The 123953-nt window shown below is 41.3% G+C and overlaps 1 protein-coding gene and 1 long non-coding RNA gene across 5 annotated transcripts; both read left to right on the forward strand.

The window, feature by feature from the left end:
• Positions 1–60277: 60277 nt before the first annotated feature.
• On the forward strand, positions 60278–104374 carry RNASEH2B (ribonuclease H2 subunit B). Of its 4 annotated transcripts, XR_012622077.1 has the most exons (12): positions 60278–60421; positions 72940–73011; positions 75959–76066; positions 78364–78440; positions 80947–81067; positions 86293–86357; positions 87514–87619; positions 90631–90709; positions 92214–92256; positions 96909–96989; positions 98481–98577; positions 98958–99708. XR_012622077.1 is itself a non-coding variant. In XM_074815751.1 (11 exons), the coding sequence occupies exons 1-11, from the start codon at positions 60358–60360 to the stop codon at positions 99063–99065; spliced, it is 924 nt and encodes a 307-aa protein (XP_074671852.1). In that variant the 5' UTR covers positions 60278–60357; the 3' UTR covers positions 99066–99708. The 4 variants fall into 4 exon arrangements, 3 of the variants coding, with proteins under 3 accessions (XP_074671852.1, XP_074671854.1, XP_074671853.1); XM_074815751.1 differs by lacking the exon at positions 98481–98577; XM_074815753.1 differs by lacking the exons at positions 96909–96989; positions 98481–98577; positions 98958–99708 and adding an exon at positions 102382–104374.
• Positions 60444–68272, forward strand: LOC141919691 (uncharacterized). The gene is made up of 3 exons (XR_012622078.1): positions 60444–60627; positions 67478–67526; positions 68261–68272. It is a non-coding gene; the product is annotated as an uncharacterized LOC141919691 (long non-coding RNA).
• Positions 104375–123953: the final 19579 nt, after the last annotated feature.

Raw genomic sequence — 123953 nt, forward strand, 5'->3', positions numbered from 1 at the left:
TTTACGAGCACAGGAGCAACTGCCTCCAACTTTGGGCTCCCAAGTGACTTCTTGGCCACACTCACAGGGTGGGGTCAGGGGAACTGAAGGTACAAGGAGCCCAACCTTGGCAGCGTTGGGAGAGAGGGAGCGTGTTGGCTCAAGTCCTCCTGCCTCTCCCAATTGGATGTGCAACTTTCAGGCATAAAACTATTGTTTAGCTTGCTGGGCCTTCCACAGCAGCTGGGCCAAGCTTCCTGCTAGGAGCCAGGATCTGCAACCTTATGAAAGTTTCAGGGCCCGGCAGGCTGTCGGTATTTTCAGCTGGATCGAGCCCAGAACAATTTTATTTTCATCAGAAATGTTCCCTGGCCCTACCACATGTGCAAGCCTATATGAAACCACCAAGAAGGCTCCCTCCCCCAGCTATCTTATTTAGCTGAAATTCAGCTGCCCAGCAGAACTGTTTCTTATCCAAGCCCTTAGAGACAGGAGAGGAGTGTAGAGATTTAATTATAATCTTTCTCTCTCCACCTCCCACAGTACATTAATGCTTTTCATTAGCCAAAGCCAAAACCTTGCTTTATAAGCTGCGAGAGCTGTCTTTTAAAAATATGTCCAGTATTAAGAATTCTGAATGGCAGTAACAGCAGCGTAACCCCTCATCCACAGGTGTGGGAGATTCGCTGGAGGATTGCTGGTGGAAAGGCAAGTTTTACTTGAAAGACATCTGATTCCTATTTCTGTCCATTGGCTGATTACCCCTCACATTACAGCACTTCTGTGCCCACTGACAATTTCACATACACGTCCAAATGAATGAGAGAAAATCCTTGACATCCAGGAGCTCTGGATTATTTTTATAAGTATCCAGATGTTTAGACTTTTATCTGAAGCTTATCCAAAAAATATGAGGCCACTTCTAGCAGCAGCCTGACAATATCCACAGACATTTATTCTGTGTGTAGGTCTAGAGCATACATTCAAACAAACGTATCACTGGAGTAGGTACATCTGTTGACCTCAGTGGTATAGAAATGCAGGTAAACCAAGAATGACATTTTCAACTCACAATTATAATGTGATTTGAGTGACACAACTAAGTCAGTGTCTTACGCTGATGGAAAGGTTCTGGGGAAATATAAGACACTGATTTAATTGTCATTGCCTTACAGAATACATAAAGTTCATTTTCATCTTTGAAAAATTAGAGTTTATTTCCAGTACTTGCCCAGAAGGAGACTACCCAGAGGTCAGAGAGCACTACAAGAAAGATGGGGACTGGTTCCTCACAATGACTGATTTTCTATTCTTTTTCCTTTTTAAGCAAAATATCACTATTTTCCTCATTCCCTTGCCATCTGACAGTTTTAATGATATAAATAAGCAATGGACCTCAGCAAATTGCTAAGGTGGCTTCACGGGTATTTGGGTTTTTTAACGGTAGCCCTTGGAAGTTTCAAGTGGGCAGCTCTGTTGTGCCGGCACTGTGTAAGCACATAGTGGGGTAGGAAATTCTCATGTGTGAAGAGCTGACAGCCTGCTTGGAGGGAAGAACACAACAAGCAGCATAACAAATACCGGCCTGGTCAATAAAGGACAAGTGAAAGGGCCATGGGATTACATGGATTACAGTTGTTGGTTATACAGATTAACCAGGCAATTAAAGGCAGCAGGAATAATAAATATCTTTCCAAGAGACAGAGCTGCTATTGGGCTGCAGGCTGAATGTAGCTGTTCTAATTGTAAACCATTTTTGCCATAAACACAGAAGTGCAAAAGCTGAAGGAGAGGGAGAAAGCCCTGGAAGCAGTCCCACAAACTGGCCATGCTTTCCTTGATTCCTCAAGAAATTTTACACAGTTGATTGGGGTCTTTTTTATGTGCATTTTGATGGTTTCTTATCTTACACTTTAATAGGAAATCTGCTGAATGTCTAAAATGCCTTTTGGCAGTCAGACCTTTTGTTCCTGATCTCTGTGACTTAAAAACAGTTTAACTTATCAAGAAGCTTTGGTGTAGATCTGGTGTAGTGGGTAGGTTCATTTTTAAATGCTTTCTTTTGGATCACTTTTAATCATCACTTACATTGCATATGGCTATTTATGCATTGACAGGTTGATGGGGACTTTAATGTACATAAAACTTTCTCTGTCAGGACTTATGCCTCTCTGTCAGATTTTATCCTGCAGTAGAGAGGGTTCATGTACAGTTGCTGACAGATAAAATAAGCTCCTCCAGCAGCTGCAGCTCTGCCTCCCACAGATTTTTTTCTGCTCTGATCCTGTGTCCCCAGCTAAGTGCTGAGCAAGCACAGGCGGCACCATGGGACTGTGCTGGGATGGGCAGGAGCACGGCGCCAGATCTGCAAGAGGGAGGATGACTTAGCCCAACCACAGCCATGTCCTGTAGTCCGATGATACCAAGCCCTGCGATGCTTGGCGTCTTTCTTTAGCCACAGCCGCAGGAGATGGGCAGCAGCAAGAAAAGCCTTATTCTATTCTAAACAAAAGTGAATTTCCAGCCTGGATTCCTGCAGACAAAATGTACAAGGCAAGAAACTTGCTTTAAAAAAAAAAGGTTTAAATTCACAAATCACATAAAAACTGAAAAAGCTCATGAATTTTAAGTCTGTTCCATGATCTTAAGGACTAGAATCATGAATTTGAAACTCTTGGATTTGAATATGAGGACCTGTCCTGTGCAATTTGGAAGGCAAACACTAAGGTTTTTCACAAGACTGGTGCAATCACAGAGTTGAGGTATGCAGATATTATATCTAATATGAAAAGTTGCCCAGCATCTGTCATTCCCACAGAAGCCAATGGAAACTGCAAACACTCAGCTCTGAAGGATCAGGCCTTTAATCATTAATATGTTTCCAGATCTATAAAAAAATGTTTCCTAAGATACTTTATTTCTGCAAGAAATTCCCTGTTGGCAAGAGAGTTTTCATAGCTCCTTAAAGACCTATAAGGAACTGTGGAAGAAATAAAGTGGGGCTTTACTTATGGAAATCAGACCTACTGGAGAGCAACTGGAAATGTTTTTTATGAGTCTTTATAATGGAACTACAGTAGCAGTTCCATGTTGATTTTTATTCTAAGACCCTATATTTTTTTCTTCTTTCTTAAGCCAAATTTTTTCCCACCTGAAACTTCACGTGTGGTCTCTTGGCAAAGAAGAATATTTTTGGAAAGTTTAAGGCTGATCTGATAAGCCTTTTTTAAGTAAGGAGATTTGAAAACATAGAGATATTTTACTTTTTAAAAATCTTCAAACCTTTCCTTATTCATTTAGAAGTTGAAAACTGCTTACAGTAAAAAATTTCCATTTTGTCTTTATATTTGCCCTTAATGAGATACAGCCCATGAACATATTTTTAGTAATTTCAGTGGTACTAAATCTGGGTTTTTATTAAGTTTTCTGCAAAGGTAACTTTGAAAATTAAAATAAAAATAACATAAAATATAACAGATTATGTTGATAGAAGATTAAAATATTACACATAGGTGTGTCAACCAGAATAAGAATATGAAACAGTGGAGACAACAAAGTTTAATGTATGCTAGAATCTTTGAAATAATTACGGTGTTCCTGTGTATTAAAATTATCCAGCTCTCCTTTTGTATTGATGATAAACATTTTTGTAAATAATTTGCTCCAAGTCAATTTAACCCAGACTACTGTACATGTCTAACAAGTGGTTTCCAGTAGTAGTGGAGAACTGGCATGTTCCCTCACTGACTTGGTACACCAGTAGCAGCTCTTGTAGGGGCAAAATAAGAAAAGGGTAGTTTCGGTGAGAGCACCATACTGAATTTTTGCATAGACCCAACAAAGTGGACAGAAATTGAAGTGACCCATAGATGACAAACACAGTTCTGTAGTGATAGTTTGAGCAACCTCGAGTATCTCTGAAGAGAGCTCTGGGGCAGAGAAACTTCCTCCCTGGACAAGTCTGGAAAAGAGCATGTATCAGAGTTTTTTCTTCTCCATTTTAAAATGCCTTTGAGTAAAGTCTTAGCAAACAAGTCATGAGGTTTTGATAATTGACGCACTTTAACTTGTGATACATGGCCTGATTATAGAGGTCACCGGATCTGAGCTCTGTTCATGACTGCTTGTTCCAGGCTTTCCTCCATGGCCATGACTGTGGCAGTGCAAACCCTCAGGCTCACCTCCCTTTCAGCACGATGGATTGCTGGTTCTTCCTCCTCCTTCTCAACTTCTTTGATGGGCACTTGAGTTGCAGCCCACAGAGATTTCACCTCAGTTTCCATTAAGGCTGCTTCTGGAGAAGGTCTGTGGGTTTTGCCACTTTGTTTTGTTCTAGATAAAAATTGTTGTAGGAGATAAAGGGATTAATTTAATCTCCAGCAAAAGGCAACCTTCCTCCCAGCAGACAAGTGCCACTTCTCCTTTCCATGTGCTCCCCTGTCCTTCCTTCCCATTCTCTCTTCCTCTTCCTTCCCTCACACTGATAAATCCATGTCTGCTCATTTGCTTTACTTTTTTCGGAAAACAAATTTTCTTTCTTTTTTCTACTGACAATTTTTAATGCTTTCCCTCATATTTTTAGAGCAATTTGTATCCAGAAAGGAGGGGAAACATGGGCCGTCTCTTCTGATTATGCCATTACAACTATCATGCATACAGTAGAGTGTATATCCAGTTTTTTTCTCAACTACAACAAAATAAGAATCCGCCTAATTCTTTACCATATAAAAATACACTATGCTGAGTAGGGAAGGGATTGCCTACTTGTTCACTGTAAACCTTTACCAAGGTTTAATGAAGAGCGAGTACAGGTTTGATGAAGAATGAGTGCAGAGGACTCCATCGGCATGTCTCCCCGCTCAGCCTTTTGGTCACCATCATGGAGCTTTCCTCTTCTTCTGCCCTCTCTTTTTATGGGGCTCAAGGGCCTGGGGCTGTCACTGTTCAATTTTGGCTCATTAGAAATTCTGTCTGGTCAAAACCTCATTTCAAACTGCTGTAGGGTGAGATGTTATACTGCAGATAACAATAACTTCAGCAGCTCTGTATTTCTATTTCAATGAAAGACTCTAGCCACCAAAAATAAGAGCAATGTTAGGCAGGTAGACTATAATGTAGAAGGCTGGCTTCTGATGCAAGGGTTAATTTACACTCTTGATCTCAGTCAAATAAATTTGAAGTTTCCCAGAATCTGAACAGCAACATTTTTTCCTTCTTATGCATCTTCACATTTCTCATTGTAATGAGTACCTGTAGCAGAAGTCCCAGTGACTAACACTAAAGTTTTGGGATTTTTCTGCAGTCTTTCTGGTGTAACTAGACATGAAAATTGTGAGTCATTTCATCAGAGTCTATTTTCATGTTTTTCATAAAACTCTCAGCAGTATTCAATGTTTTTAGTGACTACTTGACTCATACTTCTGGAGATTTACCCTTCTTTGCTAATCACTGTTTCTGGGATTTGATCTGTATACCTTGCCACAGACTGAGATGCCCTTTCTATACCATGCTGCTTGTGATGAGGCAATGCCATGCAACGCATTCCATATAGCATCTCCTTTGATGCCCACCAATTTGATATGGCATTGATTTCAGTGAGCTTGGTATCAGATCTTGGACAAGGGTTTGGAAGGTAGAACTGATTTTATAGCTAGATATAAGCTTAAGCTGCAATTGCTCAGTGATTTTCTATGTAAATTCCAGGGTGTGATGGGTATGTAATAACTGGAGATTAAATGTACTTGTGGGTTGTCTTTGGTACTGAAGTAATTCCTTATGTGGTTCTTGGATGGCCCCTTCTAAAACATGACACAGCTGTCTCAAGTACTATACTTGTCGAGAAACAGTCATTCTTAGGTTGTTAGGTTGTCCACAGCAGCGTTCTTCTCAAAGCAAATGTGGCAGTGGCAGTGGTATATGGGGGTTTGGCTGCATTACCAACGTTCTCAGATGTTTCAGGGGTATATTGAGTTGCTAAGCTGGTCTGTAGGTTATATATACACATATTAAGTATAACGTGTGTCTATATACATATATACACACATTCTATTCTGTGGATTACCTTTTTTGATGTTATCCATGGTGTTCAGGAAAATTACACTTGAATAGACTATCCCAGAGATAGAGTAGTAGCAGGGCAATGATTATCAAATTTGTGGTAGAAATTGATATGGAAATCCAGGTTTCCAGCTCAGATGATGAGTATGTCATCTTAAGTACAGGTTGGGCTTGGTGAATGTATAAACTTAATTAGAAATCCTTCTACAGGTGTCCCATGAAAAGGCTGGCATGTTGTGGGTCATGTCTCTACTCATATTCTGGAGGAAATGTGGGCTGTTGAAAGTAAAATTGTGAGTGAGGATAAAATAAATAAGGTTGCCACTGCCTTCAGGCTGATATGCTGTATATTGGTCCCACTCAAGAATATTCAGGTCAAGTTTTGATGCTATCATGATCTGGATTGTTGATTTACAAGCTAATGACATACCCAATAGCCAGAGCAGCACTGATGTAGAGGTGTTCCGTGTTATGCATTCTATGGCAGAAGTCTGTCATAGCTTGCAGAAAGGTATTACTAGAAGTTATTCAGTTAACAAGGGGTGTTGGAGATGGCTCTGATGAACCCGGTAATTCTTCAGTACCAGTCCCCTCATCAGATATTATCAGCCTACCAGGATTCCCTAATTTGTGGCTTTTTTAGTAGACCAACAACAGTGTATGAGGTTCCAGGTTGTATAGCTTTTTTTACAGTTGTTTGGGAAGTAACTTGAAGTTATTGTTGAACTCTAAGTTGAGGAGGAACAGAGGATCATTCTTGACTTTTTTTTTGTCAGTAGCAGCAGTGAGTTGTCCATTGTCCTCATTGCTAGAGATAGTTACTGAGGTTTAGGATTGCTGTATCTCCTCCTCTAGTTTTTGACTTAACCACTGGTAAGCCAGATCTGGGGAATCTAGTACTCCATGGCTATCCCTCTTCGAGAAAAGGACAAGTTCTGATAATAATACCATTTTAGGTATTTTGTGTAGGAATCATCTCACCAACTTTAGCCATCAAAGACTCTGATTTCTACCATTCCAAAAGAGGTGCACAAAGTAAGTGGGATCATCTCCCCGCTTGTGAGTGTCTGCCTCTCTGCTCGACTCCAAAGGGACCCTAGAAAAGCAGCTGAGACCACCCTTTGGAAGTGGAAAGGGGATACCATCATGTCCTTCAGGTCATGGACATGGCAAACTGACAGTTTATTGTGGTTTAACAATTTATTCATCATCTACCAAGCCATAGTATTTGATTGTGCACATGTTCCCAGCCCACCCATGTTAAGTGCTCACTTTAATCATTCTCTAGAGACACTCATTAGGCTGCAGTAACTTAATCACTTGTCAGTGTCTATTCAGAACTTAATTTCTCAAAGTGCATGGTCATACTCACCAACTTCATTGCAGAAAGCCATCTAAACGTAGGCTGAGACACACAAAATTAGACAAATGAGAGAAGTAATAGGTCTACAGTTTTTCTTCTTATTCCAAGCAAAACTTCCAAGTAAGGAACAATGCAAATGCTAACTTCCTTTTTGGTGTAAAGTTGACTTTCTGGAGGAAGAAAGGCACTAAAGTTATTAAAAATTTTTAAAAATCATAACAGTCACATGATATTTTTATTTGTTTTCAAACAGGAGCCGTGTGGCTCAGGGAAGGGATACACTGACCTTCCATTCCTGTGCTCTTCAGCTCCAGTGCTGCCTCAGGCCTTAAGTGAAAATGAGCCTATTGGTCTCATCCAAACCCCGGCGCATGTTAGCCCACATTACAAAACACCAGAGAATTTGGCACGATCAGCAGTTTCTGCTCAAGAGAGGCCCAGGACTGCAATAGCAGAGGTGTTAGAGATCAGGACTCGGGAACGCTGGTTGAGTTATGTGGGAAAGCAAAATACTCGGTCTCTCGCTTTCATTGGGACTGCATTCACTTGCACAAAATAAACACAGTATGTAGAATACAAAAAAATATTTATATCACACTAAATGATACTTATAAATAAGGCAAACAGCTCATTACCACCATTCATCCAAAGGTCACAGACTGCTTTTCAAGCAGAAATTTAGCTGCGCCGGTGAAGCAGTGTAACATCATTCTTATTTTACAGATGGAAAAACTGAGGCACACAGACACCTTCCTATCCAAGACCGCACAGGAAATCTGTGGCAAGACCAGCATAGACTCCTGATCACTGGAGTCTGCGTGTGTCGGGGTTTGGGGAGGACCACTGAGCTCACTTGCACTCCCTTGCCTGTGGCAGAGCAGGAGCTGAAGAACACACAAGACAAAGGTCACTGTATCCATTTCCTGAGCCACAAAGCTCCAGTCTGAAAACAAATATAAATGCAACGAGACTTTTCTGAGGTTTTTTTCAAACTTTAATAGTTTCTTGTTTCTTGGCCCCAGAAGTCAGTTTTACACCAAGGATTATGTTACACACTGTTATTTACATGAATTTACACTGTCTCTAATTTGGAAGGTTTAATAAGAATCAGAAGAAGAACTGAGTCTCAGGCTGATGTCCCCTTAGCACCATGTGATGACAAACTGTTCTAGCTGAAATAGGTGAATGTCCTCTTCTGCCTCTTTTTCCAGATTATTGTTTTTTACAGAACTGATATCCACATTACTTCCTCCTTACATCCTCTGAGCTGTAAACTAAATTAGACATTGTACTGGGTCCCGGCCTTTTGGCTATCAATGCAGTTGCTTGGAGAAAAATCAAGTGTTCAGGAGAAACCAACCCAGACGAAGCAATGCTTGTGTGCTGTGGGAGAAGTGGCTTGCATGGGACTGAACCTAGAGGAAAACCAGTCGCTCCATGGCTGGGGACCTCCCTAAACCTTCTGCAGGGCTGGGGACATTGCCACATGTCCCCAGACTGTCACTCCTACGAACTATTCTCACCCCTCATTCCCAGATGCCTGATCAAATGCCTCAGGCTACTTATGCTTTGAAAGCTGTCTCCTAATTTGCTGTTTGCTCTCCACAGAAACACTGTGTTTGAGTCATTAGATCCACACTGTGTTTGAGTCATTAGATCCCATGTGAGCTTCTCTGTGAATTCCTTAATTAAAAAGAATGACTTGGACGCTTGCCACTCAGTTACCCTGCATTACGATGAGCCCCATTAAGAGGGATTACTGGCTGAGGACACAGCCACGCTCACTGAGCTCTAGTCTGGTGTTCACAGCATCATGGAGCTGCAGGACTTCTCAAGGCCTCCAAGTAACTTGACAGTCTTTGGCAAAGGGACCATCCACCAGGGGCCAGGAAGATGGGCTTTTCATTAGAAATTGCACTGGACACCATATTTCAGTGGTGTCCCTCATATGAGCTTTCTGCCTGTGAGGAATGGGACAGGAAGCTAAAGGAAGTCACAGAGGACTTGGTGCAGCAAACGTCAGGCTAGCTGTTGAGCAGGTTCGGTCTCCAGCACATCCAACTAACAGTAGTATCTCTGGCTTGCAGCGTGAAGAACCAGCAGAAAATATTACAGAGATGCCTCCAGAAAGAAAGCAGATCAGAGAAAAGTCACTCTCTGATGAAGTTTCTTGGTGCTGAAACATCTCACTAACTTTTAAAGCCAAAGTGCAGTGGTGGTGTTAATGCTGCTCAGGTTAAATATCTCACCTTCTTCAGACAACCCTGGGGGAGTGAAACTCAGTCTGAAATGAGAAAAGTTTCCCAAAGGTGAGTTCATAGATCACAAAATGTGGAGATGGAAAGAATCTATTCAATCATCTATCCCATCTCTCTGCCAGTTCAGAATTACTCCCCATGATGTTTTTAACATAACTGCTTTTCTCATTAAAAAAAAAGAAAAAAAAAAAAGGTGGGGGGAGAAATACATACAAATGGTCTATGAGATTTTCTGTCAAAACCTGTTTGAATCCTTGACTAATTCTAGTGTCTGCTGTTGCTTTGTTCCGATGAGTTCATCATGTGCCAGGATGACGGGTGAACCAGTATTTTCTGGAGGGACTCTTCCACCATCTGCAACATCCAGCAATTGGAAAAATCCTCCCAATATTTGGGTTACATCTGCATTTTCTTAACTGTATTCAATTTTTTCCTCCCTTTGCATGAGACTGAGGAGTTGTTCTTCCGTGGTACTATTCTATGTGGTTATGGACTAGCCAAGCTGGAAAGTGCTAGGAGTCCCCCCTATTTCAAATATTACGTGCAGACTGAGACACACCTTTGCTAAAATAATGGAAATAAGCCATGAATCGAAGTGGTTTGGACGGTGCAGTTATGAAAGAAATCATCCTATTTCACTGTGGGGAAGAGGAGGACAAAGACTGTTTTTCACCTCTAACTGAGGATTCCATAAGTCTAACCTTATTTTTTTCCCTGATTTAATTTATGTCCTTGTGATGCAGAGTCTGGATCTCTTTTATACGTCTGGTTTGACACTGCAGCCTGTTTCACCCCTCGCACAAGTTTTCTACTGCTCTCTCAAGAGTCCATATGTCCTGAGGCCCTTGCAGGGCTCCTTGATGATGTAGGTATTTGGGATAACACTGTCCATGCAATAAAGTTCAGAAGACTGACGACAACTCATGTATTACTCAGAATATCCTGTTAACACAGACAAATGGTAACCTGTGCAGGGAGCATCTCTGCTCACTCTGACATAGATGCTGCAGTGGAACGGGTGTCATCAAGAGCCTGGCTTCATATGGAGTCCACCCATTTCATCTTTGGGACACCTCAACCCATACTACAGATGCTGTAGCCACTTTCACACTGCTGAGGTGTGAAACACTGCTTGTAAGTGTAACATCAGAACTGACAAAGCTGTACTTTGTTGACTTATAGTAACAAAAATCAAAAGCTTCTTGCTCGGCTCATCTCCTGCATTCCTCCCAGTGAAACAGAAGAATGTGTACAGAGAAGTCGTGCAACAAGCTGTCGCATCAGCTTCAAAAGCAATGACCCACACGAGCAAATTTCCCCACTGTGCACTCGTGGTATTTAAAATTATTTAATCAAAGGTGGGAAAAAGCAAGAGGTGGTGTTTTTTTTTTTTCCCCGAAGAAAGCACTTCAGCCACTTCCAGAATGGGCCTGAGTTTTGACAGCAGTGTCTACCCACAGACACAAGGTATGAATTGCTTAATTATCTGTGAAGATTACAGGAGTCATGTCATGCCTGACTCACCAGCAGTTATTTAAAAAGGAAAAACAAAAATGATTAGCAGCTCCTTTTGGAAAGTGGGCTATTCTAGCTTTCCATCATGTGCACATGGGTATTGCTGTGTGTCTCCTGGCAGTTCTGTGCCCATCCTCGCTGCTGTGCAAGGGGCAGGAGCCAAATGAAACCCAGAGCTTGGGCAATGCTAACAACCTCCCAAGGGACAATGCAAAGAAATAGAAGAAAAGCTGGAAAATGTGATTTCCTGAAAGGAGAAAAAAAAAAAAAAAAGACAACACAAAAAACCCAAAAAGCAACTAAAGTCTTTGGGTTAAAAGCTATTATTATAGCACTAAGCATCTTTCCTTCATCTGATTTTATGTAGAAAACTTTCAGCATTTCCAGAACTGCCATTAAAATGAGCAAGATCAAACAATACTCCATTTTGTATAGTCTCATACTGATGATAAGTGTTGAGCCCATTAGCGTGACTCTGAACACAAAACTTACCTGTTGGATGTTGTGGGACAGTAATAGTGGCATAGTCTTGCTGATGAGCCTACAGTTTTACACAAGTTGTAAGGTTCTTGTTCGTTGGCATAATTTTTTCCTTCTCAGGAGAGGTAGATGATATACTGGTACATGTTACCACTGGTGAAGTCAGAGCTGCACTTGTGGTGCCACCAAAGTAACTATGTGATTAAAAAAAGAAACCTGTCTCTTGACATAGTTATAGTGGTAAAAAAAAAAATCCTATTTATGGAGGGGGCATAATTCAGAAATTGGGCTGAAAGCCTCAGACAACCCCCTCTTGAGATTTCCAGTGTTTTGGGAGTTTTGCAAATATTATATTTGAAAATAGCCTTCCTGTACTGTTTGAGTTCCTCCACTTTCAATTCCAGCAGATAGTGTGGAAGTGGGAGGAAATTTAAGAGCAATAAAAAATAGTGATAGTTGACTTAATTATTTTGGTCTTCTGAAAAAGTTGAGGAGAAAAAAAGCAGAGAGAAGTTTTCTTTCTTTCTTTCTTTCTTTCTTTCTTTCTTTCTTTCTTTCTTTCTTTCTTTCTTTCTTTCTTTCTTTCTTTCTTTCTTTCTTTCTTTCTTTCTTTCTTTCTTTCTTTCTTTCTTTCTTTCTTTCCCCTTCCTTCCTTCCTTCCTTCCTTCCTTCCTTCCTTCCTTCCTTCCTTCCTTCCTTCCTTCCTTCCTTCCTTCCTTCCTTCCTTCCTTCCTTCCTTCCTTCCTTCCTTCCTCCCTCCCTCCCTCCCTCCCTTCCTCCCTTCCTTCCTTCCTTCCTTCCTTCCTTCCTTCCTCCCTCCCTCCCTCCCTCCCTCCCTCCCTTCCTCCCTCCCTCCCTCCCTCCCTCCCTTCCTTCCTTCCTTCCTTCCTTCCTTCCTTCCTTCCTTCCTTCCTTCCTTCCTTCCTTCCTTCCTTCCTTCCTTCCCCCACCTCACCCCACACCCCTGCGGCCGCATCCCTCCTCTCCACCAGCCGCCAAACCCTCCCCAGCCCCTGAGACCGCATCACTTCTGCCGCTTTTAATTCCTCCCACCTTTCCGTCCCCCCGCACTCCCCATCGTGGGGCCGTCGGGCCACGCCTCCCGTCCCGCCCGCTCAGCCCCGCGCAAGCCCCGCGTAACCCCCCGCAGCCGCCCCGCGCCCGCGCAGCCCCGCTGGCGACTCGACAGCGCCACCCTCTGGGCGGCCGCCGGAACGGCGCCCCCCGCGCAGCCCCGCGCAGCCTCCGCGCCTCGCCTGGGGCCGCCTTAAGGCACGAAATGGCTTCAAGGCGAGGAGGGGCGGGAGGCGCAGGGAAGCCCCTGCAGAGCAGAGCCCGGCTTGGAAAGCCTCCCGTATAGCGACGCCGCCGGCGTTCCCTCCGCACCCCTCGTCCGCCACCCCGGGGGACGCGGCCCCAACCTGCGCCCGGCTCCACAGCCCGGCGTGGAGGGCGCTGGCGAGACCCCTGGGCTGGCTGGCTGGGCTCCGTCGCAAGTCCCTGCTGGTTTTCTTCTGGGGGAAGCAAGGTTGCGTCGGACTTTTAAGTTACACGCACCCGAGTCACAGTACTGTGAGCTGGGCTGCAGAGTGAAAGGTTGGTCAAAGCCCGAGTAAATCTTGTTTCAGTCCAGGCTGATGCACGTGCAGCTCCAGAGACCCCTCCGAGTTGTCTGTTCCCATGCGGTCCCTGAGCCCAGGCCCCAGCCTTGCCCTGCCCTGCCCCCGGGGTGGATCAGCCCAGGGGATGCAGCAGGGCCGGGGGTTCGGTGAGGACCACGGGAGGCACCGAGCGCTCTGGCAGCCGAGGTGCTCTTTGGCTGGGCCCACCGAACGGGTGGCAGCTCTCAGCTGTCATCTCTGCGTGCCGCAACTCCTCCTCTGCAAAACAGCAATGCCTCCCACCGCCTCCCTGACGCCGAGCAGCGGGCAGCAAACACGGAGCCGCGTGCTGAACTAAAGATCACGTAGCTGCTCATTCGGTGAATATTGTCTGTTCCATGCACGCAGAGGAGCAGGAGCCTTCAGATAAAGAGTTTGTAATGATGGAATTAAAAACTTTCCCATTATGCCTGTGCAAAAGGGAGCGAATTGAAAGACTGGCAGAAAAACTTAACTCTGAGGGCTCTTCTTTCCATTGCTTACTTGATGCCACTGCCGTAACCACTCTTTGTAATGGCCACAAAAAAAAGCTAAGAGAGAAACCAGAACATACTGTGGTGGGGTGCAATTATAAACCAAGTTTTCCTAGAGCAGCTTTGGATGCTTTGCATGACATATTTGTAGCACATGCAAATTTGCACATAACTAAACACAAATTTAGCAACCTCTGAATTGTCTGGATAGGCTCAAAGCGACAGTTACTTTTAAGCAATGGGATGTTCAGCTTAAAATTGTTAAAAATCCTCCATTTCTAGCTGTGGTGATCTGTAAGATATTGCACATTTAGCCTGGCATCGATCTAGGGCCAAGTATTTGGAGCTGGCTGTGAAGGAAACATGCTTTAATGTTTGACAAACAAGCAGCTGTGCTTGTTTGAAGCGGTCAGCAATTTGGAAGACTAAAGCAGTCCCGGAACAGGGATTCACGAGCGCAGGTGCTCTGCTCAAAAGTGAATGACAGATGAAATTTATTACAGGGATATAAAAAAGTTACCTAGATGGTAGGACTGGTCAAAGCAAAAACTAACTCTTTCTGGAAAAATAAATGTTCCATCCTTCTTTTCTGACTTAAATCTCAAACTATTTCAAGCAGCTGAAATAAAACGCAGAGCAGTTAGCTTGAAATTTATTCAGGGAAAATATTTACCGAAAAATCTTTAACTGTTTTTTCTAATTTATTTTTTCAGTCTTGAAATTTCATCAATAGTTAGATTTTGGAAATCAAGTAGTTCTACACATGCAATAAAAAGGGTGTGTGGGTACATTTTTATTGTGTTACTATATACGTTTTCTATTTTCCTGGACTACTTTGCCCCATTTCTTAACCTGAGCCTCATGTGCTGAGTGTAATAGGAAAATACTTTTATTAGATAGAATCATTGATACATTCATGCTCGGGGTTTCTTTGCTGGTTCAGCTTCTTATTCACTAGTTTACTGATGTAGCAAGTGTATCTTGTGCTTGAAACCTGGCATGCTGATGGGAAACATCCTGATCCTTTAGACGCTACTGTAGGAAGACCCAGTTGAAACAACAGAGTACAAGTTCAAGCAAGGGCTGCTCACATGAGTAAGGATTTGAGTCATCCAAGCCCAAAAGGACTGGTAAGGAGGAGGAAGCTGTTTCATCAAATGCCTGGTAGCAGGAGATGTAAATACATAACCCAGACGAACAGGCTGATTTTGTGGATCATATGCACAGCAGTTGTGCTAAATCGGGTGGTGTTATTTGGAAAGCACAACAGAAAAGAGAAGACACATACGGAGAGCTCTGAAACACAGATGCTCCGGAGCAGGATGTTGGGGTGGGCATATGAAATCACAGAGGTGCAAACAGTGTTTGTTCTCCATCTGAACCCAAAGTGCATAAAAAAGTGAGCTTTTTTAGGTGTGGCATCAGTCTGTGCGATGCACAAGCCGGTGACATAGACACCATAGAGTGAGGGCAGCTACTTCTGGGCAGCGGGTTCCCTTGCACCATCCTTTCTTCCCACATCAGAGGCAAGAAGGCACATTTCAGGTTATTCTCTCTGATGCTCTGATTTTTGTCTGCTGCACAGCAGACATGACACACTGCAGAGAGCAGCTTGCACCCCAGCTTAAGGGCTGCCCACCATGACGGGGGCCCGCCAGCCTGCTGAGGCCACAAGCCCAGGCAAGCTGTGAATCCCCACCCCAGGGGCATGTTGGATGCTCATATCTTCTACCATGCTTCATCTCAATTAAGGTATGATGAAACAGGCCTTGAGCCTCAAACGTGCCAAGGGGTAACCTGATATAAATGTGCAGCTGCACTGATCTCCTGAAAGGGGGTGAGTTGCACATTTTGCAATTAGGGTGAGATAATTGTATGTGCACAGGCAGTTGCCACAGCTCAGCTTATGGGTGGTAACTTATTAAACCACAGTAATGTGAGCACTTTGAGTCATGAAACCGTACACAAAATGTTTGCAGACTCAGGGCCTGAGAACCCATTGCCCTCCCATTCCATTGCACCATCATCTCAAGGACAAGGAGAGGAATTGAAAACCTGTGCTGTATAGTCCGATGCAAGATGAAGTTTCCCAAGGGATTCTTAAATTTCTAGCCACAATTTCAAAGAATTTAACAATGTTTTCTTTTTAAATGACCTTGAATCAAAATATTCATTTTAAGTGGGAATGTTTGGGAAAGAAAAGAGTTCTGGAAATTTTCAGCATAAATACTAGTGCTTGTAAAAAACCGTGAAGAGTGATATTCAGAAGGTCTAAATTTCTCCTAAGTCTCTGGATCTTGTGTTTCTTACCTGCTAGGGTTCTCTGCAGGCCTAGAGCCGTCCAGAAGGGAACCTGTCCAATTTGGTGGAACTGTGGCTGGAGTCGTTTTTTAGATGTAATGTACTTTTAATCTGTAGCACTTGCTAGTTTCTTAGAAGCTTGAAGAGAAAATTACCTGGCAAATGCTTTCATTCCTCTGTACTTGGTCATTAATTTTGTGTGCACACACATGTGACTGGGTGAAGAGAGTTGAAATCAGCCTGTTTGTTTTGTTTGGGTTTTTTTTCCAGGGCCTTCCCAATGCCAGCCCTGTTAGCAATGCTGATGCTGTGAGCTTTGACCTGGAGAGCATAGCTCAGTTTCTGGCCCTGGTGAAGTCAATGGGATCTTGCTATTGATCTTCAGACCAGGATTTCAGCGTGCTGAGCTGGATACAAGTGAGGACTGTCTATACGACAGTCCTTGGGGAAGCTTTTCTTTTAAATGACTTTTAAATGAAACTGAACATAAACTCATTCGTGCCCAGGGTTAATGCCCTGCTGAAGGAACTGGAACATAGACCCTGTAATAGGCTGCTTGTGTGTGAAAGCAGATTGTATGAATTAATAGAAATAACTGTAGAAAGCCAGGGAGTGACCTGCCTAAATGGTGGGAAATAAAGAAACAGCCCCTCACAGCCAGGTCCTGGGCTCCAGCGGGTGGATGTCACACTAAAGGAGGGGTGGCGATGGCACCACTTTGTGCTCTGCAGAGCGGGGGACCTCAGGGCTGCAGCTGCCTTCACCCAGGTTTCCTCCCCCAGCCTCTCTGCTGTCCATGTATCTCACCTCCGAGGGGATAACATTACAAAAATAGCCAAAATACTCATTTCACAGGACTTCTTCAAGTCTCTGTCCCTCAGCTATGACGAGCGATGCCAACAACAGTAGATACACACTCACTAATACCTGTGTAGGGATGCATATAACACTTTTGTGTGTATCCCCTATGTTTGTTTGCTGCCTGAAATTATGCTCAGCATTGCCCTGGAGATCACAACATTTCGGCAAACATCACTGTGTTCTGCTCCCAATGGAGCCCTTTTCCCTCTTCCCTTGAGGGAGGGAGTCACACTTAAAAGGAGAAAAAAAAAGAGATATCTGGTGCTGGCCTGAGCTTCATGGTTTTTGTTTCCATTTCTAAATGAATTCTAAGCTGAGACATCCCATGCAAAATTTCAACCCAGGGCAGTTGTCTGCATTCACACTAAGAACCAGTGAATAAGTGTTTTGAGGTAGTCTTAATTATAGCTGTGAGAATGACACCAGTGTAACATTTAAAGTGTGAACATAAAATATGGCAAATCAATCAGAGTATGGAACCAGACTCGGAAAGTATTCAGCTGATGATGTTCATGATCACACATTTAAAAAAAAAAAAAAAAAGAAAAAAGAAAAAAATCACATGTGGAAATTCACTCCTCCAGCCAATGGAAAGAGATACTTTTCTATCTCATAGTCCACAAAATACACCTACTACTCAAATCACAGTTAAAAGGAGCTTAATTTATCCCTTCGAAAAAAAAAAAAAAAAATTTTACAAGCCGTTTTTCCTGCTCAGCAATCACACAGACATTAAATCTTATTGCAAAAAGAGGGGGGAATGCCTCTTCTCAGCATTACAGCTGCAGCTGTTTGACAGAAGTAAGTGACTTCATAAACCCTCCTGATTTGGCAGTAGGACAGCGGAGTTTTATGCTGTCTGCTGCACAGTCACAGGGGCTGAGAAAGTTCTGCAAAGCAATCTTCACAAATGTTTCACCTCAGTGTATAAATACCTTTGCTTCACCGTGTTAATGCCTCTTTTGCTTTGCTTTCCATTCACCTCCACTGGATCATCTACCAAGATATTTTATTGCTTTAAAGTGATTGATCCCACTGGTCCCACATATTTTTCTTCTTTTTTTTTTTCTTTTCTCAACAGAAAATACTGCACCTTTACCTTCCCATTGTTTTTTTGGCTTATTATGGTAAAATGCAGCAAAGATTTAGCCGACTGTCTTTATTTACAGTGTAATCAGGCTGTATACCTTCTCATGAAAGAGTCCATACGTAAGCACTATATTTTGTCTGTCTCTCTCAAGTGTCCACTCCATGAAGAATTACTTGAAAACACATTTTCCTGAGCTGTGATGAAAATAGAGAGATTTCTGATGGTTGTCTTCTCAACCTCCAGCTTTCTGTATTCATTTTGAGACCTTATCATTTAAGAATGAATTCCTGTTCCTCCAGAGCAACTTCTGGAGATGTTTCCAGCTCGCATTAACATGACTTTGGTATGAGTTTGATATGAGAAGGCTAATCAGTACTTTGCAGGAACACCATCTCCACTGGGAAGTCTTCACCAGTGTAAAGTCAGCAGGAACACTTGCTACAGTAAAATCTCCAGGATTCACCTTCCAGGTTATCTGTTAGTTTTATAGAACTCAGCTCATAGGCCTTGCTTGTTCTTTGGCCATGCAGCCTGCTGTTTCACATTGTCAGGAGATTTTGAAGGATTTGTCTCAGAACGGATCGGACCGGTATATAAGAATCTGAGGGGAAAACTGCCAATGAACAAATTAGTTTCTCAATGATGGTCTTCAAACACTGGTGGGCTTCATGTAAGTCTCTCTCAAATTGTTGTTCCTCTCTTTGTAAAGCCATATGACTACAGATGTTTCTAAACTCAATGCTATCCTAAAAGCAAAAGCAAAAAGCAGTGAAAAATAATGCTTTCCAAGTTTTCTAGGCATGATTTTCTAAGCAGAAACTTCCTAATCATCTCTGATTTAGTGTGAAACTTCTTCGGTTTTGACATACATGTAGTGTAACCATTAAATACTGCTGCAAGGTATCTTGGCAGGAAGCCTTGGGTAGTAGTTTCACCTACTCACTTTTAAGGGGCGCTTTATTCCTCAGACATCAGCAATTATTTTTTTTTAAATTCTGTTTCTACCAGACGGACCTTTTGTAGCTGTCCTCAAGCAATTCAACTCCCCCTGACAGGCAAGGGTAGGACCTGAGGGAAATGTTATAACCAGATGTCTCTGGAGAGCTCTCAATGGCTCCCGAGGGGACTTTGTGACAACAACCCTCACTGAAGCATCACTTCCATGCAGTGTCCCTCATCTATGACGTGACTGGGATCACCAGTGAGGCAGGTGACCTTGACAGCTCTGCCAGTTGCACACTGTAACAAATTATGAAGAGTTCCTAGTCCCGCAGATGTAGCATGGTCTGCAGCATGAGAAGTGCTGCTCTAACACCTGCCCGTGCTAGAGAAATGCTCTGCATGGGGCAAACGCATTCCTTAATCCAGTCAAACCAACATGTTGCAGCTCATGGAAACCCCTGTCTGCTGTGCTTAGAAAAAATCTAAGTAGAGCCAGTTTTCCCCTAAGGACTTGTAGTGCTGCTGGCTGTAGGACCTTGGCTATGGCAGGGGCAACCTTCTGCCTGCCATTGAGCTGGGCCAGCATAGGTTTGTGAGCACTGTAAGGGGGTGCACATCTACTATGCACATTTACACAACTACTGAAAGAAAACATCCCCCCCTACCCCCGTCTGCTCCTACCCTTCCTTAAAAGAGGGGTAGGAGCAAATGCTAGAAACAAAGCTTTAACTTGCAATGGTTCCCCAGCCTGGTTTGTTCTAGGAAAGGGCTGTGTCAGCACAAAGGGCGGAGCATCTCAGTGCAGGGAATGAGCATTTGGAGGTGAAGAAGACAAGATGTCTTCTGGCAGCAGAATCAGCCTCTATCACCCTAAAACTTATGTGCAAATGTGGTCTCAGTCACAGCCTATGCCTTCGCAAAGTCTCACACACAGTAAACACTCCAGGACAAGCTGTAGGGACAGGGGAACCTTCTCCTGTAGCATGTGGTACACACCAGATTTTGACACCTCTTACTTCCTTCACTCGATGTATTTATCCTTTTAGTTAGGAGCAGCCTGTGCTTTTAGCTTAGAGGAAATTGAGTTTTTGTGTTATTCTTAAAAGCATGAAGGTTCGGACTTATTGTAGGTTTCACCTTTGTTATTATAAACAACAAAGAAACCAGTTTTAAAAACTCCATTTCACCTAGACAATCCCAGCTTCATAATGGTAATAGCAAAAAGAATTTGCAGTTGAAGGATTAAAATGAGGGTTAACATCAAAACCAGTGTTGAATGGCTGCCCCAGCCAACAAATAGAAGGCATTCGTTATGGAAATACCAAAACTAGCCATCCAACACCAGTCTTGGGCCCTTAGGTATTGTACAATAGTGGCTGTGGGTCTGTTGTGGGCGAGGTGAACTCACTGCTCTTGTACGCCCCTGTGCCGAAAAGCCAGGGAGTCCTGAGTCAGGAGGTTAGCTGAAAAGCAGCCTTTTTCACATATATTTCCAAAGTTTCCTTTTTCAGAAATATTTTGATGTTTCCTTTGAAGGTCACCTTTCAAATCTGTTCTGTAAAGTTGCCTTAGGTATAAAATCCTTACTCAAATATATTTAAAGGTCAAATAAATTGCACTAAGTAAACAAGCTAGCTTTGCTAGCTTTTGCAGGTGTCCAGCACATGGGAGCTTTAGGATACATGACAGAGAATAAAAACTTGACTTATCTCTCTCTTTTCAGTAAAAGTGGGCAGTAAGTAACTGAAAGGAATGAAAAAGTTTCGGATTAAAAATTCTTTCTGTTTTAACTTCAGGAAATAGGGCCCTTGTGAGCTGAACTGATATAGAGCAACAGCTCCTACAGTAATTTGCCATTTAAGAGAAGGTAACAGGAATATTTGCAGTGATTTGATTTGAAGTGTTTTCAATTGCAGGACAGGAGCAGATCCTCCCTGCAGCTTTCATTTGTCAAGATCCATATGTTTAGACAGATGAGTTCATAAAGAACCTCCTCCAGAATAAAAACAGCATGGCCTACTAGATTCAAGGCTCTCTAATTTATGGCTTAAAATTTTCCACTGCTCTGGGTCTGTTTCATGCAGTTGTCACTCAGTGGTAGGCTGAAGTTTCAGGATGTTTCTGATGGCCCAGCTTTTATTTTTGAACCGTAACATAAAATTGATACTATCCACCAAGTTGCTTTGCATTTTTGAAGAGGCCACTCTTATAAAGGCTTCCTTAGATAGACACAAACTGCTTTCTTCCATCTTTTATTTTACTCAGAGATGCCAACCTGACCAATCAAACAGAGTCCTACAGCTGGCTCTTACAGACAGCTGCCTTTTTCTTCAGCACACTCAAATTTTAGACCCCAGTCTGCTGCCAACCCTCCACATTTTTTCTTAATCTCCATGCACCCAGGTAGACAAAATTTCCACTGAAGGCAGTGGCAATGGTGGTGCCCTGGTCCAGGTGCTGGATGCTCTCCATGATCAGCAGGCCAAAATCTGGGAGCCAGGGCTGGAGTGCCAGAGCTCCTAATGGCCATTCCTTGTCACTCAGCGCTTCCACCCCCACTGACCTATTTTATATTTTTCCAGTATAAATTCTCAGGATAGCTCAACTGCTGGAGGAATAAAATGGTCATTTTAGAAAGTGATTCCTGTGGCAATCCTTGGGCGCATGAAAGTCTAAGTCAGAGCTTTTTCCCAGAGGCTCTGCATGTGGTCAGTGGGGAGCAATAGGAACTGTTTATCTGATGCATCTTATGTGGCTATTACAGGATGAACTGAATCTGGAGTGCCTCTTTCTCTGTGATGATCCTAAAGGGAACTCAGTCTTTGGGAAACCTCTGTGGGGCAGATAAGCCCCACCTTAAATCTGTATCCATCTCTCAGATGCTGTTTTCTAAAACAGCTACATTTGGAAGATATGTCCTAAGACACATACCACTGAGAATGGTGGAGTTGCTAATAATTTCATGTAAGGTTACTATTCCTGTGGAAAAAAAATCTCCCAAGTCCCTAGAGTAGTTCATTCTGCAGTTTGCTGCTGCAAAGCCTCTTTCTAATACAGCAGGTGAAGATGCATGATGAGTGCAGCACTATCATATTAATAAAACAGAACCACCTAAGCATATTTCCTCAGAGCTTCCAGAAAGATCTTGGAGGCAATTCCTCACTTGAAGAACTTCAAATTGTCCATTTGTCAGTATTCAAAAAAAATATCCACACAAACAAGTATTGATGCCTACAACTTGCAAATAACTTTATGGAGGGTGAGGCAATTTTTTCCAGGATCACTCTTCATATTAATTACTTTAAAAAATGAACATTCAAAGCTATTAGGTCCAGGAACAACTTCATAATATCAGTGGCTGCAAAATGAAAAACGTGCATGCTGGCACATTTGTTCAATCTGTGGTGGCAAGCAGGGACTCTGCTGCTGTTTTATGCGAATTCTAATGAAAGCAATTTATCTTGTTTCCATCACCCCTAAGCCATTATTTATGAATCAGTCTTCAGATCTCTCACATAAGGAAGAACAAGTCACTTTGGTACTGAGAACCGATCTCTGATTTGTGTCAGGTAATCAGCAACCAGAAAACAAGCTTATTAGCTACCATTAGAAATGCCATCTAGCAACAGCTAGATGCCATCTAGCAACAGTTCCATATTACTCCCCCAAAATGCGAAAATCCCCCAGGTGAGCAGCCCTGGGCTTATGCTGTGCTAAGCAGCCACCAGAGATGCTTGGCTGCATCAGCCCTCACTGCTCTTCTCCTGAGAAGCAGGACATCTTCTGTTCATCTGTGGCAAGTCAGCGATACCTGATGCTGTGCTGTTTTTTGGCCTGCAATGAATTTGCAGTTTCTGTTTTGTTCCCCAGGGATGGGTCCCAGTATAGTGGGAAAACAAAGCCTGTGGCTGGCACTGCTGCGGGCAGGCTTAGCAGAGGCAATGCACCATTCCCCTGCCTACCTGCAGGAAGCCTGGCAAGGCTGCCTTCAAGCCATCACTTGTGTCCCAGTGATGTGACTCACTCTCAGTACAAATTAAGTGCCACTGGACTGATTTCACAGCAACTGCACTGTTTCACCCTGACAGGAGATCCAGGGCAAGGGGACTGCAGGTGAATGTGAAGGTCTGCTGATGCTGCTTCTTTCAGCTAGGAGCACCTAGCTGGCCGCCAAGACCTTCTTCCTCCTCACTGGGCAGAGCAGCAGCACCGTAGCACAGGAGCAGGAGAAACTTGCACAGTCAGAAGTTTTTTTATTATCCCACCCTGCCAATCTGGCACCTTTTAAGGACACTATTTTCTTTTCCCCTTTAAAGAAAATACCATGACTGTTTTGCAAATGGGATGGCTATTTTAACTTCTTAGCGTGATTTATATTCCATTCCCCGCTGGCTGCCATCGAGATTGGCCGAGTCCAATCCGCTACACATTTCTGATTTAGTACCGTCCTCACGACCCCTTGGTAACTTCAGCACAGGAGACAGGATGTTATCAAAAAGCTGGAGTAATGCATAGCTGCACCTGAGCACAGCCAGGGCAAGCCGCACGCTGCTATTTTGGGAAGCTTTTATACCTTGTATTTTTCCTTTTCAAATGCACTCACATTGCTGCTTAAAATACAGAATCTCTGTTAAAAAAAAAAAAAAAAAAGGCTGTTCTGTTCACCTTGGCAGTGTGTAATTATGGGAGAGAGAAAATGCGGACATTATTACAGGGCGTCTTTGTGGAGACAGAAGGCACGAGGAGCTTGCTTGTGGGTGCGATGCCAGTAAACAGCTAGTTGGGCAGCGGGGTGATGTGGTCACCTGGGGTCAATGGGCACTAGGGCACAGCAGAAAGCGTTGTTCTCAGTACCTACAGGGGATGGGCTATTTCAGTGCTTTCCTTCCCATTCCTTGAATCTATTTTTTCTTCAAGCCCATGTCTATCTGTTTTGGGACCATTTTATAGAGTGATGCTTTGAACCAGTTCGACTGATAAACCAATACAGATGCCATAAACCAATAAAAGGAAAACAAGGAACAACCCCAAAATAAATGGAAAACAGGAAATTCAGGACTGTCAAAAAGGAACTGAAAGAGACATGACCGTAGCAATAAATTAGAAGCGTCAAATACTGACTAATAGCATGAGTGAGTGTCTCTGAAACATAAACCCAGAGCTTTCCTTCAAAAACAGGCAGTGGAAGAACATGTTACCAAGGGCTGCCATTTTGAAGGGACTTTGGCCAACTCATTGACTTAGAGCTTATTTTTAAGGGCTCGTTGATCTGAATTTATGAACAGGTTATAATATAAATGGATCCCTTGGAATCCAATTTACTTCAAAAGCAAATCTGCAGCAGTGAAAGTATTCCCAATAAAAGGGGTTGGTTATCCGTGACGCAGGTTCTGAGGAAACCTAGTGCAGAATTTATGTAACCTCATTGTAGAAGGGAAGGGGAGAAAGTCCCAGAGCTCAACGGGTCATGATAATGGGTTTTCAGTGAAAAAAAGGACGTAACTTAGCTTTAAGTAGAATAGGAAAATCAGAATCCAAAGTAAACTCTATTCCCAGTAGTATCTAAACACATGCTTTCATACAAGTAGATATTAAAGCAGTTCTGGGAAAGAAGAGGAAGAAAATAAAACTTTCATTGAGGTGGCTGTATTTCATCAAGCTAGCATTTGTTTGTACAAAACTCAAATGTCATTAACCTTGTTTATTTTAAATTACGAGCAATATAAGTCTTACTGGAAAATTGGTATTGCAGAAGTCCAACCTGTCACTGTACTCTCATTTTTGAAGAATAATGTCTAACAATTTCATTTGATTTTTAACACACTCCTTTTACGTCATGCATAGATTCCACTATTGCCCCTTCCATCTCTAGGTATATTTATTCCTAGTGGACTCTTATATGGGTATTTCCGGAGACTGAAAATATTTGGACCCAAATGTTCAAAAGTTGCTTCTGATTCTTGGTGATTGAGTTTATGAGTGAGTTGTATCTTTACTTGAGATAGCTTGGATTTGATTTTTGACAAATTATGAACAATCACAAAGTCAGCTGGAATAGTGCATTGATCTAGCACACCTGAAAACAGTATCTTGCAGTATCTCAAATTCATCACCAAGATACTGAGAAACCAGAAGTCATAGTAAAATTTTGTTCTCAAATATTTATCCACCAGAGGAGACTTGAAGTAGTTACATCTTTTCTGCTTCAGTATCTCCCAGCTTCTCACATTGTGCTGGTCTGTATTAGGAAGGTTGGCATAAAAATAATAGAGCAGATTCTAGTTTTAGCTCAGCTGGCCCAGTAATTGGTGTCTACTATTAATGGGGTTTCTGTGGCATGCACCTTTGGTACTAAAAATTGGATAAGAACTGCCATCTTTTTCTACATGGTACACCCAAGACTCATCATAAGGTAAAGCCTTTTGGGCAATGTGAAAGTAAACTGACTTGGAACAAGATATAGGAAACATATTGGACTCCAACAACTAAACCTGTGAATTGCCAGCCCATACCTAGGCTTTTTCTTAGACTTCTTCCTAGAGGAATATGCATTGTATTTATCAGAAAATTCAGGATTTTTTCAGGTATGAGTTCATTTGGTCTCATATGCTGGATATGGTCACGCTTCCCTAGCAGGTTACTGGTCATCTCTGCATCTTGTGCTGGTTTTTGGCTCTTTTAGAAATGGAGAATAGCTTTATAGTTTAAGACTTTATGCGCATTTATAGAAATTTAGACATATAAAGCTGGCTTCTGAGAAAGCTCTAAATAATCTTTCCAGGCTACTCAGCATGTCAGTAAACCTTCACTCTGCCAAAAAGTGTTTTTATTCCCTGAACCCCTGTGATGCAACTACACTGAACTGTCAGTAGCTTTCTGTTTTGCAGGCTGTAGGCTTAAATTACTTAACTGAAAATTAATGTAAATTAAACTCTTCCAGTCTACATGGCAAGACCCAGAGCGTGCAATTATGGGTGCAGTCCACTGCCTTTCTTCCAAAAGCCCAAGATAAGTGTACTTCTGCCTCTCACTTACTTTTGGGTGGAGAGGAAGAGGATGCTCCTGTAGGACAGGGAGCAGGAGAGTCTGTTCTACTTGTAAAAGCTGGGAAGTCGCTTCTATTAGTCGGGACATCTTGCTGCGCAGAGCCATCTCTCGAAGTGTCTCACGCCTCACCACCGCTGGCTGGGCCAGCCTCTCTGGCCTGGGCTCACCTGGGCTCCGAGGAGATAGGTCTCCAATTTCTTGTTCTTCCTTAGGGCTTTTCCCAGGGGCTTTTCTCTCTTCCTCCAGTTCCTGAACCCCACCAGGCTCGGACACTTCCGCCTCCTCTCCCAGGCTGTGCCAAGCTAGGCCAGACCTGCTGGCACTGAAGGTTTGTGTGTGGGAAGTCTGTGGGGGGCTGCAGGGAAGATGGGGTGCTGCGGTAGCCTGGAGGGTGTGGAGAGCCCCTGTCTGGTGCCCAATGGACACAAGCAGAGCGGCTCGACCAGCCATCAGCCTTCCCACCTCACTTTCCACTCCAGACCTGGGCGCGGCTTTTTAAACACGGTTTGGCCCCTTCCCTCCCTCTTCCTTCTTATCTCTGTCCCCGCGGTGGGTGGCCACCTGCCCCACCCACCTCTCCAGCCCTCCCGGCCTGGCTTCAGCAGGTTGAAACCTGCAGGTCCCCGGGAGAGACGCGCTGGTGGGTGCAGAGCTCAGGGCCACCGAGCCTTTTGCATGAGGAGGTGTAAAACCTCCTGTGGTCCCTGATGGGACCGGGCTTGCCAAGGCTGGCCCATTCCAGGGGTGGGGTGCATGTGGAGTCAGCCCTCCAGAGGCTGTGTTATAAAGCTCGGTGCTGAAGGATTTTACAACGTATTTCAATGTGTATTTTAAAAGGAGAACAAGGGCCAGGAGCGAAACCTTTCATTCCAAACTCCTCCCGGTTTTGGGGATGTTCGGTGTGGAGCTGGTTGATGCTCCTGCGTCCTGCGCCAGCTGCCTCCCAGTGACACCCACACCAAGAGGCAGAGACCTCTGGAAAAATGCCCAGCAGGGTCCGGCCATCAGGGTTTCCACAAAGAAGCTACAGCTGCTAAGTCTAAACTTCTCAATCTACCCTCAGTTTTATTACTATTATTATTATTCACAACCCCAAAATGCATCAAATGCATCCAAACCTGTCAAGCTGACAGTACTGCATTTGGAGCACGGAAAAAAGAAAAAAAAAAAATCTCAAGTAGGAAAACAGTGGGTTGGAAACGGGAAGGCTAAATGAGCCCCACCTGAAATAACTCCAAAAAAAGGCATTTCTGGCTTTGGCAAGTCAGCCAGAAGGATCCTATATGTTTTTGTATATGGTTCCCAAAGGATTTAAAACTGTAAGATTTGATGCTAAACCTATTTCTGCGCTGTGAAACCAGGGACAGCTGTAAAAATATTTGCTGTTTTTAATTAAACCTAACATTGCTACTTCCTTCATTTAAGTTAGGTCAAAGGACTGGCAATTTTATGCTTTGATAGATGAAGAAAAACAGTTGTGGGTGTTGTGTTTTAGAAATATGTTATAAAATAAGAAGTCTGAGGGAAAAGGCCTCAGAGGCTATAATAGCTCTACCGTTGTGCTTTCTTCTCAGAGATGTTTTCCTTGTCAAATATTTTGCCTTATCCATATAGCAACTGTTTCTACTGTAATTCTGCTCATTATTTTTCCTTGAAAGACTTTTATCTAAACTTTCCATTTGCTCCGTAGTTAAACTTTAGGTAGCATTCTCTCAGCTTGGTGTTCTTTATAAATGTAGATAAATCTGCTTTGTTAGGGGGAAATGAGGAGGGACATACAGAGTCACACTCTCTTTGGACCCCCCTACATCACCTCAGCCACTTGGCAGAACATCTCACAGCAGTTCCCTCTGGAAAAGTGCTGCTCTTTCTCTGCTCCTCAGAGCAGGGCTTTACTGTCACCATCTCTTCCAAAAACAGGTGTATCAATCCCATCTCAGAGCTAGAGATAACCTATCAGTTTGGACACCCATTTTTTGGTCACACAGCAAAGACCAAAGAGCACCAAGCTGGGACTAGCAGGGGAAAGTTCTCGTTTCAGCTCCATGGCTGGTCTGCTGCTTGTCCTGGAGCAAGTCCTGCACCATGGGAAATTAGGATAATGATGCCAACTCCCACGGTGACATGTTTTGGGACCTGTACAGTGAAAGAGGCAGGTATTAGAGTTCCCTGGGCTTTTAGAGGAGGACAAAGATGACTTAGAATTAAGCAGGAATTTCCTACTAATTGTCTTTTTGTCAAAAATTTTGGATTCATGACCATGCACTGTCTGTTGGAGAACATCCATTTTCATAATTTTTTGTTTAAAAATCAGGAAAAATGTTTAGAAAGTCAGAATAATGCATTTAAACAACTAAGCATATATTTTAAAGGTTTTTTTAATTTTTTAATGCATTTTTTTCAGTCTGCTTTTAACCCAAGGTACAGACAAAAGGCACTAAGGAGGAGTAAGATAAATGTTTTGCTTGTGTTGATCCATATTCTGTGTTTTGGGTTGTTTTAGATTTTAATTTACAAAAATTTTGGAGATTTCAATTTTTCATCCTCAGTGAAAAATCTCAGATGTTCTATGGAAAAAAAAGAGCCATTTCTTCCCCATTGGTACATATAATGGAGAGAATGGAGGGATTGTCACTTCTACCTACTTAGTTATTTCTGCTTATCATATGTCTCACTGTGCTAAGTGAAATTAGTATTACAGGATTTAAAGATCTTCAATATGTTCTCAGTAAAGTTCCTTCTTACTATTACTGATGCTAGCATTATATTACTACTACTAGCAGTTTTATTGTTGCTGTTGTGGTGCTGAGCATTAGTATTGACTTTAAAAGAACACAGCTTTTTTCCTAAAGGTGTAAACATCATCCATCAGTTGATAGACATCTGTCAGCAGATAGACCTCTGTTCCTTCTTATAGGGGACTATCAGACTAGCTTGGCATCAGTGCAGGACCCGAGTCAGGCAGTCAAACCAAACTGCAAATGAGGTAAAAAAGCAGAGAAGTGGGTACAGGAATGGCGAGAAGAACAAACAGATCTGCAGTTTATCAGCTTGCTCACTTTCCAAGTGCTAGAATTATGGTCTTAGGTGGTCTGAAGTTTTGGGGTGGATTAACATTTTATAAAAGTCCTTTTGTACAAAAACATAAAAACCTCCAAACCCTCTAACAAACCCTTATCATGAATTTTCCTAGAGAAATATTATACATGGACAGATGCAAAAACAAGAAGTGGAAGTCTGTCTTTATTTCCAACATCTGCCTCCCTATCTGCTCATTGTTCATCTATGTACCATGTGGAGCCCTGAATATATCAAGCCACTCAAGTAGAGAGTAAACCAAGAGGAGGTATATCACAACTTAATGCTAAAGAAATAATATGCTGTGATATTTACCGTTGTTACTGCTAGTACCTCTCACCTCATAACTAAAATGATGGCAGAATGGGTCTGCTAACTGTTTTTAACAGGGTTCTAGTGTGTATCCATAAATCCAGAGGTTCTTTTCCTGACAGTGCTGCTGTCCCATCTGCTTTGCCGAGTATCTCTGAAGGGGCAGAAATGTATAAGGAAAAGCCAAGTTTGTCCCTACTGTACTTCTGCTGTAATTGAATGTATTTTTACAGTCAAAGAGTTTTTCTCAATGAGTTAACCATCCTTTCAGAAAAATAAGATGAATAGCTGCTTATTTTAATCTGGCAGGACTTTAAGCAAATACAGCATTTTTTCTGTCTCATGTAGCTCAAGGCTAAAAACCCAATGAGCAAGAAAACTCCTCTTCCCCACCCCCCCTTCCAAAATGAAAGTCAAGGTTTTGTGGGATTCAGCACAATCTGTGGGATTTATGTTGCACCTGTTGAATTCTCACAAGAAATATCAATTAAAATATTGTGACTTTGGAAGGAACATAGGAAATCTGTGGGGAGACTCGAGCTCCGTGGCTTTTCCACACCTGCAGCAGTCTGCCGTCCCAGCTCAGTGCCTCTCGGGTAAGGAGGGGCTGCCAGGCCACTGCCACACGCCACTCTGTCTCCGTCGGCATGCAGGGAGAAGCCCATTTCCCCCATCTGCGCCGTGTTCACTGCTTCTTGTTTGAGTTGGCACCCGCCGATGGTATCAGGACGATGAGGCCTTGCAGACATAGTGCTGGAATGTTCAGTGGCACAGATTTGGGATGCTCTCGCTGTCCTCGAGTTTCTGGACTGCGAGGGGAAGAGGAGGATGAGATCTTGTAGCAGGCAGTTAGCTCCAAAGCCCAATCAAACCTGATAATAATTTTTAAAAAGCTCGAGTGGCTGTGAGTCCATAAGCCTTTGTCCCCAGCTGCTGATAGTGGGATTTACCAGGAATGGTTGGGTTCTGCACTGCTGTTGGTTGCTGTTGTTGCTGTTTGCATGTTACATTGCTGGTGGGATGGCCCTGGTGGAGCAGGACCTTAGGGAGCACCCAGGCTCAGGAGAGACCATGTGTCCAGGAAACGTGCTACATATGTTCCCAGAATGTGTTGATCTAATTTGAACTTGATTAGGTTGTCCTAATTACATCTTTTTTCTCTTTTCTCTTTTTCTTTCTTTTCTTTTCTTTTCTTTTCTTTTCTTTTCTTTTCTTTTCTTTTCTTTTCTTTTCTTTTCTTTTCTTTTCTTTTCTTTTCTTTTCTTTTCTTTTCTTTTCTTTTCTTTTCTTTTCTTTTCTTTTCTTTTCTTTTCTTTTCTTTTCTTTTCTTTTCTTTTCTTTCCTTTTCTTCTCTGGACTGTTGTAGAGATAGAATAAACACTTATAAAAGATATAAGCCCTTCAGCTTCAAGGCAAAATCCAACCAGGAACTGATGAGAATTAGGAAGAAACTTGTCTCTGGGGAGAATGCAATTGCATTGTGTCCCTTCATCGCACACCTGCACTGTTCTTGGGAGAGTTCTGGTGCTTAGTCTGGGCAGAGGACAGATGTACACTCTGATCCACTAGACCCAGTAGATGATCTGGATTTATAAAATTCACTGCTACAATAATCAGGTTCTAGGGCAACCCCTGCTCTTACCCACCATAGTGAAGGATGGGTTTCAACTCTTATCTCTTAACAACTGTGGCCTCACTATGAGCTGAGAAGCTCTTTGGGGAAATGTTGTATCCCTTTGTCTTCAAGCTGTGCTAGAAGAGGATTCAGTGCCTCATTAGTAAGAAAGCCTGCAGAAGGGAACATCATTCTGTAGCCCTGCCATTCTGGGAAAAACAGGTGATGGGGTCCCAGCCATGTCCCAGGGATGTTTTGGCCTGGGACAAAAAACTGAATATAGTCTATACAGCATAATGGGAACAAAGATTTAGAGCCTGCTTCTGTACTGTCCTCCCTCTACCCTAGCTGACTGCCGCAAACAATTATTTGCTCTCTACTTGTACTAGTTTCTGGACTGACAAAGTATTTCCAGCAATGTGGCAGCAGGAGGGGGAAGGACCATGGAGTGGTGTGGAGGGCACACTCCTTGGAGCCCTCACAAGGGCAAAGCAAGTAGGACATTCCTGTTTGCCAAGGGCAAATATACCTGGGCTCTGCTGCTGCTGCTGCTGCCATGTGGGGGAGTGGGAAGGGCATTTCGCTGCACTTTGGGAAATAGAAATTAAAATCCCCTCACCCAGATGTACCCAGACCTTGGTCCCTTCCTTTCCTGGTGGGGATATTAACTACCAGACTAATCAACAAAACAGGGCAGGAACTGTGGGGTGAACACTGCTGAATAAAAGAGGGTCAAGGTGGAGCTTGAGCACTGGCCCCTCATCACCCACACTGATGGAGCTTAGGCATAAGCCAGGTGCTGAGCCATTATAGATGCTCAAGAAACTTTCAGAGACCCATGTAAAATGCTTATGGATAACAAGCAGAGGTTTTCAGGAGCATAGCTTTGAGCACAGGCATGTGATTTCTGATATTAAATTGTCCATTGCTTTGGCTGGATGTTGAACCTAAGAACAGCTGTACCAGTTTAGGTCAGAGTACCCCAAGTACACATTCTGACTCCAAAAGTAGCAGGGGATACCCCCAGTGTTTTCCCTAGATGAGGTTTATCTCCAGCATTGTGGGTGTACTCACCTTGCAGGTGTCCCCAAAACAGGCAACTCATCTGCCTGAATTGTGGCAAGACATTCATGGTCTCCCCCAGGGAACAGGAAAACAGTGGCCTCAATGGAATGCCTGTTGATGAATGAGAACAGGCAAGCAAGCTGTAAAGTGTTTCCACAGCATCTGACCATTCTCAGCTAGAGGTATTTTTTGTGCCTGTGATGGTTTTTTTGTTCAGTAACCCATAGCGGATCCCTCTCCAAGTGCTTTTCCACTCTCCCTTTAAACCCATGCAGCCAGTGTCTTTTGGCAACAAAGTCCATGCCTACTTGCTGCTTGAAGAATCACTTCCTTATGTTTGTTTTCAGCCTGGCTCCCTTGTAGCCCATCGATCTTGTACTGAAAGGGACAAGTGATAGTCAATCCTTCTCCACAGCGGCCAGCATTTTGCAGACCTCTATCATATTTCCCCTACTGCTCCTTTCCAGCCTCTCCCCATTCTCCTGCTACAGGTTAGTAGGTTAGTTACAGGTTACCAGAGAGGGCCAGCTGGGATTGTCCCTTGTCCTGAAAGCATAGTCAGCCCAGTTCACTTACAAAATGATGAACACCTGAATTAGCGTGGGTGGCTTAGCACTAGCATGGTGGAGACAACCCATGTGGCCAGTTCTGCTGGCTCAGCTCTGGGGTCAGGACTCTGCAGCCAAGGGCCAGGCGCAGCAGCTGGGCGCTGCAGCCTCTTCCACCAGTGTGGCTCTTCCTGCAGTGAACACTTGACCAGGCTTAGGTGCATGTTCCTAGGATACAAATACAAAAATATTTTCACTCTTGTACATGTCATTCTGGGGAGAAGTTTTGCCCTCAGAACCGACCTTTTTATATAACACCAACTAAATACACATTGACACCTAAGTGGAGATACTCTGTTAGAAATAAATGTGCTTATAAGCATTTGGAAGTGTAAAGGTGATATTTATAAAGTGACCAGAACACCCACTACGCGCTGCATAAGCCAGTGAAAATAACAGCTGCTGAGTTTTATCAGCTTTAGAGCACCACAGGAGCAGCGCACAGAGCGGTTCATCTGCGATGTGTCAGTGCTGAGCACAGCTGACTAATGCGCCACTGCAGCTAAAGACAGGGTAATCATATAGAGACTATAAGTAGATGATAAAATGACTAGCAGTTTTATGACTTTTCAAATGCTTTCTCCTAATATCCACATCTGTACTGTATTTGTGAGAGTAAAAGCAATGAAAATTGCTGCAGGTCAAAATAACTTTATTCTTAAGAGTATACCTAGGGTGTTGTCTTCCCTCCAGCCCAGTGGTAAACATGTTGATGTTGGAGTAAAGAAAGGGCTGGTATTTTTCCTGGATGAGTGAAGTACAGCTTTATCATTCTGCATTAACTGTTTCAGATGCTGTATACACTTTTTTAACTACCAACTATGTTCTGATAGTTTATGTTACAAAAGCTTCTTTTTTAAAAATTCTGAAACCACCAAGCTCCACAGAAAATCTGGGGAGTGCAATCTGACAGGAACTGAAGAAAACGTAATTACCTGAAGTGACAGTTTTGTTCTCAGAACAGTTTCCTCCATAGAGCATTTTTAAAATTTTTCTGTGTCTCTGAAAGAGATGCAATTAGCATTTTCCTTAGGAGCACCATCAGGTAAACTAATTGAAGCTCCAGTTCAGTGGACACTGAAAGTCACTATAAAGTGGCACCGGTGCTGAAAGACACTGTTACACCTTCTCCCTGTCTCACATTGCATTCCCATTTCTGCATCACCTCCTCCTTTGTAGTTGTGCAGAGAACTGGAGTGAGGAGCTGATCTGGGTTTAAACTTACCCAGCAAAAAAACAATCTTCAGATGGATTCCCTCCCTGGGGAAGCTCATTTTGCAGATATGCAGGCTGCTGTGCTCACACAGGGAGGGATGCTGTGAGGCAGGAACAAGTGATGGGAGAACAGGGATTACTTTTCTTAGCAATACTTTTGTCAATTTACAAAGTTCATCAGACTGCTATAACAACTTATCTAACAGTAGTAATATTAATATTAGCCAGAAATAAGTGGGGCTATTTGTTTATTTATTAAAACCCACAAACAAATATAGTCCTGTGTCTGTAAGAGGCAGGGATATGAGAATGGCTTACATTTTTCTGAAAGTCTAAATACACATTATTTGACATGGAAGTGAGTTGCTACAGGCTCAGTCTCACCTGTGCTACCTACAGTTCACTTTGCAGATGTGCTGAAGGATGGTTCACATCTTAAGAGCAAGTGACTCATAACTGGACTTTCTGGGAAACATTACGGGTCACCTAAATTCAGCAAGGAGTTCAGAGAGAGTAAATCGAGCTTAAAAGAGCTGAGGGACTTGAGCTTGTGCTGCACACAGGATATCGGGTGGCAGGAGGAGGAACCGACTCTGAGCAGAGGGGCCTGGAAAGGAGGCTGGCTTGGTAGGGACAGACCTACAAGGCTCCTAGCGAGGATGTGAGCTGGCTAGGAAGGTGGGAGGGAGTCTCTGGATAATTTTGAACTTTGCATTAATGAAGCTGGCTTCCAAAGGGGGAACATTCTTGGGAAAACAGGAAGAGAAAGAGGTTGAAACAGAGCCAAAAATTAGGCTGGGTGAACAGCAGGATTCATAAATCTGTGCACAGTTTTTACCCACTCTTGCAGAATCCCAGTCATGAAAGAAAACCAAAATTTCACATTTGAAATCTGCATAGCAACATGTGAGCAGTTTATATGGGTGAATGCTTAGCTGAGCAGCCAAATGAGAGGCTGGCTGTTGGTTAAGAGTTAGTGACTGCAAACAGAGAGCTGTTTACGTTCACAGGAGAAAAATGGCATACAAATATCCTATTGTTAAAGAAACAAGGTCGGGTCAGGTGAATAAGATGGATAAGACACATTGTTCATGTAATGAAAGAGGCTGAGTCAGGCCTGCAGAGTGAGGTGTGGATTAACCTACATAAACAAAAACACTAATAAATCTGCTGTCAGTATTGTATACTCACTTGCTGTTTATACATGTGGGCTGGGTGAGGGATCTACTGAGTACACATTTAGCGATAGATTCCTAATTTTAGCCAGATAAAACTTAAGTGTACCACTCTAAATGGAGTCCTGTATATTTTCCCTTCTGTCAATGGAAAAAGAAGCAACCTCACAGGGTGACATATTCCGTTGTCAAACTGCCACGAAGCTCCCTATAAATGATGTTTCTAGATAGATGGCTCGGACCAGGTACCTCTTTTCTAGATGACTGAGGTCAGGTAGGTGAATCCCAACCATAGAAACTAATTTCCTTCAGAGTCATTATGGAGTTTTCAGAATGTAAAACTAATGCCTGAGAAGCTGAATGTAGCTTGCAGTCACTAATATTGATCTGTAAGTACATTTCCATCTCCCCAAAATTATTTATTTCTGCATCTACACATCTTCCACATTTATGATGGCAGCTCCTGCTAGATTTGACCAAAGAGGTATTGTTTTGCCGTTGAAGCTCCCACGATACATGAGTTCATCCGAGCACAATATATTCCAGATCTTTGCAGAAATATACGATGCTCTTGAGCCCATACAGATGTGTAGCCAATAGGGAGCTGTCTGGCTACGCAAGTTTTTTATATATTTTTCAACTAAATCAGAAATCCAAATGCAAAAGTCGGCACTGGGGGATGACTACATGGATTTGTGACTCTCCTGCCTGAGTTCTAAGGTTATAAACCACCAAAGGGATTAAACTCATATGTACATTTTTTTTCTTTATGTGACAGACCTAAGATAAATAACATTGCTCATTTACAGAATCAGGGAACATTTAAATGGGAACGGTTTCTTCAAATCGTTGAGGTAAATTCCTGGCCCTTTTGAAGGTGGTTTTAAGCTGGTTTTGATAGCACTCAGTGTCACCATTTTTCACAGGAAGACATCTCTTCTGCCAACTCTGATGGTTTCCTGCGTGTATTTTACAGGGCCTCATCCACTCCAGCAAAAAAATACCCAGAAATGGGATGTATGCTGGCAATCCTAAGGCATATATTAACATAAAACAAAGTTATTTAATAAAACTGTAATATAATTCTTTTTATTCAGTCCTTTCAGAAAGCCATGTGTGAAAGAAATGGAAGACAGTAGAAAAGTGATGCCATTGGCAGTGAGTGCACAAATGCTGTTTGCTGGAACCCACAGAAATAGGTTCAAGGAAGATTATAGCTCCATATATGTACACATTAAGCTCCTGAATCCAGTCATGCCCATCCCTCTGACCCTAGCACTGCCAAAGCCAAAATGACCAACAGGTAATCAGGTGCTTAGCCAAATACATGTGAGTTGTGCCACACTTGCTTCCAAGCCCTCGTGCCAGAAAGGTTGGGGTCTGGACTCGCAGCAGGTGCATCCTGGGGAAGCAGGAGCCTTAGCAGCAAGAAGGTGGGCACAAGCCTGAACTTCTGACCCTGGAGAACATGGACCAGTGGGATCCTGGTTCATAACTGCCCCTACTTGCAATTGCAGTTTCAGGCAGAGGGAAATGCTAAATTACTGTGTCCCCCTCCACCTCTGCTCCTGCTGCTGGAGAACTGCCCTGAGCTGGGAGGACAGCACAGGTCACTCAGCAGGCAGCATAAGCTCTCTTCTTATCTGTGTGCAATCAGCACTGCTTAAATTTAACAGTGATGTGGAACATTTGGCCCAGTGTGACTTATAGGCAGACTCTCCTTGCCTGCAGATGTTGACTGCAGGCAGCAGACACAAGCTGTGCAATGCCATCTCTGAGTATTTCTGTGGTGCTAAGGAAAGGAGGACCAGGAGTGATCTCCAGTACTGGACCCTCTATTACCCACACCACTTACTGGTTTATTTTCTCCCTGGCTCTATTTTGGACCTCCCAAAATAGCCCTTTTCAAGACAGTGCTCAAGCAATTTTTTAGTCAAGCCTGTGCCAGCTTTGCTTCTCTCCATCACCATTCCAGCAGGTTTTTCATCCTCAAACTCCCCCATATGCTTTAATGTCAAGTCCAGGGCATGAAACATGGACCTTACAGTATTGCTGTACAAACATAACTCTGGTGGGCTGCAGCCTTGGCCTGCACTATTTCAGAAACTCTGAGCTGAAAAGGTTACACAGAATAATGATGACACCTGAGGGCAAGGTGTACCACATGAGGTCTGCAGGAGATCTTGAGCCAAGGTGGCACAGATGCAGTTTGCTCAGGAGGAGGCTTGTCTCATGCAGTGTAGATGAAAGCCAGGTGATGCCTGCTAAATGGGCACTATTATTCCAGTTAGACATTGTACCGGGGTCCAGATTGAAAGAAATTGGAAAAGATGATATCTGTTCCAACTTTCAGATGATGCCCTGACTTCCTTTTAACCTAGGGTGCTTTTCAACTGAATCCCAGGTTTTCTTGGAGTTGTGGTTGGTGTCACTGCTGGGAATGTATCACAGACCCTACAGCTGAGGCAATGCTGGTGACTACTGCATAGGGCTATGGAAGCTGATCAGCCCACGCCGGAGAAGCTCCAGAAAAGACAGTCCCTGAACTCCAGGGTCTCACCATTGCCTAATCAGAGAAGAAGGAAGGCTGTGTCTTCTACAAATGACTGGAAGAATGTAGGATGAGAATGTGAGGCAAAAAATAGGGTCAGCCTGGGAGAAAAGTCTTATATTGGCAGTTAGTTTTTCAGTATAGGAAGAAGTGATGACAGTCTGTTCACTTGCATCCAAATCTTTCTGTCATCTAGTCCTGGGAGAGGACCAGGGTTTCTACATGGGGCACACTATTTTTAATCCAATTATAATATGGCTCAGTCCGTTTCCTACAGCTTAAGCATGAATACAATTAGACAGCAACTGAGTTTAACAGCCATAGCCATTAACTTGATGGTTTGCGTAATTTAGATGGGAGTTTCCTTGGAGACTTGCTGGAAATATTGAAGTTCAGGTTTTGTTTTTGTTTTTTCTTCCAAAGGTAAAAATGAAGACTACAGCTCTTTTGCAAAGGCCATAAATTCAAAGCTAATTTCTCTAGAAAGAGGGGCCTGTGTGGTGCATGGTCTTATCTTGCAAACATTGTCATGGACTGCTGCTACGTTCAGTGTGGCTTTAGGTCTTAAGTAAGAGCTCACAGTTTGTAGGATTGGACCTAGATCCATGGAAGTGCATGCAAACCCTTCCCAAATCTAGTGTTGCCTGTTTCCACATAGTGCTTTTCAGTCAAATGTGTGGCAATCAATTGTTCAATTTCTACAGACAAATTGAAGAATGCAAATACAAAAAAACCCCACCCCAAACTGTTGAACTGTTCGATGGCAGAAGTCAGTCATGTGCTTACAAGGAAGGGTAAACATGATATGGCTGTCCTGCTGTCATTAACACTGGCCAGAGGGGCAGAATGACATGGGAGTATTTGTGTAGCTACATTGCTGGCTCCCACACAGACCAGACCCATGTCTGACCCTGAAACTACCTCACAATATAGTCCTTGAAATGAAAAAAAAAATCTCAATTACTGACAACTTCCTGGTGCTTGCTGTAGGTGATTTTCTTTTTAATGTCATTATAAATTAACATCCCATTACTATAATATGAAAATTAACCCAAATTTAATTTTCTTTTTGCTGCTCTGTTAATTTAATGTAATATGTTTTGGGCAGGTAAGCATTTAGAAAACATAATTCAACTAAACTGCCACAGTTAAGGTATGTCCCTGACCAAAGAGCACTGAGTTCCTTAGTGTGGAAATTTAGACAAAACACAGTGTCTCGTTATTATTCTATGATTCAATGATTCTATTAAGGCAATGTGCCTAAAAAGAATCAGGTTGTATTAGATGTGGTAACAAGGGTGTAATACACATATGCATGCTTTTGTCCTGTTCATATAGGCAAGATGTTATCATTTTCTTAAATAGTTGGAGGAAGTGGTTAATTTTCCTGTGTAGATCTTCATTCACACATGTTTGAAGTTGTAATGGGCTATTGGACCTTTTACAATGAATACTCTGTATCTTCACTCACCTGAATACCCCATGGTCAAACTGAAAGTTGGAAGAAGTAAAAAGTTCAGGGGTGTAATTTTCTACTTTCCATTACAGGAAAAAAAAAAAAAAGAAGGAAACTTTAGGTTCTGGCAGACTTCATTTGAACCATTTCTAATTTTACTTACCTATAGATTCATACCATGTGGTGGGTTATTTAGAGTTTATATTATGGATGGTTATACTTACTTAATGCAAGAACATTTGTAAAAAAGACATGTGCACTGGATACAATACCCAGTCTATCTCTTCCCAAGCAGAAAAAACTAGCAGAAATCTTCCCCCCCTTCCCCCTCCCAAAGATCTGGGACTCTGTCCAGGTATCTGTCTGCTTTTGCTCTGAATTTTCCATCCAGAGCTTGTGAAATATATGTAAAGCTAATTCTGTAGGTCATTCTCATGGCAGAGCTAGAGCAAGTTACACAGGGCTCCCAAACCAGACCAGGCAGTTAGCTCAGCAGGTAAATGGGAAACCAGACAGAACAGCCAGACGGGTGCCAGATTTCTCTGACTTCACCTTTGACTTCCACAGAACATACATTGGTGAATGAGTTTCAGTTCTGGGCCTCAAAAAGGTGGCAAGGAAGAAATGGCCTGGGTCAACTGCAGCCTCCAAGGAGGATGGGGTGCTGTAAAGTATCCAAAAACATCCACATAGGGCTGACAGATGAGACACAGGGCTATGGCAGACCAGTGCCTGTCTGGGGTAGCAGCTGGAAACCAGGTGAGATCTCAGACAACATGACAAGGTTATATTTAAGCAATGATGTGGAGTCCTTACTATTTTCTTACAATGACTTGTAATTAAATTTTCCAAGTGAGTTTAAGTAACTCTTAATCATCTAAATAAATAACCTCAAATGAAATATTTAATTAGAATTTCCCAAATGGAAAATGTTAGGGTTTTTTTTACAAAATCAGTGTTTTCTAGTGTTGGTTTTGCAGAGAGTACCTTTTCTTGTCTGGACGGTCAGCCCAAGCAGAAAATTCCCAACAAGCTCAAGGTTTAAAAAGTAGTGGATTTTTTTCAACTTCTGAGACCCTGAAAAGTACAGGCTGGAGATACTGTAGCTTTTCACAGCATTTCATACTGGCTCATTTGTCTGGCTGTTTATGTAGATAGGGGGCTGCTGAGAAGTCTTTTCTGGACCTTCCCATCTCAGATGTCTGGGACGATTTTTACTCCTTCATTTTGAAATCAGAGTGAAGGGATCTTTTCTGCTTTCTTTTCAGTTCTTATCATCATGCCAAAAGCTGTCTTGAATTATGCAGCTTTTGTAAAACTCCTTGAAATGTGTTTATATAAGAATAAACCGTAAAAATTGAAGTGAAAGGACCAAATCCTGTGCTGCACTTACTCTCCATTGATGAGGTACTCAGGGAAAGCTTGGATGGCAGCATGTGAATAAGGGCAGAACAGAGATTAAATTATTCTCTAGGGCAGCTGAGGCACCATGGGCACGCAATGCAGATTCCTAGCATACTCCCCTATGGATCCCATATGTAATGGTAGAAAGAGTTCCTTCAGGACACTGACACAAAGTAAAGATCGAACTTCTTAGCCACTTTGCATGACAAACTCCTGAGGTAGCTGACAGTTGTTTCTGTAGCAGACATACTTAGAAAGTTCATATGCTATTAAACAAAACACCATTCACCTTCTCTTTCACAACTGGTTTCCTCATGGCTAGTGCACCAGTACTGCCCAGCACATGCTGGCTTGTGTCTGGGGAAGACACTGTGTGAGAGAGCAGGTCCCATATGTGGGGGCTATATCCTCCTGGGAGGAAAGCAAGCAGGCTTTGAATGCCCTCCACAACTGTAAGTCTTGAAGGTCACCAGAGTTCTTCTCTGATGCTCTTTGGCACTGTAATTGCCAACTAAGTTATAATCATACTTTAGTATTTTTTTAACTAAAATAAAATCACTAGAATCTCCTTATTGTAAACACTGCCTTCTGGCCACAGCCACTGAGCCCCTTCCCCTTTTACCAGGGCATGGATTACAAAGAATCTGTAGGTGTTGAAAACATATAAACCCCAGGGACTTAGGATCTCCCCAGAGAGGACAGATATACTAATACTAATACTAATACTAACACAGTTAAAACATATTTTAAAATGCCAGGGCCAGATCCACAATTTATGGAAGCAGACATGCTTGCATAAGCATCTGTGGAGATTCATGCCAGACAAGGGACTGGGTCTAGAATTTGAGCCTTTTTAAAGAAATCCTTAACAAAACAGATCTCAGCTTATGCTTCTGTGCATGAAAAAAACACATACATGCAACTTCAAATATTCATTTTGTTAAACATTTAATTTATTATTGTATTAGAAGTAATCAGGTAATATTTTGTGAGGGTGGGCTTTTAGTCATATTTGATGTTCTGTTTATTCCAAAGAAATTGGGAGGTCATCTTTGTAGGACAGACTTTACTGGAAAGCTTAAATGCCACAGCAAAAATCATAAGGCTGGAACAGCCCATCTTCTGAATCTCCCCTATGAAATGACAGCTCAGTCATACGATTTACATAGCTCTCAGGGTGTCCAGACATTTTTAAGACAAGCTGTAAGTCTGTCTCTCACTCAAGAGAGTTTACAGCATAAAAGTAAGTGGCACTAGCCACATCTCTACCTTCCGGCTCCACGTAGGAGCTGTCCTGTGGGGGAGATCAAAGACCTTGCTGGCTCTAAGACCCACCCTTGTAGGAACCATGAAGAGTGCCTGGAAGACACAGCATTCCCCAGTCACACCTGACTGGCCTTAGCTCACCCTCCATTCTCACCCCAAGGCCACAGTACAGGGATTATAAGGGACCTCAGCCTTCTGCTGGGAGAGAGACTGGAACAGAAATGTGCTGCATGACTTTCTTGTCCTCACACATATCTGTTCATCCCCACTGTATCACCACAATACCACACCAGCACAGGACTGACCCCCTCTGGGGCCTCTCCCCTCCTGTGCAGACCTGCTCTGTTCAGTGATAAGAAGCTTCCCCACTTCTTACTGTTTTATAAACAGAGGATAAAGCTTGGCCTTATGAATGTGACTTTCCCTGATTTTTGAGATACTGACACAATACATATTTGCAAAGACTGTTCCTTCCTCTGGCCATCTGAGTACAGTGTTTGAGAGAATATTTATATTTGGATATGTGAGATCAAAGATTTAGGCAAACAAAGGCTTCAACAGAAAAATAATAAATAGAATACACTTATAAGAGCTGAACGCAGTTGAAAGCACAATGAATATGAGGATAAATACAGGTTCCTGAGCAGCTGCATGCTTGAAGGAAGAGACCAGCCATAGATGCAACAGTTAAGCACAAAGGCAGCATGCTACAAAGTGTTTACAAAACCATGTTCATCCCAGCACAGCCCTTCTCCTCTGGTACCAAGGGACTGTTGACCTGTCAACCTGTCTTTGACTGAGAGGCAAGAGATTTCAAACTACCACTTTTCTGCAAGGGAAGGGAGCACATGGAGTTACTGAGAGATGATGTGTCAGTGGATTTGCAGCTAGTATTTGCATGCTGGTTCTTCCCCATGGTAATTTACCTGTCTCAGAAGAGTCTGGTTGCAATGCAATTAAACATAAAATCACTTAGGGAGAAAATCCCTCTCAAACCCCTCCACATATTACACTGTCCCTCAGCTACCTCTCAACTTAGACTACTGCTTCATTCTTTCTAAAAAAATAGCCTAGCAGTTTGATTCTCGCATTTTGTTTCCTGCTAAACTTTCCAATTAATTTACCCCAGAAAAGAAAAATTCCTTTCCTTTATCTGTAAATAAATATCTTAGTTGTACATGCACCATAAAACAGTTCTCTGAAATCTCTAATGATATACCTGGTAAATTCTAGAGAATAGCTTATTTTGGCACTGAATTAGAAAGACAGGTAGAGAAATGCCTGAATTCATGCACTTTTAAGCTTATAAGGAACAGGGACAAACAATGCTACCAGAACTCATACCGCAAACAGCAGTAACTATGTTCACAGAGCAAAACACTGGAAATAAAGGAACGAGGCACACACACGCAGTCTGAGAAATGATTGCCTAAACTAATGCAGAGCACAGCAATATAAAACATCTCAAAGTAAGATACACACAAAAAATAAGATGAGCAGAAAACAGAGGAACTGACATATTGCAGGAATTGTATATTTTCCAGTGCAGGATCCCATGCAGGTCACGTACCTAGGGGCTACGTGGTTTACAAGAATCTGTCAGTTTAGTGCCTTGACGCTGATGGTTCTTATCTACACACTGCTGGAATGCCTGGTGGTTCTGGTTTGCAGTTCATAAAAGCAGTAACGCTGAAAGCAACATTTTATTTGTGACCCATTTTGTTCCCATTTTCCCACAAAAAAAGCCTAAAAATACATTATGTCATTTTTGTGGGGGAAATAGTAATAGGTCATTGTTTTTATGCACATTCAGTATGTTTTCTTATTGTTTCTCTCAGGTATCTTCTGTTAAATGAAAAATAACAACAGAATACAATTGAATAAATATTAAATGCTCAAATAAAAAAATAAAAAGATTATACAGATAAGTGTTAGTTAGACAGCACAGACACCCTGAAGAATATGTGAGAGAAGCTTAAATTCTGATGCTTTAGGCTGAGTAAGGCTGGTTTACTGCATAGACTGAGAGTCCAGCATGGCCTCCTAATAATTTCCTTTGAAACATTAAGGATATGGGATATGTATCTCCACAATAAAGATGGGTAATGAACATATTGTTCTTTTAAACACTGTTCAAAACTCCTTTTCTTCCAGAAACATCCTGACTTGCCATTCAAGGTAGGATTTGGCTCCTATAGTGTCTATATGCAGGTGTTTTTCTGACAGCATGTTGTGTAAGCTGCTGTTGTAGTCAGCTGAAATCTATGTAGTACAGTCAGTGGAGCTCATTCAGGTACCTAAATATACGTGTCTAGTTGAGATTCCCTAGTACCATAAAGAGGCATCTATACAGGGCTGGCAGATATGACAGACAGTTATGATGAGATTTACGGCAAACCAGAACCCTGATGCAGCAGCAGTAGGTTGCTACAGAGATACCCTTTACTATCTAAAATGAGTCTTGACTATGTTTCAGCAACTCAGTGAAGCCCAGTGGCTCTGGTTTTGGCTTTAATCTGATCTTAATAATTGTACTTTTTAATGTATAGTGCCTTTATTGCATCACCTGGGCCTGATCCTGACATGCAGGATAATTCTGGAGAAGCTGTACATAAGATTTTTAAAGGGTAATGCTACTCTGTGATGCACAGCAATGAAAAAAAATTTCACAACGTTCCTTCAGACTAAAGACTGTTCTAGCACTGGCGGTAGTCCTACTTCACGAGAGAGGTTGTACTGGATGATCAGGCGACCTCCAGACATCTCTTCCAACCAACTTTTCTATGATGTTATGGGCCTGGCTTATTCAGTCCTACACAGCAGAGCATCTTTCTAATCTCTTCATGAGGTCTGCTCCATTCTTGAGTTGAACCAGAAGCTAGTATTTATGTTTTTCATGGCTTTTCTGTGTGAGTCTGAGTTGGTTCAACAATTCCCCAGGCCATGGGCTGTGTCTCTATTTACATTTGTAAAGGGTCCTGCACACCCTGTGTGTAATGCAAAAAACAGTGTCTCAAGAGACTGCAACTGTTCTTCAACTGTGTCTGATTATATGGATACCTTATATCAAGAAATATCTCACTGACTTAAGGAAAAGCTAAGTGTGAACTTAAAGCTGATCATATATTTAAGTGGTTTTCAGAACACAGATGATAAAGAAAACAGTGAGTATTGATTTTAACCAGACCAAGACTGTTGTCCTATGAGCAGCAAAGCCTTCCTGGTTGTGACAATTCGTTGGATTTATATAATCTTACGACATGTTTGAGCTGTTAGGAAGTGTGAAGGTGGGCTGCTACTAATGGAAAGAGATGAGCATGTGAGCATGAGTGCAAGGTCTCAGCTGTCCCCGCTTCTTCACTGTTAGCTGCTTTCCTGCCTTAGTTCCAAACAGCTCTCCCCAAAGCAAACCTACAAGAAAGAAAGAGAGAAGAGCTGTAAACAGGGTAAATGCAGCCACTGATGGTTCTTAACCTTCTTTTACTTTGTAGTAGAAACTGCCTAAGAAGTCAACACTGGTGAGACAAACTTAGAGCTCCTTGGGCTAAGAGATATCACAGAGGCTGTACCCAGAAACTGCAAGCAGCAGAAGGGGAGAAGGAAGGGATGGATAACAACAGTGTGGTAGGTGTGCCAGGAAGAAAGCACCCCAGGGATATCCAGCTTCAGGGAGTTCTATTGCACAGTGTCGTGGTGAATACTGGTATGACTAGAACAGCTGCATCAGCAGTAATGCAACAAAAAGGCCCAGAATAGGACATAGGACAAGAGGAAATGGCCTCAGGTTGCACCAAGGAAGGTTTAAATTGGATATTAGGAAAAATTTCTTCACCAAAAGGGCTATCAAGCACTGGAACAGTCTGTCTGGGGAAGTATTTGAGTCACCATCCCTGGAGGTATTTAAAAAACATATAAATGTGTCAGTAATAGACATGGTTTAGTGGTGGACTTAGCAGTGCTAGGTTAATGGTTGGACTCAATGATCTTAAAGGTCTCTTCCAACCTAAACGATTGTATGATTCTATGATTTATATGTCATTTTTCTTTTCACCTGAGAAATTAATTTCAGAACAGAATGAAATAAGTAGATGTAATTGAACAGACATCCAGCTTAATACTTGTCTTTATAATATCTGATAACTATATATTTTTTGGAGAACACAGTGTTGGATTCTCAGTTGACTCATTCATTGTGCAAGTATCTATTAGATTTCCAACCACTGAGATTTATTTCTTTTCATTAAAAGTCCATATTATTATTTATATGGTCAAGAACATAAGTAGTGTTGGAAACAATAAGTATTAAAGTCTAAGAAAAAATATTCAAGTCAATAATAACAGAAGAAAAGAAAAATATGTAGTACATATTAAAAATGAAGACAATTGTTATAAATATAATGGCCTTAAATATTTGCTTTTATGTGACAGATGTTTTTAACAAAATGTCTGTGTTGGCAGTTTGAGCACACTTATGATTTTAATTTGTGTAATATTCCCTTTTAGTATTGATGTCTATTTACAACATCTGTGAAGGGTCTGTAACCTGAATGTGACAGGGAAAAACTAACAGTCTGCTATTGGAATCTTTCCACTGGGTCCATGTAACAGACTATTAACAAAAATCTTAAATAGCTATTCTAATCATCAACAGCAATCTTACGCAAATTATATCAGACCCAAAGGACCTGATTAACTTTAAAATGCCTTACAGACCTGAAACATAAATTTTGCTCCTCCTGCCTTCCTCTGTAAAGTCAAAATCGGATCATATCACAGGCACCAGTTTTAGCTAGGCACACAAAAAATCAGTATGCAAGTCAGGCTGCAGACACACAGGCAGGGTTCCACTTTCATGACAAGGAAAGCACATTTCTGAGTATTGAAATTAAATGTAATCCTCTTTTTTTTCCCCTGTTGCTCTTCTATAAATCTCCAACTGGAATTCCCATTCTGTAACAACTCTTTTAACCAGCTGGAACTTGGACAACATCCTGGCACGGGGAGGCATTAATATGTTGAAGTGCTGCTGTTAAATTGATACCACTGCTAGAGGTAGATACAGGATTTCTGCTAGAGGAAAGCCCAGCCTTACTTATCAACATGGTTTCAGAACATAGGAAAGTGTGAATGAGGGAACATGAGCTGTCCTTTGCTATTAATTGTTTAATATTTGCACCAAAATTTGAAATGTTAACTATTATGGTTACGTCCCAGAGGTCTTTTCCACAGAGTTCTTGCTTGTTCACGCCTTCTAAATCAGGAGCCAAGATTCCCCCCACCTTTTGCCACTTAGGCCCTCTCTTCCCCTCCCCTCCCACACATACCCTTTGTTTGACCCCATCTATACTACAATAACTATTTAATTAACAACAGTTGTTAAATTTGTTTATGACCTGACCTTATAACACAGTTTGGCTGGCCAGTTAGAATGGAGCCAAACTGTTTTACATCTAGGTTAGGAAAAAAGCCTAGGTAGAGACCTAAGCTAAAAAGCTTTTTTCTAATAAAACCTGAAAACCAAAACACAACAAAAAAAGTCATTCCATTTGTATCACCCTTTGGCCTCATCCACCATGGCTGTTGGAGCTGCATTATAACCGAGTCCTTGACAGCAGAGCTCAACAGCCATTGCTAACATTTGCTATTTTTCATACAGTAGAGGAGAAAGGGGGACAGCCCTTTGAAAGCTTTTATTTAAGGCAAAAAGCTCTCTTTGTCTCTGCCACTGTTTTCCTTGGCATTTGGAAGTTGGGTCCAGTTTCTGGCAAGAGAGCCCCAGGGTCTCTGACAAATCTGGGTCTCTGCTGGGTACAGCTGCTTCCTTCTGAGCCACTAATACAGTCCCACGGGTAGGAAATTTCTACTGTTCCCCACAGTTACTTTTTCTTTCTCTCTCACTAGACATATTTCATTTCTCTTTTTCATTCTATATCTTTTTATGCTCCTTTGCCAAAGTCCCCCTTGTTTCTTGTGTTTTTATTTCCAGTTGCTCTTTCCTTCTTTTGTTTTTTGTCCCTCAGGATTTCGACATTAAATCACTTAAAAGTAGAGCATAAAAGTCTTAGTTTAACAACAAAAAAAAAAGTGTTAGCTTTTGTTTACCACTCTACTTCTAAGTAGAATGTGGAAATCCAGTGAGGCAGAACTAAGACATCCTCCTAAGGATTGATACTGTTCTAGATGTGTTCCATATAGTTCACAAATTATGTATTGCATAAATAAAACTAGGGATGTTTTTTGTATTACTTAGGTTTTCTTTTTTTTCAGAAACATTCACATAAGGTTTTTGGTACTTTAGTATCCTTAGTACCTCTATTAAGTTTCTGTGTGGTGGGGTTTTGGTAGTAGGGGAGGCACTACAGAGGTGGCCCCTGTGAGAAGCTGCTAGAAGCTCCCTAGCTCCAAGCTGGACCCGCCTTCGGCCAAGGCCAAGCCAATTAGCAATGGTGACTGCATGTCTGTGGTAACATATTTAAGAAGGGGAACCTACAGAGGAGGGTAGGAGTGAGGGAAATATGTATGCAAACACCAAGGTCAGTTGAAGAAGGAAGAGGAGGCAGAGGTGTGCTGGTGCAGAGCCTCCACTGCAGCCCGTGGTGAGAGGGCAGGCTGTGCCCCTGCAGTCCGTGGAGGTCCATGGTGGAGCAGATGACCACCTGCAGCCCATGGAGGACCCCACACTGGACCAGGTGGCTGTGCCTGAAGAAGGCTGGGACTCTGAGGGAAGCCCACACTGGAACAGTCTGTTGCTGGGAGGACTGAAGCCTGTGGGAGGGACCCACGCTGGAACAGTTCATGAAGAGCTGCAGCTTGTGGGAAGAACTCATACTGGAGAAATTTGTGGAGGACTGTCTCCTCTGGCAGGGACACTATATTGGAGCCGGGGAAGAGTGTGAGGAGTTGTCCCCTTGAGGAGGAGGGAGTGGCAGAAACAATGGGTGATGAACTGACCGCAATCCCCATTCTCTGTCCCCCTGCACCACTGGAGGGGAGGAGATAGAGAAATTGGGAGCAAAGCTGAGTCCAGGAAGAAGGGAGGCTTGGGGAAAGGTGTTTTTAAGATGTGGTTGTATTTCTCACTATCCTACTCTGATTTAATTGGTAAATTAGTGGTGGCGGTGGTCAAATTAAATTGATGCTATTTCTTCCCAAATTCTGTCTGTCTTTTGACTGTGACCATAATTTGTGAGTCACCCCTCCCTGTCCTTGTCTCAATCCCCAAGCCTTTTGTTATGTTTTCTTCTCCCCATCCCACCAGGGGGGAGGAGTGAGCAAGCAGCTGCATGGTGCTCAGTTGCCCTCTGGGCCTAAACCAGGACAGTACCTCTGGAAATACCCCTCTCTGAGTCCAGGATGGTTCCCCAAGCATTCTGCTGCTTAAGCAAAACTGACTTGGAAAGTTTTATTTCATCTCTGTGGAGAGAAATGTGACTGCAGATGGGTCTAGAGCTAGACCGTGGCAGACTCTGAGTGTATTTGCACACTGGAGAAGAGAAGCAGCAAGGCCTCACTTCATGTGAATGGAAGAAACCAAACGAACCTACCTGCCTGCCCTCTGAAGGAAGGTTGGTTATTGGTAGCAGGGAGAGCTGCTCTTCATTATGCCAATGTCACTGCTCATAGAAGAGGATTCAGCACTACTGGGGTTGCTGTCCCTGAGACAAAGCCAGCCCAGGTGATTAGAGATTCATTAGCACTTTTCATGAATGCATATCCTGGCCAAACTGGCACTCAATTTAAAAAAAAAAAAAAAAGTGAGCATGGGTGGACAAACAGACAAACATTCCATACCATGAATTTTCAGGTCTTACAGTAAAGTCCTCAGACATTCACTGGAGAAAACTAGGTACATTTGCTCTCAAACATCTCACTTCTGTCTGAGCATCTGATCTCAAAATGGGCTTCCCATGAGACTTCATCCACTTCCCAGTCACATTTGCAGTCAACCTAGCACAGCAGTGGAAGTGCTGTCAGGATATCTCCTCATTGTCACTTCACCTCATCAGAGCCAGAAGGCACAAAATTTAATTTCATAGTCTTTGTTTATTCAAATGTGAAAAATATTTCAGCTTGAAATCAGTCAGATTTTTGGATACAGGCTCAGCCTCTTTCTTATTTTATTCAAACTGACTTAGTTCAAGTTCTGTTACTGTCCTTTTGAACTAGTCTTCCTGCTCTCTTTGTGTAATGAGCTGTACATGTTCCAAAACAGTTGAGTGAAGTTAAATCATGAAACAATGGATCTCTGCTGAACCTGACTGTCAAGGAAAAATTAAAAACATATTTTGGAGAAAGGCTAAGGAGTCATATCAACTGCTAGTCTGGGTACATTCAGAAGACTCGGGAATATTAATAAACCTGAGTTCAACTGGTAATGTATGGCTTTTCTACAGAAGTTTGTGTTCAAAAAGGTTTAGTCTTCTGTTCAACTCACTCATGATGTACGTAGCAGAATCAGTTCCCTTACCTAAAATGAAATCTTGGACTCTTCTATGTTTCTTGAATTAAATTGTTCCAGGTAGACACAAGTTTTGGACTGGTATTCACCTATTCATAAAAAGTTTTAATGGAACTAAAGGAAAATTTATTGTATTCTTTGCAATATTTTTCTACATTATCTATAGCTATATCAAAGCAGATAAATCACTATATTAAATACACATGTTCCTTAATTGCTATTACTTTCAGACTGTTTTCCCACAATTCCTGCAATAGGGCAGTCTGTCTGTCCTTCTCTTCTGACCTCCATGGCCCGTTTCAATCAAATTAGAGTAAGGCTCAAACTGAAATCTTACCTTAGGTTCTTAACTTGAACAAACATTTCAAGGAACTGGAGAAGAAGCCCTCTTAGAGCAACGTTTCCCTCTATAGTCAGTGGAGGCAGGTAAATTTCTTTGGATGTCTCTGAAGGCAGACCTTGTCTGTGAAATGTAGGTGCCTAGTCTCAGAAAGGCAGCAATGATCTTCTGTTGCTTGTGGTAGGGACAAAAGCATTGAAAGAACACTGGCTCCCTAGCCTTCTTGAATTTAAGCTCAAGTTAGATCCCTCAGTTAGGCAGGGTTGATCACATCTTGGACATCTATGGATTAATGAAGATTTTCTGGAGGATATAGGTCCTCAGACAATTTGCCCTCACTGAGACAAAGACACGCCGAGCTCAGCTATTGCACGGCCAGGGGGCCAGCTAGCACACCCACAGCTCTAGATAAGCTGCAGCATATGATGAATCTCAGCTGGTTGAAATGGTCAAGAGGACCTGGGCAGAGGAGCTGGGGTTATGATGGGGGAGACTGAAGAACAAAGATAGAAATCCATAAGAAACAATTTGTTCCTTTTAGAATTTGTTTGCATTTATTAGTTCTGCTGCTCACAAAACAACTTATTCAAGTATGTGAGTTGCTTTTGTTTACTCTTGTAAATGCCAAATGCATTCCAAATGCAACTGCTGGAGTAACGGGTAAGCCTGTCCTTACTGTACCAATTGCTTTTCCAGGACGTCAGATGCAAATCTTGTGTTGAAGGAATATATCTTTTGTGGGAGGATTTGCTGATATTGCAGTCCAAATGCTTAACTCTTACAGGAACAAGCATCGCACTGACTCTTGCTTACATTTTTAATCCTTCTTTGGCCCCTGGCCATTTTCTAAATAAATGAAACATGCCTGTATTGTTCTATCCAGCAGACAGATGATAAAAAGTCTGTTTCAGACTATAGGCAAGTCAGTCTTCAGGCAGTCACTTCTAAAGATATGGAACAAGTACAGCAGTCTTTAAGTTTAATACTACCCTTGCACATTTTAAATCAATTTACAATCTTCCTTTGTAATCAATTTGGTTACTTCCCAAATCCAGTACAGGGGATGTTTTATTGCCAGTTCTTCATTTCTGGTATGATGTTCTTGATAAGGGTTATGTCAAAGACAACACTTCTTGATCTGTACAGAATCTTTGATATAGCATCTCACACAGGCCCTTTGTTTCAATAAAGCTATGGATGGTACATGTACCTTAACAAGTCATTCTTATGATGATCTGCTTTGAAGGTCACAAAATACCGTTAATGATGTTCCAAATAACAAGGACCCTTTGCCTTCTAGAATTCCCCTTGAGAATACACTTGGCTGAAATAAATGTTTATGTATGCTAACAATATGATCTCTTTGCAGTGCTCAAAAAATAAGAGACTTACATTAGTGAAGACACAACACTTCATAAGCCAGGGTATAATTCAACTGAGAATTCTGATTTTCAGTCTGATTTAAAGGTAACCTTAGAATATAGCTGTTTTCAACAGAATTATCACATGCAGCAACCTATCTCTACACAATCTTCACCCACAACTCCTAGAAATAGATGAGCCTTATAAGATTTATTTGAATATTGACCTCTTGTGCCTGCTTGCAGTAGACCTATTTGGCAAAAATTCTCACTGGCCACATTGTGAGCCCCACTGAAGCATGGCTGTGTCTATACTAGTAAATAAATCAGGCCAGGGTGCCTTCCATGGCTCCAAGGGAAGAATCATGATGCTGAGGCTGTACTCCTTCCCCAAAACAGGGTGGCCTGCTTATTGGGAACAGTTGTGTTGTCACTGACATCGTGATGGGACAGTGTCTGGGAGCTTACTAGTTGGCACAGGACTATGCTGGGAGTTGCTACCAGTTAGACAATACAGATAGTTTCTGGACAGTGTTTGAGGCCATGCTCTAACCCTGTTTACTTTACCTCTCCTGATGTCACTCACAGTTACAGTAAAGAAGTCACAGTCAGGAATTAGGGAAGAGACAGGCAAAGCAGTCTGTGTCCTCAGGGACTGGGTCCCTCTAACAGTGGAAATACTGAATCCTGGCCTCAGAATTTCATGGAACCAAATGAGGAACCAATACCTTGTTTTGAATACATTTCTTTGGATGTGAGGGCAGTGTTTGTGGTATGATTTACATTAGGCTCCTTGCATTTAAAACTCTCAACCTGCTATGCACCTGGTTGTTCTTTCTAAATCCACTCATACAAGTGCCCTCTGCTTACAAATCCCCCTGGCTTCCACCTCTAAGCAATGTTCAGCTCTCCCACAACCACTACACAGCACACATTTCTGGCCCTGTGGAGGTATTTTTATGCATAACCACAGATGGGATAAAAGTATAGAATAGGCAGATCACGCCTCCTAGAATAAGCTTTTAGAATAACAACAAAACAGTAGTTCCAAACTCACCACGAAGCCCAGTTTCTAATGAATTTGTGTCCTATAGCTGATTGAACTTTCCTTTGAATTGTGGCATGAGATCAAGATCTTATTAGACATCAAATAATCCACGCAGATGCTAGCCATTTTATGAATGCTATCATTCATAGCCGGGAAGTCTTCAGGAATATTCACACCCAGTTTGACATGAAAGAATTCTTAGAAGAGAGAAATCTTGGCTGTGATGTTGATACTCCACTGCCCTGTGAGGCATGAACATCAAAATACTCATGGCTAATGCATTTAGAATTTGTGTTTCTTCATCTCACAATCCTCTTCTTCCCCAGGAAGGTCACTAATGCCATATAAGGTACCTTAAGATAGCGGATACATGCATATGGAGCTAGACAATATGACAAAAGAGCTACGGGACACCAGTGCTCCCCTGGACCAGATGTGGGTGTCCAGGTGTTCCACTCCACAACCAAATCAAGCCTGCAGTCATTAAATGCCATGGATTTTAGAAGAGCTGTTGGGCTGCCAGCGATGGATGTGTGTTTTAGGAGGAGCTGAATGTCACCTGAAGAGTGTTTCTCTCCTCAACCTAGAAGTGTGTTCTTATAAAATATGAACCTGCATCAAAGGTGGCTGAAGTCAGTGACCACTTACTGAGGGAGGACTCAGACATGCATACATTCACACAACATGCTCCCCTAAGCCTGCTTCCTTAGGAGACTGGGCTATAAACACCACTCAGATCTTCCATAATTATTTTTCTGTTGTTCTTAGTTCCCTATACCATTCTATCCATGGTGGAGGACAGGAACCTTCTACCTGATCTAGAGGAGGACTGTTATGCCAGCCCCAGTGACAGAAATTCAGTGGGCCTGCTGGGGGACTGTCTGGGTTTGAAGTACATGAATGACCATCTTTGGCAGATTGGCATAAAGTATTTGCTAGAAAAGAAGCTGAGCCTGTATGGATGGATCTCTCTGCAGACAGCATTATAAACAGTTCTGTTCTTTGAGATCCCACCTCGAGGGTTTTCTGAAAGAGGATGAGTCTGTTTGTTTACGTTTGTATGACGACTGAAAGCAGAAATTAACTATTTAAGTTTCATAATTAACCGTGATGGACCTCTGTAATGATTTCTGAGTATGGAATGCTGTCTTAGTTATTGCTGGATATTAGAATTATGAATGTGTTGCTTCAGTAACAGGATTGCTGTTAGTAAAAAGCAGGGAGGAAAAAAATTGGCAGAAACAAAACCATTAAACACACAGTGGTTATTCAGAGAGAATTCCTCAAAGAGGAAACATGGAAACACAGAAGATCAAAGGGAATGATAGTTGTCTAAAGACGGATGAGAATAATAACAAGAGGCATTTTCTGGACTATACAGATAGCATTCTAGGATTAATAGTACCGATTTGTCTAAGAAATCTAGGCTTTTATTCCTATCAAAGGGATGAAGCCTCAGACTGCTGAAGCCTAAGACTGCTGAAACATTTTGGTGCATAGAACGACACACAGATAGACATATACATATTTTACATAGGAAAAAATATATATTTTACATGGTTGTGTCTATGTACACAGACATATATGTATATGTATCCATGTGTATGAACTGTGGTAGAAAGGTAGTTTCTGAGGTTTTTTACCTTATGGATACTACATTTCTAGCCATTGATACTGTGGAAGGGAAGTGCAGCATCAAGACTGCCAAAGTACTGTTGGCTTATGATAATAATGCCATCACATGGCACTTATGAGGTTCACTGTAACTCAAGTATTGTCTTCTTTCTCACCAACCTGGACATTTTGTTTGCGTAGGTTTTTTTTCATGCTCTGCTTTTCAAGTGAACCCTTGTTTTCGGAGCCCCTGATGGGGCTGAGAAATTTCTGAAATCCACTGAACAGGAAGGCAGGGTTAATATGGCCACTATAACACTTTCAATGCAACAACTTTTAATCTGAAAATGTTCAGCAAAGTCTCCATATGTTTGGTGGGTTTTTTTAAAAATATGTTAGTGTCTTCTTCTTTCTTTTTTTTTTTTTTTTGCCAGTGTGAGTCATAATCTGGAGGATATTTTGCAGTACTTACTGCCACAGATGAATGTATCATGCACATTAAACAAGTGTTGCTACTGTTCACTTTAAGCCAGCTCACAATCTGTATACTCATTCAACTTTTTTCTCCAAACAGTATACATCATTCTGAGCAGCTTCTATAAACAGACCAAGTTCTGCTTGCTATAGCAACACACCTCCAATAAGTGAATTTTCTGGTTGATTAAACAGAGGAAAAATAATATTTCTCAGGTGCCCTGAAAGAAAATTGGGACATCCACCATACTTGAGTCAATAAGTATCTGCTTGTGCTAACCCCACAATAAGGTCCTCATCCACCCTTAGGATGTGATGGATACACAAAAGATGCAGGGAAAAAAAAAAAAAAAAAAATGATAACAACTGTATGTAAACTGGGGCCTGTGCCAGTGTGGAAAAAAGGTAATGGAGAAAGGTTCTTACCTGCTCATCTGAGGTATCTTCGATTTAGATATCTACCTCTAGATAGATGGGCTAACTCTGAGATAAACTTACAAAGTGGGCCAGATGAATGCTGCTGTTTCTCTCCATTACCTGTAAAAAGACACTAAATAATCAGATTGAACTTAGATATTTAAAGTATAAAATTAGGCAACATGAATCCTATGATTTCTGTGGGTGTGCCTGTATTTCCCCATCTAATTCTGATTTCTTTTCTTTCTCTTACTCCTATTTGACCTGTCATACAGGCAAACTTTGGAACCCCGCAGGTTATTTCTGTTAAGGCAAAAATTGGTAATTGTTGCCTATAGGTGTGACAGAACCTTGTTTAGTGCAAAGGACAAAGTGATTTCTGCTCAGAGCTGGATAGAATAATTTTTCATCATTGCTTGAATGCTTTTAAATGAATACTGTTATTTTCCTTAAAATGGACTATTTTTAATTAGAGAAGTACTTGCTTAGATTAATAGTGTCACGAAGAACTATTTAAAATAACTATTTTTCAGATTGAAAAATTGACTTGGAATTTCAGTTAGAAATTCAAACATGGTTTTGAGAGTTGTTTTATAGATTTGTAATGCCTCTATGTGTTCTTTCTGGTCAATGCCATCTGTATGTTAGCCTCCATATGTTCTTTTGAGTCACAGCAAAACCTTCTAAGGTCACTAGGATTTAAATATAGGGATTAAACAGCTCTTAAGTATTTTTGGATTAAAAAACCTGAGATTGGGAACTGCTTTGTGACATAAACAAACCTATTCTGGAGGACAACATGACTGCACACCTGGACCTGTTCCCTCCTGTGTGCCCGCACATGTGTGTTTCATGTGACCAAAATGGCAATTTTTCCTGCCACAGATAGATATTGATCCAAGGCACGTTGTGACGAGATGATCCCATTACTTGAACTGAGGGAGATGGATGGTGCATTTCAGTCAATTCAGGGAGTATTTTTGGTCACACAATGGGAAAGCACTATGATTTGCTTTGGTGGGTCAGAGCACAGATACTTTGTCACCAGTTTATGTTCTGTTAAAGTATGCTAAGAATACACCATTTGTCATTTAAATTAGCTTATTTTAATGTATAATGAAGCATGATTCATGTTTCCTTATACAGTTTTATTAGGCTTTTCAGTTTTCACATTTATCTGTTGTTTTTCTTTTTTTGTGTGTATCCACCATTAGTTGTGAAGATAAATGTGATTCTTGTCTAATAGGAAGAAAAATAAGGGGAAAAAAGACTGAATAAAATAATTTCAATTTGTTTCAATGCCGAACATATTTTGTTTTGAATAAAACCAAACAAAACACTAATTTGACCTGTGATGAACAGAAACAGTATTTCACACTAGATAACTTAAAATGAATAGTAATTATCCTGGTGCATCAGCTAAAGTTACGTGTATCAATAGGCCTTTTACTGGGATGAAATGTACCACTGCATACATACAGCTGACCCTTAAATGTGCAGATCAATGGATTTAAAGTTATGCATGTAAATGTTTGAACCACTGAAGCATAAAATAGATAAACTTGGCCCATAAATATGTTTGTTGAAACAGTCTAAAATGAAACATAATCATAAGTGGAAACATTTTTGTCTTTTAAATGACAACCTTGACTTAGCAATGAATCACACTGCTTTCTAAACCTTGTTTCATTTCTTGCCCCCAGCAAGATTTAAAATTTATTGCACTTAAAGCTCGTGTAAGGGAGGAGGAAGGGTTAATTCCGCAGCTGAAGGTGGACAAAGGTAGCATTTCTTTGGCAGCAGAAAGTAAGTAATTTTTGTTTGGCAAAAGAGATGTTTGCATTTGCACAGACATTTGGATTATGAGAAGCAGCCCTAGCAGAAATGAATTAATAGACAGCATGCAGGTGAAATCTGAATGCAAATCGAATGGCTCTGAAATGTGTAAAACGATTGTCCTCGGATCGGATGCAGTCCCATATTGCATGCATTTAGCTCTCTGGACATGATGAGTCATACGGACCCAAATGAGAATACCCATGTGTGAAAAATTAAGATCTGAGTATTTGCAATGATATCACCACAGCAGTTCAGATGTTTTAAACTTCAACATTTTCTTTCTGGGAGATATCACTAAGGTTTAAAAGGGTTGGCAAGACTGGAGGGAAAGTATTTAATTCTTAGGCAAGTAAGACTTGAGTATCATCGGCTCCTGACAGAAATCCCTAATTAGTATATCTTTTGTTTATAATAATATAGTACATCCTATGTTTATAAAGACAGATAGTATATCTCAAATGTGCACAAGTAACAACAGAAAGTTTTAAATATTTAATATGTATAAATTACTGCATTATTTTTATTCCAAAACTGATGTCATTCTAGAACCTTATTCAGGCTCACTTGAGAATTTCTGTTTGGGGCATTTTGAAGTATCTGAGAAAAAGATTTGTATCTGAAAGTTCCTGGAAAAGGACGTTATAGATCCCAGGGCCAATATGCATCTAGAGATTGTGGGAGGCACTCATAAATCAAAAGAAATGAACAGCTGAAATGTCCATTCAGTTCAACTGATGTTAGGATTACTCAGCACCTCTGAAAATTAGCTGGTTTACCAGGTGCCTAAATAAGGTTGGACTGGTGCTTTGAAAAATGTGGGCTTAATAAGTCAGTTTTGTAAATGTACAGCAATGTTTGCTATGGCGTTTCCATCACACACCACAGTCAGGGAGGAAATAGGATGTCTGGAACAACTGCAGGTTATGCCTCTAGACTTGACCCTGACACACACTGCACCTGGAGGCTTGCAGGGTTGGATTCCCGGCTTTTCCAGAGCTTTTTTAAGCTCAGCAGTGTACAACAGCCTGCGACTTGTTGTCATTTTCAGGACTGGAGGCCAAATCGATGTTGTTATTTATGGAGAACCTTTTCTCCATATGGAAGGCTTTCTTTCTAGGAAGGTTTCAAACACAGCAACCAGCTCTGTTCTGCTCTTCCAGTGCTCTTGTATGGATTACAGTGGAACAGTTGGGAGACTCTTTCTCTCTGCTAACACAAGTACTGAGGAGGGTTTTATGAGACCCATCAGTGAATGTTGCAATCCAGGCATATGCTACAGCAAATTGCAATCACTTTGAAAGCAAGTGATTTCAGTGGGGACTTCTTCAAAACACATGATGTGGTGTGGTCTTTGGGACTTAGATCTTGCCTTACTTCAAGCAGGGAAAAAAAATCAAGAAAATCAAAATAAAACAAATTTAGATTAATGTAATCTCAGTTATGAATGTATATGCTCAAACTTCAGGAAATTATTTTTTTCAGCCTTACATCAACTCAGCTGTGTTGCATATGTCGGTTTTGGTTAGTTCTGCTCTGTTTTGGGGCATAGATGTTAGTATGTTTTTAATATTTGTTTCATATCTCTGAGATCTACAATTGATATACTTTAATACTTTTGATAACGTATAATATTTATCTCCTAAATCTCTGCAATGGTGGCCATCAACCCATTCTTGTGTTGATAAAGCTAAATTTATGTACATACATATATGTGTCTGAAAATATGTGTAAGTGTGGATCTTATTTGTGACTATGGCTCCTTGGTGTGTCAGACCTATTTAACAGGATCCTATTATACACCTGGGAGGATGACTCTTACAAGAGGGCTGGGGCTCTGCCCATGCCCAGCCTTGGAGGACCGAAATTCCACAGAATGGCAGCGGCTGGCAGACGCCTCTGGAGAGGGTCCCATCCAGCTCCCTGCTCAGGGCTGGGTCAGCTACAATGGGTGCTCAGGGCAATGCCCAGTCGGTTTTTTAACATCTCCACGGATGGAGACTCTGTGCTTGCTCAGGACAACCTGCTGCAGTGTTCGATCACCTGCACAACTAAAGGCATTTTTTCTTATGTTTAAATGGAATCTCCTGCGTTTCAGTGTGTGTCCTTTGCTTTGGGACCTGTCAGTCAGCACCACTGAGAAGAGCCTGGCTCCATTCTCTTTATTCCCTCATGAGATATTTATGAACACGGATTAAGATCCCCCCGAGCCTTCCCTTCTCCAGGTGAACAGCCCCAGCTTTCGGCCTTTCCTCACTTCAGATGTTCAAATCTGTTAATCACCCCCCTGGCCTTGCATTTCTGCTTTAGGTCCAAACTCATTACACCTAATCGAAGCTGTGCCCCCCTCAAGACAACACTTTCGACAGAGGTGCTGCCTCCTGCCAGAGGTTGGCGGCGATGGGGAGTGGCAGGTCCCCCTCAGCTATGGCCGCCCGAGGATCTGCCACAGACCCCTGCAAAAAGGCACCTCCCAGCCTGCGACGGGACAAAGCCAAAAGGAAGCCGTTGCCTGCCAGCCCTCAGGGAGTGAGGGGGAAGGCGTGTATGGGAAAGCAGCCCTACTGCCAGTCCGCTCCTAGGCCGAGAGCGGGGAGAGGGGCTGAGAGGGGCTGCGAAGGGCGCTGCGGCGCTGCCTGCCCCACCCCCCCCCACCTCACAGCCCCCCGCCCCAGCAGCCTGTAGAGCACGGACGGGGGGCGGGGGGCGAAGTTTTGCCGCTCTCTGTCCCGCCTGCAATGGCTTGTACCATTCCCTCCACGGGGGCGGGGAGTGTAGAGGGGAAGCGGCAGCTCAGCCTCAGCCTCCTCAGTGCCCTGCTGCCGCCCGCCCCCCTCTCCCGCCCGCGGGGTGGCGCCGTCCTGCCGCCACGCGCCTGGCTGCGGGGCGCGCTGCCGCCGGACGGGCAGTAGTGCGCGGCGCGTCTTCCCGCCTCTCCTCCGCTCCCCTGCGGCCCCGCCCCGGCCGCCATGTTGTGGCGGCGGCGGCGGGAGCGGCGGCGGGAGCGCGGGGAGGCGGTCGCCCGGGCCTACGGAGCATGTACGGCGCGAAGCAGCGTCCCGCGGGCGCGCACCCTGGCCAGTGGGTGCTCATTGCACCAGGTAACCCAGCGGGGCTCCGAGGTGGGACAGGCTCTGCCGCAGCGCCGATCTCGTTCTCCACCGCGCCCCGCTGAACTGGCCCTGGCGGTGCTTGCCTGCATCGCGGCGGGGCTGGGCCGTCGCTCGGGCCGGAGACGGGTGCCTTTCTCCGAGGGCTGGAGCAGGTCTCTGGGCTGCTGTGTGCAGCCAGCCCCAGCCCTGATGTGGTAAGGACGTTTTGAGACACAGCCTTTACACAAGGCCCTACAGAGTACCGCCCCTTCTCTCCAGGCACCCTGTTTCCCTCAGTGTATCTGTGCGCTTTATTTTTGTGTGCCGTTAAGGTTTTCGAAAGGTCAGCTTGCCCCTGTTTTGCAAACAGCGTTGTGACCCCTGGAGAGAGGAGCTGTTGAAGAGAGGTCTTGTCTGATGGAGCCTCACCATTGTCTCCCTGCTGCTGGCAGCCCACCTTGTCTCCCTCCCCTTAGTCCATTCCTGCGTTTTTTGAAGGAAATGGTTTAGTGCCCTTTAAAACAAACTCCTTGGAAACCATAAGTCCTAAGCCAGCTCTTCCTCTCTATAGGTTAAAGAAGCAGGCTTCCACATGGCAGCTCTGCAGATGCAATATACACAAGGCCTTAAACACTGTGTAGGCTGAATAAATGGGAAGATACCTTTTCCCCTTTATGTTTATTTCTGCCTAGTATCAGGTTTTAAAATTTTAAATTCACAGATCACAAAAGGTTCTTGCGTTAAAGAGGATGAGTGAAACGGGATGCGCTCAAACTCCAAGACACTCAAGAGGAAGGAGACAAGTGCTTTTTTTAGTTTGATTTTCTAAGGAAATGCAACTTTCACAATTATCTGTGGGTCAGCTTTGTACTGTGCGTATATCTTATCCCACTCAAAACTTTTGAGTGTTAATTTCAACCAAACCTGATAAAAAATAGGAGCTCTTTGGAGTAATTTTATGAGCTTTGTGAAAATGTCTGCGATGATGTGAGAAATGCTATAAATGGCACCACTGAAGGAAAGGTATAGCAAGAGCTGAGTTCAGCAAAGGTTGAAAACAAGGCAGGAGCTCAGTCTTGAGACATGCATCCGTAAGGAACCAGGCTTCTCTAGTTATATGAGAAACAGAACCAATTGTTATGATTTCACTGATTCCTCTCTTCCTCTGGTTCTAACTTTTCAATTCCACCCTTTGGTATCTGACATGCTTGATGCCTAAGAAAGGAATTTATAAGTGAGGAATTCCTTTTTTTAATATTGACTCTGCAGACTAGGATTTAAAGCTGAATCTTGTATCAGATGACTAGCTATGCCAACAGATGTCCATACTGTGCAAATATTTACAAATATGCTTAACTTATGCATGAGTAGTCAGTTCTGTGCAGTAAGTTAAATTCTTCAGTAAGTGTTTGCAGGATTGGAGCCAGAGCTTGTAACTTTCATGAAGCCAGACAGTTTGTATTACGAATTATGCCAGCAGAGCTCTGACAAAATTTATATAGTACTCCAGACCTTTAAGAAAGTTTATTAAGCCTTAGTAGAACCTCAAAGCACATAGTGATTTTTAAAAAATTCTGTGGCTGATAATTTCAGAACTCCATGGCTGATGAGACTTGCCAATCATATGACTAGGACTGCTGGAATTAATTTGATTTAATGATTGTAGCTTGGTTTTAACATTATTTTTTTTTTCAAAAAAGATTTTTAAAGTTAACACCTATCACTTTTCAAAGTTTTGTATTTCTTAACTGCTTTGTTGAATGGATCTCATTTCTTCTTTACTGGCCATATTAGCAGAATTTGTAGTAGGAAGGCCTGATTACTTTGAGCAATGAAGATGGATGCAGTTGGATTTATAACAAAAAATGCTTTTTCTTTGACTATGTTAAATTTTATTGATATGGCAATCCATATCTTCATAATACCCCATTATGCTACATACATGCATAAAAATGACTGGTGTAAGTAATTGCAGGATCTGGTTCTGGCTGTGAGTTTAATACCATTTGTTAATAAGTCTACCAACACCTTCAAATAGCTATTTGTCTTCTTGTATCTGTGGCCATTATCTTGTGCATAGTGGGAGGAAGGAGCAAGGTGTGTTTTAATGCTATGCATGAAGCTGCAAAACTTTTATTGTAATAAAGGCACTTTCTAAGGTCCCGGTTTCAAGTGCTTAAGTTAGTTTGAACTACTCACATATGTAGTCTGCCTCCTAGAACAGCTCATAAGGTTAATAATGTATACTGTCCTACACAACCTAGTAGCGTCTCCACTTGGATATATGCCATTCATCTTGCTTTGACTGTGACATCTTAAAAGTTTCTGTATGGAGGGAGATGGTGACTAGTTCTGCAAAGACTCAGTATCTTAGTCTACAAAAGAACGAAGTCTGTCAGAAGTATAGAAGTAAAACATTGAGAACTGAAACTTGCTTTCTTACGTATCAGTATTTTTCAGTCATTCAGACTGTTAGAGGTTCAACAGTAGCTTCCTAGAACAAGGCAAAGATAGGGCTGGAGTTCTGAGTGGTGATCAGAGCCTGAGTTGCTCTGATTCCTTAGTTACTATTTCGTTCTGAGAATCTTATTATGATTTTGCACAAGTCTCTGACCATGGTCTTGTTGCTTATGTGACATGTAAAAACACTTAACTGTGTAAAAAGCACATGTAAGAGAAAGGTGAGACTCTTTCTTATTTGGACTTCAGCAACTGACAATATTGGGTTGATATCTGGAACACAGCAGCTAAAAAGCAGGCAGATTTCATTTTCTAATTGCCATAGAAAGTAAGCAGAGTATGCATGTCTGCTTTAGTATGGAAGGTCATAAAATTACTATTAATTTCCTTGTTTCAATACACGTACACTATGTTGTATTGCATAGACCATAAATTACTGCTCTGCTGTTCAGGGCATGTTTGATGACCAAGGAGATATATTTCAATTTTGTTTCTGATTTCTTAATTTTTATAATGATTTCAGTGTTCTGGAAACAGCTCAGAAACAAGGAATCTCCTGTGTCAGGTAGAGCTGCCCACGTTCTTTGTTGAAGAGGAGTTAATGCAGTTGGAATGGTTGTTTTACCAATGATGTGTGTTATCCCAGCCCTCTTGAACTGTACTAGAGGGCCAGACTCTGTCACTTTCTGTTGCAAGTGATTAACTCTACTGTTATATTTCCGGTACTGTAAAACTTTGATTGTTACTGTCCATCTCATGCCTACACATAATAGGACAGAACTGCAAACCACACAGCTCACAGGTGTTTTGCATAGATTATAGAGGTGGGTGAAGGTGGGAAGGGGGAGCAGAGTTGCCTGAGCTGAGATGTTCGATCAGCAGGCCAGTCACCCCGTGCTTCATTTCAATGAGTCTTTGCCTACCCTCATTCTTTCCTATGGCATTCTTTCCTTGTTCACTGTTCTTATCAGCAGCCTGATGACAGTCTTTGCTCTCACCAGCCCTTTGCCACACTAAGACACTCGGGCTGTTTGACATGAGAGTGTCACGCAAGGGAGGTCTGAGTAGGAAGGGGAAAGGAGAGCCTCAGACAGTCATGTTTGGGCAGGCTGGTAAGGTGAGGTAGCAAGTTTTACTTTTAGAAATGGTAGTCTGCCCTTGCTCTGGTGAGAGCTCTTGGGATGGTGTTTCTGCTGATATTTATTTTTTTCCATGGAGGCAGGATGATTTGATGTGCCAATACAATCACCTTGTTTTGTTTTTATAAGCATAATTGTTTCTATGTTAGGGATTGAAACACCAAGGGCAGGATAAAGCGGGAAGCCAGAAGTCAGGGGGAGAGCAGCTAGGAAGTGTTGATGAGGTGGAGAAGGTAAGGTGAGGAGAGGGTGGTAACCATGTTAATCACTCCTGAAAGGCTGGAAACCACTGGTGTACGTTGTGCAGCCTTATCATGGACATTCAGAGGAAGGTTGAGAAATGGATGTGAATAGTCAAGAGGGAAAATGATGAACAAACAGGAAGAGGGTAGATGGAGGAATTGGTCGTAGGGAGGAAGGTGATGAGGACAGAAGACTTGGGCATGTGGATAGGGATAGAGCTGTGCATGCTGGGCTTGAAATGGAGTCAACTCTTTGGGCAGTTTCTCCAGTTGCAGATTAACTATGCTGTGAATATGCAGGCACCATATTTGGCCTAGAGCAGACTCAGCTCAGCACTAACAGTTTATTAGTTCAAGTGCTGTGCCATGTTAACACATCTCTGATATTTCCAGGACCAGCTTTGCAGTGCAGCTGCTTTCAGACAGTGTCTGAACTAATAAGTCCTGATGGACCCAAGCTGGCTCTGTGCAGATCCACTTGGGTGTTTCTGTGCTGTGCTTCACGTTCCAGGGGATTTTATTAGGTTGGCTGGAAATCCAGATCTGAACTTGCTTTGTGCAGGGTAGTTGATGTCGATGGTTAAGAAGACCTCCCGAATCTGGAGTTCTGGTGGAATTGTGGTACAGAGACACCAAAGTGCTAGTAAGTCCTGAAGGACCCACATGGACTTCATTGGTGGGTGGCCAAGTTTCCAGATTGTGTTTTTATACATTTCTTGTAGTAGTTGGATAATCAGGGATGTTATCTTACCTATGGATCTGAGCCCCCCTTTACCCTTGACAATGCAGATCTTCCTATACAGGTTTCCTGTTGTATTGGTCTAGCTACTGAACAGGTACAAGGGAAAATAAGTAGCTCCTGAGGATTAAAACTTGGTCATCTCACAGCTAGAAAGTTGCTAATTATGTGCTTTAGTAGAGGAGATTCTGTCTGTGTTTACTGAGTATTCATGCACATTTTTTTTTAAATCCTACCACCTGAACCGATAGGAAATTTCTACTTGCTTTGTGAGTTGGGCCCATGTAACTACCATTTTTAATGTTTTCTCTGAAAATCATAAGGACTAGAAATTATTTTCTAGACAGAAATAATACTGAGACCCCACCTAATTGTAGGGTTCTAAAGACAGGGCTCTGGAAAACCCTCAAATGTTGCGGTAAAGTCACTGTGCGTGGCGTAGATCTTATCTGGGCTCTGTGTAGCAAATAAACATTCTTACGTAATGGCTTCAAACTGGTTTTACCAACAGCAGCCAGAATCACACTAGCTGCTTAACAGGATGGGTGTGAAGGGCAGTCTCTTTTCAGTACACTTGCTCAGAGATAGGTGTTTTGTCAGAACTGGAACTATTTATACCTTTCACTGGTTTTAGCAAAGAGGTCAGGAATTGAAGCCAGTTTTCTAAGTCTGCTGTTCTACTCTACACCTGAAGTTAAGACTGCTGTACTTAATTTGTTCTGTGTTTGTCTGCATTAGGAAAAGAAGTAGAGGTTAGCTGCAAGCTGAAAATTATTTTCAACCTTTATTTTTCTGAACTAGACAAATTTAGTTGACTACATTTTTTCAGTCTGCTGTTTTCTTAAACAGTAAATTGATTAGCTTTTTTATTGTTTTATGGGAACTGCCATATGAATAGCACTGGAAGGATTGCAAGGGCGGACGGAAATTTAACAATCCTATTATTTTTAGGAATTATTTAAAAATAAAAGGAGCAGTTTCACATTAGACTTGGCAAGTTGTTTGAACAAATCTCATATATGCCAAAAGTCAGATGGGAGCAGAAATAAATGGACTGTGATGCCAAACCATAGGGCATCAGCACACATTAAATTAATCCTTCGTTCTTTCAAATGAGACTAAGGAACTTTTGTCTCCGTGCAACAACAGAGGAAGCATTTGACTTGAAAATTTTGGGTCATATTGAGAGAAGATGTCATAGCAAAAGAAGCTGTGGAATACTTAATGCATAAAAGTAGTTTCCTTTAAAATCTGAAGTAGGTAGTTTTTATATTTTTTTTTCCATTCTCTCACCTTGCGCTTAACACTTTGATACATCCTTTTACTTAGCATTTTAAAAACAGTTCAATTTATCTGCTACAAAATAGACCACACTGCTGGGCTGTTAGGGAGCTTGATTCAGAAGTTGTAATGAATGTCAGAATTGAGCATTATACTTCAGCATTAATAATTCCAGACTAATTTAGATAAAGAACTTGGAAATAATATTTACAGTAAACAAATATGCATGTTTTTTAACAGCTGACTTAAAACATTAGAAAGACTATGTAAAATATGTACACATATTTATATACCTTTTTAATAAGGTGAATGTGAATATGCTTATTTTAGAAGTTAGCACTCTGTGGGCATATTTTACTTAACCTCCCCTAAACTGACATTTGCATCTCCTGAACAAAGCCTTTTGCCTGCAGGTAATTTGCACCATTTCTTATATGTCATCTCTTAAAAGGCATACTGAGCTCAGCTGTGTATAAAGCAGATCTAACTGGCAAGCTAAGGAGCCAGGAGGAAGCGTAGCAAATAAAATAACTGAAAAGAGATGTTTTAATGTGTAACACCATCTCCTACTTCTGCTTTCTGCCATCTGGCTTGGAAGAGACCAGCTTATGCCAACTTAGGCCTCTCTGCACATGGGAATAGGGCTGATTCAGCCAGTAATACAGCTGCACCAGTGTTGACCCTATAAATATTGAGAAGGGAAGTCTGAAGTTTTTATCATTTCAAGTGATAACCTGTTCTTGAACTTCTCAAGATTGACCTCTCCTTCATTCAGCTCAAAGACCTGCATGATCTGCCTAGCATCTAGATTTCAGTAACAGATTAATTTGTACTGTCCATTGCTGCCAGTGAGTCCATGAACGTGTTCTTTTGGCCTAAAAAGTGAACTGTGCCAGCATAAGGGGAAGCCAAAAGATGGTCTCAGGCTTAAGTCTTAATATTTAGCTGTATTGCGCAGCTGTGTACTGGAGCAGAAGACCACTCAAACTGTCTAGCAGCATTTCCATGTGAAGTTTTGCTCAAGATAGAAAACAGTGCTGGTTTTAGATATCATTGTGTTTTATTGTAGGGTTTTCATGTGAAGTGGGAGCCAGAAAGACTTTAAGGGGTGTAAATTATGTCACATTAAATGTTATTTCCTTAGGGTACCAAGTAATAAATGCTGTGATTACCAAACTGATAACCATTCTATCTTTTACAACAGGCATGGCAAAAGTCCTCTCACTGAAGTACTGTGTATGGACAAGGAGAAGGTAGAGTGGTGGGGTAACATCAAGTTAACATAACTGAGTAACTGCTAAAAGATATTTCCAAAAATTGTGTGTGCAAGTGCAAAGCCATACCTTATATGTAAGCACCTGCAAAAGAGGCTGTTTGCAGAGCTAAGTCCAGCTGTGTGCCATTTAGTACTCCCCTGAGAGTATTGTTAGCCAAGGAAGCAACAGTGTTAGTCTTTTGGCTCACCTCTTGCTTTCCGACCTCTGTAAAGTCACATACTAATTAGCTCATGATGGTCAAAGACCTCCGTGTCACATATAGAGCGGGTTATATTCTGTGCCATCTGCTCCCACCATGGGTTCTGTCCCTTTGTTCTGGTGATCATGTAACCATATGGTGAGTGAGAATAGCTTACTGATCTGGGTGAAAATGAATACTTCTTTTTTGTGGCTGGTTATTTCTCAGCTGGATCAGTGAACTGAGCTGACTTGCTGCGTGGCCACAAGATCGCTAGTTTTGACAGAAAGAAAGGAGCAGAGATGCGCAACAGGAAGGGAGCAGAGGTGGGGACCTCGGGATTGCGCTTTTCAATGGCCTGTGATCTTTGGTCATTTGAAGCCATTCATGAAACTGTATCCTCAGTCTGTGCATACCTGAATTCATTCGTTATGCTAATAGTTAATTACCTTGTAATTTATAAAAATTGTCAAAAGTTTGGGCGGTACAAAGTAGTACTGGATTTAATTAATTTTTACTGGGCTTTTTTCAGGGCATGCTGCAGGACAGAGAACACGGACACTGAATTAAAACAGTTTACTTCAGGGTTGACTGATTCTAAAAAGAACATAAATAAAATTATTATTACATTTAACATATCTGTACCCTTAGGCTACATAGTTTAAAGTCTTCCATAAAATGTCCATTTAATGGACTCCCATCAGAATGTCTCCATCTGACACACCTTTCGTGCATGGTTAGAAGTTAAGAAGGGAATGGAAAAGACTTGTGTAGGTGACGTATGGTTTAATATCTGTTTTTAAATGAAATCTTAACTTTATATTTCCAGACTTCTAAATAATCCTGGTTTTTTGCAGGGTGGTGGTGGTAGGGAAATTTGTGCTCTCAGAGGGTTTTTTCCTCTTACGCAATTGACAGATATTTACAGCCTTTTTGCTTGCTTGGCTGGCAGCTTTTTGCATGGGAATTCCATATAACTTGATATTAGTCTGTTACATACAGTATTCTATAAGCATTTTTATAAAAAAAAAAAAAAGTGAACAGGCCTTGCATCATCCATAACAGTTTCATAGATCTTAGTGGGAGTTTTATGTTCTTTTCCAATTTATTCATGTTGCTGTACCAGCTAACACTTTTTTTTTTAATGGCCAGATTCATTAGTGCCTCATATCTATCCATTGTGGAAGAAATTACTGCCAGAAATCCTTTGACAGCTGGTTCATTTTCACTTTGTTCTGTTTATATATTTTATAGAATTTGCCTGGTTGTATGTCTGACCTCCACGAAATATGATAGGCTTTTCTCTTTTTCTGTAATGGAAAGCTTTGTTTAAGCTTTTATAGTCTCTTTCGCTCAGCTTCAAGATTCTGAGGTTCTGCCAGTAGACTCCAGTACAACTGATGGATATATCACCCATATTTTTAGATGGACTTTGTGTAATTTAGTTAATATTGAATAACAGTAAATTATAACTTAAGCAAAGTAGACACACTTATCAGCTGCATGTTGGTATTTAGTTGTTCTGCATTGTGATTACCTCAGAACTCCCTCCCCTGGTATAGCTGTAGTGGTGCTGCATCTGGATTCTTTCTGCATTGCTGGAGGTGTCTGTAAACTCAATGGAGACAGAGGCGTATACTTGCAGAGGGTGATACAGGTGGGTTTAGGCTTTAGGTGAGTTCAGCTGCCTCCTGGAAGTGCCTGTCATTTGTCTTCCTTGGCAGTTTAGACAGTGGATTGCTAATTGAGATGCTTCCTTGGGACAGGATTAATCGAGCCCCACTTGTATCAGTTTTTTGCATCCTTGTAGGGAATGTTGTCCTAGGAGAATAGTTTACTGTACTGGCATATCTGTTCGTAAGCTGATCTTTACTGACTGTTACCTTGCAGCTTACAGCTGCAGGACAGTTGGTAGAGAGTATAATAGTCAGAAAGGTCTTACCTCTCTCAGTTGTTATTCTTGTAGATGAACAAGTTTCTCTGGGCTGAGCTGTGGAAACTGTTGTAGTACGTGTAGTGGCAATCATCTGATGTTTTCCTTTAGGATTTAACAAAAAAACTCTTCCTGTAATGTCCCTTTTGTCTGCTTATTTTCTGTAAGATTATTTCTTATCTGGATGTGAATCTTAAAACTAAAAAAAAAAACCCAAAAAAACCCACCTAGTTTAACTCTTAGTTCTGCTAGAAAATTGCTACGGTACTGCTTTTTAAGAAGTCTTCATTTATTTAACTACAAGAGATCCTTGCCCAAATACAAGGGCTGATAAATGTAATGACATTAAAGAAAAGCAGTTACCTTTCCTGGTTAAAGGCCAGAACACACACAAGTTAGGTTTGGACACCTAAATTCAAAAATCCCTTGCTCAGCATATTCCTGGTCATGAACTGTTTAAACTTGGATAAATAGGACCTTCTTTGCCCTTAAGGCCACGTTAATACTGCATCCAGTTTTCCAAGCAGGCATTCTCCCAATTGCCTCTTTTTATCTGCCAGCCTGACATCTAGTAGAGCCAATCTGTAACAAAAATATACTTCAGATGCCCTTGGAAATGGAGTGGGATATTGCCTACATTTTGAGGAAACTGAAGGTGCAAGAAAAGGAAACCACTTTTGCCTGTGCCCCACTCCTTTCCTTCTTGTGCGTTTGCACATGTACGTGACCCTTCTGGTAAACCATCTTCTGTGGCAGCTGTGTGGAGAATGTGACATACACTCTGATCCCCTCAGCATGAGATACTGGGACTGAAGGCTGTGCATTAGGGTATGGTTGCTGCTGTCCTCTGTGCAGCATTGAACCCCACGGAGCTTGGGGAGGACCTCAGGACTAAATGGGCAGAGCTGTGCTTCTCTTCACATGGGGAAGAGCTACTGGCTGAGCCAAGGCAGCTCCAGGGCCAGGCTGCATATCCAAAGGGGCAGAGCGGAGGGTGCTGAGCCTGGGATAGCATGGGGCAGGCCTTCATGCTGGAGGGTGGATATCTGGATTGGGAAGGCAGAGGATTGATGAGGAAGAGATGGGACACTGTATCCCTTGGCTTTGTTACACTGAGTGCTCCCTACCTGCAGGTGTCTCCCAGGCTTAGTGGGATGGATAAATTCAGCGTGTTACTGAAAGGTTAGGAAAAGAGCATCAACTAAATAAAGATGTGAACTTCATTAAAAACAGCTATATTAGGACAGACTGTCTACTTAATTGTTCACGTTATACAAGATGCAACTTAGGGCTCAGCTGGACTCATTCCCAGTGTTCATAAATCTATGCATGAAGAAAGCAGAGCAAGTGAGCGCTAAAAGTTCCTTTGGGGTTTTTTTTGTTTTGCTTTTTGTTTTAAATTTTGAAACTCACATTTAGTGTGTATATTTTAACATGTTCATGTGAAACACATCAAAGTAAACACATGCAGTGTGTTTCTTTCACTGTCATTAATCACTGTAGTGTTTTAAAAAGTAACAAAAAATACACTAATGTTAAACTGTGGTCAAGAATTGAAATATACACAGCTCTAGAAATTTGAAGTTCGCCTTTGCCAGGGCAAATGTAGCTTGACAACCGTGTGTGTTTATGTATCAGCATATGAAGCAAGTCTGGTTAGAAAATATGGACTTTTTCCATTAAAACCCCTCAACTTATATTGAAACTTTTTAAAGCACTTTTTCAAGGCACCTGAAGACTCAGCTAAAAATTCAGGGGAAGAAAATTAAATTCTCCGAACCCATCTGAGAACTATTACTCTCCAACACTATTGCAAAATGCACTTGCTTTTTAAGCTCTTCTTATGTCTTTATCTGGGCAATTTCTGGTTTTGACACAACTGAATAACCAGGAGTGCATGTGAAAGATGAGGGTTATTTGGGGCTTTTTTTGCCACTGAGGCACCAGTGAACAGCCTGTGAGAAGTCCACCTGTCCTTTCCAGATGTGTTGGGGATAGGCTTTCACCCAGAGTGAAGGACGGCTATTTTTGGTTGTACTTGAGGTTCCCACTTCCTTCTTTTCCATAGAAAAGAACTGTGCTATCTCCCTCTCCACAAATCTCCTGGATGCTACTGAAAGGGGAAGGACAGTGTGGCACTTCTGTTCCTTCCAACAGCCTCCCTTGTGAATAGCTGTGCAGCCCGCCTCTGCTGCTCCTCTCTGCTTTCCTCAGCAGCACCATAATGCAAACATCAGCCTGATTCCTGTCAGTCCATTCTCTGGGGTCTGGATACTGGTTATGTATGAGAAATGCTTTAGTAATTTTTCTTGCTCTGATGAATGCCTATATGAAAGGAATTGGGACAGAACTGGCAGTGTGCAAGCTAAGAAAGATGATGCTGTCATGTTGCTCTTCACTCAGATGTGGGAAGTTGTTTTCATAAATATAAGTTAGACTTTCCCTACAAAGAGAACTTGGATAGAGTATAATCAACTGGGGATCCTTATAGATGTTTTTTCAGACTTGAATCAGCATCCTTGTTGGAGCTGTTTCCTTTCTAATTCTTTTTTTTTAATTTCACAGAGAAATTATGCTTTTATGACTCTGCTTTTTGTCTTTTTTTGCTTAAAGACACAGGAAAGAGAACAACTGTCAGAGACTTAAGCCAGAGGTGCTGTATTCTCTCAGCTTCTTTTTCCTGTGGGGGGAATTAAATGTACTCTTTATTTTTCAAGATTATACGTAACAGATAAACAAGTGTGCATATCTTTCACAGAAGTAACAACAACTCAGACAATTCCTGTCCCATATTCCTCCATAATCTGACTTTCTGAAAGCTTTAGAGGACCGCTGTTTCTTACCACAAATATTTTGCCTTTTTGTGCTTTTTAACTTTTTATGTCCACACTGTGCTTGGCCTAACTACCAAAGCATTCTCATGGTCTTTGTGACTAATCAGGGCAGCATATCAGTTCATCTCACTTAACTGTGCTGTCAAACTTAGGAGCTCTCTTGCCTAAGAGTCTCTAGAGGGGAAGTGGTTTTCAAAATCTAAATCGTGCCAGGTGCATATCTTTCCTGTGGCAGATAGAGAGTGCCAGGAAGTCTGGAATCATAATTTAGGTGCCTTGATCAGGTAGGATGAATTTGGGCTGAGGCATATAACTTTTAGGCAGAAAATAGTTGAGTTTTCAAAAGTGTCAGTCCAATTAATTCTGAATGTCTTGGATAAGCATGGCAGGATGTGAAATACTTCTCAATTTACAAGTTCATAACTTTTTCCTCTTCCCCTACAGAGGCTGCTACTGACCCCCCTAAGACACCTGACAGCGAACCTTTGTTTACAAAACTGCGCAATCCAAGCACAGGCAAGTTTTGGAATTGTGACATGAGCCTGTTAATGTTCTGGTTGATTCCCTCCACCACCAAAAGATTCATATTTTGCAAGTTGAAATAATGATGATAGTATAAGTCTTACGTGCCAAAGATACTGCTGGTGATGCCAGATAGTTAATACTGTGCAAACATTTAGGATTTCTTTTATAATTTTAATTGAATGAACTGTTTATTCATCAGGAATATTGGCAGCACAAAAAAGAGATGTAATTTAAGTTCTGTTTTTAAGTGCACTAGTTTTGGGGAGCTTAGAGTGTTGGGTGTTGAGGCTGGGCTTTTTTTAAATCCAAATTTAGGCTTCAGAGCATTCATCGTATGCTATAAAATAAATAGTCAAAGTCAGAAGAAGTGATTCAGTTATACTTAACAAGCTTTTTGAGTCTTTTCATTTTTAAATCTAATTTTCTTCTTTCCCTGGTCCAAGTGGTGGTGTCTCTTTCCTCGTTCATAGATGGAGAGGCACTCTGAATTCAAAATACGTTGGAAAGACCAACAAATGCAAGCAATATAATGACACTACTATCCCACAGTTACTTTCTTCTAGTCAGATTGTTCTTTTTGTCAAGGATTTGTTATTATTATATGAGCAATGTAATAATTGGAGTATGAGATACTGCAACAGAAACTTGCAGTGAGCCTTTGTTAGGGTTAACATATTTTGTTTGAAAAACACATTTCATGCTGGGTTTTTTTCTTTTCATAAGCTCATTTATTTTCTATAGATTTAAGTTGTATGTTTTTGTTTTGAAATTCACTGCTAATATTTGTATATGTTTGTAAGGAAAGTCTTCAGGTACATTTTAATGTCACAATATAGTAACTGCTACTTGTTCCTGAAAGAGGAAAATAACTAAAAAAAATAGATATGGAATGTGAAATCACTTACTCATCATGATGCTTGTTTTTTGATTGCTCAGATTTGCAGTGGGAACATATAGCCATGGATATTTTCCACCTCCTGTATTATATTGGCTTTCTAATTCATTATTTTTTTAAAAGCGTAGATGTTAATTTTGATTTTCTCTGTGGAAGAAGAGATCTGTTTACCTTGTAGAATCAGAGATCTTGGGAAAGGTTTCTGGGGAAAACCTAAAGTACAATGATTGCCTGGGTGTGTTCCTTCAGAATTTACAGGAGCTTATTTATAGACCTGCATAAACTTTTAGTTATGTAGCCTATTATAAGTATAGGTTCTGAGAATGGAAGGACTGAGAACATCCTATTAATGTATTTTCCTTACTTTTGGGTCTAACAGATGAATTGTTGATGCCAGATATTGTATAAATATGCACTGAAGGACTCGGCACACTGTAGAATTCATGCTAACCACTTTATTGAATAAAAGTATGTATGGTCTTTTTTATAGACAGGTAAAAAGGACAAAATTTCTATCCCTTACAAAGACTATAAACTAGGGTTCAGCCTGCAATTCAGCAGTACCACAAGAAGCATTTTTCAAGTGCTGAACAAAACGAAGAGAAATAACTATACCACAAGATTTAAGCAACTAGTTGAATTGGTAAAGTTGTGAGCAAAGCTGCCTAGGTTCTCTCTCCACCCCCTAGAGTTTGTGTCTAATGACAGCATTGGGAACCTGTGGTGACTGTCCTTTTAACATAAGCAAATAAATTAAGGATCTGGAGTTAGGCAACAGAAGTGGTCCCTCTTCCAAGATTCATAGCTCACCACCACATTTGGCCAGCGCACTCACTGGTAGGAGTCTTAAGTTGTTCAGTGAGCACTTCTGTGAGTAGTTTGATGTCTGGCGCTGATCAAACTATGGTGTAGACCCTTGTTGAGAAGCACGTGGTAATGATTGAAACCTCTGCTCCCCCTTATATCTACTCTTCACTCCTCTCCCCAAAAGAAAAATTATCAGAGAACTGAAACTATATCTTTAGGTCAGGTTAAACATCTGGTTAGCCTTTTGGATAAAGGGGGAAAAATGCATTATAAGTCATTTTTGGGAAGAGATGTGTCTGCCCATTTTAGCTGACCTCCCTTTGTACCTCGGAATCTCTGCAGACTGGGAACAGCAGTGCTGATGTCAGCTTGCAGGGGCTTACACTGAGACTGTTGAGCCAGCCCATGATCTGCAAGTCAGCACAGCTTTGCAACTTATGTGTTCCGAGCAGGATTGCCATGTTGTAGCAGCTCTTGTCTCTTGAAGATGGATTGATAACCAAGACAGGACCAGTCCAGCCAGCAGACTCAGCTGACCAAATTTCATTGGCCCCTTCTGTAGTTCTGGCAACTTCCTGTTTTAGGTATGGAAACTGCCGTTTGCAACACAGTCATCACCCTTTCGTTATAACCCAGAACTACTGTGAAATGACAGAGCTGTGCTACGGGGTGACATAAAATAGAGCTTTCCTTTTCCTTTCCAAACTATTATGATTCTGATGAGCACTTTGAAGCAACTTCTTTTAGCTTCCTTGTTCACCTTATTTGTCTACCCATACTGAATCATCATCAATCCATTTTGATGGAAAAAAAAAAAAATTTCAAATTGTCACTTGAAAGATTGAGACTTTTGTTCCCCTAACTTAGAGTCTGATATCTTGGAGACAAACATGATGGAAGGAATTTTCTTGTTTTCCACCTTCCTCCTCCAGTACAGACAAAAGCTGATTTCTTGAGTGATTCTGATTTGGGTTTGGATCAAAGGTTTTGTGTTGTAAGATGAACTATTCACACATCTTATTTATTGATTCAAATTCAGTTTGGTTTATAGAGCTGGTAAATGAACATCTGTATATAATAGTTTTCTTTGTCTGAGCTTTCTTTGTAGTGAGTTTATGTAGAATGTGTGTATGTTTGTGTGTCTGTATGTATATAAGGGACATTCTTCAGATGTATTGGGTATTCTTTTGATTTTTGTGAAAGCTTACAAACACAAACCAGATTTCTTTTCAACAGGGGAAGCAACCCTTTACTTATTCAATAGTGGTGCACAGCAGCTGTTTGAAGTAAAAGCTTTTCATGAGGAATATCGTTCCTGGTTTATAGGTCAGACTGTTCAACAAGGTGAGTAATATAACGTATCCTTCTCTCAGCTGTAACTAATGTTCATACACAGACCTTCCCTCTTTCTTCTAGTAAATTTACAGGTGTTTTTCTTAGTTGTTTGAGGCATGCTGCATCACATCCCCACCTTCTGACACGCTCATTTGCCATCTGGATTTAACCAGGGCTGGGGGCTTTGTGGTCTCTCTTTAAATGGCTGCCTTTGGCAGCCTCAATTAGACAGATGTTCATTTGTCTTTGAGGAGGGGGGGGGAAGTCATCAATTGTATTTAAACTGAAGTGCCATAAAATACTTAGCTTGCCTTGTCAATCAGACCAGCAAGTCCTCAGTGTAAGTAAAATATGTGTTATCCTACATGAGGGGAAAAGGGCTGGAAGGCCTTAGCTAGCTAAGCAGAGCGGCGGTGTGTAAGAGCTCCAGACATTGGAATGTATGATCTTGCTTTCTTTTAATTACCTCTGTAGTTCCCTGTGTGAGTGCTGGGATTTGAGGATAGGCCTCCTGTCTGAAGGTGCCATTTCAGTGTTTTGTCTTAAGTAAGCTCATCTATACCATCCCAGTCATTCTCTGATCCTAGCTCACCTTTCTGAAAATGAGGAGGAAACTTATGTAACTGCTTGTGACACCTTTAACAATCCTTTATCAATAAGGATGTCACTGGAGTAGTGTTTCTCTGCCAGCATGTCCATAGACCAAGCAGTAAGTATTAATTCAGGAGATGAAGGTGTATTTATTTTGTCCTTTTTAACTAGAAGAAAGACCATTTATAGTAATAAATAAAAGCAACCCCACCAGATATATGCCTTCTTTAATGGTAATATCCCAAAGCGTGTGTTAACTTTTAAACATCCTCTGCAGGTGCATAGAGCAATGCAAGCAGTATGTCTGTGAGCTTTTCCTTGCTCCATCTGGGGGTGAGCCAAAAGACTGGGTCTGCTTGCTGCTCCCAATTATGTCCATATTGTATTCTTCCCCTCCCTTTCTAACCTCTATTTTGGCCCTTGGGAAACAGTTGCCTTAAGGAATCATCACCTCAGTTTTCTTTAAAAGATACAGGCAGAAAAGTTGTTTCTGAATGTTAGGGCTGCTGCATCTCTGAAATGGCCAAGGGAAGAACAACACAAAAAAGCTGTGTGTTTGCAGTTAAAGCAAATTATCTTGTTATCTGCAGAGTAGGGCAGAGGTCTCTGTACACTTACAGTGAGGCTGAGCTTTTTAGAACAAAAAAAAAAAAGTCTTCCTGGAGGTACAGTGGACAGCATTTAAATGGAAGCTTTGAGAAAGTGGCTGGTGGCTTTTTTCCCTTCCAGTTTTATTATCAAAGTTTTCGTGTTTGTAAATAGTCCTAATGTTTGCTTTGCCTCATGCAATGCATCATATTAGTAATACAGACGTTAGATTGGGTATCAGCTTCGTCCAGACCATGTTCTTCCCACCCCATCTTTTGTTAGTTTTAGGGCCATCGCAATGGCGATTAAGATAATTAAAGAAAATTTCCTTTTCTTTAATTATCTTAATCATGTGATTTAAAACAAAACAAAAAAAACATTTATTTGCTTTTGGTTTGCTAATTAATGTCAAATTGTCATCAGTTATTGGGTTTCATGTGAATTTTCTTGATGTTACATTGTTTCCAATTATCTACAATTATACAAAAAGCCTGACTAAGCCATTGTCCTGCAATGAGCTCCAGATGGGTAGAGGTGTCCGTTTCAATGGGAGACCAAGTTCTTCCTTTGTGCGTAACTTTGAATACAACATACTGAGCCATATTTTCTGATCTATGTATTTTGTTTTATTAGGAGACTGCATGCAGATTCTCCCCTTACAGATGAGAGGCAGTTTTAACTTAACTAGCTCTTGAAACTCTCTCTTGCCCTGCTTACCTCTTCTGTCTTGTCAGTGTTGCCTTGCCCAGTGTTTGAGGTGGAGTGTATACTGGATATATCTGGTATCCCAAAAGTTTCTGTTACACCCAAATCTGCCAATAGAGGGCAGCTTCAATTTTGCTGTTCTTAATATAGTCCAGAAAAAAGCAAAACTAAGAGTGCTTGAAGCCAGCAGACTGCAGTGGAACTTGTGCTCTGGATTGACAGGGTTGAGAATTGAGTTCTCTCTGTATTTTTAATATAAAATCACGAATACTATGTTCCTGCCCATTTTATTAGAATATTGGTATACTTACAGAAAAAAATATTCTCCTCTTGCACACACTCCTGAAAAACATCCTAAAAATAAAAGGTCAATGTATTGTGTCTCTTGGTACTAAGTTTACTTCTATAAATCTGTCACCTAGATGGGCGCCTGCTGTTTGTTACACCAATGGACCCCTTATTTCTGATACTTTACTACCTCATAAAGGCAGACAAGGAGGTAAGCTTGCTTTATTTTAATTCTCTGACTTCTTTTTCTGCAGATGCTATGTTAATTTTACAAAGAGGGCCTTCCATAATAATGGAAATTTTGCATTTAAAGCAGAGGTATCCACCCTAGAAGTACTTTTGTTTGCATCAAGTTTTTTGGTCAGTAAAGTATATTCCAGGAGTCAGCTTGCAACCTCAACAAAGTAATCACCTCCTTTTTAAGGGAGCAGAGAATCTCTTTTGTCCTTTTGTGAGAGCCTATCACAGAACTAGTGAATTATGAGATGTCATCAGAGTAAAACAAACTAGTGCCCTTTCTGAGACATCAATAGATGAGTCATTTTGGGAAAGAAGGGAAAAAGGAAGAAGAATTTGAGGAGGAAGAAGGAACATTTCCTCGAACTTGAAAGGAACTGTTGCCTTTTTAGAATCAGTATTTGTAGAGATGCTGTATCATAGAACAACAACGGGATGATCAAGTATCCAAAAGTTCAATAATTAATAAATGCCTTAGTTGATTTATCATGTGTGTGGCAAAACCTCACTCCAATTTCTGAAGTGTATCAAAAGACATAGGCAAAGTTATTGATTTATTGTTTATAATCTACCTGTGGAAAAAAGAGCATAAAATAAAATGTAAATGTTGATCCTTGTTTTTTGTTTTATGGAGGCAATAATTTCACTTTGTGCATCTTAAGAGTTTTTGCTCTAAGACTATTTCCTATAAGGTTGCTTGCTGTTTTCTGCTTTAGATTGCAAGTGGAGAATGTAGGAGAACACTTTTTGTATGGTGAACAAATAAAGTCCAACTACATTTGTAATAGTAACCTATTGTTCTTTTATTATTTTTAAGTTGTTTATGGTATAAGATGTGCAAACGTATTCTGTATTTCTGTGGTCTGTTCCTGCTTCAGGGTGGACCATCAGAAGCAGTCATTTCACAAGGATTAGTTTAGCTCCTCTAGGCACTGTGCTCTGAATTCAGTATCCCTCCAAAAGCTTTATACCAAACTTCAATTAGGGAAACAGTAAATCTCCTCTGTCTTTGTGGTAAAGTATTGAGGTAGCCTGAGCAAAGGACAACTACTGCTGCTGTTTCTGTGCTTGGGAACAGCCCTATACTGCCCTTTATAGGTACATTGTTTTCTAGGTTTTCTGGTTTTCTAGGCCAGGCATGATGCCAGATAAATGCATAGACCTGTTCTGGGTCCTGAATCAGGGCAAAAGCGTTCCTGCAGTGCCCTGCCTAAGTTCGTATATTCTTCAGTAAAGAGAAGTCTTGGGGATTGTGTTGCAGGTACCTCATGCAAGGCCAGCTTGAATGCACCACAATCACTTGTGGCTTGAACTAATGAGTATCAAGGTACCCACTGGGTATCTTGGGATGGTTTTGATAGTGTGATGCAGGGATGCTTAATATGTCTTCTGAGCAGAGCCATCTCCTATCCAGCAGGCTTTCTTGGCCTAGGCTCTGTGCCCCTGCACAGTGTAAATGTGGCAGTCTTGCTCAGGGACACAGGTAGGTCTGTGCAGGTAAATTATCTGTAGGAAATAGTTTTTTGCAGATTTATTTCTGTGTCTCATAATCTTCTTTTTGCCATTGTTATTATGCCTTTTCTTTTTCAGGAGAAAAAAACCTTGAAATCCTTTCTGGGGTTTTTTTGTTTGCTTGTTTTTATTGTGATTTAACAATGATGATTACTTTTATTAAGCCTCTGACTGTCTAGCAAGAAGACTAATTAATAATGAAAGCAGTATACCCAAGTGGGTTTTTTTCATGCTGACCGGTATAATGACTTCAGCTTTGGCTCCTGAGACCATGCACTCTCTAAGGATGGAGAGCTCACTGAGTCTTTGTACTGATGCGCTAAAGGATCTTTCCAAAGGGAAGGCTGCCAGTTGTGCCAAACCGTGCTGAATGATTATGCATTGTTTGGCAATGGCAAAATTTTTTTGATGGTTCTGTCATGTGTGGGGCTATTTAAGTTGTGCCAAAATCACTTTATATACATACTCTGGCCAAACTGGAATTGACTTTGCAGAGGTGAAAGGTTAATACTGTGTTCCAGAAGCTGCCCTGCTCCTTTGAGATTTATCTTTATGGAAGGAAAAGCAAAATTTGAATGGAAGTTATGACACTGGGTTTAATCCAACAGGTTTTGGTCTAAAACACTGTTGGCACACACCGACTGCTGTGTCTTATGTCATCTTCCAAAAAATCCCACTGTACTTCACATTAGATTCTCCCCATGTTGTTTTAAATTTAGTCTTTTAAGTGCAGTAATTGAAGAGTTCAGCATTTTGTGGGTATTTACTGGTTTGAAATAAATATTTATAGCTTGCTTTGTAATCAGTTTCTGAATGTATCATGTGTTACCATTCAAGATACGATCTTCTTTAAATCCTTTATTTTAAAGCTATGGCCACTGCATGCATATATTTCTATATATGTGTAGTGTGTATATGTGTCTTAACATTATAATAATGCTTTTATAATCCCTTTGATGTATTTTCAGCAACGAGGCAAGTTCCAGCCACTCGATCAAGTTGTGCTAGACTCAGAGTACCCTAGCTGCCTGTTGCTGCTGAAGTGTGCAGATGTTAAACAGTACATACATCATATAACAGAAGAAAAAGGTGAAAAAAAGGGGCTGGGAGGCAAAAAAAAAAGGCTTGTTCATGTCACTTCTTTACAAGATAGATGTTTTTTGGTTTACCAAACACCCACGGTGCTGGACGCAGCTGTACTTTAAAAACAGAAGCTTAAGCTTAGATGTCATCATTGCAGTATTGTGAATAGTAATGTGTGGATCACAGATCATCTGCTGTAACCTAAAATACTTGTGCAGTCTTGTTGCTAGGTATCATAAAAATGATAAACTCATCAGAGCTGGCTTCTTGACATTATTGTATGTGTTGTGAACTTTATTTGCCTTTTGATGAAAGTTCTACATCTCTCTAAATTCTTTATTTAGTGTAGGATGGTCTGGTGTGGAAGAAGTTAACCATTGTCCACTTGGATGTTTTTCTCCCTTTGCCGCAAAGCGTTTAAACAATAAATAGGAAAAACTGGAGAAGAGAGAATAGGCTGCTGAGAAAGGAGAACACAAGTTTTCTAGCTTTGCCTAAGTTAGTGTTGTAGGTTTCAGTTCAAAGACTTAATTTTTTTAAACTAGAAAACTTGATTTGGATGCCTAAGTGTATGAGAGAGAAAACCTAAATGGAAAAAATTAGCAAAGTATCAGTTCTGTGCATAGTTTCCTCAGCCTTTACCCATACCAAAGAATTCCCTTTGGTATGGGGGCTTTTATTTTATTTGAGGACAATATATGCTTTCTCGGGAAGGAGCATTAAATAATCTTCACAGCTTGACAGACCTGCAAAAGATGCAAGACCTCACTTTTTATATTCAGTCCTTTAAAGAGTGTTCTCCTTTTGTGAATCGTAATTTACCTACACACAGATGGAGATCTGCAGAAGGAGGTACAGGAGTCTGAGAACATTGAATCTCCAAACCAAGTGCAAAACAACTAAACTGTCTGACCTTTATGTATGTAGAGCTCCTCCAAGGAGTTGAGGTACACAGATTAAAAGCCAGAAATATTAGGAACTTGCTTTCTTGAAGCACTCTGCCCTTTTCATTGATATATATAAGAGGAAATATTTAGGTGATTTACAAATGATTGGGAAGTGGCTAAGGAAAGATGATAGAAGAATGAAAACCCTGCTAAGAAGTAAAACACCAGACCTCTTTATTGCTGTATAGAACATGAATGGGGGGGCTGTGAATTTTTCCTGAAAGGTTTAGATGCCCAAGTTCAAGTATTTCCTGTATGATATGGTGCATAGGCAGTAATGTAAGGCAGTTGTTTCCCCCAGAAAATCAGTTTCAGCTTTAGGGCAGGACATGTTTCTGTTGAAAATGATAACTTTAACAAGAGAGCAGGAAATCTGGCCAGCAAGACTCTTTTTACATTCTTGCTGGGACTGGGATAGTTGCTGTTCTGATACTCCTGGATTTCCGAAAGAACCTTCAGAAAACATTTAGTTACATTCAATATCATTTGGAGCAGGCAACCTTTTTCTTTGGGTGAGCTCTGACTTTTGAGAAGGCTTCTTTAAGACAGGTGCATCTGAACTGCAAAACCATTTTTGCCTTCCCATGAAGTGATAAATACTTCCAGTAAAAACCATTGTTAAGCTTTTAGGCAATTGCTGTGCCCTACAAGTTGTCATAACACTGGCTAAGGAGCTAGGGGTGAGAGAAGGGGTACTAAACTTATGTGCACCCATCTGAGAAGGTGAAAAATCATGCCAGATCCTCTAGGCTGTCAAGCTAAGAAATCAGTATAGGAATGTAAGACAAGGTCTGGATTGTTTTTCTGAAGGGACACTTCCACCAAACAACAGTGCTGCCTTTGGGCAGTATTTATGTTCCCTTCTTAACAACAAAATAAAAATGTAATTAAAAAAAAAAAAGTATTTTCTATAGACAAGGTCTTATATCTTGGTCTAACCTCTATCCATTCTGAAATTGTATTTGCAGTTGTTATCCACCAGAACATCCTCTTATAAACTGTGTTCTGTTAGACAGTAGTGAAGATGCTTTACTGCCTGATTTTTTGCATTGGTGTTTTTAATAACGTATTATGTACACCAATAAGTTTGTGTCACTTTGCCAGCAAATGATATTAACCATTAAAGAAGTTATGTTCACTTCCTGGTTTTTGTTCTGAAATGTAAGGTAAAAATTGCTTTTGTCGTTAAAGCTGCACACACCTGTACACACACACCAGCTGTATGTGATGTTCTTGGATGTCCCTAGGCATGTACCTGCATGTACCTGCTGTTTCTTTTCTTGTTCGGGTTTGGGTTGGGTTGAAAGTAAGTGGGGCTTGTTCTTAGGATTTCTTTCTTTTTTTAGAACACCAAGCATATTGTTACGCAACAAACACATTGGCACTTGCTTGCTTGTCATGAACAGATCACCTTTCTGTTCAATCTACTTCTATGTGTTTCATATTCTCATGTCTTTTATTGCCTGTAAAAAATACCAATATTATGACTAAGGTACTCATTTCTAGCTCTTAAGACCTGTTGTCCACTTTGTAGCCTTTCTTGTTTAAGGAGTGGGGCTTTAGGGTAAGAAGTATCTGTTGTATTGAGTCTTCTGCAGCTCTGATCTGTTTGGCAGAACCTAACAACATTAATTATTTCACTCTCAATTTAATCTTAAGGCACTTAACATCTGTCTAACAAATTCTTACTGTAGAGCACTCACGCTTTACACTTACTGAATTAGCAGAAATTCCACCTTCCCTGGCCTCAGTGTTGAAGGGCACTGAAAATTCATTTTGCTGGATTAAATTCCTGGTTACCTGCTTTAGTGGTTGGGGAAAGGGTGTGTTACAGCTTGCTAAATCTGGGTGAGGCAGGTTGTTTGCTAATAAATTCAAACATCAGATAGAAAGTACAATAGAGAAGGTTTAAGAAAGGGTTATGAATTCCATTTCTAGAGTGTTACTCTGTTTCATTTTGCAAGTCAAAAATTGCACTGTGATCTTGTCTGATGTGATTAACATGAAGAGCCAAGAAAACTTACCTGATTAGAATAACTAAGTAATATTGCCAAGCTTGTATTCCCAGAAGGTAGGAAAAAAGGGGCCATATGAGTTTCAGAGTTATGGAAAACACTGAGAAAATGGATGTTAAAATGTGCTTTAGGCAGTTTGTTCAACAATACATCAGGGAAACTTCCAAGTCTACATAGCGATTACCCAATCGCTGAACATATTATTTAATTGTAGAACCACTTATATTCCATCTGTATTTCTTAAACCCAATCTTTCCAGATGTCTCTGACCAGTTTTATAGGCACCAGACACATTAGGGAACAAAAGGCTTTCCAATATATACTCATATTATCAAACATAGTCGCTAACTCTCACCAATATCAAATGTGCATCACATGTTGAATCCACGTTCCAATGTTGAATCCTTTTGTCAGCAGTTTGTGACTTTCATAACTCACTTTAATTCTTCAGAGGTCTCAAATATTGTCAGTTTCTAGAGTTTAATAGTCAAAACTGTCAAGCACACAAAATATTTTCAAACAAAGTGATCTCTGAAGGGTTCAGTGTAATTATTTTTCACATGTTTTAATGAAAATGGCTTCACAGTTCTACGTTTCCTTTCCGAACTGAGTCACTCTGAATCTGACTGTTGTGGGGGAGTCTGCCTGGGAATCCAGACTAGAATTATTTTTCAGCATGGGTTGGGGGATGGTGGCCAGAGGATGTCCCTTCCTCGAACTTTCTTAGATAAGAGAGGAATCCACAAATCATACTCACTGTACTTGGACCCAAACCACGTTAGTTCTTTGAGAAGCAGGTTCAAGTATCCAGAGCGTCTCCCCCATTTTCTGCTTCTTTTCTTTCAGAGCCATTTAGAAACTTCTTAAGTCCTAAAGGCTGCAGCCAGCAATGTCACAGCTAATTACTTTACCTGTAACTCATCAACTTCATGAAGCGAAGTGTATATTAGTGGTTTTTTTCTTTTTGCTCTGAAGAATTTTTGCATTTTACTGTTCTACAACTGTTGAGATAGATTTAAACTATTTTGTAAAGTTTTCCTCAGCCTCTCCATATCCCCTACCATGCGTACACAAAGAGCACATAATAGTTAGCTATTTGTATGCAATTTGAAAGAGCCAAGATAAACCCCAAAGAAGGAAATGCTGAAGGAATCATAAATAATATGTTGTTGTTTGCAAGGGGAGAAGGAAACTCCATGAACTGAGTGTTGGAATATGATACTGGATCAGTAAATGACATGAAACAGATGTAGGTATTTATAGGAATGATATACAGGAGATTAAAATTTACTGAAATACCTGTTAAAGAAAAAGACTGAAACACAGTGGGCTCTAAAATCTCCTGTGAAATCATATTAGGCATTTTATTCCATTCCCAAAATGTAGCTTTCTGGGAATTAATACTGAATTTTTGTACTGAAATTTCCATGAGCCTTTGTAATTTTCTCTCCTTTGCCTCAGCATTGTGATCTTGCATGTCTCCAGATAACTGATCACATGTGAATACCAAGTGTTCATGATACCCTAGTTATCACAGGGGAAACACTTTCTGAAATTCTTATATCATTGAGTTACATTATGTTGCTCAGTAAATCAGAAATGAATCATGTACTTCCTCCCACAAGGAGTGTGTTTCACCATTTTGGATTCTGTATTTTCTTTTGACACTGTATAATAATTTTCTTTTGACACTATGTAAAAGGGGGACAGAAGTAAAACTTTTGCTTTAGTCACTCTCTGAAGTCAGAGGGGAGAACTGATAAGAAAAGGGTTTATTAAAAGGGTGGATGTTTTGTCTTCACTAACCAACTCTCTTACTAGGTGCTGGAATCCAGTAAGTAAAGATTTAAGATATGATGTTTAAAAAAAAAAGTAACGGTGGAACCAATATTTTGTGTGGTGAACTGTGTAGTTAAAATACGCAGTCTGGTGGCACAGGGCAGTGAAGGTTTGGCAAACTTCAAGGGCTTGGGAAGAATCTTGGTGAATCTAGGCAGCCCAAGATTACACGTAAATAAATAAAATATGTACTTTGCTGGATTAGGGCCTAATTAGAGTATTGTCAAGTTGTTCAGACTTGTGGATATCAGCTCAGTCTGTTTATTTTTCCACATTTCAAATATTTTTGAAACTTATTGCTCTGATATCAAACATGTGCAAGCTGCAAATTAATTTTCATACTGTATCTACAGCTTCAAAGATCTGAAATATATTGAAAATGCAGTCCAAATGGGTCATGACTTTCTTCCCCTTACTTGTTTTTTCTCAGAGATTGGCAGTCAGAAATTCCACAAATACAGCCAAGAGAAGACACTGAAGTGGTTAAAGATAAAGGTATTATGTTTCTCTTCTACTTTCAAAATGAAAATGCTTATTAGCTTGTCCGTATTTGTATTTGAGCCATATGCTGTGCCTCAGTTCAAGGTACGTGTCCTGTCCAAGGACAGACATCACAGTAAAGTTCTTGAACTTGGGAATGTCATATTAGAGAAATGACAAGTTTGTTATGTTTCTCTTTTTGATGGGGCTGGCTATCTTCTGTAGGCTTTGCATAAGGTGAAGTGCTTGTCTTTTGCTTTGTCCACTTCACAGATGGGTTAGAGGAGAGCTTTGACTGTTGCAGCTTTTAAATTCTGCCGTGCTTTAAAGCTGGACAGAAATGCCTTGTTTTTTTGTTACAAATGGGTTTCCTCATGAAGTTTTGGCAGTCTCTCAGAATGGTCCTGATGTGGTTGCTGCTATCCTGATCCAGTCATGCTGTTCAAGAGGTCTGTACAGTATGCAGAAAATAAACTAGTGTTATAGCTAAGCTTGATGTGGTCTGTGTTTTGGTATAAAGAAGGCAAATCTCAGTTTACACACACACACACGTGTCCCTACTATGACACCACTTTGTAGAAGAAGATTGTATGCATCACATGTTACAAGGAAGCCTTGTCATTTAGATTAGTCAATGCAAGCACAAAATCTGGTATACTTGCTGTAATGATGAGGCATGGGGATATCTATTTTGCAATGAATACCTGAATATTTACATTTGAACAGGTACCTGTTTGTGTTGTTGAAAATATCTTCTTCTGCCAGTTATCTCTCTGTTAGATCCAGTATAGCAGTACCCTGTAAAGTCCTTTATCTTTGATTTCCATCAGGACTGCCTTTGCAATCCAGCTGACCTCAGGCATTCTCTGTTCTCCAAGCAGGTGTCTTTCTCACCTGTATGATCACGGCTGTTGCATCTGAGTAGCTCTACTCATCTAAGGGTGCTGCAAAACTGGTGCTGTGTTGCCAAGGCAACATGTTCAAAGACATGCTAGTTTCTTTAGGTTGTTTGAGCTCATATGCTAGTCATTACAAATGTATATTAAATTTCACCACAGTCCATAACTTGAGTGTTTTATATGCTTGAAACAAAATTACAAGAGCTTTGTCACTGCATTAACATGTGCATAACAACACTGATACAGACATTTCATTCTGTGGTTTCCTATAGGTCAGTCGAACAGTGAAAGCACTTAAAAGCAACAATATATCTGTAGGTGAAAGGGTACATGCAGCTACATTTATCAGTGGTAAACAGATCACAGATACTAAAGAAGGTAAGAAAACTAAACATTGTAATGAATTCTATTTTTGTGAAATTGCATAGGTGGTGATAAAACACATGATTAGAATCTAAAATGTATTGAAATTGGCCTTTGCAGTAAATTTATTCCTTGTACAGAAAATTCCATATATGTTGTGACTGTGTGCCTTGACTTTTCTGAGTTCTTTGGTATCTTCATCCTATGACATTGTAATTAACAGTAGGTTTCAGCTGGGGTTCTTTCAGCTTCTCTGTAGTTCAAGGAGAAGATGTTTTTCTCAGTGAAATATATGCTGAAATGCATTCCTGAAGTGAGACTGTCTTGGACAGTAGGAGACTTGCTTATAATATGTATGAGGTCTGCCCAATAAGTGTCTCTGTATTAGAACAGACTTCTTTTTAATTACTATTTTTATTAGCATGCAAATGCTTTTCATAGAATTCTCAAAAAAGGGAAGGGATCTTAGGAAGTCATAGTCACAGGGTAAAACCTCTCAGTCCAGACATTACTTTATGTGACAAATGTATAGAATACAGAAGTGTTGTGCTTATTAAGGGCAAAAAATTTAATAATAAGTGTATTAAATTGCCCTGAAATTGACAGTCCTGGTACCAAAAAGTCTGGAGTGATCCTGGTTGCTTCTAGTCACCTTTTCCCTGGGGAGGACAATGTCCTGAATGTTACTGGGATATGAAGTTGTGTAGAGAAACCTGAAAATGGACTCAGAATGATTTCTTTGAATGTTAATGAAAATTAAAACAACTTTAGAACAAGACGAACAAAAGCAAATTGTTTCTTCTTACAAAGACATTCAGAAGTCTGCATGCTGTTGAAAACTAAGGAGAAACAAAGCAACTTGCTGACGAAGGGGAAAATGAGTTACCAAGTAATGATATCAAAGGAAACAACATAAATGAGATTTAAGAGGCAACTAGACAGTTTTATAGAACAGAGATTGTAATATATGGTTTTTAAAAAGAGGCAAAGCTGAAAAACTTGTGACTTTAACTTTACAGTAGCTTTTCATCCTTTTCCTCACCCCCATTTTTTTAAAGGAAGGGAAAATTGTCCTGAAAGCAACCATACTGACTATGCTTAAATACTTTATCTCTGAAACTTGTAATAAAATAGCTCATCTGCAGTGTTTTTTCCACCTTCCTCCTTACTTACAGTAACATGGATATATTATAGTCTTTTGAAAAGCCTTTTTTAGATTTGAAATAGGGAATACTGGGGGTTAAAAGTAGGTAAGTTTTGGAGGCAGTCCCACTGTATGTAGCAAGGTGAATGACGGGAAGTCAAATGGACCTTACTTAACACTTATTTTTAATAAGACTAGTTTTCTTGTCTGATCCTTTCACTGCCATGACAGTGCAATTTATTTCTGTAGAGAATTGCTTTCATAGGGTATTGTGAAATTTCAGTACCTTATAAATGGATGGGTATATGTAGTTAGCATCTACAGATGTTGTAGGGCAAAAATCTGGGAGGATGTAATGGGTTCAAATGGGGAAGGAGGGGAAATATAACATGTGAGACCGTAATATTTCATTCAGAAGACAAAGAAGGCAGGTGCACAAGTATTCCTGATGTTTAACAGGAGGTTAACATCAAAGCAAAGCTAGGGTGAGAACACAGACTCCCTAGAAGGCAAACAGTAGTATTTTAAAATTAGTAAAGGAAGTCAGTGAAGATTGCTTCAAGGCAGAAATGCAAAGATAATGGATTTTGTATTTAGTACAGAATAATAGCAGTTGACTTGGACGCATCATTCAGTGTCATATGCAAAGAGTGAAATGATGGGAATATTTTTCTTAAGTGATAAATTGGACGTATTAAGTGCTGAGGTGAAATTGTCTTGGATTGGAATTATTTCTTGTTCTCTCTTGACCCTAAAGTGGGCTTAGGGAGTGACAAATCCTTGATGAATCTAGGCAGTGGAGGAAGGAGAAGTGCAGATAGGAGATACTAAAAATTTGATGTCAGTATAGTTGAAATGCATATGCTTGTATCAATTTGTTAATGCTTTCTGCTTCAATGCCAGTTTGCATTGGGCTTTTTAGATTAAAAAAAGAGGAAGCTATCTCTGGCACAGAAGAGATAGTTCTTTACAATGCTGAGGCTAGGTTACCACATGCTTCTGAACTCTCTAAGTGTGTATGCATATGAACAGATAGAGCTGGCCTGTTGTACATGGAATTCAGAGGCGAGATTTTAGCTTAATGTCTGTCTGGCAAATACTTCCTGAGCATGGTGCAGTTACTCCCTAGCAACCCCAACAACAGCAAGTTTAAAAGATCCAGCCCATGGTCAGTAAGTACTTATGTAGCACGTGACCGGAAAAGATCTGGTTTAGGACTTCAAGTTATAAAAAGGTCACTTTTTTTTCCAGTCTCTCAGAAAAACATTTGTAGCAGGAGTGCCCTATACTGAAAACAGCTTCTAGTAGTTCATATTTCCACAGATAATTATCCCCTCTTGCCAGTGATGTTTAGATAGGCCTTGGCATTTTCTGTAAAGTACTGAAATTAAGCACAAGACTTTGAAATAGACTCATTGTCTCATCTAATTGTTTTCAGTTGAAGCCAGAAAATGTACTTTAGTACTCAAGCCCTTGCCAAATAATTGTAAGATCCAGATGCTTTAAAATTAATGATTGCGTGTTCTGTTGAGTCAGCTTTTTACTTTTGCAGGTTTTTAAAATTTAATTTCTTTAGAAGAATACATGGTATCTAGTATTCTCAGAAAGTGAACAGCTTTTGTGAAGTATGTACAGCAGATATTAATAACATGTGTTGACAAAGTGAGCGTAGTAAGTCTTTACTTTTTAAATAAACCTACAAGTGTCATATAACATAAACTACTCAACACGAGAGCCATCACAGTGTATCCATTAGAAGTCTCTTACTATTAATTCAACCTCATGATTTATGGTAGAACGTGCAACATGGCTAAGGCAACGTGACTATATAATGTGAATGTTCTTTTTCTTCTCCTTCCCACTTCCTGCTCTGTTCCTGAAGACTATGTACGGTATGCCCATGGATTAATATCAGAATATATTCCTGAAGATCTGAGTAAGGAGTTGCTAAAATACTTGGGGTAAGTATCATTTCAGCTAGCTGCTAGTTTTATATGGCATACATTAATGTCCTTTTGGTCATTTCTGTTGAATACTGAGATTTGTTCATTGGGGTTGCAGTGAGTGACACAATGAGATCATATTTGCCACTCTTTAACTGTGATTTTTTTCAAATGTAGGTTGTGCATTTCTGTTGTTCCTATGATGCTAAGGACCATGGGCTGGTAGAGGGATGTAATATATAAGTCTGATATGTCTGTTATCACAGTTGCATCATGAAACCCTGTCATGGTTTAACCCCAGCTGGCAACTAAGCACCATGCAGCCACTCAATCACTCCTCCCCCCACAGAGGGATGGGGAGGAAAATTGGCAAAAAACTCGTGGGTTGAGATAAGAACAGTTTCATGACTAGAGTAAAGTTAACAATAGTAGTAATAATAGTAATGAAAATTAATATAGCAAAAAGAGAGAGAGAAATAAAACCCAAGAAAAGTGAGACACAATGCAATTGCTCATCACCCACTGACCAATGCCCAGACAATCCCTGAGCAGCAATCTGTCCCTCCCAGCCAACTCCCCCCAGTTTATCTACTGAGCATGATGTTCTATGGTATGGAATATTCCTCTGGCTAGTTCAGATCAGCTGCCCTGGCCACGCTCCCTCCCAGCTTCTTGTGCACCTGCTTGCTGGCAGAGATGGGAAATTGAAAAATCTTTAACTTAGGATTAGCACTACTTAACAACAACTAAAACACGACTGTGTTAGCAACATTATTCCCATACTAAATCCAAAACACAGCTCTGTACCAGCTACTAGGAAGAAAATTATCCCAGCTGAAACCAGGACAAACCCTGAGCAATGAATCCCATTTGAAAACAAGGCGGGGAAGGAAATCCAAAGAGTTAAAGCAATTTGTCCAGAATTGTCAAACACAAGCAGCAGAGCCAGGAGTAGAATCTTTATTCCCAGTCCTCTTTCCTTTTCCCTGCTCACTCAGTGCTGCTGGGGTTTTGACTTCACATATCTAACCTGTGTTAGTTGATATTTAAATCTGGAAGGAGAGCCAGCATATTCAGCCTGGTGTTCCCTGCCAGCAGCAGACTTTGCTTGGAGCATCGTTGGGACCCTGCACCTGCCCTTCAATTCAGTTCTGTTCAAAGTGTTCTGTTATGGTGGCCTATGGAAAAATGCAATTTGCAGCTTGAAGTCCCATAGCTTAACAGTTTCATTGAAGAGATGTTATATGCTTTATAATATCAACTCACTAGTAGCCAAGGTTTTCAAAAGTGAGGTGAAGTTCTTCTGGTTTAGTTGCCAGATCTAACAACTTTTTAAAAAGCCCATGTTTCTGTATGGTGCCTGGCTCTGTTTTAGTTGTCTAAGTCAGAAGTATAGAGGCCATGAACTGCTTATTTTGCAAACACATGCCATGTGTGAGCAGCTTTGTGGGGAAGGAATTATAAGATTTAGGTTGTACAATGCAGCTGTCTTAATGTATACTTAAAATCTTTTGTTCTACAGGCTCCCAGAACTTAAAAGTCCAGCAATAGAGCCACCATTGAAGGTAGGAGAACATTAATATATTGTGTTGTAAACTAATTTCTCTGAATTATTGTTTAAACTAGACTAGGCCAAGCACTGGGTACAAGTAAGTTGGCCTTGTGAAAAGCCAGTCTGAAATAATGCAAGAAATTTACCAGGTACTTCATATTTTTTGATAAGGCATATTTTGGTTGTTTTTTCTGTTTAAAAAGGGGGAGGGAAAGAGAGAAGCATATTTAATGTTTTTGGTCAGCAGTCTTTTCATATATGTTTTGCTTATTTAGTTTTATTGAGGTTGAAGGGACAATATGACCTCATAGGTTTTCTTTCATATGTAATTTATGAGGACCCTGAAAGGGACCTCCTGGGTCATGGATTCCCAGACAACCATGTTGGATAATCTCTCATACACTGACCATTCTTCACTGTAAGTCTCATTAGGATTTTTTATTTCCATTACTTCTCTTGGAAGACTGTTCTATAACCTCATTCCTCTGATGCTCAGAAACCTTCCTGTAAATTCCACCTTGAATTTATTCATGGCCAATTTAATCCCCTGTGCTTTTGTGCTAACATTATCGTTGGTTTTTTTTAATTGAAATGGCTCTTTTCCCGCCCTAACATTAGTTCTTTCAGTGTGTAAAGGGAAAACAGATATCCTTTGTGTTTTCATTTTGTGAAGCCAAACTTGGTTGTATAAGATGGGTTCTACATCCCTTATCATTGCGGGAATATTTCTTTACACCTATTCCAAGATTAATCCAATTGTTTCAAAGCAGGTGACCAGAATCATACATAATTATTCATGATGAAACCTTTACTGATAAAATATGATGGCATTCTTTCCTTCTTGTCTTAACTGGAAGTACATTATCTCATTACATCTTAGAATCCCATTTGACTCTATTATTGTGTGATGTACCAGATAGCTTACAGTCATGTTGTGAATGGTTAAGACACACAGTTGGTTTTTTTTCTCCACTGCAATTTTTAGTTGATCTACAAGAAATTGATGCAATTAGCTGCTGTATACCTGACCTTAGACTTCTGTACATTTCATCCATTTTTAATGTTTCCAGTCTTGAAGGTTCTCTGGCTTTTCCTTCACAGTGTTAAAAGCTCTTTAGATATTCGTAATGCTACTCAGTGGTGTACATTCAGCAAATGTTAGCATGCTGTTATCTTTAATTAACAATTAATGAACATTTTGAATAGATATTGTTCATGGCACTCCACTAGTAATCTCCATCTGATCCAATGACATCCCTTTCTGCATTATTTGCCTTTGCTTCCCTTTTACCCAGTTTCTTACCTACCTTAAAATTCTTACGCAGTCTTTGTTTTCTGTAATTTCAGTTCCTTAAGTGGCACCATGTCAAGTCCTCTGGCAATCCTTCACATTTTCTGTCACCAAAAAATGTGTTATCTGTGAGAAAAAACGATAAGTTGGTAGGCGTTACCTGTGTTTAATTTTCATGTACTTTATATCTTTAATTATTCTTCCTTCTTTCACTTTTTCTCCCCTCTCCATTCTGCTGAGGCATACTATTGCTTTTTCCTCCTCCTTATGTATGGATGGGTGTTTGGCTATTCTGCAGCAATATGGTCCCTACCTGATAGAGCAGCTGCCAGGTTTTCCCTCTGGACTTGTGATTTCTGAGGCAGTCTCTCAACAGTGTCTGCATATTGAGTTTTACTTCTATCTTGAATAGATTTCTCTTTTCTGCCCCTGTGTTTAACCTCTTCATCTTTATTGAAAACAATTTACTTAGGCAAAGGATTTATTCCATTTTGGGGCTACTCACAGATTAGCTTTAATATCTATCCAATCCTTACCGTGTAGCAGCTTCACTTTTTCTTTTTTGATTATCTTTTTGCCTCTGTGGCTAAACAACCTTCTACTCTTTGTTTTAATTTCCTTTCCAAGGTCTAACTCAGCCTGACTTTTTGGCAGTTCTCACTTTATCCCAGTATTACCTGACCCCTAAAACAAATTCTCTTTTTTTTTTTGGCAGTCTTTTTTTCCTCATTCATTGTAGAATTCTCCTTACTCCTAGTATCTTGCGGGGGGCGGGGGGGTCAGGGGGGTGGAATACATGTGCATCTGTGTGAGCAAGAGGGAGCATTCATATTGTTTAGTCTGAGAAGCTCTTTCCTTCAAGATTTTTCACCTTGTTTGAAGTAAAAGATCCAGAATCACTACTTCCATCTTTTTGTTTTACATTCCAGGTGTCCTCCTCAGACACCAAGTCCCTTTGCTTTGGCTTAGAGAAGTAAGGCATGTGATTTACACCTCTAGAATTAAGAACCCAAATTTTGATTATCCTTTCCATTTAAACTGAGGCACCCTATGTCTACTGAAACTAGGTTACTCTACACTGACCTTTCCTGCACTGTCCCTGCTACTTACTGAAACAAAGTCTAAAATAGCCTCATTTCTGGCTGGTTCAGTGACTGTTCTGTTAAGCAGTATGTCAGCTAGCACATGCAGGAATAACTGGGCCTTACTGTTATTAACAGCATTTATTCTCCAATGTATATCCATGCATATAAGTTATTTCCATGTGGTTGGACAGTTGTTCTGGCTGCACAGTTACTTGGCCCTTTGATTCAGTTAAGAATTATCTTTATGCACTGTAAGAAATATTAAATACACATCAGGAGCCAACTGATATTCATTAGCCATATAAGCATGTTACAACAACTATATTAAACTACATGTGATGTACATTACATATTATGTATGAATAGCTTTTATACCATTGGGATAGTTCTGAGAATCTATTTCTAAAAATAGTTTTATTTCAGCAGTTTGGTTACAGAGGAAATGAGGCTTAGAACTGTTCAGTTGTTGGGCAGTGGAATCTTGCTGAGGATCTGATTAATTTCCAAAGCACTGACCAGGGTGTGTAGGATGCTTCTGTGTTTAAGTCTGCAACTTCAGAGATTAAAACACTCCTTTATTTCACAATCTCAGAGGAGCAAGGTAGGCTTGTAGACTGGAGCCTATAGGTGTATATCCTTCAAACCATTTCTATTTACTTGCACTGACATTTCATGAGGGCAAGGTGTATTGACAGACATATTATAGGATTATTGCAAATAAAGAAGGGTCTGACATGTATTTCCTGTTATGGTAGGAACCTATTATGGTAAAGTAATTGCATGTTTAGAAATGATGTTAAAATAAATTCTGAAGAGAGGAGAGATGTGGGAACTTCAGTGGTTAACAGAAAGGCTGACAGATTCTCTCTCTTGTAGTACAAGAGTAAACTGGGTACAGTCTGGACTCTGTGATTTAATGATTAAATCAAAATTACATGTTCTTTGTATTAATTGTAAGCCATTGATCTTGTGTTGTAATCGTCATACTGTCCAGCTTGACAGCATAGGGAGCCTGGCCATTGGCAGATGATGACAGACGTCGATGAAGAATACGTAGGCTCTGCTAAAACCAAACAGCAAATGTTTTGCTGAAATGCAAATGTTTTGTTGTAAGTTTTAAAAACTTGTTTATCAGATTCCAAAAAGAGGAGAGTAGTAATTATTCATTAGATTGTCATTTGAAAATGTAATCACAGCACAGTAAACAGCCTCCTAGAGAGGCTGATCCAGATCCCATTGAAATCAAAAGAAAAGGCAGCTGTTGGATCTGGTTCTAAGAGCTGAGAAATCTAAGCTGCAGACCTGGCTTTCGTGCCAAAGAGAGAGAGGGAGAGATCACAAGCACCATAAACAAAATGAATAAAACAGGATCTTAAAATGTATGGTACCATCCAAGTTGCTTGCAAAATCACTCTCTTTGGCACAAAAACTAGGAAGGCCACAGTTTAGATTTCACAGGATATTAAGGACAGGGTAGTAATATCAGATATATAATAATAATAAAAATACAGTGTTGTAAAATACTATATACTTTTTTCCCCCTTTTGGGAACGTACCAGGAAGTTTTCACCTTTAAACTAAACACATGCTCACAGTTTATGGAAAGAAATATTCATTCTTACAGCCTAATCGTGTGAAGTGTCGAGAACTGTTCACTTCCATTATTTCTGAAGTTAGAAGGCACCCAGCACATGCAGAGTCAAGCTTCTTAATATACTGTTGGATTCAAGTGATGAAGCAGTCGGCAGAACTATGTCAGTGTTTCACTGTTGCCAAACTGTAGAAACTAATTACTTCTAAAGGTTGTGCACAAACAGATAATAAACTGATGATGATCCACTTGTGTTGGCAGATAGCAATAACACTGGAGTTGCTGCACAGTTCCATGAGACCATGGGGACCAGAGTCTAGTTTCCCTGGCTGTTAGACACTAACTTCCAACAGCTGCTCCATAAAGATTCTCTAAATAGACTCTGACACCAAAGTCACAATCATGGAAGTTAAAAATGGGATTCAAGTGATTTCTAGAAGTCATTCTTCAGAAGGCTAGGAAGAAGAAAAGGATTCCCATGATATTGAATGATCTCTACTGAATACTGTAGAGATGGTGTATATGTGTAAAGAAGACAATTACAAAGAGAAATCTTCTACGGTTACTGCAGATTCTTCAGTTGATTGCCAGTCCTATTTTGGTGCTATGGTTACGTTATAAAGCCAAAGCTTTAAAATTCCACGTGTATACATCATAAAAGTGGCTGACAGAGCAACTTCCTCACTCTAACATTTCAGAAAAGGAAATTATCAGATGTCCCTGTGGAAGCAGAAGAAGACTATACTAAGTTTAACAGCAGCAATCTGAAACCCAAAAAGGTAAGCAAGCCTTGCATTCATGCGTGTTTTGCTAAAGCACAGATTAATATCCAATTAGTACAGAGTGCCTATTTTTCTTCTCCAAAACACATCAGAAAAACAAATACAAAATGGCAGATGTCTGTAGTTATACTTCCTTGAACTTTTCATTCCAGGCTTAGTTTGACTTTGGTAGCCTTAATGTCCCATTCTGAACTCTTCTGTACTGTTACTGTTTGACTGTATTTTATCAGTGAACATTCCTGTGAACCTCACAGACTTTGACACCTGTGTTAAGGTGCTCAGCTAATTTTTGCAAAGTTTTTTGAGATCTTTAGATGAGAAATCCTGTGGCTTAGTGATAGCAACTGTTAAATTTCAGTTATTTGAAAAAGAAACAAAGATGGCAGCATTTACTTAAATTCCAAGGGATGCTAAGACAGGCTTTATTTTTACCTAGAAATATTGCTTGGGCATTTACTTATGTCAATTTAATGAAGTTAAATCAACACAAAGCTTGCTGATTGCCAGCTGCAACCTAAGTTTGGAGGCCAATTCAAATCTGAGTCCAGTGGTGCCTGCCACTGTACTGTTCCTTGGAGAGCACCAGAGATGTGAAAAGAAATAAATTCTGTCTGTGTGCGCCAAGGTTGTGAGGCTTGCACTGGCTTATTTCTCTGAACATTGAAAGGGCTTATTTCTCTGAACATTGAAAGAAAATGAATCCTTCTTCAGTCCACTGGGAACCGAAAAGGCCCTCTGTGCTTGTCTTGTGACCTTCAGACTAGTGCTGACTACTCTTTATCCCTTTGCAAAGAGAAGCAGCTGGTGACAGGTATACATTCCTTCTTCCCCCCAAAACCCCCAGAATTTTTTGTACTCAGGGCACAATGCTAGTTTTGAAGTAAGAGGATTTCCCCCTAAGTGAAGGTGGTAAGTAGTTTAAAATATGCATGTTTCCTGCCTTCCCCCATTATGTACCTATAGCTTTTGAACTGAGCATAAAGATAGAAATAAACCGAGGATAATTCATTTTCACATTAGATATGATCTACTTCTGAAATAATGAAGCATACTGATGAGAGAATCTGGGAAAGAAAAGATAGCTCTTGGACTCTGTACAGTATACTACTCTTTTTTAAATACTTTGGCAGTGTTTTTGTTTGTATAGTAACACAGACGATCATACTGTTGTTGCATATCTCCATCCTATCCATAACCTTCTAGCTGATCCCAAGTATTGTAACTGTGAAGTCCTGCAGACTGAGTATCATAAAGAAAGGTCAATGCAAAGTTTTCTTAATAGGGAAAACAGCTAGAGATTTAAAACATAACATTTTAAAATGTAAGAAAGAAAAGAGGTCAGCTCTATAAAATGTGGCTCATAAAATGTGTTTTAGGTGTAAAAGTCTGGGAAGTTTTCCCAGTGGCCTCGAAGTGCTTTGCAAATGTTAGTTACCTTCTTCATTCTTAGTTCCTCCATCTCTTTTCCCTTTATTTCACTGTTCGTAGAGTCTTTGATAATAAATCAGTGTGAATTATTCATCATCTGTAATGCAAAGCTGTAATTCAGCCTGCTGACAGCATAATCATGAGATTGAGTCGGAAGGTACAGTATGCATCTGTTATATTACATGCATTATTCCTCTTAATGTACACTCAGGGATTATCCCAAAGTAAACGTTTGAGTTGGGATACCTCATTCTGCGGAAAGGAAAGATGTTTCACCTCCTTGTCCTTGTAATTGATTCTCTGTCTTTGTCTGAGGTTAAGTAATTCGTGACAAGTATTTTTCTGTTTGAATGATCTCGAATGTTTTGTAGGGTTTTTCTCCTACAATTTTAAGTCTGCATAACGTTATCTTTGTTGCTGTATACTAAAAAAGCAATTCAACTTCTTGCTTGACTTCTGTACCTAGGAGTTTGTAGCTTATACTCCCCTCCTATGGAGATGCTGCTTACCTTTTTCTATTTATCATTTCACTAACAGGCAAACAGCAAGATGTCTGCAGCACAGAAGGCTCTGGCCAAAGTTGATAAGAGTGGAATGAAATCCATTTCTACTTTCTTCAGTTCCAAACCTAAAGCATCAAAATAAAGACTTATTCTTGAAAGAGTTTTATACAGTGGTTATTTTTATGTTAAGATAAAAGACGTCTCCCCGGGGTTTTTTGTTAGTACAGTATATGCAGGGCATGTTTGTGTACATGGTGGAGTGTGATGAAGAGACTGAGCTAGAGTGGTACAGAGCTGTTATGCCTCAGTGGACCAAGGCAGTACCATGCCGGTATTCCAGCTTGGGTCAGGAAAACAGCCTAACTGCTTTAGCATGGTCCTGTGAGCTGAGAAGCAAGGTTTAGCATCAGGCCATAATGTACTGCTGCTTGTTCTAGAGCAAGCTCAGTCAAGGCCACCACAGAGTTTTCTCCATTGCACTCCATTCTGGGCTGGAAGCATGCCCTTCTTTGAATTTTTAAGAGGAGATTTTTTATTCATAAGGAGCATTATTTTTTGAGACTTTTTGGATATTTTTACCCGGTATAACACCAGAGTAGAATGGTATTGCTAGATTTTTATGTTGACCCAAATCTAAGTGCTGATGCAAGCGTTGCCATTGGTGGCAAATTATCAAGGCAAAGATAGCATCTATATTGGGATTTGGGTTGTTTTCAATATACTAGAAACAAATTGCAACAAATGTCAATGTGCCTGTATTGCAATAAAGTGCTTTGTGTAGCGAATTTGTGCTTGTTGTATTTGCTGTATGTTTCAAGAGTTGGGTTAAACTTCAGGACATTTCTTAAGGGGTTTTGGTATTTTCCTGTGTATAAATTTTAATCCTTAAAGAATTACAGCATCACTTTAGGCTTACATGATAAATCTCTTAAACCATGGCAATATAGGGTATTTTTATGCTCAGATCCAGGGTCAATAGGTCCTTACAAAAATAATTACAGAAAGATTCATTTAAAGGCAAAACTGGGGTTTTTGAAGAAGCCTATTTGGAGCTGTATTGAAAAGCTTAAGTGTGAGTGTCTTAGATAACATTTAGTTTTATGAAGTTTTGCACAAGGTAGGACTGTTACTTAAAACACACTACTCACCCTGGGTGTGTTCTTTCCTCATTACAGAGTATTCCTATATATTCAGAGGGATAGCTGCCTGCTATGTTGCAACCTCCCTGATTCACAGAACTGAAAAAGAGGTGGAGTCACTGGGATCATTTGTATAGGTCTAGCCAGTTCTGCACAACACTCATCGTTTTGTCCAGCAGTTGTTGCACTGAGTCATTCCTGTAGATCAACTACAATGTGTGTTTTAGAAAGACACTCTTAAAATATGTCATTCTTCGCTACTTCAGCTCAGTGGAGAATCTGCCTATATCCCTTGATAATGGGAAGTTTCAGAGAAGGCAGGAGTTTCTTCATTTTTGTTAACACTGTCATTTTTCCACTTCAGACTTACTTGCTGCCATTTACAACCCATGGATTACAGTCGTGTCTGTTAGGTTAAGGAGCTCTGTGGCTCTTTCACCAGCCCTATCAATAAAGTTTCCTTTTCTGACATTAGCTATCAGACAAGTTTAAAAGTTAATAGTAGGTGTCGTTGTGTGTGACACTTTCTACATGCACCCCATTTAGAATTGCCATCTTCTTTTTTTCCTACCTTACTTGTCTAGTAAGCGAAGACTAGCCCTGTAGCAGCATGTATTGGTTTATCCCATGGGTCTTTGCTATGATTGGAAAGAGCTAGCGTTTGGTGAGCCCAGAATGAGCAACTGCAGTCATGAACCGGAAGGGTTATGTTTTGAAAACCATTCAGCCTAGCCCAGCAATTTATTTGACAGTCAAAGAAACCCCCCAACTTCGTATCAGTAGGAGAAGGCATGCACCAGTGATGACAACTTTTGAAAACCACCACTCAAAAGTGCAGGATAATGCTGTGGGAAAAAAAGAAAAAGAACAGGCACATACTGTCATGTTAATGGAGGAAGTTTTGTGCAGCGGGCAACATCTTGGGGAGTATTTTGGTAAATAAGAGGAAAAGAATTGTGTATCTATTAATGGAAAGACAATTCCAAGCACTAGAAGATGTTGAGAAAGCAGAAAAACATGGGCTGGATGTTTGAGTGGAAAACCAAGAATGGGAGAAAGTTACGTTAGAAACAGGAACTGTGAGGTAGGACAGATATATGGTAGAAGCTCTTCTGGATATTTAAATCTGCTAGTTTTAGGGGTTTGGTTTTCAATAGTTCAAAAAATTTGTGAAATAAATTTTGGAAATGCATCTTTTCATTGACTGAACTGTTCAAGAAACTTTCTTCTAAGAAAAAATCCCAGTTCCTCTGGTCAAAATTTAGGACAGAAGGAGGACAGTTCTGATGGAGATGGGAGGTCTTTGTGCTGACTCCTGATCTGGGGTACTGATTATTATTTTTTCTTTCTCTGTACATGACTTTCACATCTGCCACTGTATGCAAGGACTAAGTCTAGAGTGCTTCCGCTGTGCATAGATGCATTTTGCTTTAGTGTGTCACATCTCGACTTCAGCTGTCAGCTATGCCATGACTTACAACAATTGTAATTTTTTTAGTGACTGTGCTTTTGGTTGAGCAGGAATTTGTGCATGACAAAAAAAAAAAAAAAAGCCATTTCCAAAAGCCATTAGAGCTTTCACGTGAAAACAAGAACTCTTTTCCCTTTAGGAAAGAATGAAATACATTTAGTAACTTTGAAACTTCCTCAACATGTAGCTGTAAGAAGTTATGAAGAGCATATGGTGCCAAATACATAAAACAATATTTCCTACCACAACAAGGATTTAAATATAGTTTCTCTGCCTGGCCAGCAGTAGCAGTAGGTCATTATGAAGCGCTGCTTTGCTATTTCTTCTTCGCTTAGCTTAGCATGAAACAATATGCCAGCACCATTATAGAAATGTGGTCTTACTTTATTTCTTTTTCTGGATTAACATGCCATCTCTACATGTTCATGTAAATATCTGATGAGTTGTGATGCTTTTATAGTTGTTGTTTTGGGATTAAGTGGCTCTTACTTTTCCACTTTTTTAGACTTCACATTGCAAATGTATTGACATCAGTGGGCATGGAAAACTTCATATGAAAATACCAGCACTGACTTAGGGATATGTAGGGTTTGAACTTGCACATCAGTCTTAAGTAATTAGTTTTATTTGTAGAAGTGACAACTGGTGATTTGAATATTTTCAGTGGAAAAGGCGGCATAGTTGTCAGAATATGCATTCAGATCTGAAATCTAGAAGAATTTTGGTGATGCTTGTTTTCAGGTGTTTAGCTGCATCTGACTTGGTGTTTTTTAGAGGGAAACCAAATGCATGGATGCTTATTTGAATAGATTAATATTTATGACTAGGGTTTTCTCTTTCCTTTTTAGATGCCTGCACAAAGACGTGCAAAGAAGAAATGAAAGGAGCATAAGGAGACTCGCTAATATTATTTTAACTTGCCATAATCTCAAAGCAGCTTTTAAAGGCTTTTTTTACACACTTTCTGAAAATAAATGCTGGAAGTTAGACATGCCCTGTTCCAAGAAAAAGCAAATCTCAGCAGATTAACATTGTTAAATATGCGGTGTGTTAAACATACACTGCTTCAAATTTTATAGCTTCTACACTATTGGTCTATTGGGCCCTTCCAGGAAAGCACTTACGAGCATGCCTAATGTTAAGCACATGAGCAGTGATCTTAGAGTCAGCAGTGCTGTTCGTGTGGATAAGTGCTTTGCTGGATCAGCGCCTAAAGTCCTGTTAGGTGCTGAGCATCCTGATCCATATCCAGCAAAGCACTTATGTCCATGCTTATCTTGAAGTGGAAGAGCCAGTCTAACTAATATTTGTGCATTAGTGTTCACCATAAAATATCTCTTGGCACAATGACTCACATGCTTAAAATTAAGCACCTGCCTAAGTATTTTGCAGGGTCACACCAACAGCATCCTTGAGCTAGTCTTAAATAATTACTCGATTTTGTATGAATTTTCTTTTTTTGTACTCATTGGGTTTTAACAGAGTATATGATTTTAGTGGCCATAATTACAAGTTTTAGAAGCTGCATAGCAAAATACGTTGCATGCAATTTTTTCCTTTCTTTTTCAAAATCTAGCCAAATTCATCAAGGTGACCTTTTTGGATTAGAAATCCAATGTTCAGACACATAATCATTCAAAATGAAAAAAAGTTAACTATTTTTTAGGACATTCACATTTTTTGAAATAATTTCACTGAGTTTGATTTACATGGTTTTGTCCAACCCTGACCTATTATCCAGAAGATGTCATCTAGCTCTGGTTGTGCGGACAGTCTGACTCTTGAAGTGCTAAAACTTGAGGTAGGATGTGTGTTCAGAAGAGCAGATGGAAAAGGTGTATTTTTATTTTACTTTTTCTAAGGGATTGAAACCTTAGAAACATGTATAAAATAACTGTTGAGAACTAAACCAAAACTTAAGTAATCCCGCAGGTAAAAAAAAAAAAAAAAAAAGACATAATTGTTTATTGTATTTTTTACTCACGTAAGAGACACTTTCTGTGGAGTGAACTTCAACCAAAATGTCAACCTGAGTCTACATAAAATATGCAGAAAATGGGTGCTAATGAGATCCTTAAGTGATCTGTGTCAGATGCAGTCTGATGTTTTTAACTTAAATACCTGTTTATCAAACTACCATTAATATCTAAATCTTTGCTACAAAACTTTTATAAAGTAATAATTGACACGATCTTGAACATAACAAATGTGTACTTCAATGAATTTTAACTATGAACCCAGTTCACAGACACCTACAGCAAATGGCCAGAATGTTCTATAAAGCTTGAATATATTTGAAGCATTCTTGATAAGAAGTAAAAAATTATTTTGCTCCACTCTGGCAAATTCTTCCTAACTTCAAGTCAAACAAGAGCTCCAAGAAGAGTTTATTACAACATCACTGAAAACTAAATTTCAAGACAAAGAGGCAATAGCTTATTCAACTTTCTTTTCAACTGAATCTGCTTAACTCTGTTTTAGAATATGAAAAACCTGAACTGTTAACCATTTCAAAATCATGTATGAAAGGAAATGTAACCTGAATGCTTATTTTAGAAATCTGCACTGAATTCTTTTTGTTACCTTTATGTTTGTCTGGTTAAGCAATGTGCACTGTCCCTTTTCAAGGAAAAAATATTTATTTTAACATAGTTTTCTAGGCAGTACTGTAAGAATATTATGTGGGTCCAAGATGAAATTTCTATTTTTCTAGCTTACATTTAAAAAAAATGCTTGATGTATGAATAAGATTATATATTTCAATAAATTGTGGTTCCATTTTTTGGGTAAGTTTTTATTTTTAATTCATGTACAAGAAAGAAATAAATACCTTTGGAATAATTTGTTGATTATTACTTCATTAATTTCACAGAGAAATACAAAGAAAAATGCAGTGCAATCAGACTACTACTGAGCCTCCACAAGGTAGTCAGTAATTCTTAGACTGAGTTGAAGGAAATAATAGTGAGATAGGAATCTAAAAGTTCGTTAAGACAGATTCAGTGAAGCAATTAGACTAATTCTTGAGGACCTTACTGTACAGATGTTCTAGTGAAACCCCATTTCTGTGTACATATAGTTTTTGGCTTAAGTACTCTGGATATTTTGATTTTCATGAATGTGGCAGTGAATCTCTGAGCGATAGTGGGATGTGGAGGGTGGAAGTGAAGAGAATGATGTGATACTCATGTCATTTTTTTACATATTTTGCATTCTTCACCATCACATATGTAGTATATAGGTGCTCCATCACAGACTTACGCAGAACTGATAGACCATTCTTTTCCATGTTTTTTGTATCAGACAGTTAATCAGACACAAGGGAAAAGCTGTTCCTCTGCCAAAACATTATCCTGGTATCACCATGATGCTGTGCTAAGTGCTGACATGAGGCTTCAAGGCTGTTAGGAGAATTATTTGCCATTTCATTTGTAAAATCCAGAGAACAAGGGGCAAAGCAAAGGTGGTGGCTATTTTATTTGACAGTCAAGTTGGTTTATTGGTATTAATGAGAACCAAGCAAGAAAAGCAGTAAGATTTGTACCATTTCATAAACCCATCAGTCACCAGCACTTATCTGCAGAAACCGAATTACCAGTGCTAAGGGCAAAGCACTAAGGCAGCTTCTATTTAAATATGAAACAGCATTTAGACTGCTTAGCTCAGTAAAGTCAATTTGCAAAGTAATGCAAAGACTAAAGAAAATGGCACATTGCTTTAAGTCTTTAAAGAACTTTAAAGAAAGTGTCTAAGCTTAGCTCTCTAGTACCTTCTGTATGCACAACTGTTATGTCTCTTAGGGTCTGTCACATTGCAAATTGCTCTAATTTTTCCAAAGCTGCCTTTTAAAATGCATTTGGTACCCTGAGATAGTTGCAAAGCAAGCAACGTTATCACAGGTAAAACAATGCCCCAGTGAGGCTCATCAGTTTTTAAAAAGGGAAGCTAATAGAAAAGTGGAAATCTGTGCTTTAGAATCTGGCTACTAATTTGGGGTTATGTTCATTGTTGTGTTCACCCTTTGTCTTTTCACTCTGAGGGCCTGATTCTTTTTCAAAAGATCTTTTTCAAAAGATGCTAACTTGGTACAGCCCCACCTCCCCTTGACTTCAGGCCAGCCAAGCAAACTGTTTCAGAACAGGCACCCGCATTCATGAAGACAGCTGAAATAAAAGCTTTCTGCAACCCTATAAATGAGTGAAGCTGGTCCTGTTTGTGAATGGAACCACCAGCCGCTTCCTCTTGAATTCCCTGTGCAGCTGGCAATGCTTGAGGTTCTTCATAAACAGTTCAAACTTGATTTAGTAGGAGTGAAAGTAAAAAAATAGCTGATACACTTTCTAATCTTGTAGTGAGTCCTACGTCGGAGAAACTGAGCAGAATGGTTACAGAGGTTGGTAGCTAGGAATAAATGAAGCTTGCTTGAAGGAAGTCATTAAGGAGTCATTCCACCTCATTTTAACCACCTGAAAGTTGGGTCTCTACGCACCTCTACACAGCTTCCCTGTTATTAATAGAGAGCATCCTGAAAAGGTGACTCTTGTATTGCAGGAAGAATTGTGCACTGGTGCTGTGGCTTTTTCTCATGCACAGTGAGATGAGCCTGGACACTGTGTGTGCACTGCACACTGCACACTGGACACTGCACACAGAATGTGTAGATGGTTGTCTTCAGTATGACTGTAGCGCCTTCAAGAATTGGAGGCAGTCCTGTATTTGAGGAACTGAATTTAGCCTCCAGGCTAGACAGGATAGGTCAGACTCAAGATCTCTTTAGCTTTCCAATAAGTATTGTTTCTCTCTCTCTTCTCATTTTACAAATACATCATACTTAATTTTTAACCTGTTCTGTTGGGAGGAGAAACTTCCCTCTCCACCCTACAGTGTTGCCATATTGTTTTCCCTTACCGCCCAATAAAACAGTCACTGAAGTTTTGCCCTATTACTCCCCACCCCACCCCTCCTATTCCTGTTCTATGTTTGAGAGGGCAAAATTTGTTTCTAATAATTTTGAAGTCCACTCTGCTGCCTAAAACATTCCCATCAGCCCACAAGGAAGCACTGAGGAATTGGACTAGACTATCTGCTTTTATCTGCAGGCAATGAAGGTAGGTAAGTTGATCTGGGTCTCTCCTCCTCTTTCCAGATGTACTCTTGTGACTGATTTTAAGGAGTTTTAGCCCCTTAATTTTCAGTTATTGTTTCTCAGCTGTTAACTGCCCCCTGCCCCTTTGGCTGCGATGCTGTGACTTATTGTGCAAGGCACATTCAGCCTTTCAGCGTGAATTAAAACAGCAACCAACAGCCAGAGGGTCGTAACTGTTTAAGCTGTTAAGGCTCAAGTGAAAGAGTATATCCAAGTGTACTTCAGCTCTCTGTCCCTCAGCCTTCAATCTATAAGCTGTGAATTGTGTCTCCCTACCTCATCACAGTAAGTTGTGACAGTTACTAGCTCACAGGATTACAGTTTAAATAAAAATACATTTAAAACTGAATCCGATGAACTCAACCTGAACTTCTTTGAATTCCCATAAGTGTACCACAAGCAGGAATATCTCTTTGGAGACCAGAGCTACACAGAGACACTGATTTGCTCCAATTTCAGGAAAAGCAATGTGAGATTACCACTTAGTTTGTAACACTGTGTGAGGCAGACAACCTGCTACAGAGTAACTTGCCCTTGACAGAGGCTCCCAAATCTTGATGGAGGAAAGTTTTTCTCTAGATCCAGATCATGAGTTGTTGGTTTAGGCTGGGCTCTGTGGAATAGATACTTTGTGGAGGATTTAATGCTGACATTTGTTCCCACAGACAAAAGCCCCTACAGTTTTTGTGCTGCTTTGGTATGAATTTGCCCTTAGTAAGCACAAATTGTAACTTCTGTCCTTCCTGGAGTCTGATTATACCATAAACCTAGCAAAAAAAACATGCTCATGGGGATTTAGCAGGATGGTTGCTCCGAGGATAATTTATTGAATGATAGGTTATTTGGGCAACTTGCAAGATATGTGAAGACAAGGAGAGATTCCCCATGCACACTCCTCCCAGGCAGGACAGGATTTTAACCTTTGCAAGTCCTCCACACCCAGCACAGGCATAAGCATGTGCTTATGTGCTCTAAACAGATGGAGTAGTGGCAGAACTGGAGTATGATTGAAATGAGGAAATAAGTTTGAATGTAGCGGGGAAATCTAGCAGCAATAGAGACATGATCATCCCACTCTGCTCAGCATTTGTCAGGATGCACCTGGAGAACTGTGTCCAGTTCTGGTCCCCACAATTCAAGAAAGACATGGAAACAGACTGGACAGGGTCCAAAGGAGGGTCACAAAGATGATCGAAGGGCTGGAGAACCTACCCTATAAGGAAAGACTGAAGGAGTTAGGTCTTTTCTGCCTGGAGAAAAGAAGGTTCAGGGGGGACCTCATCACAGTGTTCCAGTAGTTAAAGGACAGCTACAAAGAGAACTGAGGCTCTCTCTTCATGAGGAATCACATGGAGAAGACAAGGAGCAACGGGTATAATCTGCACTGGGAAAGGTCTTACCTCAACATAAGAAAGAAGTTTTTTTACAGTAGGAACAATCATTCATTGGAACAACCTTTCCAGGGATGTGGTAGAGTTCCCATCGCTGGAGGTTTTCAAGATGCAATTGAGCAGGGTGATAGATAATCTCATCTAGTCTCCCTTTCCCACAAAAGGTTGGGCCAGATGATTTTTTGAGGCCCCTTCCAGCCTGGGCTGCTCTATAATTCTATGAAATCTGTGTGCTGCCACAGAACTGCAGCAAGTGTGCTATGTCCTTTTTTTCCCAGCCAGTTGGTTAGAGAGTGCAGCCTTGACAGAAAGGAGACCTTCAGGGAGGATTGTCTGCTGTGTTTTTTATTTTCAAGGCAAGTTGTCCCTGTGTGCATATGCTGGGCTTGAAGAGACAGACATTTCCTTTCCAGGACTACTGCTTAGTGACCAGCAGCATGGGCCAAATGATCTCCTACAGGGATCAGAGTTGTTTTTTTTTTTTCAGGAAGTTATGAGGAGAAAAAGTCTCAAGATGGGAAATAAAGGAGTAGAGGTAAGAAGGGCAGAGAGGAGAAAGAGAGCTTGGACATCACAGGGGAGCAAAGAAGACTTTTCCATCCTCTCATTTTGTCTGGGAGTTGGCAGTGAATGTTCTTCTTTACTTGTGCCAGTGAAAAACCACTAGGTAGCAAGCAACTACTAAAACACAGTAACTCATTAGAATGGACATGCTACTCCATGGCAAGAAGAAAATGTTACTGGGCCTTTTTAAGAGAAAACCACACAGAAATTAGTTTGCCAGTAGCACTTATAAGGATCTGAGAGATTCTGGGTCCAGAGTTTACCAGGTCATTTTTCAGCAGTTCTTTATAGGAGACTGTTTATTTTTACAGTGTACAAAAAAGTCCTACTTGGCTTTGAAGACCACTGAGAGATGAGGTATCTGTCCCAGAGGACTTGCAGAATAGCTGCAAACATTGACATTCTCAGATGTCCTCATACTTGTGTCCCTGTGTTTTGCTCTATGGGTGTGTGAGTATTTTCAACTCTGCCAAAGTGTAACCACACAAATCCTATTGAGCGGAATGGGAGTTGCGTAGCTAAATTCTGTCCTGGGGTTTGGAAGCACAGAGTTTATATGAACAGTGTGTATTAACATACTTATGTTTATAGGTTGGCAGAGCCTAAACCATTATGCTCACAATACCTGGTCTCCATGAATAAAGGGAAGGTCTTGGGGAGGAACAGATAGCTCCGGTGTGTCAACACCTGGTTACACACCTGGTGTCAAAAGGAGTCAGGCATTTACAACCACAGGACCTACTCTGAGGATTGAGGCCTGCTAGGGAGAGATGGGATCCACCTGACAAAGTGGAGCAAAAGCATTTTTGTCAGTAGGCTGACCAACCTGGTAAGGAGAGCTGAACTAGGAAGGGAAGGAGGTGGCAATGATGACCCAGTTTAAGTGAGGTAGCAGTGTACAAGGTCAAAAGCAGAGTCTGCAGTGTGTTGGATAAAAGAAAGACTTCATAAATGATAATTCAGGGCAAAGGGACACTTACCTCAAGTATAATTATACAAATATGGTGAGTCTGGGAAACAAGCAGGAGGAACTAGAGCTCTGCATGCAGCCACAACACTGCAACACCACAACACCATTGGTATAACAGACATAGGGGAACAGTTTCCCCAAGTGGAGAGTTGTGAAGGACTGATACAAGCTCAGGAAAGAGGCAGGGAAGATGAAGAGAAGGACTATTGTCTACATGAAGGAGCAGTTTGGATGTGTGGAGGTCCTCTACAGGACCAACAACAGCCTGGTTGAGAGCCTGTGGGATGGGACCAGAAGAAAAGACAGTGAGTGTGACATGATGGTGGGAGTGTGTCACAGACCAGGATGAGGAAGCACATGAAGTCCTTAAACAGTTTGAGGAAGTCTCTGAAGCACAGACTGGTTCTCACAGGGGACTTTAACCTACCTAATATCTACCAGAAGGGCAACTCAGCTGAACATAGGCAGTCAAGAAGATATCTGGATGGCATCAGAGATAATTTCTTTGCTCAGGTAACTGGACGCACCAACCAGGAGTGATGCATATCTGGATCTGCTATTCTCTAACAAGGAAGAACTGGTTGGAGATGTCACAATGGCAGCCTTAGCTATAATGACCATGAAATAGTGGAGTTTAGGGTCCTAGTGGGAGTGAGGAAGGAGAATAGTGGAATGCAGACCCTGGACTTCAGGTGAGCAGAACTCAGCTTAGTCAGGGAACTGGTAGGTGAGATCCCATGGGGACTGTTCTGGAAGGCAAAGGACCTCATGAAAGCTGACATGTCTGTAAGGACAGTATCCTCCAAGCACAGGAACAGGTCATCTCAAAATTCATTAAAACAAGTAGACCAGGAGACCAGCTTGATAAAGCAGAGGACTCATGGTAGACCTCCAGTGCAAAAAGGCAGCATACAGGAGGTGGAAGCATGGCCAGACAACAGCGAAGGAATTTAGAGACCTTTCCCAGGCATGAAAGGATGGTGTCAGGAAACCTGAAGCACAACTGGAATTGAGGTTTGTAAGAGATGCAAAGGACAACATGAAGGGCTTCTACATTAGTAGTAATAGACTGAACAAGAAATATGTGGGCCTGTTGCTGAATAGGGTAGGTGATATACTGACAGTGCACTCCTACAGGGCTGAGGTGCTCAATGCTTTCTTTTGCTTCAGTCTTCAACAAAACAGGTGTCCCAGACCCCTGTGCACATTAAAAGAGTTCAAGCAGAACAACCAGCAATGCAGGACTGAGTCAGGGAATACTTGAGTGAATCCAACCTGTAAAAGTCCATGGGACTGGCAGGCTGCATCCAAGGTTGATGACAGTTCAGGCTGGCACCCTTGCTAGGTTGCTCTCTATCATTTTTGAAATGTTGTGGAGACTGAGGGAGGTCTTTGGTGACTGGAGAAAGGTGAACATTGCACCTGTTTGCATAAAAAGCCAAAAGAGTAATCTAGGGAACTAAAGGCCAGTTGGCCTCACTGCAGTCCCTGAGAAAAGCATGGAACAAGTCCTTTTGGAGCACATTTCCAGCCACATGAAGGAGAAAACCAGCACAGATTTATGAGAAGGTAAATCACACCTGACCTTCTTGATGGTTTTCTATGACTGGATTTGTGGTTGAGACAAGAGCAGTTGGTTGTCATTTGCACTGATTTTAGTAAGGCTATTGACACACTTTCCCAAGTATTCTTGTACCCAGGTTGGGGCATTATGGTCTGGATGGGTGGGCAACCAGATGGGTAAAAGCCTGGTTGGATGGCTCGAAGGCTCATGCTTACTGGTCGGAACCTACCTGGATGCATATGACTAGTAGGGTATCAGGGGTCTATCCTGGAATCTATCCAGTTTAACAGCTTTATCAGCTACCTGGATGAGGTGAGAAGTGTGCTCTCATTAAGTTTGCAGATGACACCAAGTTAGTGGGATCGGTCAATATACTGAGGGATAGGGCTGCCATTCAGAAGGACTGAGACAGGCTGAAGGAACTTACGAGCAGCTGACAGTATCCTTATGAAATTCAACAAGGACAAATACCAAGTCCTACACCTGGAAAGGAAGGAGCCCTGCAGTGACACAGACCAGAGGCTGCCTGGCTGGGGAGCAGCTCTGCAGAAAGGGCCTGGGGGCCTGGGGAGAGTGAGCTGCACAGTAGCCAGCAGCATGACCTGGAAGAAATGATGGGCAACAGCCTCCTGGGCTGCATTGACAGCAGCAGAGTTAGTATGTCTAAGAAAGTGGTCGTCCCACTCTGATCAGCACTCATTACACTGCATCTGAACACTGTGTCCGGTTTTGGGCCCCTGGTACAAGAATATTGATAAGATGGAGGGAGCTCAGGGAAAGCCACTGGGATGGTTGGAGTTTGGACCACTTACCCTATGAGGAGAGGGTGGGAGAGATGAGCTTTTACAGACAAGAGAAAACCTGTCTTTGGGGGGACCCACCAGCATCCCCCTCAGTGCCTATAGGAAGGTCACAGAGAAGATGAAGCCAAGCTCTTCACAGCAGTACAATATAGTGGAAACAGGAAAGGTTGACTGCAAATAAGGAAAAAACTTTTTCCCCATGAGAACAGTCCAGCAGTGTAACAATAAAGAGGTTGTGCTGTCTCCATTACTGAAGGTTTCAATACCTGACTGGATAAAACCCTGAACAACCTGGTCTGATCTCGTATCTGACACTGCTTTGAGCAGGATGTTGCATAGAGACTTTCTGAGGTCCCTCCCAAACCAATTTATTCTACTGTCTTATGACAATAGAGGACGTAGATGAACTCCCACATAAAGCAGACCACCATTCTTAGGAGAAGAAGAAACATTCAGCGTTGATTTGTTCATCCAGACCTTGGCAAGGTGTTTGTGCTTAAGTATCTTCCAGACTGAAAGAATGTACTTTATTTTTATCAAAAGTACATTGGGCTTTACCTTCTAGCCACTGGATTTATTCCTCCTTTGTGGGGTGGAGAACATAACCACACTCTGTACCCTGGGTTGTGACCATTCAGCTTTTTTGGGGGAAGCTGAACAGATTGGAGTCTTTCATCATAAGACTTACTTTCCCATTCTCTTAGTTCAAGTCAGAATTTTTCAAAATCTGGGTCCTTCTAGGGATTTTGCTGTTCGATATCCAAGGATCACATTCTCCCTTTTGACCACAATGTTGCACATGGTGTGGGTGGTCCATCAGTAGTACACTGGGCCTACACCATGCTTTTCCTCAGATTCATTGCCTCTTGGGATGGCCTGTGCCATTTACCCCTAGGCATGGCAGCACTGCCATTTATATGGATTGCTTGTGGCCCACTGTCCTGACAGTGTCACTAACTTGTTCTCCTCTAGCACCCTGTCAGCTGCAAATATTCCAAGGAAAGATTTTGTGCATTTTGCCAAGTTGTTTTAAAATATGTATTTTCAGAGGGCTAAAAGAGGTCATCTCCCTCCACACCAGCCTTGCTTGACAGAAGCCCAGCTGATGCTGATACTGATGCCCCTTCTGCACTTACAGGGAGCTCTATCATTTGGGCTTGTGTTTTCATTTTACCCACCTAATCTGTGGGGCACTGATTTTTGTCTCTTGCTGAGGAAGCCATGTGGTGCTAATCTACTGGTGTTACAGCAGCACTTGTTTGTCCAGTGATCTTTAATCTCCTCAGGGAGCACTTTCAGGTTTCATGTGGTTTATCTCCTGCAAAGGGGCTGAGAATGAGGTAAATGAGACAGGAGAAAGGATCAGGAGGGGGGGTGTCTTAATGCACAGGTGATGCCTTCCCTGGGGGACCAGGAAAATAATTAAAACTGGACCCTGCAACCAGGGTTGGTGAGTAGGTAGGAAAAGTGAGCAGGGGGCTGCAGAAGACAGGGACAGAAGGGTTCATATCCTGAAGCCAGCGACATCAACACTGGTTCCCAGCCTGAGAACTATGGGTGGCAGTAGGCAGTTTCCCAGTGAGGCTCCTTGGGCTGCGGGGATGAGGTAGGGTCTCCTCACATTTAGCAGATGTGTCCAGGTGCCAACAAGTGTTTCTGCTCTGCATCTCTAGAAGCAGCAGACCCTGGACACCTGCACCCAGCTGGACCCAAACCAACAGCTGTGGGTTTTATTCCCCTCTCGCACAGGTAAAGGTGACCTGACTGACCAGAGGAGGAGCTTAAAAGACCAGACTGGCATCTGAGCAGTCTGGGTTCAGTTTGTGGTTCCTCCAAAACTCCACTGAGACCTGGAGTCAGATATATACCCTTTTTTGCCTTGTGGAGGGGATGAAGAATAGAAATCTCTGCTTTTCCCTCCTGTCAATGGTTTTGTGATGCTTTGTATTTTTAATGTGATCTTGAGGCAAGGGCCATTTCCTCAGCCATGTTCATGCAGCTCTTGGCTTACAGGAGTCCTGATTTTCAGTTGTCCCTCTGTAATCTCAATTGTATGAATTTTGCCTTAGTGAAGACTACAGAATTTGTCCATCTAAAATATCCATTAAACAAATAAATTGTCCCTGACTAAGTGCCTTTTGATCTTTTCTAGAAATCCATTTAACTGGATGCTTAGTTTTCGATGTACGCTGCTGTAGTTCTTTACAGTCCTTGCTGTAAAACATGTGTGTTTACTGGTGTAAACTTAATTTTTAAGATATTCTCTTCCTCGGGCCCCAGATTCCTGTTGATTTCAACTGGGCATGAGTACAGACCTTTGCCTGTGCTCACTGGCTGATGGCTTTGGACTGCTGTTGGTCTATTACACCCGGGGGAGTAGTATGAAGCTAATGACCAAGGGCAGAGGAGAGTTACACAAAAAACTGCTGAATAAAACCTGTAACAAACCAAAAATAACGGGGGAGGCAAGGAGGAGGGAAGACGGGTGGTGCTGCACGAGGCTCTAGACTGGAGCTGTGTGCTGCATTACAACGATGGAGACACAGGGGCTGAGCAGAAGGTCCCCATCCCTATTTCACACATGACACTAACATGCGGCACACAGCTCTTGCCAAGCAAAGGATTCCCAGCTCCCTGCCCCAAGGACACCACGTAACCAGCTTGGCTAGAGGGCTGATGTTCAATAAACTGGGAACCAGCATGGCTCTTTGCTCCTACAGCACTTGTCCTGGTGGCTACTTAAACCAATTCCTAAATAAAGGTGCAAATAGTAAACACAGAGTAGCATCCTAGTTTAACCAGGCTGGAGATGAAGATAGGGTTGAAAGCATTTATTTGTGTTTTAAAAGACTACTGGAAACCTCCTTTTCAAGGATGGGTTAAGTAGCCTCATTGTCATGTCGTTATTGCATTTTGAAGTTAAACAGCTCCATGATCTATGAACTCGAATCACACAGTTAATTACCCCGCGTTCCCCCTCCTTGCTCCCCTCCCCCTCCTGCTTTGCTCTTGAAATACATTATATTTCTTTGACAGTCCGCTGAGAACAATGTCTGCTTTTGTGACAGCGACATTGCCAGTGGTGTAAAAATCTCTGCGTCTGTCAGGTTTCCCCATGTGAAACATAATTGCTTAATTTCCATTTGAAAGTACATCCCTGACATTAGAACAACGTAGACACACCAAGGATAACAATGATTTCCTGACACCTACAATGGGGCATAATGCGGTAATAAATATGTGTGCAAAATGAATGCTCCGCACACAGAGGGAGCAGGTCTGAATTTACAGCTGCAGATGAAGTGTTCCTCAGGAAAAAAATAATAATAAAAAGAAAGAAACCAACAGATTAGCATCAGTGTGAGTCTATGTCAACCAGATGGCTTGCTATGGAAAAAGAGCTTCCCTGCTTTATTCCAGTAACCCTGGCTAGCAGGCTGAATGTCTGAGATGAGAAGAGAAAAATGATCTCATTCAGTTGTGTTGGTTTTTTTCCCTTCTTGCACACATACAGCTTGAGCTGGAGCAGAGTAAAAGCTCTGAAAAGAACACAGAAGTTGTCCCCTAATGGTGGCGTGTGATGGACCAGGAGAGCTCACAGACATGGGTTCAAGCATGCAGAAAACATAGCAGAGAACACTGCCAGCTGGGAGGACGGGAGCCCTCGGGGGACTGCTGCTGGTTCTAGCCAGGCATCTATGCTTCACCTTGAAATGATGATGTGTTTTTTTCCTTTGACTCCTCCCTCCCTTACGTGGCCCCTAAAATGTTTGGAGCAGAGGTCATTTCTCCAGGCTGTAGTTCCTAGCATGCTTAGATGCTAATGTGATGCCAGTCATGGACAGGTGTGTTAGTCCTAACCTGCCAATGGACTTGGAAATGAAGCACATAGGCAGTTCATATGGAGGCAGCTACACCAGGCTACTGCCTGGTCCAGATCACCTCACCTCATTTTAGGCATTTAACTGAACACTTTTTTAGGAACAGTTTCCTACAGAGTGACTGGAGACAGAAACATGTCTTCATTTGAGGGCTGACAAAGGGTCTGCTGGTGCCTCTCTCTGCAGACTGTGGGAAAAAGTCCTAATGTAATAAGACTCTCAACTTGGCCTGAAGTTGAATGGGATGAGTTCAGGCTCAGATGCCTACCTTCAGGGCAATGACTGTTCTCCTTTGTCAAAGCAGGTCAGGACGTCCTCACCAGCAGACTATCTAAATCACACATCACTTCTCCCTGGAGACACTGCAGTTTGACAACTGAGTAAGGAACCTGTAACTGACAGTTTGAAGAAGGCCAAGTGTACTTATCTTTACAGACTTCTGAGACCTAATACTACATTTATAGCAATGGCTTGCTGCTAAAGTATCTTTTCAAAAAAACTCTTGTGCAATGGTTCCTGCATCAGCCATCTTCTTTGGACAACGTTCTTCACACAACAGGCAATTTGGCTTTGAGTTTCTGGATTCCAGTGAGAACTAAGTGCATTTTAGTGACACTGTGATGAGAGTCATGCTACAGAGAGGTTGTAAAAGTAAACGGGGTGATCTGACCTCTCTTATCTGCAACAAATGATGAGATGTGACTGTGCACCAAGAAACAGATGAGAGTCCTCCTTCTCATAGGAGAAGGTGTGTCACACTGTTTGTCAAGACCTTCTTTGAGGCTAGGGCATGATTCACAGGGAAAGAGCTGAATGGTTATTTTTCTTTTTTCTTTGTTTAAATTCTGTGCCCAGTGGAAATTTCTCACAGTAAGAAGGGAGGAGGATGTTTAACTTTGATTGGGTCTATGGTAGAATTAATGTGCGTGGAATATCCAGTACTTGATTCTTTACTTGTCTTTGGCAGTGAATGAATGTCTGTCATTGCGAATGTCTACAAAATTACTATTTTAATGACCTGTTTGCTTCAATTAAGGCCTGGCTATTATCTTTCCAAGCAGCAGAGGGTTGGGGAGGGGGAGATGGGGTGGGAGAAAAAAGCTGATCACTAGGACGTGTGAGTAGAACATTTAAGGGGCCAGCTGAAACCGAGAGTGGATTTGGAAAGGCTGTGTGATGAATCTGTGACATTGCAGTATTTCAATCATCACATTTCAGATTCTGGTTCATGCATCATTTGCTATGAAAGTTTTGAGATTTTAATCAGTGTTTCAAGAGTAAATTGATACAGCCTAATCATTTAGAATCTCTGGCACAAGACCAAAGTGTATTATGTTAAATGTATGTTATGTATTATAAAAGCTGCTTGCTGAAAATTAATTGAGTATTCCCGTGCTAGATAATGTTTCTCCATTCCCCAGAGCCCATCCCTTTGCGTGCGAGTGTTTTCCCAAGTGCAATGCAGATGCCAGAGAAAAGGTGAATATGTAACATATGTAAAAGACTGGCTCAGCTAGACACAGCACAGTATCAAGCCTGCTAACCTCCCCGGCTAGGTTGTGGGGCTGTTTATTTGTCTGCATGATATGTAGGAGGAAAACTGCCGGGTACAAAATGAAAAAAACAAGTATTTTCCATAGAAGCAAAATATAAGAAAGCCTGCACCGTGACTCTAAATCATGTAAAAAATTGGAAATGTGTTTGCATTTCTCCTGATGGCTTATGTGGACTTGGCAGAACAAGCAACCAAGTAAATGACACGGTTAGCATCCAGTGAGTCTAGGTAATGAATGTGCCATCATACTGTGTATTCAAAGGCTCAGTAAATTCCCATGTTACGCTTGTCCTTCACGTTGTACCTGTGGCAATGCTGATAAAAGGAGTGCATTCAGAGCTGAGTGTTTAGGCACACCTTTAATTTGCCAAAAGCCAACAGTGGGTGGCAACCAGTATTATTTATGTTCCATGTTGACATTTCTGATACAAACCATTTCCATCTGGAGGGGTTGGCTTCTCAGGAGGACTTGGGTCCCTTTTGCAAAGAGGAGTTGTTTTTGGAGCTTCCCCTAGCTACCTAGTACACAGGCAAATAGATTCAAATACTTTCGACCTGAGTTCAAATACCCCTGCTGCCTAATTCATGGCTCTATGCAGGGGCTCCCCAACTGAATCTCCCCACCATCAGGATGTTCTCCCCAGCATCCTGGTTGAAGCTGTCCTGACTCATTTGTGGTTTTCAGTCATTCTCAATGTCAGGCTCGAGAAGATGGGTGTTCACTGCTGGCAGATGGATCTCACTTCCTTCAACTCCAGCCTCATGTCCTCCTCATCACACATTTACTTCCTCTTGCCCTCACAGTTACCATTTTTAGAAAGTGGAACAACATCTATACCCAGAGTATGTGTCCATCCTGTCACCTTCTCATAAGATGTCAATGGAAGTCCATTAGTCTGAACTGAGCAGACTAAAAGTTTGAAGCCCATTTGTACACATCCCGGGCAAGGGCCCCCACTCACTATTTCTTAAGACCTTCAGCCACAAAGTGAGGAGAAAGGAGCATTTCTTTCAATGGCTTTGGCTAGGACACCTAGCCTCCCCCTCTGACTGTCTGTCTTTGCCTCTTTGCCTTTTTTAAAGCCCCAAGGCAATGGAAGAAAAGAATTTGTTTGGGGTCGCTTTAAATGCTTCAGTCATCCAGAATTAATTGTTTCATTCTGCTGAATATAGAGATTTTTTTTTCCTTCTGTTTCAGTTCAATGCATAGTCTCCTCCCCAAATGGAAAATCAATAATTCTCAGTGGCCATAATCAAAGCACGCTCATTACCAGGCCTTTTAAGATCAGACATGGTCCATAAGATGGAGGAGGTAGATGATAGCTGGAAGGATGTCATCCTGCTCTCCTGAGGTGAGAATATCTCAAGGCACTCAACCAGCTTCTTTCTGCTTAGAAGGTCTGTAGTCCCTTGCCTCCATACAGGGCCTGGTTTGATTAAGACCATCCCAGAAGGATCAAGAGTACATCTGCTGGGTGCACACTTACCGTATCTCATTTACTGAGCAGGGAAATCACACATCTGGCTTCGCCCTCAGGGCCTTGTCATTCTTCAGTCATACATCTGCAGTTCCACTCTGTAGTACTCTCTGACCTCTCTTTCAAAGGACAGATAGCTGGCCTCATCTGTCAGCAGCTTACTCATCACCTGATGGCCACAAAACAGCTGAGGGGTGTTCTGTTAGTGGGTCTCCTGGTCTCTAAGGAGTCCTCCTGCATTCTAAGACCGCAGCCTTTACCCTATCATCTGACCAACTGAAGTGCTGTCTTTGATCACTGGAGAAGGTACTTGGGTGTCCTATGGGAGAAGTTTCATGAGCACAATCACAGGTGATTTAACATTGCAAGAAAATGCAGCTTAGGTGCCCACTCTTATAGTTAGCAGAAATAATTCAAGCATTTAATCACTAATTCTTTGTTCATAGTGGCACCTTCTGGTAGGACAGTGAGCAGGAAACAGAAATGGGGTATCCCAGAAGTCAAAATACCCCCAAGGTTCAAAACCAATATCCCTCTTCAACCCTGGGGTTGAAAGTTCTTCCCTTTAGGAAGAAGTGAATGATGTGGTGACTATGAAATCCTCATCTTCTCCCCTTATGTCATTTGGACACAGACAAAATTCCTCCAAGGAGAGGAGGCCAAGCCCTCTTTTTCATAGATCATGGGAGAGCTTGAAGAACTTCCTCAGAATATCCTTCAAAGGTATTGTATTCTTAACACTGGATGCCAGAAGACACAAATGCTTTTGCTTCATTTAACACATATGTGAAATGGCACAACCAGACATAAAGACAAAGACCTGGAAGTTCTGGGCTGCTAGAGCTGAACATCTGCTTCCTAAAGCTCAGAGTCCATTTCTTCTTTCCTGTTGCTGGCTGTTTATTCACCATACGTCTGTGGCCATCGAACCACACCTGGTATCATTTCTTGTTTCTTTCCAGAGGGAGCCTGTGAGGTGTGACAACACTGAGTAGCCATGAAGAATCCAAACAAATAAACACACTGTCTGAGCTGGGTCAGCTGGGGCATCTCAGAAAACCTCCTTTCAAACTCCTTCCTTCCCTGTCCCTTTGAGCTGGTCCATAACACAGGAATTGAACAGGGAATTAGTGATTAAATGCTTAGATTATTTCTGCTAACTGTAAGAGTGGGCAGCTAACCTGCATTTGTTAAACCACCTGTGATTGTGCATATGAAACCTCTCCCATAGGACACGCAAGTACCTTCTCCAGTGATCCACTATAATGTTATTGACAGGTCTCGTTTCTCCAGTCCATGAGAGCCCATAAGCCCCCCTGCAAGTGTTCTATTCCTCTCTTAGCTTATCTCTGCATGTCCCAGAAGCATGAAGAAGTAAGATGGCATTGGGACTTTCCCTCTATCCTCTATTCTCTGTATCCTTCACTTGGGCCAGGTAAATGCCCTGCTGCTGAATGCCCAGCCTAGTGCAGGCCATAGCATCCATGAGGGTACATCTGTGTGACCTGCTGTGGGCTGGCTGGGGCACCTGGGTCTGCACACCACTGCTGGGGCACACAACTCTGGAATTTGTGTGAATGTGATTAACACAGCCAGCTAAAATAGGCCATAATAAATACCAAAGCTTAGCACAAGGTTTCCAGTCAGGGAGGGTAGAAGTGCACTCATGGAGATAGGACAGCGTGAGTTAATGCTTGCCAGCTCTGAAGGAGCCATGAGCATTTTTGTGATCTTATATGTCCCAGGGGTGGGCCTGGGAGTGCTTTTGAGACCTTTTCTATGGATGACCTAACAGAAAGGAAGGGATTGTGGTGGATGAGAACCCCAGATTTCTTTCATTCACGTCCTGACCTTTGCCAAGTCATTTGGTCTTTCTGTGTCTGCTTCCCCTTGAGCAAAATCAAATGGTGCTTACACAGCTCAGTGAGGCATCTGGTGCTCCTACATTGAAGGGGCTAAATTGTGTCAAGGAGTAACCAAGCTACCATGAGCTGTTTATGGAGTCTGACCTTGGGAATGCCTGCAGCAGAAAAGGAAGAAATCACAGGAAAAATACTCAGGAGGGTCTGTGCAGACATCAAGGAGCGATAGAGTCCATCACCATGAGAATCAAGCAGGTGTCAGGGCCAGCTCTACTCAATTCTGTAAATTCGTGTCTTCCAACTTTTTTCTTCCCTGTTTGCAGACCCCTGAATTTTTTTCTAAGGGAAGGACTCGTTGCTGTTTAGTGAATTTAAGTCCACTAACAAGAGGCATTCTTGGTCTCCATAGGCCACAAAGACCCAGGTTGAAAATATCTGCTATATCTGTAAGTAATAACTCTTAGGTACTTGCTGTTCCAGACCTTAGAGGACAACACAATCTTGGTTTCTTAGCCAAAGTATTACATGGGCCGCCTACTACCAGATCTCTGGCTCCCTGTGCTTAACTTTGTGCTGTGCTTCACTTGTGAATGAAATCAAGCATAGGGAGCCAAAGTCCTTAGTCGATGTTACCTCTGAATCTTCTGTGTAGCATAGACAATTTGAATTATGACTCCAGATCCAGCTTGTAGATACCTGCCCTCATCATGTATGTTTTTTATTAACATAGTCTCTCAGTAAATGTCATATTAGCGAACTGAAGTTTGGGGGCTCTTCCTTGTTTTAAAGGGCAGTCACTGTGTCATGACATTATAGCTCATCATCATCTTTATATTAGCAGCCAAAGAGAAAGGCTCTAGACTGCATCTGATTTTTTAAAAATAAGTAATAAAACGTCATCTTTTTTCATTTTGGGACTCGATAGCAAAAGCACTGAACACTTCTGTTTACCTTTTTTATTACACAGTACTGGCATTCTTAAAGTCTGGACTGAAAACTCATCATCTTTTTTCATTAAAGTGCTCAATATCAGGCTTTCTGCAATTTATTGTTCCTTATTTTCCATGTATTATGACAGAACACTAAGCCTAGGATGTCCGTTGCCATTGCTAAAGCTCTGTGTCCTTGTCTGATTGGAAAGCCGCTCTTCATTGTTCCCTTTTGTACACTCTCCATTAAGCCAACTGGCTTCAGCTGCTGGCAGATAACAAGTGAGAACAAAAAGAGGTGTTAAAAAAAGTGCCAGGAAAATCTCCAAGCAGTCCTCAGTGTGAACAGATCTAGCTTGTTAGCCACCCCAGGAGAAAACTCTGGTGAAGTTGACAAGCCCTTTTCTTAGATGCCTGTGCTGTCCTGTGGGACTGCTTGCTCTCCTGGGCAGAGCTGGTGCATTGCTGTCTGACAGAGCTGCTACTTCACTTCTGATTTATTCTGTCATCTGTCATATTGCAAGTTCTACAGGTCACATAGTAAAGCAACAAAACCAAAACCTCAGAGCAAAAGTGTGCTAGAAACTTTCTTATGGGAGACAGAGGAAGATTGGCAGAGTGGAGCATAATTGGGCACAGCAAATGCATGTGAGGTGGCTCGAAGGACCATATCAGACCAAAGGAGTGGAGCGCAAAATCCTGGGAACAATTCCCTTCTGCTTTGCGACTGTTACCCAGCGGACCAGAGGTGAGGATGATGGGCTGAGGGAGCGATATAGTAGAAGCTCAAGGTGTCTGCATTCTTATATCCATTTTTTATCCTTGGAGCTGTACTGACTCATCTACCTTCATTGCCCCATGAAGCCAATAGCAATTTTATGATGTCCCTAGGAGATTGCAAAGTCTCCAGAAACACTCTTGAAAACTCAGCGATGAAGGTGATGTGATTTTGAAGTGAGGCTGCTGTGGGGCAAATGGCTATTGGAGAGGCAGGTGATTTGGCATCAGCAAGTGATGACTTGTTCTACACAAAGGAAATGACCTTCATAGTAACTCATCATCAACCCATAAAAGTGTGAATTCTGCTGTGACCAGACCAGATTAGTACTGTATTTAATGACAGCAATGTTCAGTGTGAATAAGGCCAAATCAGGATATAAAACTGCTTCAACTTGTGTTAAAGGGTCCCACATAGTGCAAAATTTGAAATCTGTCTTTTAGCATGGCTTGCTGTGGTGGGAACCTAGTGCTGATGGCCTTTAGCTATAGTTGAGTTTAGCACTTACATAAATCCCTGCTGCCAAATCCTGCTGTTGTTGTGCAGGTCCACCAGGCTGGAGCATAGCCTTCTGCTGGCACTGGCGACCACGAGTCTTTGCCCTAGGAACAGGCAGGGACCAGGTGCAAAACCAGGTCAGCAAACAAAGCCACAGCTTCTGCCAGCAACAAGCAGAGGTAAATTGTGAGGGATGTGGGGACTCCAGTAGCAAAGCCAAAGGGCTAGATTTTAAAGGGACTTAGTTCCCTTGATCCCAGGGCAATCAGGAAGAGTAGAGCACATAAATGCTGTGGAAAAAAAATCTGGCCCTCAGGGCACTATTTGCCATAGCAATCAGATGAGGTATGACCTGGCTTTACTAGGCTCATTTGGATCATCCTCATTCCACCTCCCCTTGTGTGAAATAAAGTATCAGGACCATTTTAAAACAAGCCTTTGACTACTCACTGCCAGCAGTGCTGCTTGTGGTGAGCAGCTGCTCATCATCAGTGTACTCCATAACAGTGACCACCTCGCTGCCTAGACTTCCTACAGCATCTGCCTCTAGAAGGAGTTAGAGGAGGAAGAAAGCAGAGGTGACAATGCCTAGTGCCCTGAGGAATCTGGAAACCAAGGACTCAATAGAGGAGTGGGAGGGAAGGAAGGCTCTTAAACATCAGGCTTTCTTACGTTTTATTTTCCTTTAATGAGCGCAGAGTTGCTTGGATCGTCACATCCACACAAGGGCTGTGTGTAGTTGCCAAACTGTTTGTGTGTGCAGCTATCACAGAGCTATAGAGTAATGGGTCCAAAAAGGGATTAGACAAATTCAGAGAGGGTAAATCCATGGTGACTGTTAAACTTGGTGGTCTGGACACAACCCCAAGGCCTAGAGAGTCTTTAAGTTGCTGGTTACTGAAAGCCAGGAGAGGATGCCAAGCGGAGCCTCATTCTCTGCATTTCCCATTCTTAAGGATCTTCCCTAAGGATTTTCTACTGGCCCCTGTTAGGATGCTGAG

The sequence above is a fragment of the Strix aluco genome, chromosome 2, assembly GCF_031877795.1.
Source record: "Strix aluco isolate bStrAlu1 chromosome 2, bStrAlu1.hap1, whole genome shotgun sequence".
Lineage (NCBI taxonomy): Eukaryota > Metazoa > Chordata > Aves > Strigiformes > Strigidae > Strix > Strix aluco.

Excerpts from the sequence above, each read along its gene's own strand:
- RNASEH2B (XM_074815751.1), top strand. The coding sequence starts at position 60,358 with ATGTACGGCGCGAAGCAGCGTCCCGCGGGCGCGCACCCTGGCCAGTGG. Across the intron at positions 78,441-80,946 it reads TCATAAAGGCAGACAAGGAG|CAACGAGGCAAGTTCCAGCC; the intron begins GTAAGCTTGCTT and ends ATGTATTTTCAG. Across the intron at positions 96,990-98,957 it reads GCAATCTGAAACCCAAAAAG|GCAAACAGCAAGATGTCTGC; the intron begins GTAAGCAAGCCT and ends TTTCACTAACAG.